Here is a 144,179-nt window from a genome sequence, read left to right on the forward strand (position 1 = left end):
CCATAAATTGTTTATCACATGAAACGTTCCTTTTTTATTTTTAAAGTCTATACTGACTGGAAGGGGAAAATGGGTAAAATGATGGTAATTAAAAAAAACAGCGGAGAATATAAGTAAAACAAAATTTTAAAATCTTTTCAAGATTTATTTTCATAAATAATTATTAATAAAACAAAATATCGGGGTAAAGTAATATATCTAATTACAATTTATTAAATTGATATGTTATTATTACTTGACATAATTATTATTTGCAGAAATTGAAATGCACAACAACAAAATCACAAAAGGATTATTGCAAAGAGTTATTATAAAATTTGTGCCACTTACATTATGTTGGAATGTTTCAATACTTTAGCAGTGAGTATGTCGTTATGAAACATAGAATATGTATCTAATAGTTGAAAGTTTACATGTAGAATTAAGCAAAGTAAGTACGCTAAAATAAATAACAATTTGCTATAATTGAAGCTTATTGGCACATTAAAAAAATATTCAAATATATATGTAAATAAACTTGATTCTTAAAATTATTACGGTAGGTACATACATCTTCGAGCATACAGTTTCAGCGAGTATAAAAACAATACGGAAACTCAATCAAGAATTACGTTCTTTTGGTAACTAGAAAAGTTTTACTTCTATAAATAGACATCACTTGTAAAGCACAGGAGCGCATATTGTTAATACTCTATCTAATGTCAAAGTTATACAGTTTAGAATGCTTTTTCGTTACTCCCTTTTCCTTCATAAGCTCCTTTTTGTGACATCTTAAGTCGTTGAAAATATTTTATTTAGGCGCCTCAATTGACTAGTAAATATAATAATTATATAACACTGATATTACTTTTACAATATTATCTATACATTGTCTTCAATTATTGTGCCTTGTGAAAGAGTTCATATAACAAATGAGTAAAGCATGGATAGGTACACATTGTTTGTATTAACAGACTTTAAAAAATAGACTCACCTCATAATTATTTGCTACTTTGTGTTTTCTTAATAATTAATTATATCATTACGAACAAACGACGTGAATCACTTGAACTTTTTGATTGGTGTATTCGATAAAATCAAATCTGTTAATAAAAACATACATTTCACGATTTAAATATACAAGCTAACCAAATATACACATTTTTCACTGAACAAAATCTCGAACATATACAATTTTTAAATAAAAATAGACGTTATCACCCTGTGTTCTATATACATGAATGTTGATCCCTCTATAGCTAACCAGTCTTCCTAAACTACGTAGGAGCGTATCCTAAATTTTTCCTCTGCAAGAATATGTGAATTTCTCTAAAACTTGGCCTTTCAACATCTTTACGTCTCCAGCACTCTAGCATTAAATCATAAATATCTTTGCTAGCAGAAGGTCGAGGTAGATACATATACTGTCCATCATCACAGTGCATGTGTGCTAAGTTTTCCATGACTTCAGGATCTGGCAAAGAATCATAAGGCGGTCTCCTACACAGCGTCAAAATTTCCCATAGAGTAACAGCAAAAGCCCATACATCACTCTTCGTTGTGTACTTTGCTTGGTACACGGACTCCCAGGCCATCCATCGGATCGGTAGCGGTGTGTTTCCATCTACTTTGTAATAATCATTTATATAAACTTCGTTGTAAGTACCAAAATCGCAAATTTTAATGTGATATCCTTTTCCTATCAAACAATTTCTCGTCGCTAAATCTCGATGTACGAAGTTAAGGGACTCCAAATAACGCATGCCTGAAGCTATTTGAGCACCCATATATAAAAGGCAATTGAAAGAAAGTGACTTTACACCATAGGGTAAACTGCTATTGTTGTCCGCAGCAACATGTGTTTTTAAAAACTGACACAAATCACCGTGATCTAAATACTCCATCACCACACAAATTGGTTCCTCCTGACTACAAATGCCCAAAACACGTGCTATGTTGGGGTCCTCCAGTGCTGCCAAGATTCTAACGTCGCGGTAAAAATCTTTTCTGCAATAATGGGAAAATGCATTAAATTTATATGTATGAAGTTGACTGCAATGAACTCACTTTTCTTTCTCAGATGCATTTTCACCTAAAAATTTAATAGCGACTAATCTTGTTCCTAACGACATGGAGGAGGAATATTCTGATATACCATCCGCCTCAGCAATATACACCTGAAATCGTATTTTTTTTATTATGTTTTTCATACCCAAAGAAATTGTATAGTTACAGTTCCAAATGCTCCCTCTGACAGTTTGGATAACATTCGCAGTCGGTGTCTAGGAAACTCCACTAGTTGAGTGTCTTCCAGTCTCTTCTTTAGCGCAGTGAGGGCCTCCTGTTGAGTTGGAGACTGTAGATCCGTCCGGATATTAATTACGATAAAAAGAAAGTAAATCTTCTTACCCTTTTTCCTTCACTGTGACTGTTTCTTGAGTTCATTTTTTGACTTTTCAGCGATACACTACTGACACGACTTCGAGCAATTGGCAGTGTGTTATCCGAACCAAGAAGCGGAAGAGTACCAGGTTCAGGCACTGCGTAGTCATAAGCGTCTATGAAAGAAGAAAATCCAAATTAAATATTTAGTCTTGATAAATTTATAAGAGAAGTAGTTGCAGCATAACAATAATTATTACTAACATAAACCATAGTTAATAGTTATTATTATACTTTTCGCCTGACACCCTAATTTGCTAAATCGTGTTCCAAGAAATACTTTTTTTTTACGTTAAGGCACTAGCTATTATAAAAAACTTTCGTAAGTACTGTGCGTAAAATATTATAAATAATCAACAGCATAATTATATACTCCTTACAAAATTAAATCAGTCACAATAATTATATTTTGAAGCGTTATCTTCTAAATGGAATAACGAGTTGAAGGGTCGCAGCAGTAATTTAATTTTCGTATCCAACTCAATTTTTTTTGTAAATACAGTGTGAATTTTGCCAATTTCAGCAAAAATGTTAATATTTGTGAGAAAAAGACTTAATTTTCTCTCATACTAAACGAATATACAGCGTGACCTAGTAGATACGTAGTGTTTCAGTTGGTATTGTAATGACAGTAACATTTAATAATTTGCGGCAAAATATGTTAAAAATGCCATAACCATTAACCAAATTTTCTTGAGTACTTCAAAATGATACAGTGCCAAACATTTGAATTACGTTTGGCAATAGCCGTGGAAGAAAATTTTCTCAAAATTGTTTTTGAGAAATCACGCTGTACAACTGTTAAAATAATTAAAAGCTTTTTCTGCTAATTCCTTACAAATTATGTATACAAAATGCTTCTATTTACTTATTTTTACATTAGGGCTTATTTACCTTTTTTTAACATTGTAACAGTTTAATACACCGATGTTTTTCAGATCACGCTCACGTCTTTTCCGTTAGTTATAATAAAAAAAAATATGCAAAATTCTAGATCGTTTTGCATGCAATACAGTTGTAAAAATAAACTCATTTATTTTTTCAACTCCTACCATTTGCTTTTGGTTAGTAGCGTGTGATTTTTTAAATTTCTGCTCTAGTTGACCATGACGCGTACGTCAGCAGTGCAACTGAAACGGCTGACGTAAGCGTCATGGCCAACCCGAGCAGAAATAAAAAAAATGACACGATAGTAGTACTGAGCGGGTTGCACTATATTGCAACTTGTTCTTATTATTAACACTATTAATTCCAACGGAAGTTTATGCCATTCTCATGGCAGTATTATTATAGTAAACATTTTAAGTCGACGTTCGTACTTAAATTTTATTTTCACAATTTGAAAAATGGCAAAGATTTGTGTAGATAAATTTAAGTTTTTTAAATAATTTTAAACACAATTTAATGAACACCTTGAAATTAAGTATTACGTAATACCCAATTTGGTTCGTAATAACGAATCAACGGGCCAACTGTTAGCTCTAATTGCTGCGACGTCTTACAAAACTTTAAATCGAAGAACTATTCATCCATCCCTTTACGTTAAAACGTTCGTATTTATCTGAACGAAGGCAATAACTCTCTGTCCTTTCCGGCGTTCCATATGGTTCTGTTCTGGGGACTATACTTTTTTCGATCTGCATAAATGATTTACCAACATCTTGTAATGAATGAACATTTTTGCTTTTTGCTGACGATATATCATTTCTTTTAAATGTTAATAATCATTTAGATCAATACTTCACGTACATAAAACAAAAATCAAGGCACTGTTTAACGCTAATAAAACAAATGGTAATAAAATTAAGTGAATTACATTTTCACTTCGTTCAGGTGAAGTACATAGCGGGGTTGTATTATTTATTGGTGTTATGTTGGGCTTAAAGTTGACTTGGGAGCCTCATGTTAATTAAAAAGTGTCTAATAAATTGTTTTTTTATAAGTAGACTGTATGAAAATGCTTCTTTAAAAACATTTTTAACGACTTATTACGCAAATGTACACTGTAGTATTTCTTATGGAATTCTTATCTGAGGTCACTTGGCACAGTGTAACAAATTATTCTATTTTCAAAGAAAGTGTGTCAGAATCATAGCCGCTCTTTGCTATCGTGTTAATCCCATGTAATACCTACAGTATCCAGAATCATGTTTATCCCACTAGAAACAAACATTACATACAACGGATTTCCTTAAACTAAGTACATAAGTCAAGTAATGGTATTTTCTATTATTGTATCGGACTTTATAACGCTTTACCACGGTATATAAAATTTAGTAATTTTAACGATTTTGAGGCCTTTTTTTCAATATGTGGTTAATGACCTGATTAATATTATGTTTTACTTAAATAACAGATTGTGATGTAGTATTTAATATACATATACTTAGGTACACATATATTTAGTTATTTCTGTGACGATGGTAAATTTACATTGTAAATCTGAACACAATACTTATTATAGTTATTATTATTTACATACTTATATCATATGTGCCGAAAGCCCACGGTTCAGTTATTATTTCCGGGTTGTGGTCAGTTCATCTTCAAAATATGTAATATTTGAATTCAAAAATCATAATTTAGGTGAAACGAATTTTTCTATAGAAATATTTTCAGTACCTATTAGACATAAAATAAATAGCTTTTTAAGAAAAACTGTGATACTCACCTATTTGTTGTATGGGACACTTCTTAATACTGTTAGGCATGACATCTTGCATTTCCATCACAACGGAACTATAGCTATAATATGGCGCATACTTTAAAGCTTGATATGGTTCCTGATATTCGTTATTTTCAGTCATGTGCCCAGGGTGTGGTAGTGGTAAAGTCGACCTTAAACTCGACTTCAGAGTCCCATGACTCCTGCGATAATCTTCGATCTCTGTAACGCCATACGCTTCAATGGAGCTGCCTTTTTCGCTAATTCCCAGCACAGATTCTGGCTGTAGGTGCGGTAAAGTGTCGCCCGGAAAACCAATATTCGAAGAGTTGGGGCTTCGGAAGAATTTTCTGTTACGGAAGCGGTGAATAATTAGGTAAATGACACCACCTAATAAAAGTATAATAAAAGCTAAACCAATCACGATGATTGTCAAGTATGCCGGTTCATTTATCTTATTAGGAACCGGAATTTCTATTTTGTGTTCATGATGTCTGTCACCACTGTGACCTTTGACCGAAGGTACGGTAGTCGGTTCTGATTCCACCGTAAAGTTTCCATGAGCAACAACAGAATCAAAAGTTATTTCGCTAACGAGCAACCACTTTGCGGCAAAGTGTAGCTGTATCTTGACGAAACGTCCCACCCTGTGGTGAAGTTTAATCGATATATTTCGCGCATTTTCAAATATTTTGTCTTCCATGTACTCATACGTTATCGGTTCACCTCTAAACCGCTTTCCTCCTACACTAAACATAACTTTGGCATGTGAAAATACTTGAACGTCTTTTGTGAACTGGTTATTGCAGTATATATGAACGGCGGAAAATTCGCGAACTTTATCGAATTCAAACTTGATTTCAATAGGTTTTTGTCGAGTATCGTTCTTCCATCCAACCCACGCTTGCTCCTCGTTGTAAAAGTCGGTTTTAAAGTCGTCGTGACCGAATTTCCCATCGATCAGTTGACCTAAACCGTGCTTTAATTCGTCTCCATCCCAATGGCCATCATATCCGAAATCATAGAATTCCCAATGTGATCCCCTCTTGTCACCTTGCGGCATCGAGTAGCTCACTATACCGTCTGTCCACCTGCAGCCATACAGCTCAACTCGCATACAGACTGTCCTTTTGTGATAACTGTATGGATAGAACCGAATCTTGCTTCCCCATATTGGCGGATCCAAGTCTTTTTTAGATTCCAGATACGTATTGATGTTGGCCGTCAGCACCTGAAATCGAAACAAGAGTTTTATTTAATCTGTTTGTAAGACCACGTATTGTAGGATATAGCATAGGAATTAGTGCTGTTATGTCGTTTAAACATTTTAGTCGTAACAAATAGAAAAGACTGTACAGCAGCGTACACGGTAGTTTTCAAAGCATTTACGAGTTAGTGGAGACACGGCTTTTGTTATCAACCCCTCGCCCCCTACGGTTATTATATCTACCTTCAACACGAGAACTCTAATTTTGTTGAGTCACGCAAATGATTGTCGATTTGGCGCCCTTTTCTCTAGCCGGGTTAATTTTTGTAATAAAGAGAACCGCATAATAAAAACATGTTTTGTAAATGTACATGTAGGAACGGCTGTTTTGTACAATTATTTAATTCTTATCACACTCCAAATGTCGCTTTTGTTGATTGTTCTCCGTATGTGGCGGCGGTTTTTATGGAGGTTCTTTAGGTTTCTCGACTTTCCTTGTGTTCTTATTATTATATTAGGTACAGTGGAAACGTGCGAAGACTCGAAAACGAATTCTGTTGATAGGCGGTGAAATTGTGTTTGTAATTATTATGCAAATATGTACTTTTTTCGTTGCGTTTTTTTCGGTTTTGTTGGAGAACTTTTTAATTCCCTTTATACATATATGCGGTGCTTATCGAATAAATAAATCCTTCTGAGTTATTGAATTACAAATTTTACAAAATGCTGATAGACGCGATAAAATACTAAAAGATTTAGTGCTACGTTATGTACGTAAAATATCAAATTTATCAACGAAATAAAAGTGGCTAATTCTAAAAGCGAATTTTAAATCTCTGATGTTAAATTTTAACGTTTCGTTTCAGGTTATTTATTATATGTGAATAATATGAAGTTAATACTCCGCTATGACAAGAAAAACAGTTACAGTTAGTTGATGAATGGAATTTTCAGAATACACACTAATTTATATAAGTAAGTACTTCAAAATGTTTGATGGAAATGCGTCCTTGTAATTTCCGGTTGTGTGTACGCAAAATATAGTTTCTTAAAAAACAAACACAGGTATTTAGAAGTTTTAAGATGTCATAGATACAAAAAAAAAACGACATAGATCTACTCAGTCGAATAATTTTACAGAATTACAAGACAAAGTTCTCCCAAATGTTGAAATTTTGAATTTACTTATACATTGATATATAATAATTCAAAGACTACCCTATGAGGAGATAGTTAAATACAACTTTTGGTTTTCGATGGGTGAATTTAGTTACAGAGCGAGTCTTAATTATTATTTGTTTTGCTGTTCTGTTTTATTGTTTTCTTTTTACTTCCCAGGCGTAAGCTAAGAAAGTATTGTAATCGAGTCCATTCTCCGACTCCCTATTAATTTTATAAAATAAGATACTCTTCCACTTGTGATGTTCGTGTTCACCCTAGGCATCCAGATTTTTGAAAAAAAAAAATGTGTAACAACGTTTTGCAATTTAACTTTGAAACTGCAAAACCAAATGCTCTAAAAATTTTCGTTTTAAGATTATCGTCATGATAGTAAATCGTTAATCAAAATTTATTCCTTTATCCCCTCCCAAAAAATTGATGACGTCATCTCAAAATTTTGTCAAACACATCCTACCTAAACTGTGCAAAATATGATGAGTCTTCGCTTGTGATTTATCATTCTTTTAATATTTTTTAGAATTGCTTATACAGGACGTTTAAAAAAATTAAAGCATGAGTCAATTTATTTTATTGATTAGTTAGATCAGGAATTGTAAAACCGGATGCTTTGAAATCTTGCAGACATTTTAAAGTTATGTATCGTGAACATGGTAAATTTGTAATTAAAATATAGTTGTTTATCCCCCTCAAGAAATTGATGACGTCATTTCAAAATTTTGTCGAATAAATATGTATTCTCAAAAATGTGCAAAATATAGACTACACTTGTGATTTATCATTCTATTCATATATTTTAGAATTGCTTACACAGGGTGATTCAAAAAATAAAAAAAAATTAAATCAATGTGTCAATTTATTTTATTTATTAAATCAGGAACTGCAAAACCGAATGCTTTGAAATCTTGTAGACGTTTTAAAGTTATCGTAAGCATGGTACATTTATAATCAAAATGCATCTATTTATTATACCCTCCAAAAAATTGATCGCGTCATCTCAAAATTAGTCCTAAAATGTGGCAAAATATGATGTCTATATTTGTAATTTATCAGTGAATTTAAATTTTTTAGAATTACTTATCCGGGTGACTCTAAAAAAATAATGAATGAGTCAATTTATTTTATGTCTACTGTTATTATTAATTTTAACTGCACGCATCCAAACTGATACCCATGTCCTTGCAAAAATATTGATGACGTCATTACAAAATTTTGTAAAGAATAAACTCATTTGAAACATACCCGTACCAGACTTCTTTAACGTTACATACATATCTTTATTTTAATTTCCAGGGCTTCTCATAAAAAAAATGAATTTAGCAAAATCGATACCTTTTATTGTACTTCAGAGGCATGGGAAGTTCTATCGAAATAACCTTGGTCCAATTTTTTAAGATCAGTTTCATTTTGATATATTAGTTGATATTTCCTGTGTTTACAGATATTTGTTGCAGTATATTTAAATATTAACGTCTATAATTCAGTTTTTATTTCAAATATGTTCATAGTTTAATTCCTTATAAACCTGGATTATGAGCTGGACTTTTGGCAAGATTAAATAATATTCAAAGCATATTTTCATGGACTAATAAAATAATAAAAATTGTTTTATCAGTGTCTAAAATGCGAATAATATCATCATATTTAAAGAAGGATCCGGTGGAATTAAAATTAGCCCAAAGTTATTTAAATGGATTTTCGTCGTCCTTAAAGCACAGTCAAATACGCTCAATTTCTTCACATTTTATTACTTTATGTAACATAATTATGTACATATATTGTGCCCATATTTCGTATATTACTATAATTTAAAAATATGGGCGCATTACTAAACAAATAAAGAAGCACGTCACATTATAAATTTCGCGTAAAAAAGTTTGAGTTGACGTTATCAAGTTCTTGAATTGTGACTAGAGACTTACCATGTTTACGATAGTTTTAAAACGTTCAGAGCAATCGGTTTACATTTTTTTTTCCAAAATATTACATGGGCAGTTTAATACATCACAGGTTTGAAAAGCAGTGTATTATTTTGTACATTTTTTATAAGAAGCATTTTGTCGTTATTGCGTATCGTAATAAGACTTAATAGCGTGTTTGCCCAAAACATTTTCTTATAATTTTTTTCTTATGCTGACACTTACCCTTATAACTTATGTTTTATAATTATAACACTCATAATTGTTACATCCTATATAGTCAATAATAGAATTTTTTTACAATGTCAGTCAGTGTCATTTAGAACTCTAATTATGTCGCAACTAAAAAAGAAACTCTTTTTGTATTAACTGATGCACTGAGTAGTTCTGAACATCTTCTATATTGTCGACAAAATTTCTAAATAATTCATGTGCAAAATCAATTCATTTACGTGTCAGAAAATCAGTTCTGCTTATAACTATAATTATAAATTATAAGTGTAAGCATAAGGTAAACTGCATAAGAAACTGTTTTGCGCAAACATGCTATTAAGAACACAAAGTACAAAAATACAATTTTATATGGTACAATTTTGGGATGACATTATCAAATTTCTGATGGAGATGCTCAGAGACATTCTGGTTAGCGTTTTGGCATCTACACGACATTTTTAAAATGCATCAAAAATTTCACAACAGTCCAAAATTTCCGAGAATAATTATTATCTGAGAATATTGCCAATAGAGGACAGAGCGATGGAAATGGCAGATCTACTCTGAGAAAGCTGCTATTTCCCATAGGTTCAGTCCAAAAAGTAAAAAATTAACATACATATGAATGTTATACGTTATTAGTTTACTGTCACTCTATATATTTGGTTATTATTACATAATTGCATAATTTTGACATAAAAAATAACAATAGAGTAAAATGGAATATTTTCTTATCGTCAAGATCTATTTGTATATCCGTCTTGACAAACTGTAAGAATATCATGAATATTCGTTTTTTTATATTCTTTTGCAGTAAAGGCAAAAATATTGCTTATAAAAGACAGTATGAAACTAATTTTAAGTCGAGTACGCTCTTCTTAAGTTAAATTTATTTAAAGAAATAGGTTTGGAACAACTTTTATTTGGAGTTAGAGCAAAAACAGCAACTTCAACATATTATAGGACTACTATTGTAGCAACTCTAATTGGACCATCGGAACGTGCTTGGACGATTTCCTTGTTTCAATGTGTGTTTCCACAAGACCATATTACACATAAAAAATAACGATGTTCTCAGTATCACAATAATTATGTTTTAGTGCATTTTCGTGGGGCCACTGAACTTTTACCTCACTATTTGTGAAAAGTTTCACATCTAAGAGCACCTGTTCTTAAAATTTATGGTCCATTCCGACAGTGAGAATTTCTCTTCCACAATCCTAAAATTTAATGGCGAATTCACCGACAATTCATAGGTTGCCAGCAAATTAAGCAACTTAATCTGAGAACTCATCGGTAAACAAACAGTTAGCTAATCTATTTACGACGTTGTTGATGTTTGGCATTAGAAAAATGCGTTTAACTTAATTGGACCTGACAGTGGAAACAAACATAAATTTAATAATGAGTGTCACAGATCGTGAACGATTGCACGAGTGTGCTAGGAACGAACGGGTTCGATCCTGCTGGTAGCTCACAAAGCACATCGTATGTTTGATTAAAGCCGTTTAACGGTTCACCTGTACTACACTTATCGCCTTTATTTCTAGGCGATTAAACTGATGTCCACATCAAAAGCCCCTGGCTATATTAACTCTGCCTTTTGAATACTAGTATGCCTGATATATTGATAGTACATGGATGTTCCATTAGATGGACGTTAGTATATTGCTACGTACAATAATTATTATCGCACCAAGTTTTTTTCATTTTGTATACTAATGTGAACCGACGTTTGATTTCGATACACATAGAAACATGTACGTATTCTAAGGGGAAATTTGTTTACAGTGAGACTTTAAAATATGCATCATATACTTACTGCACAACAGAGTACACAGCATTAATCCAATATAAAAAATCCTAATCTAATTTTGACTTTTTTGCTGCAGGAAATCATCGCTCGCAGTGAATAAAAGTCGACGGTCCGGAAATTACGATACCATTAAGTTTATGTACGAAAATTAAGGGTTTGTTTCTAGGACAATGATAGCTGCTCTCACCTTACCTGACTGATCTTGTAAAATGTCGCCTTACGAAATGTTGAATGAACAAAGAAGGGCAAAGAACAATTTGTTAAAGAAATTCTATGTATTGTTGAAAATTTAGAGAGAAAATTTAGACATTGTTTAATGACATATTACTTGTACAGAACGTCCTTTGCATATATTAGTTGCGACGTACCTACATACGTAGCATACCTACGATATAAAAATTGTTAATTGTAACATGATTTGACATTTTATAATTATTATTACATTTTTTGGCACTGAAAACCCCAATATGAAAAATTCTCTCTATGAATAATCCAGGGACAAAAAATTCTGGGGCCGAAGTGTAGTGTCCGAAAATTCAGAAACAAAGCTTTCCACGTACGAGTGAAACAAAGTACGTTTGCTAACTTCATGCTATATTTATCATACCGTTAACTAAATTCAAACCTGAATTAAATGTAGTAAAAAAATATCATAATAAACATTTATGAATCAGAACCTGACTTAATGAAAAAAAAGCAGACAGATCAACATACGTTTCAACTTTCTAGATTAGCACTCTTCGCAATTTCAAAATTATTACATATTGTATGTAATCTTATGTTAAAACTTCAGTATGAATGAAAAACATTAAAAAAATTTTGTTTTTGTGTAGAGGCGAATAAATTGCTTGTGGACAAAAACTACGAGAATATTTTAGAGTATACAGCCTGTTATTGAAAGGTACGTACAAAATAAAATCGGCAATTGGTCTCGAAGTATGGGTGCTAAAAGTTAAAAAAAGTTCAGGTAAAAGTGTTCTCCTTTTAGAGATAAAAATTATTAAAATTTATGTCCAAATTCGTTGTACGCCTCTGATAAAAAGATCATCTTTCGTTTCTATAGCAACATTTAGTCTTGACAAAAGTTTTATTGTTACAGTTGCTAGGATTTACTAAAATTAATTAATTTTACCTATTTATCCTTCAGTAGCGTCTAAAAAGATTGGATAGGGGTTAATTTTCCCCTTAAAATTTTGATAAGGCAAAATAAGTTTTTCCGACTTCTTAGACTTCGCGAAGAACTGTCCATTTTGTTGTACGTACCTTTCAATAACACCCTGTATAGATTATAAAATCTACAAAAAAAACAAAACTGGGTATTAACAAAATCGATGATATTTAAAAGGAGCCACTGAAAGTACGAAACTACGTATTTAGATTCAAAATCATGTTAAAAAAAATCAGAGAACTATACCTCGATGAACAAAAATCCGAGGCCATATATCCTGAAAAAGGATAGAGATATTGAAGTTCTATACAAGCTGTTGTTTTTGGCTTTAAGGGGGAAATTTAATTTAGTAGAATGCAAATATGACGCACATATGGCATCGGGGTGGTGACACAAACTTGCAGTTTTTAAATTGCAACCAATATATGTATTATATTTATAAATTAAATTTAATAGATCATTAAATTGCGATTACAATTAAGCTTACGTGTTTATTACTTCCCGAGCGTAAGTTAAGGAAGTATAGTAATCGAGCCCATCGGCCGAATTGCCACTTTCATATTTTCTCGACGTGTCATGACCTCTAGAATACGAAAAAAGTGGTCTCCCGTCCGTCCGTCCGCCCGTCTGTCTGTCTGTCCATTTTGTACGTGTATTAGGAATATTATGATTTGTCATAATTTGTATGTGTATTAAGAACATCATGTAGATGGTTAAACGCTAACTAAAATTTAGATAATCATCCTCACCATCAATGGAATGACGTCATCTCCAAAATTTATACCTTTTTAAATAAAAAAATAAGATACTCTTGTACTTGTGGTGTGTGAATCCGTGTCGAATTTTCACCATAGACATCTAGAATTTTTGGAAAATTGTACTACTATTGTTCGGGTGGTAAAATGTTAAGAGTAATTGCGCCATTAATGTTATATATACGAGTTGATTATAAAAGAATTCTTCAAAATTTTGGTAAAGTGTCAAGACTGATTTAGGGCTTTCAGAATATCGATTAAAATTTGTATACCTATTCATCCCCAAAAAATTGACAATTTTATTTCACAAAAGTATTAAATAAACACTTAATGGAGAAAAAATATGTTTTAATTTGGAATACTTACTGATTGTTTTAGAAATAGAATTACATAAATATGATTTCTAAAAAATATTACAGCAATATTTTTTGATTATTTTCCTAATATTTTGGAAACACACTGAAGTTATCAAAAATCAGTATAATTTAAAATATATTTTGAGAAAATACAACTTGATGTTCGAAAATTGAAAAAGTCAAAGTTGGGCTTAATTTTGGTAAACAAGTAGGTATGTTTGCAATAAACCTACCCGTTAAACATTTGATTATAGAGAACAAAATCTGTGCTTACTTATTGTTAAACTGAAATATTTTGACAAATTTAACAATTATTCTAAAAAACGAGATCAAAAAATCACTGAAATGAAAACCAACTGTAATTTTAAATCTAATAAAAATTTACAGGTGAAACATATCAGATATACGTTCATTTTAGATGACATAGGACTCATGTATCTACCTATAGGCAAAGTAAACAGTCTGTTGAGACAGTGTTGAGTTTAAGATATGAATTGTTTTGGTTGACATAAAATACGAAGTCTAAGAAGATTACCAATAAGCGGAAGGAGAAGACAAATTTATCAAGGTGTCGGGCCAAACTACTTACGTAATAACGGAATTATTGTTAAACATGCAGTTTTCAATTCACACAAAAGGAGGTCTGCATTAGAAGTCACACTCATTTTGAAACTTTTTTATGGAACCTCGATCCTTGAGGTAGTTGAGAATCAAAGCTTCCTGATTGTTGTTCTGGGCCATTAAAAATGTACTAGTTGTTTCAAATATCAGTGGTTGTTACTATATTTCCAAGAAAAAACAGTTAAGTGAATAATCTATAATCCCCTTGGCATTGTTACTAGATATTGTATAAAATTTAAACTTTGCAGTATATTATTCCATAAATCAACTTATTCATAATTACCAATTCTTGGTTTATTGTCTCGGTTATTTAATCATAATACGCTTCACCATTAATATCAGTTTAGCTACTGTAATGTAAATTTACAGTCGTCTTATTGCGGTAAATATTTTGCTACATGTTCAACGTTGTTCGGATACTTAATCAAACTAGGCGCCGCACAGGAAGAACACAATTGAAGATAAATGTCTACAATTCAAGGCGCTTTCCTAATTATGCAACAAATCATCTAGATGTGCACTGTCACATCTCATAAGTCACATGAAATTCGTGTACCTTATCTGGATTTTTTTTTAAATTAAATGGACTACTATAAAGTTCATATTAAATATTCTTTCATATTTAACGCGGTTCTGCGGTAATTTCAGTGCTTTCAACAATAGTGGAACACGGCATCAAGGTGTGGTAAGTAAGCTTTTAATGCAATAAAAATCAATATGCAGGTTGGTCGCGTGACAAACCTAATAATAAACGCAACACAAAGCACTGAAAACAGTTCGGGTTTTCCTCAATATTCTTTGTTTAACCGACAGAACCCTAAAATATGAAATTACAAGGAACTGAATTAAAATTCGCTCAATCAATTTGCAACATTAGCATAAATTTATTAAAACTGGCCGAGTAAATAAACAAGTTAAAGAGCAGTATCCGGCCTTTGAAAAAGCTTTCAGTGTTATTTTGGTCTAACTTCTGGCTGCAATTACTAATAATAACATGACGTGTTCTGGACGGGCATGTGGCATACTAAAATAAATACTCACATATGATTGCAGTTTTGATAATTGCTCAAGTTTCGTCATAAATTTCTAAAACGTTTGGCACTTGAAAGCGGTTACTACTTTTGGCACGTGTATTTAAGTCTACTTTTATGAATTAAACTTTAATTAGAAACTTCCGTTCCACATTACTCCCATTCAAATAGGATTCCTTAAATTTCGAGTTTCCTTACCTCTTCGCCTTTGGTGTTATGATACCGTATCCATTTAGATAGTCTAGGTCGCCAATATTCCAGCATGTAAGCTTCCGCATATTCAATTCCCACACCGTTACCGAAACGCCCCTGGGTCCCAGTCGCTGTTATCATATGAACTGTTTTCAAATCTATTTGGATCCATTCTTCGGGTTCTGTTGTTGCCTGCTTCAGTGGACACCAAGCTCCGCCATTTCTGTCAGTTCGCACCCTTGAAAAATAAATCTAAAGTTAGGACAGATCAACTGAAAAACTTTGTGTTCGACTAAAAAGTTTTCAACAGATTTTTTGAAACCTCTCACTACACGCTCGTGGTACACATAATGATATGTCGAGATTCTGCATCTACATTCTGCTGGCTGCTGCAAAAGAACCATTAAAAGATCGTTACGTGCACGTAAATTTAATGTTATTCCGTTTTGTTAAAATGACAATATGCTTTTCAACATTATCTGTTTAATGCCTTTCCTGCGATTATTCTCTTATCGGAACGTAATATAAAAAACCAATTGATCACTTAATACTTGTTCGAACATTCCTACTTTTCAACAAAAAGAGGAAAGTGTGCGCCATAAAAGCTCTGAAGTTTCCTTGCCGTTGTACTTTAAGAACGGTCTCTGGGGCACTTCTATCCATTATTCATTGATTCCTTCTGCACAAGTCCTGAATAGGTGAACGGAAAAGTATTTTAAGCTAAATATTTGCCTATTTAGATTGTCCAGACCTTCGTAATCCTTAAATGGCCAACTCGCCATGAACTTAAAGTGTGGAAGGATTTGAAGAACATGGACCAGTTAGTGAATAGAAAAACACCATTCTTAAAGTACAGACTGAATGATTAAATTACGAACAAAATTTATATTATTGAATGAAATATAAGCACAGGAGGATTTAATACTAAAGTTTCGATGGACGTGGATATCATAGATAATTTTTATACTGGTCACACAGTCAGTACCCATGTTTGCGAATTAAGGTCAAGAAATCATTTCATGATTTCTCTAAACAAATTTCGGACGTTAATTTAGAATCATTTTTGTTGAGAATCGGTTCCCAGCATTGAAATAGTACGCCTGTTTATTGCACATGTCGAACATGTTGACTATATTTGGACATAGAGAGTATTGAATAACAACGCGAACAATGAATAATATAGTGAATAGAGTGAGACTTCAATACCACCTATCAACTCCAAATTACATACAATAAAAGCTAGGAAATTAAAGAATGGCGGAAAACTGTTCGTTCTCTGAGACACAATTGTCCTTAATTAAATCATTACCACGTGAGATTGCTTAATAAAGCTGCTTATTCATCTTATTCAATCTAAGATTTTATAAATCATTTTGATTATTCAGGAGGAACTCTCCGTTCTCACTGGCAGATATTTTATATTCGGCGTCGTTAAACAAAGTTAAACTTCCAAGTAGTTCTATTCGATAAGTGAAAAAGTTTCCAGGGTAACCTACTTGAAAGCTTGCTGGCGGATACTTTAAAAAATGAAATTAAAAAGCTTCTCCAACCTCCAACCTAATCAATACAATGCAACGCAGGATCTAACTCCGAAACTTTGCTTTTCCGTCGCTAAGAACTTACTCGCAGATTACCTGAAGTAGAAATCTGAATAATTTATTAGAACTCTGATGTAAAATGTATAAAAGTAATATATCATTCTTTTTTAAGAAGTTTAACACAAGGGCCAATACCGGAAAATGCGTATCATTTTCCAAAAAAACAAGTTGTTCAGTTGCACCATAGTTACCTTACTCAAGTCAAAAATAATATTACCTAAACCTTTCAGATACGAATATTTTATGATTGAGAAAAAAACCGCCTAGTAACCTGTGAAACTTAATATAAAAAAAAAATGTCATGGCAACACCAACTCGTATCTTGTTCAGTTTGACAATTACGGTCTAATAACTGTCAAATAAAATGTCAAATATCTGCAATGTTAACACCATTATTTTAAAAATAAATTTCATGACGTACTAGATCCTTCTTTTTTTTTTTCTCGATCATATGCTGTATTAATCTAAGATTTGTAATTTTTTCAGTATGTATGTCTGTGCTAATTTTTTTATGTAAATTATGTGAAATTGGGGTGTTAGGTGACAAAAGAGTTTATCGTGCGATTTATAGCTTCATTAATTAATTAACTAATTAGTTAAAATGATGATGGGGTAAAAAATATTTGACAAACAATGAGGTGTACTGTGATCAATATTTTGTTATGTTCATGTCAAAAACCTCTTAATACATATTAAATAATGTTCTTAACAATAAAAACAAATCTTTTATATTAATATTCCCTTCAATCCTTGCTTCTATTAAATATTGTATCTATTCATACATAGTTCATAGAACCTATGAATACTGGAAAACTTATTAGACTAAATTAGCGTTAAAGTTATCAAACAGTTGGATAGGAACTATTCTCTTCTCAGCATAAAGGTATAATGATTGATTATAACATTAATGGATATTGAAATTCTTGGAATAGTCAGAAATGGTGAACAATCCAGGTAACGACTACATTGCTTTATTAAAGTTAGCAGTCAAACCACATAAATTATGTTTTAGAACTTGTTACAAAGGACTAGTTTGACAATTAAAATGCTGAAGCATTATGGCACCTGAGACAAAGAAGTTGTTTCTAAAGGGTAAGACCCACAGAAACGAGTTGACCTCACAAATCTGTGTTTGGTATGTTGCATTCGGTGAGATTAAATGGGGACAATAGGGTGAATAAATTTAATTCTTTGAATACCAACGTTAACTGCTCGATGAGAAATTTTAACTCAATTAGTATTTATCATTGTTTGGGAAGAAGCGAATTTTACAAGAATGGGAGCATATTTCTTAAATTACGAACTTAATGGAATAAATGTAATATTAATGTAGAATATTTCGTCTAATTCTGGACTTGTGTTGGACTGGTCATTTTTGAAGGCAAATACATTGTTTGACTGCAGGCATAATGTAATACATAAAAGAAAAACACATTTTCCATCAGTTGTTTCAAATCTTTGAAGTATACGACAAACGCGATTGGAACAAGAATTTTAAAATTCAGAATAACAAAGCAAATTTGAAGGCGAAAATAATATTTCCTTTTATATTTCACAACGTCAGTCGTATAGACCTTATTTCAATCTGTTTTGGGTAAGATCATCATTTACCGCCGAATCCAATCTTAAAAGGTAACAATATTTTTCAACTGTTTAGACCGTTTTTATGTTCCTAAGAAAAAATGAACACTATATGTTGATGTGTCCATCATTTAATTTTCTATGCTTTTTTACTTCCCGAGTATAAGATAATAAGCTTGTAATAACATTAATCTGGCGAATAGCTACTTCATGTTTTCTCGATGTTTCATGACCCTTAGAGTAACAAAAAATTGGTTTCCTCTTTCCGTATGTAATTTCCGAAATGACCGAAGCGATTGTTAAAAAATTTTACACGTATTTAGGGAACGTCGTGCAGATATTAAAACGCTAACCAAAATTTTTCAGATCATCCCCACTAACAATTTGCTGACGTCACCTCTAAATTTTTGCATCGTAAATACTATTCAAATTTTATAAAATAACATATTCCTTCAATTGTGTGGTTCATGAATTGATTGTTTACCTTAGGCATCTATATGTAGGGTTAGGTATATTAAAAATGCGAAGAGTGCGTGTTGGATCACCACATGGGCCACTTTTTCTCTTACACTGGTATTAATAAACTAAATTAAGCTTTGCATAATCAAATATTATATTTTTTTAAAGAAGCTGGATTTGTTGGACTGTACTTTAGGGTGAGGGAAGTTCTGTCTCAATAATTTTAGACCCATTTTTTGAACAGATATTCCTTTACAGCCATGACCAAATAAACTCGTCCGATAAATTTTAACCTTCTTCCCTTCTCCTGAGAAGTTGTTGAGGGTTAGTTCAAGTATACAATACAACAAAAGCTTACCACGGGCAGACAAAAAAAAAGCAAAGGAAGATAAACCAGATCCTTACGGGAACGCGTTAAAAAACTACGTTGCACAAATACAAATATAAAGATTACTCTTCTTCGGAGAAAGCCCAATGTATACCAATACTGGGGAGTCAGTTGAGTAAAGTGGTGTGGAAATCATTCGGGTTACATTCCGGTTACAATAAAAAAATAAGCGGCTGACGGTCGCAGGAATCCCACGAGTAGGGGATTATATCAAGTCGACGGGTATAGTGGGCTCTGTTAGCGTGTTACCCATTTACGTTAGTACCAACAGAATTCTGTTGGTGACTTTTGCGTATAAGTAAACTTGGAGGACAGACAGAAGCAGATTCGATTGTAAGGTGTAGGGAAAACATTGTCTCCAGTTTCACCAGATGTAAACTCGTTTCGAGAGAAAAGTTGGTGGAGTTTCGTGGTACCGGCTGTAATTTAGAGTCTTTCATTATTTAAAATGCCTCTATGGGCGTTTATCCAGGCGAAAAGGTTTGAGTACATAGCAAAATGTAAGAAGTTTCGAAACTTTAGATTGAATGAAAGTCGCGAAAAAAATGTAGCCACTGCCACGTTTGTAGTTACAGATTTCACCGTAAAAACCGAAACAGGAGACAGATGAAACTTTATATTTATTACATTTGCTTAACAAAAAAAAATTACTTTGTACTCCAGGTTCAGTTCCATGGAAAGATTTGCCTCATTGGTACGAGCAAAAAGGTTATTATAATTGGCAGAACCAAAAACATATGGAGAACACCATCACTGGAAATAGGGTTGTCGCTATACCAATGAAAGTGGACTGAAAGAGATATACCTAGTAAAATGTAGAAACAGGGTACGCAAATTTTGCTTTTGGAACGGAAAAACGTTTAAAAAAAACCATTGTCAACGAGTTTCAAATTTCGCTAATGGTCCATTAGTATAGACTCCGATAGTTATACCATTTCCGAACTAGATGGTTTACTTATTTACTAAGCTTCAAGATCTTCCTTAAACACAAGTATTTTCTTCTTAGAAGTAAAGATATTTCTAATTTTTTTCTACAGCCAATGATTAGTAACGCCATCATTCGAATAATCTGTTTGAACCCTTAAAGGAGAGAGCATGGCAGTTCTAACTGCGACTATAGAAAATGTAATGAAAATGAAGTAAATTGGAAATCTAAACGAAATGGTTAGACTATTTTGCAACCGCTTTAAACATTTATTCCCTTTTTGTATTAAGTATGAATATGGTAACGTATGTTTCCACAGAAGTTTCTGTTTGGGTACACACCTTACTACTTGTATTCACCACTCAAATAAAATAAAATAAAATAAATTAAAAGCAACTCAGTGAAAAATATTTGACGCTGGTGCAAAAGAATCATTATCGCCGACTTGCAAGGCGACGGAGATCAGCTGGATGCAAATTAGGAAACAATGGGCCCAAAAATTGATTTTTGGGGTAGTTCTACTGAAATAAAATGCTCAAACGGTTCCTTAATAAATAGCTATCAATCATCTCTATAAAAAGGCTCACGATGTAAAAAAACGATATTCAACAAGAAATGGATTGAGTAGACAACCAAGTTGAAGGTTCCTTTGGAGCAAATTAATAATATTTTACAAACTATAATGTATATACTCGTATCTGCTTGATTATACTTAATATTATTGGATACGTTTGTAAAAGAACAACAAAAGATGCTATGTGTGTTGAATTTCGTACGGAAATAAATGTCTGAAACCTATATGGTTATTTACGTTCCAAATGTCATAATCATACGTCAGCTCATCTGCAATGAACAACATTTTATCTACGATTTTAGTATTTGTTTAATATATTCATAATAATTTAAATCAGCGAAAAAACTGCGGTAATCTAGTTACGTTCATTCATTTCAGTGGTAAGCTTTTATTAGTTAGACCAAGGCGATTAAATTCGGGGACCCACGCGAATCCATGAGAAATGGGTGTTCCACATGAAATGCTGTAAGTATATACATGGCAAAACAACAGTCGCGAATCCACGAGAAAAACGATTTTCAGGTGGAGGTCCATTAACAGCGCGGAGATATGTTAATAATATTCGCGGATGCAGGTTCTACATTGTTAATTGAGATTGCAGTGGAAAATACTTTATAGGTATCCTACTGTAATGTGTGTTCATTAATTATTTACATTGAATGCTGTGCGATTTTCAAGGTATGTCTTCTCGGTTTCGGATACTTTTCAGATTATGCAATTAAACAAACAGATGTGTAATGTTGGTTGCATACTGACATAAATCAATTTACAAATGAAGGTTAGCTTTTGTTGAAAACTAGAAAAACTAGTGTTTTATGTTCCACAGAGAAAACCATTTTGCACTTTTATTTTCAAAAAATTTAACGTTTCAAACACCAACCCAGCTGAATGTATCAAAGGCAATTAAAATCTGTCAATTTAACGGCCACAGCCTTCACTAATTTAAATAATCACGGTATTATTGGTTTCTGAGTTAACAGTGTAACATAAAAACGTAAAAAAAAATAGATAATTATGCTTTTGCTGTACAATCACTAATTTCTAAATTAATCCGAAAAGTGAAATTTACTTCAGATTACCTGAAATTATCTCATCGGCACTATAGCTACTATGGTATTGCTGAAAAACCAATATTAATGTAGTGTTGTAACTAAAATTAAACCGTAACTTTTACCCAACGGCGATGTCTTGTTTAGCATAATGCGCTATTAATAATAAAATATGCTGCGATATCCTTATTTCTGTGTTTAATATTACTTCGTAATTATGAAACTATTAAATCTCTTTATAAAAAATGTCATCTATAAGGATTTATATTGGCGTTTATGTATCGGGATATTATGATGAAAAAATTTCGATCTCCAGGTCGAAAAAAACGTATGCACTGCATTAAGACCCAGTTGTGTATGCATATACTTTTTTGCGTTGCTTCAGTAGCAGCTTCAGTTACACCAATTAGCAGAGTAGATGAGGCCTACAAACTAGACGGAACACCTAGGCCAGTATAGTTATTGATCCGGGCGCACGGCAAGGGTTTTAAATTCTCATAAACCTGACAGAATTCGCCGAGGAGAAGATTGAGTGGAGCAACAGACCTGGAGGGTGCTTTCAAATTTTCATATTCCGTCTGTTTGCGTCTAACGCCTTCCGCCATCTGTCAATGTCAGAAACGGAGCGTGCTCTTTAGGTCGGTTGGCCAATTCTATGAATTTCTTTCGGGACCATTCAATTTAGAAACATGAAGGATTGCGAGAGTGCATTCACGGTTAGCTTATTCGATTAGCATAAATATCAACTCACCGGCCGTGATGAGGACCCACATTACCGCTATCGAATGAGGAGCTCGCGGTTATGTCGTCGTCTTTGATTGCCCCATTTTCCATTCCCAGTGGAGCGATACATTGTGCTGCAGGAAAAAACGGACACAATCATGAGAACTGTATGTAGCTAAACTCTTGAAAAGGTCAGGTCACGTCAATAAAAAACCTACTTTATGTTTGAACTTTCCGTGCCTTCAGATTTAATTATTCCGGTTTTATCGACTTTTTAGCTTCAAATATATTCGATCACTTTCTTGCAAATGAGACAAACATAAAATAAGTCGCAAAAAATCGAATAAAAGTTCACATGCTAACGAAAGCTCTGGTGCATTAGCCAACATAAAGCCACAGGTGAGCTTAAAGTTAGATTGAGATCGCACCAACTACTGTTCGGGTCGTACAAATAAAGCAAATCAAAGACTTGGCTTTAAAATGTGAGTATATCTTTTGATGCACATACAACGAAAGTATTTATATCAAAAAATATGGTATAACTATATACATTAATTTTAATTAGTCATTACAATTAGTCAGTTAATTATGCTATTAATTAACAATTGCATAAGGTTCCGAACTGTTTCCAACTCTTCGGTGAACTGACATTGATATTTCGCTCTATTCGTGCGAAAGGCACAAAGAATTCCTTTCGCATGAATACAAAAGCGTCAGTGTTGCCATTAAACCTCGTGCGAAAAGGAACGTATATGAAGTATAACCTATATGGTAAGTTCGTAAAAATAGCAATAACAATAATTAACGGAGAACATGAGAAAAAGATATCTTGGAGCATATTAATTCATAGCTCAATTTGTGGAAGACGACGTTTTATTTAAAAGTTTCAGAGGATAACATATTTTTTCCGTACCATGCCAATAACTCTACTTACTCTGAGCAAGACAGATAGATAAGATCATTTTAGAAAAATTTACACTGCATTCCGTGCACACAAATATGCTGACGAACGCTGCGCGGTTAGATGTTTTGTTTCAGCAGCTCACGTAGGGGCCACACATAAAATGGCTTTTATCAAATATTAAAAAAAAAATGTCCTCTACCTCAAAAAGAGAATACGAAATATCCTTTTGGTATATCGGACCTTGATGTAAAAACTGACAATTATTATCGTACTCTCTATGTATGAACATAAATATGAGAAAACGCAATAATAATATTCGTGACAAATATTGTAGGTTATAACCTTGGGAGTAGATGTGATGAACTGGTGCATTTAAAAGTTAATGATATCGAAGATCTCTGACTGCTCTACTGGTGAAAATTGCTAATACAAAAGCAAACAAAGCCAGAGCGTTCACTGTTTTGGGAGAACTTTATTTACGTATTTATAGAAAATACGCAGCTCTTCGTTCAAAAAATTTCAATGAATGTCCTTTTTTCGTAAAATATCAAAGTCAAATGTTACAGAATTATGGTTGGCAATCACCAAATTGGTAGTGCCGCAGAAGAAGTATCAAAATATTTAAAGCTTGCAAATGTTAACCAATACACCGGGCACTGCTTGTGAAGGACTTCCGCATCACTCTTGGTGAGATAACTTCACTCGAGAGACACGGGGGTTGGAAAAGCACCTGTGTGCCTGAGGGGTATACTGAAGAATCAATTTACAACAAAAACGAGACTGCCAAGAAAATATTACGCCTGGATGAACCTATTAGGCCAGTGCCGATAATTTTTGAGAACAAAAAAATTTAGAACATAATGATACCCATTGCAAAAGAAAGAAAATATAACAAAAATAAAAGGAAAAATAATTTACGGACGATCTGAGGTCGGGAAGTGGAAGAGGGTGAGCTTTTAAGGGTAGAAAACGGTTTATCACGATTAACGGCAAAACTACAAGTCCTATCGAAAAAAGTTAAATGGCAAAGTTCTAGGTAATAAAAGGATCTACAACTTTTGTATTTAGACATTTTTGGCTTAACCTCAAAATTTATGCGAAAAATGCAAATAACCGAATTTTTGGTTTTTTCTTTTTATCTCCCACAAAAAATTTTTTTTTTCACGAAATTTGGTGAAAACTTACCTATTTATGTCCCAAACTCACTGTAATTTTTTTGATTAAAAATATTTATTTTCCCCCTTATTGATTTAATATCGAAAAACCACCCTAATTTTCAATCGAAAATTCTCACGTCAAAATGTTTGCCTTTTTTAAAAAATCCGTGTGCTTTTAGTTCGTTGAAATCTCTAGTTTCTGATGGTGTAAAGAAAAGTATACATTACTATGGCAAATTGTCACAGGAAATCGAAAAAAACGAAAAACCTCGAATTCGAATTTTTTTTTAATCATGTAAAATTTTGAGATATTTATTAAAATTTATACTTTAATTACTCGAAAAAAGTAAGATTCCATGTTGCATTGATAAACCAAAAATTGAAAATCCATAAAACAAACGCCTTCTGTTGGTGGGAGATTTGTCAATATGAAAGATGCCAATTAATTTTCGAAATCTTAATTGATTCAGGGTTATATTGTCATTTATACATTTATAAATATATTTGATTAATTGTAGAGATGTACCGACTGTAGGTCTGGCCGACTAACCGACTAGCCGATTGTTCGGCCAGTAAAAATCGACTAGTCGGCCGACTGTTCGGCTTTGCTAAAACCGGTTTATAAATGCGACAGACAGTGTGTTTTTTTCTATTTCTCTGACTACCTTAGAAATTTGTTTTATGATTCTAATAAAAGGGATAACTAAAGTTCCTTTGTTTTCCAAAAATTGTGTTAAATTTGTTTGGATTATTTTAACATTTATTTTTTTTTGTAACTCAGTGCAAAAATAAATAATATAATAATAACACAATTTAGGGCCAGTTTATACAATATTTTAACTGAGATTAAGTTGATTGCGCATTTAACAAGGCCATTAGCGACGTCTGATTGGTGTAGAGTCGGTCACATGGTACTTTAACGCGGGGTTAAAAATTAAATCGCAATTAAATATTTAATTGAGGTTCTATAAACCGGGTTTAATTAATTGTTTTATATACTATTTTAATTTTAATAAAAAAAAGCCGACCGATCGGCTGTTTAGCCGACCAGTCGCCGACTGCCAGCCGAGTAATCCATTTTTTGCGATATCTTCTTTGTTTGCATGTTTTTTATAAAAAATATTGGCCAAATTTGACAAATTTTTATCGTCTAACTAGCAGACCCAGCAAACGTTGTTTTGCCATATAAATTATTTCTAGTGAATATTTTAGTAGTTAAATAAAAAATTAAATTAAAATAAATAAATAAATTATAATTAAATTAAATTATAAATTATACATAAAAATTTATCGTACGACAATGATTATATTCAACAGCCATCTTGCAACCCTATTGCAAGATGGCTGTGGGGTGGCCCACCCAAAAAAAATTGGGTCACCTAGGGGTATAAAAAATAGTTTACGACCTATTGTCAGACCTACCGGACATAGACACAAAATTTCATAAAAATCAGTCAAGCCGTTTCGGGTGAGTTTGGTTACACATACTGTGACACGAGAATTTTATACAGCGTGTTATTGAAAGGTACGTACAAAATGAAATCGGCAATTTGTCTTGAAGTATGGGTGCTAAAAGTAAAAAAAAGTTCAGGTAAAAGTGTTCTCCTTTTAGAGATAAAAATTATTAAAATTTATGTCCAAATTCGTTGTACGCCTCTGATAAAAAAACAACTTTCATTTCTATAGCAACATTTAGTATTGACAAAAGTTTTATTGTTACAGTTGCTAGGATTTACTAAAATAAATTAATTTTACCTATTTGTATGTATCCTTCAGTAGCATCTAAAAAGGTTGGATAAGGGTCAATTTTCCCTTTATAATTTTGATAATACAAAATAAGTTTTTCAGACTTCTTAGACTTCGCGAATAACTGTCAATTTTGTTGTACGTGCCTTTCAATAACACCCTGTATATCAGAAGACTAGGCAAAGATTACGATGTTTTTCTTCAATTGCTTCAAAAGGACCAAAAGATCAATATCTTGACTCACAACTATGACAGTTTTATTTGTATCTTTGGCAGTTTCTATCGAGATCTTAATTATGTCACCACCAGCATCTTCTTCTGCTTGTTTACAGGAAAATCCTTGTGACTGTAGATTCCAAAAGTTTCTTTTAAATAAGTCAATTCGTCACGATTCTCTTCAAGGAACTCAGCCTGCACGTGTATTTTTATAAACGATGTTCATTCTTCTGATTCTTAAAATAGAATTAAATAGGCACCTATGCATATCATTTAAAAATTATCCTACAATTTTAACAAAATATTGTAGATGTCTTATAAAGTATTAAGTTTGTTAACTTATTTGGTTGTTAATTACAGTAGTATATTTCGATTTGTAATTTTTTAATTTATTAATGTAACATGGAATCTTACGTTTTTCGAGTAATTAACGTATAAATTTTAATAAATAGCTCCAAATTTTACATAATAATTAAGAAACAACTTTTTGAATTCGAGTTTCTTCGTTTTTTTTGCATTTCCTGTGAAAATTTGCCATTGTAATGTATAATTTTTTTACACCATCAGAAAGTACAGATTTCAGCGAACAAAAAGCACACCGATCTTTTTAAAAAAGCAAATATTTTGACGTGAGAATTTTCGATTGAAAATTAGGGTGGTTTTTCGATATTAAATCAAAATAAGGCGAAAAAATAAATATTTTGAATCAAAAAATTACAATGAGTTTGGGACATAAATAGGTAAGTTTTCACCAAATTTCACCAAAAAAAAATTTTTTTATGAGAGATAAAAATAAAAAACCAAAAACTCGGTTATTTGCATTTTTCGCATAAATTTTGAGGTTATGTAAAGAAAGTGTAAATACAAGGTGTAGACCTTTTCATTACCTACAACTTTGCCATTTAACTTTTTGCGATAGGACTTGTAGTTTTGCCGGAAATCGTGATAAACCGTTTTCAACCTTTAAAAGCTCACCCTCTTTCACTTCCCGACCTCGGATCGCCCGTAGATTATTTTTCCTTTTATTTTTGTTATATTTTCTTCCTTTTCCAATGGGTATCATTCTGTTCTAATTTTTTTTCACTTTTTACCATTTTCAAAGGTTTCGGCACTGGCCTATATTGCCAGCATCACCACAGTTAACAGCACTACTAAAAAGATGACAGGTATTGCAGAAAAGAAGACGACTCCTCAAAAAGTACTACGTTTTGACAGAGAATGTTCAACCAGTGTATCTGCCACAGAAAACATTACCAATAGCACCAACACCATTGATAATATAAGAATGATTAATTTTCAAAAGTTGTAGTAACTCTACGTTTAATATAAATACCAATAAATAATTCAATGTTGTTGTTTTATTATGAAGTGAAAACTTGAAGAGTCAAAAAGTAGTTTCTTTGCCTAGACAACTGTCGCTTTTTATTATTTACAACAAAATAATCTACTTTATTGTCTAAAAACAATAAAAAATAGTGATTTTTTGACGTTTGGAAAAAAAAAAACATTTTTCCCTTGCATTCCACTTATTCTGGGCAAGACAGATGGAGAATACCGTTTTAGAAAAATCTACAGCGCACTCCATGTACACAAAAAGCTAGCACTGCTACGACAATCAATCAGCTAGCACCTTGTCAAAAACTTAACTTTATTTCTCTAAAATATTGCTTTCTACACTGGTGCCACAATCAATAACTATAAAAAAAATTATTTTGACTCGAAAGATTTTGCGAATGGTGACAACAAAAATATAAATATCCAAATTAAAAGTTTAAACATTAGTGTAACATTCACACGAAATGGATTCCTTTAACGCGCTTCGAGTTCAAGCGCTGAAAATGTTAACTAACGTTTCAGCCTCTCTATTAGAGACGGAAACGCCGAGACAACCATCACATTCGCACTGAAAAACAGTTTTCTCACCAAATTTTAGCAATTCAGCCTGATAGCCCCGATTTCTGATTATTTTGTGTCTCGTAAATACATTCAAGTGTCCCTAGGTCGTTTCGGAATTCAAAAAACAAAGGATCTGGGTTAGTTGGCTTGCTCTAACGCTTCTAGTTTTAGCGTATGCGCGCGGTTACAAAAATATCAGTTCAAGTAGTTTTCATATCGTATTAAAACTTAATTTTTTAAATATCGTGTGCTTTGTCAATATAAAGCAATCGATAGTGTAATTCCACCATCTGACTTTATTTATACGACCCAAATACTTTCTTGCATTCGCAGCTGCAAATACTGTTAAATTGAGAAATTAAAAGTTGAAGTGTTTAACGAATTGATTAATTCGGAGTCAAAGGCAATATCGGGTACCTACATGGATCAACTGCCTCGTTAAGACCAGCATGAAGTAGAAGCAGGATCGTGAAGTGTAGCTTACGAAGTCTCTTCATACTTGTCTACTTGACGAGGACGACCCTCGTAAGTAAAATGTTCTTCAAGGCATGTTACCTGAAATAAAAAGAAAACAACACTTTAAGTCGTTAGAAGGAGAATATTTACATAGAATTAATAATTAAAACAGGAATCAGTGAGACGTGTAAAATTTTCCAGCGATTAGTCTTTTTGGTTTCGAATATCCAATCTTCTTTCGTCTTACGGTTTGGTTACGGTCTGAAGTTTAGATGTCTGCCGCTAATCACCAATAATCCGCCGTCTTATTCTTTGAGAGTTAATACGGCTTCTCCTCCGCCTCATTAATATTAACCAGTACCTCAGAGAACAGAGGGAACATGTCAATGGTGTAAGGCAATACCTCCAATAGGATTAGGGAAATACGAAATAACATTTCTGGTGGTTAAATCAATTGTTCCAGAAAGTCGCTTCGTTTAACAGCGCCTTTTCTATTTGCCTACGAACAAAGTGAATGCAAATTATGACGTTCGTTTTTATTTCTTGCTTCTAAAGGCTCAAATTAAATTATAGAGGACGTGAAACGTCAACACGTCAGCACTTGTGAAACAATTTTAAAATTATTATGTTTCTCGTTTAAAAATAAGCGCTTGAAGAAGATGACGTGTTATAGGGTAAATCAATAAAAAGAGAATTTATAAAATAGGTTTCTATAGACCAGTAGTAGTAATTATTGAATGACGACTTATAAAATATTAATTGATTATACTTATCCGCTTATTGCGAGTGCACCATAATCCTTTACAGGGTGGTTTCATTTTAAAACAGATCAGTGATGTGTACTTATAGCGGCTTAGTTACGTACATGTACACCTGATCGAATAACAGATTAGTCATTCGGGACTCGCTCGTTTTTTTGGCTTTTTTTTGGATAAATGTAAATTAACGTCAGGTTAAAATCCTTTAAATGTATAAACGATAAGCCGAACGAAGTAATAGGTATCACATTCGTATTACAAAAGTATAGGTTTACAACCAGTTGTTTGGCAAAATTATAATTTTGTTTTTTGTTATATCGTCCATATTTTTTCTATTATGTTTGCACGAAAATGCAAATAGATTCCACTTTATTACACATTTAATATTATAATACCTATTTTTAGATAAATTTTAATTAACATTAATTAATAACACACAGCTGCTGGAAAATTAGTTTCTTAGAAATATTTGAAAAGAAATCAACACTGGGTTATTTGGGATCTACACAATAAGGTACACTTTTCGTCCAAAATAGGTACATCAGTTACAATACTATGATTGTAAAGTAATCTATGTACCTAATAAAAAAAACTTTCTTTTGAGGTGAATTAACTGAGCATATGTTGCTAAAATATTTTTCTAATAATATCTAGTTCTTCCGTCCACTTACAATGTGTCCAAGATCTCGAATGATAGAAAAGGTTTTCTGTGCAACATCAGTTCAAACTTTATTTATAGAGGGTAATTAAATTTGAGAGCTTTCGGTATCAGATTTGTTGCGGTTTATCCTAATAATTTTATTTATGGTATTACTGTTAGAAAAACCTCAACAAACTTCGTATCGAAAGAAAACTTGCTTCAAGCCAAGTTTGAAAATATTATGAAATACTAGTGTCTACATAAAAAAAAAACATGAAAAAACGGACAATTTGGAGCTTTAGTCATTTTCATCAAGTTCAAACATCTGTACATTAAAGCAAGCTTTATACAAAATTTTCAACTTCCTTCCATTTTTAAAATAGTGGGGCTGTATTTTTAAATTTGAACATTTTTTACATAAAAATGCAAATATCTTGAAAACTGTTGATTAAAAAACGCTTGTGTCTAATACCATTTTTTTTCTTTTTTAAAGAATCTAAATTTGTAAAAACATACAGACGGGTTACCTAAAACTATCTTGCATTTACCAGATGATTTTTACGTGTTAGATAGACATTGCCTGAAATTGACTACTTGTGTTGCAGCTGGGCGTTTGACACTTGGAGATTCTACAGGTAGCACCGGGGTAAAGAGTAGGCCACTTTTTCCCGGTTGCAATAAAAAGGGGTAGTGATAATCAATTAGATATAAATAATTTGCTGTGAACGTGCCAACGTCAATCTTTTTACTTCAGGATTAGTATAAATAAATGAAAGTGATTGCTGAGTGAAATTACTAAAAAATAAAACAGATTAGATGCTAACAAAAAGGCACCACAAGGTTTCATAATAATCTATTTAAAGATAATCAATTTTACATATTGAATAAATTAGTTGAAATTCCAGGTACGGCCTGAAAAAAATTAAGATTTACTGCACCAGTGGTTTTTCAGTATTTGTGGCAGTAATTTATAATTTAATATGTTATAAATGAAAAAGTCGGTAAGTTTCAAGTTTCCACGGTGCACATTAACATAAAATCCGTAGAGTATTTTTTGTAAAGCATATTATATCACATGGTGACAAGGAATTTTATCTTTTGAAACATTTTCACCACCAGAAAGTAGCGGTTAAGTTAGTTTGTAACTTAACTTTGATGAAACAGATTTGACAATATTCAACGCAGAACTTATCTTGCTCTTGATACATAACTAACATCACATTCATATCAAAACATATCTCAACATATTTGAAAAAATTGTCAGAGAATTGACGAAGATGATTTCAAATTAATTGGGGCAATCACGCCCGTAAATTTGCATATGCTTCAAAGACCTCTAAAAATATATATGTATTTAAAAATAACGATAGTGCTTTTAACAGTCTGATGTTCTTATCTGCCATTTCTCCCCATTTAATAATAGAATAAACAATCTGATAATGCTAACCTTATTCCGAACGGCGTCGACATTTTATATTAAGTTTACTGTTTTTAGAAAGTAATTTCATTATCATTAGGTGTTGTTATATACTATGTAACGTAATAATTATAGTATTACTGTGATCCCAGAATTCCTGACATAATTGTAAATTCATAAGTTAAAGTGGAATAAAACGGTACGCTTTTAAATATGTAGTCCAACGATTATAATCATGCATTCCATGTCATGTTTCATGTTTGCGATGTTAAAGAAGGTGCCCATTATATGAAAATATTTTCCGCCGATTTATTCCAATTTTTGAAGTTTATGCTACATAAACATAGTGCTAGGACTGTTAGACATAACATTATACAGGGTTAGTATAAAGTCCAGGAACGGTTTTTTTTTCTGAAATTTGCTTTGGATATATAGTTAAACATGGTGATTTGATTACAACATTTTTCCTTTTTTATCGCTATCGGTTTGAGTTTTTTTTTTAATGGAACACTCAGATTTTTTTGACATTTTCTGAATCAGAATAAAAAACTATTTTGACAAATTATCAACATGTTTATTTCTGATACAAAAAAAAAAATAGAAAAAAAACCCACAAAAAACACTTAATATTGTAAAATCAGTAATACAAAATTTGTTGACATTTTGTTGATCGATTAGATCACTGTCAAATTGTAAACGGAGAACACTTTGAGCATTTATTGTAGTCCCACTCATAGTTTATTATTGATTAGTATCTATTTTCAAAGATGATGTGATTTTCCAAAATTAGGTGTCTTTTTGTAAATGTTTTTCTATTTTTTGTAACACCAGAAACAAACATGTTGATAATGTCTGAAATTAGTTTTTTATTCTAAATCAGAAAATGTCAAAAATTAAAAAAAAGTAGAGGGCCTTGTGTGTCAAACCGAAAGTTATAAAAAAATATTTTAATCAAGTCGCGATGTTTAATTATATACATATTCACACAAAACTTCCAAAAAAAGCTTTTAAAATAATAAAGTTATTCAATCGTTCCGGGACTTTATAAAGGGTGTTTCAAAATAATTTTCATCTAGATAGCTTTGAAATCGCTTCAACTTCTAGCTTTCCTTGATTAAAATCTGCAGCCATAGGCAACTAGATGAAAATCATTTTGAAACTCTTCGCACTAATCCTGTATATCGGAAAATGTAGCAGACTTTTTGTAAATACAGTGACGCAAAAATACGTACAGTGAAATGCGTATGACCTTTTTAAATAATAGTATACTTTAAATTCGGGTTGGTCCGATTTAAATCAGATTTGAATCGCGATTTAAATCTAGTGATTTTTCAAAAAAAAAAAAAAATTGTTTGGACTTTTTTGTCTTACTTTTTTGTAAAATTACGAAAATATAAATCAAACGAAAGTGAACACTGACTAAAATAAAATAATTCCAACAAAATAAAACGCTAATTTTCTTTTAATTTTTTACTTTCCGATCGTAAGCTAGAGAAATATTGTAATAAGGTCCATTTTTTCTGACTTTTCATGACCCGTACGGTATGAGAAAAGAGGTCCCCCGTTTCCGTCTGTCTGTATATCTGTCTGTCGTCTAGATTTTCTTAGACAAATAAATCCCGAAATTATTGTACTGATTGTTGTCTTATCATCCCCACCAACAAGTTAATAAAGTTACATAAACATTTTGCACACTAGATGTTATTTAAATTTTATATAATAACATACTCCTAACCTTATGGGTTATGAATCTACGGGTTGTCATAAAAAAATAAAATTCGCAAAATCAAAGTCTCTAATTTTATATAAGTATGTAAAAATATAAAAGAAAATATAGACCTCCCGTTTCCGTATGTCCCCATCAACAATTTGAGGATGCCCTCTCAAAATTTTGTTAGGTCAATTGTGTTTGAATTTTATAAAATAATATGCTCCTATATTTATGATTTATTAATCTGCCTCTTTTTTATCTTCGAGATGCAGATAATAAAAAACGAACAAAACTACATATACAAGAAAATTTGTAAATTTATCTTAGAAACTAGTAAACCAATTGCTCTAAAATTTAGAAAATTCACAAATATATTTTTCAATTTCTTACTTTAATAATGCGCATCTAATCTAATTAAAATATCATATCACAAAATAAACAAACATTGATACATTTTACCTCTGGGGTTTGTACATACAAAGAGTTATGACAATTCAGCTGACAACGTTGGTACCAAAATTTACCTCTCGATTTGATATCCATGATATAGCAGTTTTAGGTACAAGATGAAGTTATAGGTCTGATGAAAAAACTTAATCACATTTTAAAAGTAATTGTAGGTATATATGGAAGCGTACATACCTAGAATTTGTTCACCGCTTTATTACACTACATTTTAATTATTTTATTTTTTGAATATTGCGTGTTCTTCGTGTGGAACAAACGGCTGTCTAACTACCACTGCGCAAGAACTATCTTTGAAACCTTTTATATTTTACATTATTTACACTTCCAAATATGGTAGCGCCAGTAATACAGTAGATAATTTTTACTATGGTACCGCAACTAATCGATGAAAATTATATTATCTATTTTGGTAATATATAATTACGAAATTGTTTGTAGATTGCTAAAATGCTTTGAGACATAATAATTTAACAGTTAACTTATTATTTTACTATTTAGAGCGGATCTATAGATCTTCTAATCGATATTGTTGAAAGGTGCGTCTCGTTAAACCGAATAGAATTCGAATTTATTCTTTAATAAAATCTCTTTATTGCTTCCGACGCGTAACTAACATGGTGATGATGATCACAACTAAATTGCCAACGCATACATAATCGATAATCTAGAAATTTCACTGCATAATTAGTAGCGCGGCCAGCGAATTATTTTCTGTAATTGAAATATAAAGCGAAAAATTTTCCATGAAACGTTACACAAAAACAAGAGCTCCAACGAAGCAAATAAATGCATCACCATATTGTCCTGTTAAAAAATGAAACGTATTTTAAAAGGGTAGAGAAGCGATGTGTGAAGCTGTAAACAGTTGCATGCGATAAAATGTCAAGGGGGTGCATGTTTTTTTAACGAACGCCTGTATTTCATAAAATCAATATCTGCATGAAAGTCTGCTTTTTTTGAAAAAAATTAAACACTTGCACTTTATGCATTCTATTCATCTCACCGCCTTTCGTTTGTTTAAATATTATGAGTGCGGTATGTACTGATGTTGGGGTTAACGTCACGAAAGAAAGAATTATCACAAAAAAATTAAACACATACTATAGGAAGTAAACAGACGTTTCCAAACATTGTCAGCCAGAGATATCATTGCGGTGATAAAAATATACACAACCGTGACATCCAGCGTTGCACAAAAAGACCTTTAATGCTATATAAATGAAAATACATATCCACATATGCTCTTTGTACCACGTCTTTTAATCTTTTGGATAACGGTTTTTATAAATATTGCCTTTACGGAAGTTACTATCTACGCATATTGATCATTGTGCGCTTCGTATGCTTCATTCACGCAGTAATTATTGTCTTCTGAGTTTTGATGGTGTTGTTTTACCGTAGTTCTTAAAACTGCGTCTTTCTATAAAAGTGCTTTTAAGTAAATAAAAGAGTAGGCTCACTAGAGAGTTGAGGGCAATCCACTGTCGCTCAGACTAATGAGGGTACCTTTTTGTTTAATCCTGAATATCCAGATAATTGAATGAAAATTGTCGATTCTTGTTCTAAAATGCCAGAGTCGATGGCGGATTAAATGTCGCTTGTCGAAGCTACTGAATATTCAACGACACGTTCATGCTTTGTCTCAACATTTTAATCCTAATAAACATGTCGATCATCGCAGACAACAAAAACTACATGTCGGTTCCTTTGTGACTAACAAAGATTAAACCGCAATCACGTGACCGGAACATCGCAAATAATTCATCGAATAGCAATGAAAAATTCTCAGAAGTTTCTGGATTCGAAGACAGATAAATGAACATCGAGACGACTTCATAATTTTGCCAAAATATTGATTCATCCGCTACATGTTGGTATGTGGCGAGGGATGGGTCGGTAGCAACAGCGATTTGTATTTAAATGGAATTTTTAAAAACATTTAATACAAATATAGGTAGTTCTATCTGATATTATAATATAAAAGAAAACACGTTTAAAAAATTAAATTTATACAGAGCCCGATACTGGAGAGCAATTTATTATTTAGTGCGTACGTCGGTAATTTTATTCCATTATCTTATATTAGCCATTTGAATAATCTTCTTTTCTACAGTTTAAATGTTTAAAAGTTTTGTTTCAGTTTTATCATAATTTTATACAATTACATTATCATACAGTACGTACTAGTAATTTGTAAAAATTGTAACTTCATCCCTTATTTTTAATATCGTGCTTTTCGTATTTATCTCTGTTTTTTTAAAACTAATTGGGCAATTTTTCTATTGTTAAATCAATAACCAATGGTTATTTACTAGAGAAATGTTTATGGAACAATCGGTTTCCTTAGTAACAAACATTTTAATAAACACTGGTAAACAGATGGAACAAATTTTTAAAGTTATACACATTTACGAAAATGTTTTGCAAAAGGAAGTGTTTAAAAGTGCGTTACACATTTATACTGCAAAATTTCATCTACGCACTTTACCTAAAATTATGACTCAGTATGAACAAATACTGAAAAGTTATATTTATTAGCAACAACCGAAGTACGTACAATACTCGACATAAATTATGCACCTTTCCAAAAACATTTTAATTTTAAAACAGAGATTCAACAAGTGATTCAACATATTGTGCATCTAGTCCGGTCAAATTAGACATTCGGTGCTACATAAATTCGCAACAAGCTGAATTTTGGTACAATTGTTCAAAATACAATTATAAACAAAACCTGAAAGTTCCCCATCATTCCCGTGTATGGAAAAATTTTTATTCAAGGTCAAATGTCAAAAAAATGAGTTTTTCGCGATTTTCAGCAAAACGGTAAGTTTTATCATAAAAATACTTCCGACTAAAATTATAGATCATAAAATTATCTATAAAAAATATATTTATACTTTTTTTCCTACGAGCCACCGTCTCCGAGATATAGCGGTGCAAAAAGTTGTAACAGTTGTAATCGTCATAACATGCATCAGTATGCCACGTATATTCATCTCTAGAGTTGTAATATTATATAGTATAGGGTAAAATACTACATACACTACTTCAGCTTGCTTTAGCAATTACAATATTAAAAGACGTTGAAATTGATGACATCTTGAATGCATATCTAATCATAAATATCGAGCGTATATTAGAAAACACTTTTTCATACAATGATATAGAAAATGAAGATGCAGTTTCTGGAGCTTTACTTAACAGATTAAATCAAAAACTAATAGAATATGAGGAACGAGGACCAACTGCAAAACTTTGGATTCAATATTTTTATATGGTTTCCATTGCTAAAGAGTTTCTAAGAGCTGAGCGTATGGGAGATTGGGAAGCTCATTTGAACTGCGTCAAAGAAATGTTTCCTTATTTTCACGCATCTGGACATTTTCCTTATGCTAAGTCTGCACACCTTTACTTGCAGGATATGCAACAATTACAAAATTTGATTGATCCTGAAGTTTACGCAAAACCTCCATCTGTCTTAATAGCTTTCATCATAGACTGTTCGATTACCATATCTGTTGAAGTTCTACAACTTAATTTGTCTGAACGTCTAACTGTGAAAAATCCTTCCGAAAATTTTGCTTAAACTTCAGGATCAATCAAATTTTGTAATTGTTGCATATCCTGCAAGTAAAGGTGTGCAGACTTAGCATAAGGAAAATGTCCAGATGCGTGAAAATAAGGAAACATTTCTTTGACGCAGTTCAAATGAGCTTCCCAATCTCCCATACGCTCAGCTCTTAGAAACTCTTTAGCAATGGAAACCATATAAAAATATTGAATCCAAAGTTTTGCAGTTGGTCCTCGTTCCTCATATTCTCTTAGTTTTTGATTTAATCTGTTAAGTAAAGCTCCAGAAACTTCATCATCATTTTCTATATCATTGTATGAAAAAGTGTTTTCTAATATACGCTCGATATTTATGATTAGATCTGCATTCAAGATGTCATCAATTTCAACGTCTTTTAATATTGTAATTGCTAAAGCAAGCTGAAGTAGTGTATGTAGTATTTTACCCTATACTATATAATATTACACCTCTAGAGATGAAATACGTGGCGTACTCATGCATGTTATGACGATTACAACTGTTATAACTTTTTGGACCGCTATATCTCGGAGACGGTGGCTCGTAGGAAAAAAAGTATAAATACATTTTTTATAGATAATTTAATGATCTATAATTTTAGTCTGAGGTGTTTTTATGATAAAACTTACCGTTTTGCTGAAAATCGCGAAAAACTCATTTTTTTGACATTTGACCTTGAATAAAAATTTTTCCATACACGGGAATGATGGGGAACTTTCAGGTTTTGTTTATAATTGTATTTTGAACAATTGTGCCAAAATTCAGCTTGTTGCGAATTTATGTAATTTCACCCCAATTTTTTGGTCTAATTTGACCGGACTAATCTGTATGGTGTATTTTGGATGAAATCGGGTATTTAAGAGGGTGGTTTGATAAATAACTTGGTTCGCATAGTCTTAACATGCCGACACCAATAACTGCATATGTAGACATCAAATAGGCTTGCTATAGACAATTTAGAAATATATAAGACGGATTCCATAGATTTCTTGCGACCTTTCGTAACAAACTTGGAGTCACCACAACACCCCGGAAACAAAACAGTCAAAGCAGTGAACTCCACAAGATAAACGACTTCCACAAAAGTAAGGAGCTCGCGTCGTTTTTTTTTTATGCAAAAAGAATTATGTAACGTTCTGGAATGACTAAAAAAATTGTTGTTCTGTCACAACAATGCACCGCTGCATTCCAGTCGCTTTGTTTTTCAAAAACAGACAGATTTAATTAAGGTTTGAAACTCTTCCCCATCCACCCTATTCACTCGATCTAGCACCCTCAGATTACTGTCTGTTCCCAAAACTGAAAAAATTTTTCAATGAGTAAGAAGTATTTTGAGGAACTTGAAAAAAACGTTTCCGCGGCGGAATTAAGCTTCAGAACCGTTAGGTACCTACTCGTAAGTGCGTTGAAATGCGAGGGAAATATTTAAAAAAATATTTTTTTATGAAATCCAAAACAGTCTTGAATATTAAACCAAGTTACTCATAGAATTACCCTGGCAGTGGTCTCCTTACCCCTTGATTATCGTCAGAATTCAACAAATTGATTTTTGTTTTGTGGCTAAATAAAGCCTGCAATGTATTTTTGCACGTGTCACTTCACATATTTTGTCGCAAGATCAATGCGAACTTTTCCTATTCTTTTGAAATCAGATTTGGACGTCGTCCTCGTAAACCTTTACTACAGAACTTTGGTTGGATAGTTGTCAACTGTAACTCCTTTTTAATTTAAGGTGTAGTCCTGTTAACTCCTATTATATTTCTAGCACCACAACTGACATGTTTCGGGATTTCTCGAGGCTTAATTCTTTAGTGATTGTTCCGTCTTGTTTATTAAATTCCCTAATAATTGAACTTACGATACATTGGTCTACGTTTAGATGTTTTGCAATCACTTTTTCTCTCAATACTTTTGATACTTTTCTATTTTATATTTGAGACAAATTTCCGTTGTAGCATGCTTACAAATTTCTGAACTACTATTCTTAAAAAACTTCCCTCACCCATGAAGTATAGTCCAACAAATCCCACTTTTTTGAAAAGTTATACCTAAGATTAGATTTTATGATTTTTGTTTTGTGTTCACTTCTATATAGTAAAAACCAGTGGCGTATATAAACCTCCGCAGCCACACAAGTGCGGACAACATATATTTCCAACAGATCAGATAACCAACGGGAAAACATGTTTTCTCAATGTCTCAGTACATGCGTAACTTCGATTGTTTATGTTTATACTGCGAAAGAATTCGACTAAATGCACGTTAAAATAAAACGAAATTTAATTGATTTTGTCTCTTCAAAACAAAGGACATCACTGATCTAATTAATAAGCTGCAGTGGAGCAAACCGGGTCGAATATAATTTTGGGCACATTATTGGATTCTTACATTTTCAAGACAATGAAAAAAAGCTGCCGTCTGCCAGCTTCAAGCCCCAAACCTTCGGTCTGCGAGCCGAATGCGCTACCAATGAGCTACAGAGCTGTTATAGTGCTATTCTGAAATAGGTTAGAACAATAATGACATTGCAAACATTTTGTGTCAAAATGTGTCAAAATAGTGACAAAGCTGACAAATATTTAACAGATTTGTTAAATTGACAAGAGACAGATACACTTTACATTGTACAAAAATTCCATTTCCGTTTTTTTCTGGAGCCAACTGTCCTATGTGTCTAATAAAGAACAAGACGGACTAAGCAATAAACAAATATAATATTAATAAATAATATCAAGATAGATTAGTAAACCACAAGTACAGGTACATATTATTTCATAAAATTTAAATAAATAATGTTACGTAGTTAAGCAATATAATGAGCGGACGTCATCAAATTGTTAGTGGGGCTGATTAACCAAATTTTGGTTATTGTTTTACTAATAAATAAAAAATTTGACAACAATAGGTGCAGCAGTTTGTGAGTTATCTGTCCAAAATAGTCACAGACGCCAGACGAAAATGGGTGACTGTTTTTGTCATAATCTAGGGGTCATGAAACGTCGAAAAACATAAAAGTACCCGTTCATCAATTCCAATGGAATAAAAAGCAACAGAAAAACTTGCTAAACATACAGATGTCACACTGGCTTTTCAAAACTTTAAATATTTTCTTTACCCAAAAAGACATTGGCTATTTATTGTATTATTCGGACTGCAATATTGCAATATTATGTCAAACCACTGTTGCTTTCTTAACTTGGCTCATTTTGTTAAAAATTCTAGTGATTTTCGAAAGTTGCTTAATTATGTCCGGTACTGTATATACACTACTAAATTTAGAAAATGTAGCAACAGTAAATTTCACCCATATACATGACAAAGACTAGGGAGAGAGCAATAACAAAGACATTTGAAAGTTTCAGTTTAAAATGCAATGACAAAAGGTAATCTTTCAAAAATTCGTGGCTGTTTTCGATCGTGTTTTTTATTGCTGTCTCGATATTTGTTTATATTTAGAAATAAGTTAAGAGAGAAATAATAACAGGTAAAAAGCAGTAAAAAGTGATTGGGTTTTACCTCTTTAGATACTGTTTTATGCTCTAAACACATATACATATATAAAATATGGTTAAAAAAGGTTATTATTATTATTATTATTATTATTAAAAACAAAAAAAAACATTAATTTTTACAAAGTACTTATTAAGAATTTTAAAATATTATACAATTATGTATTATATTATAGAGATATTCTGCGGTAGTATTGAGTTGACGACTGTAAAATTTTAGATGTGTTTTGAGATGTATAAACTGACCAAGTAAACCGACTTTAAAATGTGAAAATAATAATAAGCTTCTACTTTACGAGTGTACGACTCCTTAAGCCAGCCCTAAATTTTACAACTTAACCAAGAAACTACAAAACCGATCGTTTTGAAATTTAAGCACGATAAATTACTAATCAAAATTAATCTGATCATCCCTGCCAAAAACTTGATGACGTCCTCTCAAAATTGTGTTAAGTAAATCTTGCTGGAAATTTAAAAATTACATATACCACTTTTAAAAATGCACATAACCATTTCGTAAATAAAATAAATTCGCACAACCAACTTTTGTAATTTATCTAATAAGAAACTAAACTTATTTGTGTCAAAAACGAGAGAAGATATGGTTTTTGAAGTTCATTTTTGGGGAGTTTCATTTTGAAATTTGCAGCAAAGTTTCTTTTATTTGTCAGTTTTACCCGCGAACTGCTGTTATCATGAAAAGTATGAAAAATCACTTTTCTGAGTTTGTTATTTAACTATAAAGTTAAATTGTATCTACTTGAAAATCCTACAAAGTTAAAACGTCATTCAGATCTGATTCTGCAAATGTAATTATTTCTAGCAAATGTATATTTATGCTTACGCCTACCTTTTATACTCTCAAGAAGATTTAACGCATTTTTTTAAAGTCTAATAAGATAATCGATCTTTAATTTAGTGCTATCATGATTGGAAAAGGTTTAAAACTGTTAGGTTTTTACGGTACTTTTATAAACCGGTTTGGCAGTGAAACTAATAATCGCAAAAATAGACTCTTTTGTGTGGTTTGTCGTTGGTAAAACCTCCTTAAGTAAAGCAACCATTTCATTTCAGTATAACCCAGTACAGGTACCGTTATTTACGACTTTGGATTTTGCTGAATAGCTAAGTATTTTAGAATTCACATATAAACATACAGTATCGCAACACTGAAACGAAGGAATTTTTACCTTCGATGTACCGACATGTGAGCATTAAAATTAATTGATGTGGTGAAAGTCTAAATGAAAGGATCAATTTGCAAATACGGGATGAGACGAATGCTAGCATTTTTGCTTTCCAAAATTACCTAAATACGAAATTTGCATATTCAGATTTAGATATAATCTTTTTACTTTAATTTGAAAAGTGGTATGCAATGACACGCATTTTTAATAATTCATGTTCTTAAACTGGACAGAAAACATCAGATAATATCAGTATCAAGTGGATCCTTTCTATTTAAATAGGACCACCTACTGAAAGCGTTGAGTGTGTAGGAGCTGTAAAATTATATGTTCACGTTTATCTAATATAATTAATTAATAACCTACAATTTATAAGGTGTTAGAAACGATACGAGCAGACCATTATATAATTAGTTGTTTATCCCGTCCACCTGTCTAAAAGAATTTTAATTAATCATAGTCAATGAAAAACAAAATTTGAACATGTGATTTGTAGATCAATTTACCTAAAAGATTTTTCCCTCGATTGGTTGGAGCACTGTGACAGCTTTGTGCAAGTGACACATTAATAACACTTTACTATTACATTTGCACAATGGCATAATTGTAATGGACGTGCACACTGCAGACAATCGATCTTTGAAATGTATACGACTCGGATTTCGCATTCAATGAGACTTCATTTGAATTTATGGTTTCTGTAGTTCATCGATTTTAGTTTCTAGATAACGTGCATTAGCATATAAGGGCTCGTGTTCTTGTAAAATATTCAGATGGTGCCACACGCAGTGTGGCAGAACAGTAGTCCAATACACTACGAACAAAAAGTTACGACTATCAAAACGTACAGAATAAGTTACGGAAGAATTATTATTGATCCTTAATTTATTAATAAATATTTATGGGCGTTTTATACGTCAGTGCGGCTGTCCCGACATTCAGACTACAAGCGAGGAAAAGTAAATAGACAAGATTATTTCGTAGTTTTTAAGAACTATATTTCTCTTCCACTTCAATAAGTTTTATACATGCCTAAAACTTGTGGAAACACAAATAACAACCAAATAAATATATGTAATTTTTTTAAGACAGCCAGATGACGAATTTAGTTTGGGAACTTCAACAAGAGATATTTATAGGTTTAAGACAATTCAGTTTTTTTTTTTACTTTTATTACTCTGACCGCTAAATTGCAGTACAAATTAGGTTAATTACAATAATTATTTAAAATATTAATATTAAATACTGGATTTTTTATTACACAGTTACTAAAAGAAACACTTCTTTAGCTAGGCTCGATATTTCAGTTTTTTTTTTTAAGTTTTGCAAGTTTATTAAAACATTTCCATATAAGTTCATTTTCATTCATACTCCTGGATAGTAAAACAAACAAAATTTTCTTGGCTAGGCAGTCAATTTTGCCCTTTGCCAACCCTCTTGCAGCACGAAAATCTTATTTTAACTTGGTGTAGGATAAAAATGAAATTATTTCATCAGATTATTACATCTTGTACAAAGTTCTTATTCTAATCATTGTTTTACAGGGGTTACAAAAATGGTGGAACCTTTAAATATTGGAAAATGTATTATAACAATTTTTATTATTTTATTTTAAATTTAAATCAAAATAGGAAAGCAATAAAATAATAAAAAACAAAGAAAAAAGCAGTTTTTTATAGATGAACCACCTGTTGAATTATGTTCTTATAAGTGGCACAAATGAAAAATCTTTGATTCAAAACACACTCAAGTGCATCATCGTTGCGTAAATTCAATGAAACCACATAAAGAAAAAACACAAAATTTTGTTGAATGTACTTCAGAAGCGAGGGAACTTTTTTCAAAATAAATTTACACCAATTTTTTGGACATATGCTAGTACATCGTTCGGCGCTGAATTTAAAAACATAAATAAGTGATCCGTTCAAGTAATAAATATGAATGGCGAAAATAAATTAATTCATGAACCGATATTTATATTCGTATTTCTGTTCGCGATAAATTACAAGAGGTTTCATGTGCTTTACCTCACATTACAGATAACAATTTTCCTACCGCCTAAAAATAATATTCCGAGGAATTATCGGCTTTTAAAGTCTAAAAAATATACTACACAGGACGTCTTAGCTAAAACTCCGCGGCTTAATATCTTGAGAAAGTATAGAGATAGTGAAATTGTAATGTAAACGCCATTGTTTTTAATTTGAAAAGGGAAGCTTAATTTAGTACATTGCAAAACGACGCAACTTATATTTTTTTAAATTGCAACATATAGGTATTTTTAACTGATTTTGAGAGACCGTTAAATTACGATTGCAGTGATATATAACACTTATATATTTACTTCATTTTCAATTGGTAAAAAAATTAAATTTATAAAAAGTTGAATGAAATAAAATACTATTAAACTAAACTAAGTTTCCTCCTTCAAGCTAAAAACAATTGCGTTGACAGAGTTTCAATGCCTCCATCCGTTCTCAAAATATTAGGTCGCGAACTTTTAGATGAATTAACTAAAGTCATAGAAAAGAAAAAACAATACTTGAACAACTTTGTATCACTTGTAGATTTTATCTATTTTCACATATATGGCTTTACTAAGCCAAAAGGCGAGAACGAACGTTCTTAACTGTAAAGTTTATGACACTTCTTACTCATATCCAATGCGAAAAACAATTTTTTTTTTAGTAAAATGTTTTCCTGTTAATGCCGTCATAAAACTTTTTACAGTGACCGCTTTGTGCTTTAGTATATACTGAAAACAAGGAGTTTTTGTGAACAATAAATGTTTGATTATTCCCATTCACTAAGTAGATCCGAAAACTGTGGTTAATTAAACGTAATAGCCTCTTTCACTTATTTAGGTTGGCGCTGTTTACATTTACATTAGACCTTTCTGTAGTGGACCAGTTTATGGGTACAGTCAGTAAACGCCTTCGATTCAGAATCGTTCAACCTTTTTGTCAATCTGATGTATTGCCGCTAATACATTCATTGTAGAAATAAATAGAAGAAAACGCAGATATAAAAGTCAATTTCAGCCAAGAGTCAATAACGGTCAGTTTACACGTCTCAATATAAGGACCCACTAGAGTCCAAAGAAGTAATGAATAGTATCGATCGTTGGACAGCAAGGGTCAGGCTGGAAAACTCGAGCATCGACTTTGGCTAACGAAACGGAAAAAACCTTCTGGGGAAAATGTAATTTTATTATCAAGATTTATCGTGACTCGAGGAAAATATCCGAATTTTAATATTACGTAAGTTGTGGCGCAGTTTTCCATTTCATGCCCCAGTTTTACATTACAAGTACCTCTGCACAAACAAAATTGATTCATTTTCTGTATTTTTTTCGGCCGTACCATGCGATGCCAACAGGCAGGGTCGTTACACGTCACAAAAACAACCGGGTGATTCTTTTTCAACATGCGATATCTGATATGAAATATATTGTCTGCTTGGAGGAGGAGGCCAAGGAGGTATTCACTTTACCGTGAACGCCGGCAATTCTTTTGATTTACGTTATCGTTTGTTTGTTCGGACGCGAACGTTCGAGTGTCGTTTTGACTTATTGTTTTAGGTAATGAGGCTGGCTTTCAAGAAATCACCGATGAAATTTACTTGAAGAATTTCAAATCTCGAGAAGACAAATGAGATGCCTAATCAATATTGGCGCGTAAATGTCGATTCCCAAGGAAAGAAAGGTCTAAATTTAGGTTATTCCTTCTTCACATCAGTGCTAAAATATGAACATAAAAATGGATGCCTTTTTCCTTCGTCGACAGACATTTAGCATATGTAGATTTCGTATCATTTTGATAAACAATTAATACAATATTATTGTTGTGCAGATTTACGTAATTACTACACTGCTTACATCGTTTTTAAATTTAATCAAACGCACTACATGCAGAAGTGTCTAGTAACACAAATGAACTAAATAGCAGGAGTACATTTAGATGCTTTAGTAAACGGAGGGACGATTTTCATTAAAACGATTCAATGCTAGAGAGAACAAGAATGTAACATCAAGCTACAATCAGGAGGGACAAGTTGGTTGACTGCATCTTTGAAATGCAGACAGCGAGGACTTTCTTCCTGCAATAATTACAGCAGGAATATTTCAGATTCCATGTAAAATTGTTCATGACATGAAAATTAACGCTTCAAAGAGACTGACTTCGAGGTCTCTTTTAAGCAATTAACCGAAACACATTAACGAAAGGAAAACTGATGTAGGTAGCTGCTTATTTGCATACTTTGTATAAATTGAATTATAAACCGAGGGAATAATGCCATAGATGCATTTAAGTGCCTCTGCTGTTTTAATAGCCTGTGTATTAATACCATCACTTGCAATTATAGTTAAAAAAGTGTTTGCATCTAAGCTCTGGATGACGCAGTTCCATCAGTCTTACTTAAATATTTATAAAATTAGATCAAGTGTTATTTAACCACACTGAGTTCGTTTCAAAATTAATATACCCAGTATGTCATTTTATTATACACCGTGTTCATGTTTTATTCCCAATCATGATTAGGTAGCAAGGGAGCATATTTTCAAAGGAGGGAGAGAGAAAGCAAGCTCGTAATCCAGCGAAGTCTTTGTTAGCGGTTTTAAATTGCAAATTTCAATTCGTCCCCAGGGTAACAGAGTTTTAATACTTGGTGTTAATATTTAAGTAATTTCTTTACGACACAAACACGAACCCTTTGAAGAAGTTTGTCGTTTGAATCTGACGAACTCGATCGAGCACTTAACTTGGAAAATGTTTTATTGAAATTACTTAATGGATCAGACCACTCACACTGTTGATTGTGCTTGAATTAAGTAAATTTAATTTTGGAATCGAGACAAAAACTAGAGGGTAATTCTTACACCCGGGCCGGAAGCTTGCTGTTTGATTAATATTTGCTAAGTAGAATTACAAAAAGCATCGTTTCAGAGTAATTTATTTGCCAAATTTACGAACCCAGTTCGTTACTTAAGTTATTAAAATCTATGGCTAAAAACTGACTCCTTTCAATTTGTCTCGACGCTGTCTTTGACAATGGTTCTTTTTAAAAATAGACCACTCACACTTTAAGTTCTTTGAATAAAATATAAGAATATGTGTAATATAACGATGTAGCATTTCAGACAGAACAAAGAACCATACATCAAACAGAAAGCGTTCTTGAGGCTTCTTCCGCTCTTGCTGCGTAATTTTCGCGCAGTCGGACACGCAGCTTGCTGTGCTAATTGAGCGAATCCCTTCACCTTATTATGTTACCCGAGAAGATTTGGTTTCGCTTAAAGACGTTAATTTATAATTTTACCCTAACGAGAAATAAATTTGAAAATGAAGGAAAGCCCATATTTGCTTACTTCATTAACAGCAGATGCTGATGGAAGCGTAATTTGCAAGGTTCTGCCTTAAAATATTATCAAGTGATTTAGCGATCGCATCATCATTATGGATTTACAGTTAGACAATATTACTCGGTCGCTTGACATTTAGTTTGCTTTAAAATTATAAAGTTCAATGAAATCATAATTCACAACAGTACGCGTTTTTCGACACGTTTTCTCTGAAAATTTGACCACAGATGCATGTCACATCAACTAACTATCCGATAATAATAATGAAATCAAAGATTCACCAATAATATGAAAGAAAATAATCTTATTATATTGTTAATATGAAGTAACTGGTGTACGAAAAAGTGGCATTATACCTAATCATTGAAGCTGTAGCTGAAAACCTTCACGCTACTGAACAATTTACTTTGACAGGTATATTCAACCACAGAAATATTGCCTTTCAATACAACACGAGATACGAAAAAATTTAACACATATCGTTTCCTCCAATATCCGGATCAATAACTGAGCAAAAATTTTCTTCTGTATTACTTACTATTTACGACAAAGAAACTTCACTTTGGTGGTATTATGAATCACCAAAATATATTATCAAAATGTGTATTCTATAAATGACGCGATGTTATAATTTTAAATCTGATTCAGTTCTTTTACTTCCCGAGCGTAGGTTAAGGAAGTTCTGTAATGGGATACATCCGCCAAATGGCTACTTTCATGTTTTCTCGACATTTTATGTCTGTGCGTCTGTCGTCTGTCGTTTGTCGTCCTTCTTATGCCATCTGCGTCGATTTTTGGTAGACAGATAATCTGAAATTACTGGACCGATTGTGGTCAAGTTTTGTACGTTTTTTATTTAATTTGTTTAATCATCACCACCAACAATTTGATTCCGTCCGCTTATTAGATTGCGTGGGTAAGGTTATCTAAATTTTATGAAATAATATACTCCTGTACTCATGGTTTATGAATTCTTGGTTTTTATTACAATTGCTGTAAAAAAATTTCACTTTAGTGTCAGGTGCTTGATGGCTTAGTTGTATAGAAGGTTGATTTTGGACTTCTCTGCTGCAATGTTAATCGGAACACTTTCCAAACGGAAAACTATAAAACTACAAACATCAGCATTGCGATTAATCAATGCAATCATATTTTTGGAGCAACTCTTAGTTGAATCTCCATTTCCCATCACCGATGCGGATTGACACTGCGCGCCAGACCAAAACAAACAAGTGTGTTTTCGTACCATAATGTATTCGAATCAAAAACAGTGTCAGGGTATGGGTGATTGTGCTGAATTCAGAAAAACAAGCTCTACGGGTTTTTTCTTACATTGCGATTGGTTTTATCTATATTGTTTTTTCTAAACAAATGGATTTATTTAAATTCTGTCTAACATAATTTTTTGAAAAAAAATCTTTTTAAGACAGAAGTTAATATTAGAACACATTGAACTCAAATTAACAGATTTTTTCATTTTTAAAAATAATTTTACACTTCCAAATACTGAATGCGAAACATTCTTTTAGACAACTGGAGATAGCAGGTATTTTAAGGATTTATCATGGCAGTCACAGAGTTACACAAATATATGGAGTAAACATTTCGAATACCCTTCCAAACATAGTAGAAATTTTAATTTGTTAATTAAACTGTAATCATCAACGAGTGGTGCTCGCTAAGCCACAAATTCCTAACAGTACAGCTCTGCTCTCTAAACTTCCGCTTCAACAGCTCACGTACTATTCCTCAGCTAGCTAGAAACTTATAGTTTTAAACCAAATTCTCAAGATAAATTGCAGTATATTTTCTGCAATAATATACATTTTTTTTTAACCATAACTCCTCTTTTCACGATATATTAAAGTCTACTACTAGTTTGACACTACTGAGCAGTTAAAATAGTTACTATAATAATTTCTTGTCCAAAACGACCATGTTTTAGCGTTAACACAGCATTAAATAATTACCGCAACGTGTACCGCTTAATGTTAATCATCTACAAGTATGCTCGTGTTTCACATACCGCTTTATTTAATAGTGGATTCGTCTCACCACAAATTGTGTTGTTCGTATCCGCAATATTAATCTAAAACGTACATCAGGTTATTTTCTAAATATTCTAATTATTGATCCCAAATCCACTTTATTTCTTTCTCTTCCATTTTCAGAATACCACTCGTTGAGTTGTTATTTTTGTACTTTTACTGCTCAATACATTCTATAAAACTTTATGTCAAAAAAGTAGGCTTAATTAAATGATCATTTTGGACACCAGTGAAACTTACACGAAAAATTTCATCACAATTTAATGACTAATCAATGAAAATAAGTTTGTGACTTATGTGAACGTACAAAGTTTGTACTGAATTATTTTCTTTTTGTAAATGTTAAATATAACTGCAGCTTTAATTTATGGGTGAGAATATTATTTACTGCTGGCTGCTTTTAAAATCGCTGTTAGTTTATAACTTTACGTGAATAACTCAGTTTAGTAGGTAAATCTTTAAGTTCATTTTGTTTTACTACAGAACTACACATGCACGAGACAAGTTTGTGTAACATAATTTCGCACAGTTCTTTGATAAGTTAAGAACTTACTTTTACTCAACGTTAAACAAACAAGAAATATGTCTTGTAAAACAAAGTTGTTCACATGATATAAATAAATACAAACATATTGCAATTTTTACTTCCCGAGCGTAAGCTATAGTAATCGAGTCCTTCGGACGAATGGCTATTTTTATGTTTTCTCGACGTTTCATAACCCCTACCGTCCTATAAGTGTGGTGTACAAATCCGTTTTGAGTGTTCCGCTAACTGTCCAAATTTTTGCACAAATATAATGCACGGTATAATAAAATAAACTTAATACTTTGACATTTTGCAGCCGTTTTAAAGTTATTGTAAACATGGTAAATTGTTAATAAAAATATATGTGTTTATTCCCCCCGAAAAATTGATGACGTCATCTCAAAATTTTGCCAAAGAAATTCTACCCAAAATGTGCAAAATACGATGAGTTTTTACTTGTGACTTATCACTGCATTCATATTTTTTAAATTTACTTATATTGGTGGCTCAAAAAAATTAATGAGTGAGTCAATTTATTTTATTGATTACATCGGGAACGGCTCACTCCATTTTCCCAGAAGATTTTGGGAATATAATACTGTAATTTTTCAATTTCCATTTTACGCGAGTACAGTGAAATGGAGAAAGGAGGTGGGCGGGGCTAGCTTTAGCTTTTTTCTAGTTTTATGAGCAAGCAGCCCAGCCACTCCTTCGTTCCAGTGACTACTCTTAATATTGTTGAGTTTTATCTTAGCAAGTTTTAGTACCGCCCACCCACCCTTTATTTTCTTAGAGGGTATGTCATTTACCAAAATCAATCCTATCTTAGTAGCTACTAGCCCCGCCCACACGGTGTGCTCATTCTAACGATTTTATCTCTCTTCAATTGAGATCCACCGTTCATTCGGACTAGATCAAATGAATCACTGAAATGGATGCGGAGTGGGTGGGCGGGCTGAATTATATGTTCTTTTGTAAAGTGGGAATGGGAACTAATAGAACGTAGGCTGTTAAAAAAAACCGTTAATCGTATTTTTTTTTGGTATACTATTTATTTTCTATAACATTTATTTCTTATTTCTGAAGAAGAAAAATGAGAAGACGGGTGGGTGGGCGGGGCTAAGTTTAACTTTTCTTACTCATGTTCCTTTATCGGTGGTTTAATAATCCTACTCTATTTTTAAATTTTATACATACTTTTTAGTAAAAGAAAAACTTTTGTGTCAAGTTTATGGTCCGTGTTTATTAGACAGTGACTGCAGTAAACTGCGGAAAATTCAAAACAGTTGTGTAAAATATGATATTCAAATATACCTACTTGTTTCACAATTTGTAAAAGATTATGTAATTTTTATTAAAAAGACTTTAGAGACTCATGTTTCTCTCAAAATATCTTTCTTACAATGATTAAAAGAAGTTTAAGATATGTTGATCAACAGTTCACAGTACTTGTTCATAGAACTGCAAAATTTCAATCAGCTTTTTAATTCCTGTGCATAAGCTAAGGAAGTATTGTAATAGGATCTATCCGGCGAATGGCTGTTTTCATGTTTGTTCGACGTTTCATGATCTCTTGAATAGCAAAAATTAGGTCTCCCGTTTCCGCCTGCCTTCTGTCGTGTCAATTTTTATTAAACAGATAATCAATTTCCGAAGATACTTTCAAATTTTATATTTTGAAAATATCGTGATGGTAAAAGGCTACTCAAAATTTGTCCAATCATCCCCACCAATTTGATCAGTTGATCGCGTCAACTTAAAATTTTGGTTAGCAAATGTTATTTAAATTTTATAAAATACCGTACACCCGTATTTGTGGTTTATGAATCCGCCCTGACTTTTACCCTATTGTTTTCGCAAAAAAGACAAAATTGTATAGCAACATTTTATACTAATGTAAGAGAACCGTTCATGAGGCACTGATGGTTCAGATGCTTACTAATAACGCGATGCTTGCGGATTCAATCCTTTCCTTCATGGGTCATCTCTTTTTTCTTACACTGCGACTGGCATTACCTTTATTCTAATATAATCTACCATAACATAAATAAAATTTCGCCAAATCAAATTTTAGAATTCTCAAACACACAGTTTACAATTTTATTTTCACTACTATTTTTCCGTGTAGTATATACATCTTATCAAGATGATCCCAAGACGTTATCAACTTTAACACAAAATTTGTAGCAATAATGGTATCAGTAATGTTCTCAAGGATTCTGGTTCGATAAAGATCGCGGACGGAACTAGGATGTAACCCATATATGCATCATAAATTGCGGCAGCCGAAGTCCAGGCTTATCTCCGCAAACAGTTCCGGAAAGAGCTGCAGGGTTCTGTTTACACTTCCGGTGGCCATCATTGCGATCGGACGGGTCGGTTGGTAATACAACGCTCTATGCATACTAAACACTTGAGCACCCTATAAGCGATAAGAGACCATTCAACGTATGCTGGTCGACGGCCCTAAGCATCATGGCCACTTCCATGTTTTCAATTTATTACATCCATTTTTCAGTGGCTTTTCTGCTTTACACACAACTATTTCGTAGATAAAACCAGTTTCTTACAATAACAAATGTGCCATGTAGCGTCTTACTCCCTGAAAAATTAAATAAGGTTTCTCATCCTGCGAAGTGTGGACTTTTTAAAATCCTCTTTGGGATGGTTTTCTTTAAGATAAACAATAAAAGATAATATCTTCGTAAAATGTTCTGAATTAGCTTATAAAATATCAAAATTAATTAACTTCTTTGTTGGTGTGCTTATAATTCTTAATTGGGCAAATATTACAGTTTAATTTAATTTATGTTGGATGACAGTGAAAATAATAAATTAATTTTAGCTTCCTCATGATGCTATTCTCTGTTGGATCCCACACAGTCTGTTTTTTTTTATTACTTTAATAAACAATTTAAATTTCAATTTCTATGTAAGAAAGTTGTTAAACCGTGCACAGATACGGATCTAGTGTTTTATTTATTAAAGCTTTTTAAGTCACTAGTGCTAAACTTTATCCCATCTCCTGGCAAAGTTCTCGGTAAACCAGTTGATCAGTTGCAGAATCTGCAATTACCGACTGATCTTAATCGTGTGATCCACCTGTTGAAATCTATTAACACCGATTTATTTTAAAATAAAAAATCAAATACGAACATAATTGTGCACTACCGAAAACTTTTCTAATTGGGGTGGGTTTATGACTATTCCGTCAATTCGAACTTCAAAAAACAGTTAGGTTAGGACGCCATTAATGTCAATTACGCTATGCCTACCTAAATTGGAAAACTTTTCTATCACTCGTTATAATCCAAACAGCCTGAATGTTTGTAGGCTACATAATCAAAAGATGCTTGCAATAAACGTCTCTGAGCAAAACTGTCTATGAATTAGTAACATTATAAGCGGTAAAACCTGAAATTTAGTTAGCATATCTTAGTGGAATAAATAAATTACTTAAATAATAATTTGTAATCAGTCTGATAAGTCCTTTCTCATTCAAGAAACGTAACATTTTCATTGTGGAAAACAGAGTCATTTGTTTGTCCTACAACTACAACTTGTTTCCTGCTCAAAGAATATTCCCATAATTTATTTATTTGTTTGTTTGACAGAATTTGCATTGCAGAAATAAAGTTCGCGTACCTAATCTTCTTCAGAGAACAATAAGAACTTTTGTAGTAAAACATTATTGGTTGACTCGAGTGATCCAAGAATTATGCAGAATAAGACATTTTTTAATATTGTTTGACATAAAATGGCAGAAAGTTAGATTGTGAAATTTGTTGCATTAAAGATGATGGCGAAACAAACATAATTACATAATTTTAATATAAGACAGATTTCACTAACTCATAATCATATGGAAACAATATATTTCTGAGCACCCTTCATTATAGAAACACATTCAAATAATAATTATTTTTCATAATTAAATTTTTTCAATGGTATTTGGAAATGACATCGAAAAACATTTTTTTTTTTTACATAAATGCACGTATAGTCACTGGTTCAGGAATATTATTTTGCCCTTTTGTCTGTCGATGAATTCTATTTTCGACCCCACTCACTCTGTTTTGAATTATCGGATTTTATTTAATTCCTTTAATCAATGTAAATCCAATTTGATTTAAGTCGATTTATTTAAAAGCTCTATTGTGTTTTGATGAAGACGTGATGCGTGACATGACAGAAAAAGATAACAAAATTACGGTGGTAGGCTGAAGATATATGTGACTTCTAAAGAATTACTCGTAGTTTCATTATTTATAGGAAAACAAATTACGCCCTTTTTGACTTTTGCTTAATATTGTCGTAATAACAACAATTAGAACATCGTATTGCCTCAAAATTTGTAAAATTAAAAAAATCTCGAAACGATCATATCAATAAAATTTAAAAGTTAACAATATACTTTGAAGATATTTAGAACCGTTGGTGGTTCTCTACACAACTGTTTTTTAATTCTGCACGGAATGTGATTATTTTTCCATTCTTTAGATATTAGCGCCCCAATATTACCGGCACTATAACCAAGTTTAGTTTAAATAAAAATTTCTGTTTACTTGTCTCTATTGTCATACAATATTCACAAATTTCTGTATGGACTGGCATTTTTTATAGCTACACTACTACGAGTACAACACATTTGCCCAAAATTCAAGATCTTCAAAAAATATCGGTATTTTTGTATTTCTGTAGTCAAAAAATTAAAATGACAATAATTGCATGAGTATTTTTTGCACTGAAGCACCATAGGTTATTCTTCTGATTGTATGGCTATCAAGCTTTTCATCCCTCTTTCTCCTCAGGTTTTAATTGTAAACATTTTTTCTTCCCTCCTTTGCTTTTTACGACTCATCTTTCAGCTTAATCTTGACTTGAAATAGCCGTCTTAGTACATGACACACGCTTATCCATTTTACTTGATGTAGTACTCCTCTAGGTAATATGTTACTATATCTATTTTACTGTCACAGTTGTAAGATTTTTTACACAAAAACAGTTTCTACGCTAATGGTTTTCACGTGTTAAATTTGAGTTAAGCAAAGAAAAGAACACTTCAAGCACAAATATGTAGGCGATTGATTAAATTTTACAGGCTTCAGCCCTTATTTGTAACTATTTTCCTTGATAATATCGTCAGCTGAACGCACACTTGAAATATTTGAAGTTGTCTGTAAACTAAAGTAATCGCAGTAAACCTAAATATCAAATCTTGCAGTGAAATAATGACGATGTTGATCTGATCGATTAAGTTAATAGTATTTCGAGTTGACTGTTTGGTACTTAAGTTATTTTGTACTTTTTTCGAGTTCAGTAACAACAATTTTTTTGGTGAAAAGAGTACATCGGTGTAAGCTGAAAATTCGTGTTAGGTGCTTCTATTAAATAAATTCATGGATCATTCATCACAGCAATTCCACTTTCCCGCTGTTCCCATTCCCTTTAAAAATATTTTTAAACAAAACTCTCGTCTAACCTTATTACTTTCAGTGTGTTGTTTTAAAATTACAACGCCACGAAAACATAACAGAACGAAACAAGGAAAAAGTTTTATTACGTTGCAGCGTCACTTTAAATTTATATGACAATAGGGAGTATCAGTGTTTTTATATCTACCATATTCATAAAAGCTGTGTAGCCGTTTTTGTTGAATTAAACGTACAAAATGTAACAAATTATTATAATAGGTGTGGATATGTTACTTGTTCAAGAACGGTACTTGGCTCAAATGAAAAAAAATTAAAATACATAATAAATAATAATTAAAGGATAAATTAATTTCACCATGAGGTACTTTGTCGATATTGATGTAATGAAAATTAATGCTGTGCTCATTTATTAGACATCAAATCTGCATTTCACTTAAGTTTCTGAAACAAAAATAGCAATTTGCGCTGAATGCCTCTAGCACGTGTGGCAGTTCTGAAGAAACCATCGAATAACGACGCGCTAATCATATTTTCCTTTTAATAATCTCAAACCCCTTTGCTTCTGCTTCGTATATTAAGCTATAAAGGGATCATAAAACAAATAAAAGTTCCTGTAGCCAAATGTTGCGAAGTGTCTTTGTTGTCGTTGTTTATTTCACTTCCCAGACAATCTTAATTCTATTGTGTCGGATGTTCCCACACAGTCTTTTATGACACGTATGTTTGATGTAACATTTTAAAATATTTTTTTGACTAAAATTAATTGTTAAAGTATGGGTGTGTGTTGTCATCTGCTCTATTTTTAAATGGATTGGATGGTCCCTTAAGTATAAAATTACGTTATTTAGATTCGTAAATCTGAGCAGCAGGTGCATCCATTGTGGGAGATTGATTTGAGGATGTTTATGCTTTTAAAAATATAAGACGTAGTTACTGTCGGTTTTTTTAAATAGAGCTTAATATTCTCTTAACGTCTCTATTAAGAAACTGACGAATCGGAACTTAATTGCAAAAGTTTTTGATCAATAGCAACAAAATTATAGACATTATTTTAAATATTAGGTATGTATTTTCTATTTTAGACTAAATCATACCTTTGATAAAATATAGTTCTAGTAAGAAAATTTGGTTTGTAAATTTTTAACATCTAGTAATTTATCGTGCTGGTTTCATATTTTATGCACACTATATACAACAACTGAAATCATTGCGCATAAATCTATTCAGATTATTATATGCACCGCCAGGAACGGCAACGACTATGTTCAGTTGGAACTGATAGGTAAACGATAGTAGTCACGTGAGTATTTCTACTTACAATTTATTTGATCCTATACTTCAAAGACAGAAAGTTTGTTTGGTGCTCCGCCATATGGAGTGGCATGTCGCTTCCTGAAAAGAATAATAAAATAAGTTCAACTTATTCTCCATAAAATTTTAATACCGATTTGCCATCAACATTTTACTACCGACAAAATAAAATCCAACAATGTTATCAGTATTAGATATATTTTTTCACGTCATTGTACAAAACCGGTGTAAGTTAGCCAGCTTAAACGATTACAACCAATGTTCGGAAGAACTTTATTGCACAAGCTTCCTTGACAACTGAAAGATAGGAAACATCGGATGCATGCATTCGGACGGGTATTTTTTCGCGATAAAGATTGTACATCAAGTCGGCTTTGAAATTTTATGAATTTTAAATTTTGCCGCCTTATTGTGATAATTATTTATGATTACTCGTCGTCGTCTGCATTGATTAAATGTATATGTCTGTCATAAATGTCACTCATAATCGTGCTTTCGTCGTCATCTATATCTATATTACAAATGTGTATAACCTAATCTTCTTATAGGCTTCCTGATAGGTAGGCAACCAATAATTGGTCGCATGAGAGATTACATCGTACAGATTTTCCAAAGCCAGCGTGATGTACGATATTTTATACTCACCTTGTATTAATTTTGATAGATACAATGTAACACGAAGAACAGTGTAATAATAATTTAAATTAGACCAAATAAATATTTTTAAGACACTCCACAAAACTAAAGGATTCACACATAGTTTTTACGGTGGCCTGTGTAAGAATTTCTAAATATAAAAAAATATATTACTGAAGTATAGAAAATATGGCAAGCCAAAATCGATATTCAAAAATAAATTTTTAATTTCCAAAAAGTATATGGAATTATCGAAGAATTAACCGCGTCATGCAGCAAGTTTATTTATTTAATATGGATGGATTATTCAAACCACAGGTATAACATAAAACCATATCTTATGTTTGTTGCACATTTCAATACGCCTAAATAAACAAATTTTAATTGGTGTTTTATCACCTCCAGGATAACTTTAATGCAGGTTCCGTAGCATCTCCGTATTACATCTTCGACAAACTTCCGACAGACACAAACCGGTAAACAGAAAAAGGAAACTTGCACTTATTTTATAAGCTGTGAAACATAAAGAACGGATTATATATCATAATTTTTTTAAATTGTAATCAAAATAATTAAATATTTTGATACACCACACTATAGCCAACATTTGAAAATAAACATCTGAAATTAGAAGTCTTAAAAGTGTACTTCATTTTTTAAATTGTCTGAAAAACTCCATACAAAGGGAAACAATTTTACATAATACGATCTAACGTCTGGCTGAATATAGCACATACATACAACAATATTACAAAAATAACTGTTGATAATGAACTTTTAGGTTTTTTTTGTTCATAATTATTAGTTATTTATTAAGAGTTGTAAAGTGATCTGTGTGTGTTTTTGGCAAGTGTTTGTAATGTGTATTCACCGTGTTGGTACGAAACGCTGTTGAAAAGTTTTAATTAATAAACACGTTTTTTAGAAATTAAAACATGTTATTTTATAAATTCTTGTTTGCAATTCATATTAAACTCTGAGTGAGATGTGTTATGTCCCAAAAATAAATTTTCGTAAATAATTTCAAACAATCCTTAACTTAAAAGTACCATCTACCTAAAATTGCACTTTACAAAGTAAATATGGGTTGCAAAATTTTCCATCTGGGAGCAATGATCAATGTTTACTGAAACTTTTGCTTTGAAATGTTTGCGTTTGTCACATGTTTTATTTATTTTCGTTTCCCCTTTTTCACTTGAGCCTATTTTGATGTTTTATTCTTCGAGGGCGGAATACATAAGCACTGTTTTCAAATCTCTACACTTTCTGACAAATACAGTCGATGTATTTATTGCTTTTTTTCATAAAATATGCTGTTCGGGGGCATATGAGCGCATACAGTTTGATAAAGCAGCTACTGCAATCTAGGAAATGAAATTCCTTTAATACAATTTTCTTCCACCGCAAATTTTCTCTGCTTGAGAAATTTTCGAAACCACATAAAAGCACCCATATTAACTGAAAGATAAACAGTAATTTGTGCGGCTTATCAGAGGGGTAAATAACCCTCATTTAAAACGAATGGATCTGTTATTTTCATTTGCTTTTCACATTTGACTTTTTATCGGGAGAGTGGAAATGGTTAATATGTTTCCGCAAATTCGATGAGGGAAATCTCTGAACGTCATTAGGAATTTGTATGATAGCATTACAGGAGAGATAAAATTTTGTCCTTACTTTTTCTTGGGGGTATGATATTGATTGTAATTGCAATATGTGAGATGTTATAAGGCGTATTGCTTGGTAGACCCTGACGTTGCTGTCGCCTTGGGGACTATCTTTATTGGCTTTTGGTGTCGGTTTGTTCTGTTCATTTCTTCCGATTCCTCGTCAAATGACATGACGTGAAGCTGCGATTGATTGGCTTCTTTGATAAGGAAGGCGGAAAAGGGCTGGCGCCACATTAAATGGATATCATGTCTTCTGATATATCTTTATGATGCAAGTTTAATGAATGTTTTCTTCATGTCCGGTCCCGTTTTATGGAAAACTATAATAGTTTATTATTGATTAGATACTTTGCAGCACGCCGAATCGCCAAAAAAAGTTTGATGTCACCACAAAATTTCTTAGCGTGAAATAAGGTTATTACTCTGTTTGGCGTCAACAAATGGAGTTTTGTGCTTTATTATAGTGATTTTTGGATAATTTTATTAACACTTTTACTTACAAGGCTAATGCAGACCCGTCGTTGAAATTTTTAAAGTAGAAGCTCTTAAAAGCATTCGCTGTTTTATAGTAACATACTATTAACATATTTTGCAACTTTTAAGAATTTGGTCATTCAGGATATCTAATAAAGATTAGGTGTTCTTTGTGTTAAAACTAAAACTTACACAGTACTCGTAACTTTTCTGACTGACTTAGGAAATTATTGTCGCTTATGTGGAGAAAATTAATTAACAGTGATATATGTTAAACAATTATTCGTTCCCACTATTGTTTGTTGGTCTAGCCCAATTCCGAATGTGAATGACATTGATAATGATAACAGCACAAAGAAAAATAAAGATTTCTTTGTATCTCTTGTTTAAATTCCTCTTTTTTCCAGCATAGGCACAGACAAAAAATATACTTGTTTTAATAATTATCTCGCACTGCCATGAGCCTGAAAACCAGTATATCCGTAAATCATTTCAACTCATCGTGTTGTTTTCTTACTGATTAAACCTTTAGGCGACAATAATATCTCGTAATTTCCTATAAATTTTTATTAAAACTATGTAATTCGTTATTAATGTATTATTTAACTTTTGACCTTTATCACTTAATCCTCAGTTTTAGTCATAATTGCCAATAAAAAATTCTAATTAGATTATCGTGTTTAATTAATGTAATTTATGTACTTATGTAAACTTGAAATATAAATCAAACAGCTGATAATTACTTATTCCTATTTCCTGTTTTCTAGTGGTCAATAATCAACAAATATGTCAAGTTAAATACAAAAACAACAAAGTGAAGAATTAGTGTTTTAACGTATTCTTCACCATACTTCAACCTTTCAGGTGGCCAAAATGTAACTAGAATACTTGTTTTAATGAAATTTAAGTAAAAATGTATGATACCTGTCCTCCTATCTATTACAACTTATTTAGTAGTGACTTATAAACAAAATTTTTATAATGCAGTGTTACAATGATTTTAGAAGACGGCTAAAAGCAATTCGCTATCAAAAGAGTGTATATTCGCAACAAAGCCGCTGAAATACGGACACATGTAAACTGCGGGGCAACTAATCCCTAATTTTTGCTAAACCAAGACGTAAATTTCTGTACCCTGTAAATTGCGACAGATAACAAAATCAGGTACCCTTAGTAGGGTCACTCGTTTACGTGTAATGACTGGGTTCTGCTTCTGCAAAATACCGCCATTTATCAAATCGAAAAGAATAATAATATTTCCATTAAATCTCATTAGATATTATAATATTCAAGAAACAGAATTACGCAATATTAGAATTAAAATAATGAATCCTGTGTAAAGTAGTTTACGTAGATAGACCTTTTTCGGGGAGTGCAAAAGATGCATTGTAGTTTACATGTAAGGATTAAAAAAATTTCTCAGTCTGACGTAATTTACATTATGCCGGATGAAATACATGGGATATTGTCTTCAGTTTGGTGAATGAGGAGAAAAGGAAGTATTAGGAGCCGTAGGAATCTATACACTAATAGCAATTGAAATTCTAGGATCCGTAGTCTGAGCCCATCACATATTTACAGCAGGATTTCACATTACCCATAATAATTGTTATTGCATTTTAAACAGGAAGTAAAATTTTAGATGACTAGCAATCTGGATCATCAATTTTTCAACTTTTTCCTGAACTATAACATTTCACTAAAAAATAACTGGACAACTCACAGCGACAGCAAGACATGTTTCTCACGTTTGACATATACTTCTAAAAAGATGTATACTTTTCTATTGTTCGAAATTTACGTACTATTTTATTGTTTTGTCAGAAATATCTATTCGACACATGTGTTTACTTAAGAAGTTTACCGATACTGACAGGTGCAATATTTATTTAATAAATATTGTTAAAATGTTGTATTTATAATCTCCATTAGACTAGTTATCTGGTTTCAGGTCATTGAATCTAGTTATTTACAAACTGAATGTACTTTATGCCAAACTTTGACAAGAGTGATCGGCCACTGCGTTTGCTCATTTTTAGACAAACTGATAGTGATAAATAAAAAGCAAATTTTTCTCTTAAACTAGAATAATGACAGTGTACAGAAGAAAAAAATATGCTCGATTCTAAAAAGATCTGTCTGACTACCTCTGAAAACGCAGATCATTGTTATCATGAAAAAAGAGTTGGATTAGCACAATGCAAATACTTAAATAGGAAAGCAGTGTAAGTGACAAGTTTGTCATTTAGGTGTAACTAACGAGTGATAAAAATAATTGTGCTTTGTGAAAAATAATTAATGAGAGCAAATAAATCGTTTTATTTTCAAGTTTTTCAATAAATAACATCTGTACTTGAAAATCTCGAATTTTTGCATGCAGATTCGCAACATTCTCTGTATAGTGTACAGTTTTAATAAAGGGTTGACATGGTCATGGTGAGAATGCAAAGACCCATACCCAATTTGCAGCTGGAACTGACAGGAGGAGGTCCAAATCATTCATATGCAGATCTCACACAGTCGCAATTTCATAAAAGGTTCGAACAGACACGTGTTGAAAGTCTGCAGCTGGTGTAAGTGTTGTAAGTAGGTATTCAATTCCCAACAAAGGATAGTGTTACAGTTTATAACGAGAACAACGTGTGGCCATAATTAATCATTGTGCTTCTAGTCGGAATATTAATAGATGGCCATTAACAAATACCTATAAATAGCGTATATAGCTAATTAATTGATGAATGCGGAATAGTTAGCTAAACGCTCTTAAAACGAACAATTATCCGTCTTCAAGCTAAAGGATAATGTATTTGTCTAAGATTTCGTTACGACTGCAGCCAAGCGGTAAGAGCCGTAGCAATAATCGTTCGAGTTTGGCTTAGACCTAAAAGTAAATGAACACTTTTCAGTTGATCTGATAGCGGCGACATCATCATGTTACGTCTTGACGACACCCTACGTCTTGACCCAAATGGTTTGTTAATGGGTGTTAAAATCAAACCTTATCTTTATACGATCAAGTACAATACTAAAAGTTGGTTCGGCAGCGTTAGCAACAACCATATCTATATAACGAGAGAGTTTAGGGTAACGAGCAAGGGAATTGGTTAATATCCGGCTAGGGTGTTAAGGCGACAAGGGTTCAGTGCTAACGACCCGACTGAACCAAGCAGCCACCCTTTTCTTAATTATTACTCTTTCGAGGTTATAAATCATCACTTTAGGTTGTTTTATTACATGATGTGGGTCACTTATTCAAAACTGGCGAACATTTTCCAAGATGCTGCAAGAGTTCTAACATCTTGAGATGCCAAGTTTGTTTTTTATATAATCCACTTTCTGTTACCCCTACTACCAGTAAATACATAATTATAATCTTCAATATCAAATACGATCATTTTTTGTATCGGTTATCTACAAATAAAAAATCATATTTAAAATAAAGATTAGTTGCTACTTGGTTATAATTAAAAATCACGTCATCACAGAAATTAAACTGATATGCAAATTCTACAGATGATCTTTTAAGTTTAAAAGGCAAGTACGTGTACTTGCCTACCACATTTACAGTGAGCATTAATCCAATACCAAATTCCACGCAAATAAGTTTATACTGTAGAGTAGACGCAGAAATAGGTGGTGGACCAATGATACATCAGTCCAGTCTCCAGTCTGAAACATTGACTATATTTTCCCCTCCCCGACACAGGCATTAACATAACCTCAATATAATGTTTGATGATCTTTAATAATGTGCAGTGAGATGGCGCTCTACAAAATTTGGGATGTATATTGGCTGGACTAAATTCTACCCAGCAAAAGTTGGGTGGCTCGCATTATTGCCGGTCTAAACCTACTCTAAAAGAGGACTATAGAGATCATATACGTCAAGTTTAACATCAAAATGGATTAGTAGATCATAAATTAAAGTAGCATATTGTGAAGTTATTAATTTATTTGCAGGAATAAAATGTAAAAAATAGAGTTAACGTTTTATCAAAGTAATTACTTTGCTACAAGTAGTTTCGGGAATTAACTGTGCTATAAATTTCCAACAGATAGACCATAGATGGAAACAGAAAATCACATTCATATTCAACGAGCTATTAAACACTAAGAAAATAAAATTAGAAGTGAAAAACACTTATTTCAGCTATATCGTTCTGTAACTAGAAATAAAGAATCCCAGTCTACTTGTGATTAATGATTAAATCATCATGTAAAAATAGTGAAAGAAAAACGTAAACTTAGATAATAATGTAAGATGTAATATCTGCAAATAACACATCAATAGAACATTGCAGTTCTTTGAACAATGTACAGCTGCAACTTTATCAGAGCACTGAGTGCAGTGAGGACTTAAAATTACGGCGTTAAAAGTTTTTACCATAATACATATGTGAAGTGTAAGTGATAGGATATATTTTAAAATTTGCCTTAAAACGTGTAAAGCATATGCAATGCAAAAAATATTTTGTTATGATAGACTTGTATGACAAGATGTGTATGTGCTATTAAAATTTATTGCTAAGTGAGTATAATTTCTTGATTTCCATCACACAGAAGCAAGCAGGTGTTGTTTTACATGATGGTTGGTGTTAGGGCGTGATTATGCAAATACAGTACGGCGCAACAGATGCTCAAAATAACTCAGGAGCCTTAATCAAGACTGGAGAGCTTCCATATAAGAATCACACGAAATTATATATTTTTTACTTTTCCGTTAACGATATTCTTTTATTTTGTTCTTTTATGATTGAGTTGATAAATAAAAATAATATATTCAGTGGTCAAGTTTCGATCCCATTAAGGACATGATAATGGACAAAGTTAAAAAGATTCGATAATCGATAAATTTACCATTTAATAAATTTTTAAGTAATCGTCAAGAAAATGAGTTATTCATCTGAAGTTGATACTTGACGAGAAAGAACTACTTGTCATTAGCTTCGTTTAAATGTATAACATATTCCGAGCTTTTCAGTACAACTTCACCAAGAAATCAGATTAGACAGTGGAGTGTTTGTTTGGTGGTAGCATGAGTGGTATGTCTACACTCTACTCAGTATTCAGCAACTTGTCTGTTGCCGATTGCCAACCGTCGTTTAGTAAACAAATTGAATGAAGAAACTGAAGAGTGCTTGCAAGTCGTGGGTGTCAACAGCTACGGCCCACCCAAGTCTGTGTGAATAATCACGCCGCCACTCATCAGTTTCTCGTAATTATCCCAGATTATTCTTTCTGTTCTTTTTTAATTGATTTTCATTTTTTATGTTCCTCTTGGCTGTTACAACTAATCAAAAATGCAAATTTATTGAATTTAGAAATTAGTTTACGATACGGGATCGTTAACGGCGAAGAAATGAGTCCATAAAATTCAATAATTCATTTGGTTTTAAAAATGTCAAAATACAATTCCAAGGCTTGATCTCGGGAAACGTTAATGGAAACAACTTAAAAAAATTGTGAAAAACCAATTGGTTGATATCGCCAGGTAACCAGATTTCTGTAATAGGGTATTCTTGAGGAATGACTAATTTAATATTTTTTGACGTTTCATGGCTTGTAAAATAGGAAAAAGTGGATCGCCCGTTTCCGTCTCTCGGTTGATGTCTCTCAAAATTTTAATATATAAGTACTTAAATCTTATACGTCTGAAGCTGTAGTTTATCAATGCACTCATTTTTCATACATTTTTTAAACAAATTATCTTAAAAATTACAAATCAATTAATTGTTCTAAAATATGATACAGGTTATCGTTGGTTTCACAGAAAGTTAACTACAATAATTTTTCAAAAGTCTGCTTAATAGCAACCCGCTACTCGTCAGTCCGCTTTCTACAATAACATTTTTTTGTGGGGTCGACTTTTGTTTTACCGTAAATTTCTCTTAAAACGTCCAACGTGCCCGCATTTTTATCTCCTGATTAACGTTCCAGTTACGTTTTAGTTTTAGGTAGGTACATGAATTTTCATAAAATATTCTGATATCTGTTTGTCTAAAATTTTACGTTCTTAGACTTACAACTTCAGACAAGTGTCACTCACTGAAGGCTATCTGTCGCGGATGTGTGTCAAAATGAAAAAAAAAAGTTGTTTATATTGATCCCCTTCTCTGTTGTGAGATGTAATCCTGTAATGCTTATGCTTTACGCGCATTACGTATATACACATCGAAATAAATACAAGAAAGATGTCACAAAGGGAACTAAAGTACAAAAACGTGTTTGCAAAGTGGTGCTAATTTTTATATCTTAGCCGATTTAGTCGAAAAAATTTGCACCATGTATCCTAACACCTAATCCACTTTTTAAAGTGTCCAAAATTAAAACATCATATAACAGATTTCCCTCGATACCTGCTACCACGTCAGCTACTTACAGCATGTTTATTATTATTATCAGAGTGTTCATCCCTTATTAATATTTATTAATTTGTTGGGTGTGCATTTACTAACTAGGTAGGGTTATTTGTAGCAGAGTCACGTATTTTTGAAGGGTTGGGCCACACGAAACTCATCTGTTACTTAACAGGGAATAGACTTCTAAAGCTGAATATTTATACGCACTTGATAATTAGAAGAGAGGAAGAAATAAAAAGTTTACGAAACCAGTAAATGGATATTACTTATATTAGTTTTTATCTAAAATTCCATGGAATATCCACTCGCATCCACATTACCAACTTGAAAGCTGATGTAATGTTTATAGCATGTTATCTTGACATTCTGACCTACAAGTAATGGAAATTTAGGAACAATAGGGCAAAGCTTTGGGCTGGGATTATGATTACACAATGCCTTTCCGTGCGGATAATCATGAATTATGAGCAGGTCTCTGGACAAAAAGCTTCTCTGCTGTGTGTAGTTACTGCATAGTAATTAAGGACGATGCACTGCTATTGTTACACAATGGAATAAGCATAGATAAGGATATATCAAATTTCAATAAGCTAATGAGAATGTGTAATTACTACACAAACATCCCTAGCAAAATAAAAACGAATTTAGAAGAAAAGGTACGCATATTTCATACACACCAAATTTTATTAGACAATGTGTTTCATCGTTCTCTGGTTGAAAAAGTTTCAATGCATGCAGCCAGGAGTGTGTAATACCTTTATTTTCAAAAGCAGTGAAATAATTAAAGTCATTCAAATACAAAATTTCTGTTATGTTTCGTCCAGAAGCTCTTTATACAGGTACATAAAGAGTCAATTTTTCAAAGTTTAAAAGTTTCACCTGCGACATTTGTCTGAACACCTGCGTAAACGGAATTTCTTAAATATGGTTAATGAGTCAACTTTACAAATTTATAACCATAAGCTGATATTTGTGATTATGTTAATGAAACTTTATTTTTTATTTTGAAATGTTTCTGTAATTTTCTGAATATAAATGGTGTTTTACAACATTCCGGACCGTCATCATTGTTTGATAATTCAATTAAAAACGTTTGCATTAAAATTAGATAAATAAATTTACCAGAAGGTGAATATTGTTGTGTTCTAAAACTTCCATTTGCTTCTGTGACCACAATTTGTAAGTGTGCGGTAACTGCTTTTATTTTGCCGAATGTACCTACATTACATCAAAAACTTAATTACACAACCCTCCGCTAATCTGAAGAATTCCAAACACCCGACTTTCATCAAGAAGAGAAAATGAGATTGATGCAAAGATTTTCCTCAAACAAGTCCTCTGGTATTCAGGACCAGCAGTATCGCTGCAAGCGTTCTATTTCAGTGCACACCAAGTTATCGAAGTAATTTAAAAGCAGTTTTCTATCCGCTGTTGCTTTCCAGTTCTTCATCGAGAGTGTCCGAATGCGACGAACTAAATTTTGGTAAAAGCTGCTTCCCAATTTATTGGTTATTGCAGCTGTGGGTATGGAGGGAAGTTAACAGGAAATGTAACTACATTAAAAACTAATGCTTTATTAAACTTACATGAGACACGGGAAGTGCAGTTACGTCACAAAACTCGTAAAACGTCACTTAGTGCTATTGTGCACCTGTAAATTGTCCAGCAATCATGTAAAATGCAGGATGACTTGAGTCAATATAGATAACGTGAAGTCAGTAAGTATTCGAATCGCAGAGATAAAATGTAAGTAGATTGAATGTGAACTATGACGATTTGACGACAAAAATGTGACTGATATAAAGGAGCAGTGGAAGTTATTGGTGTCATAATTAACAGTAAATCACATCTATCTATTATTGGCAATTATGCAACTTCTATTTTTATCCGCTGTTCCTTATTAAGATTTAAATCTTGTGATTAATGTCCACACATTTCGTATTCTAGCTCTCTGCATTATACATACTCGTACATGTATCGGTCTGTTTGAAATATTTAGTTGTTGTTGTTACATAAAACTGGAGTAAAATTAAAATTTAACTTGTCGTATCTTGTGAACTATATATTGCGTACCTTATTATTATTTAATCATTTTAAAATTAACTTTTTGATACAAATAAATAAAGAACATATATTAATTTTTATACATTATTATTTATATACACAATAGCACCAATATTAAGTTGGATGAACCTTGTCTAAATGCAAGGAAACAAAATAAGTCGTTCGTGTCATACTTAATCGATGAAAGATGTCTGTTTAATATTTTTTAGATGTCCTTTATAAGAAATTCTAAGCACATTTTTCACATTAATGTTGCATCTCAGAATGTATCCTTCGATAATCATTTAATAAGTTTTTTAGGGTATGACACTACCAACTTTATGGAGAGGATGAATCAGTATATGTATTTTATTACACAGTTGATTAGCTAAAAGGGCACACTTTCAATAACTTTTTTATTTATTATCTAAAAGTAATGATATTAAATTTGCAAATAGGGAATAATAACTGCGTGCATACGTAAATTCACTGCTTTAAAAAAAGCAATGGGAAAAAGTATATTGCAGAAATTCCATTTACATATTTAATTAAATTTATTAAATTTCATTAACACAAGTTCATAAACAAAAAAGTTATGCGACGTGTCACGTTTTAGCTAACTCACCCTGTATCTATATATGTAATCTATAATTTTTAGACCAATGTTGGTATCTTATAAAAGTTTTAAAAATTCGTGCACTGTTTTCTAGGAACACTTGTAACAACAGCATGATTGAATAGATTTTATTTTCTTTACGATAACTAGTTGCGGATTATTATTAAAAAAGCAAATAGAGGAATATGCCACATTTCATGGGAAATTTCTAAATAAATTGTGAAATGTAATGAGGTCATGACTATGTCACGGCAAGTATTACATGAACTTAAAACCAATTAGGAGTATTATTTTAGTACGTAATTTTCATAATTATGGGGCGACATGATATACATCATTAAGAACAACAATTTTTGAACACAAAGTGCAAGACGTGTTTGAGACAATGCATATATATTTTTTATAAATGTGTTGAGATGAGATGACGTCATTAAATTTTTGTTGCGTTATTCCTAGAATTTCATTGAAACATTCGCCACATCTCAGCATTTTTCAACCTGGATTTATTTGGTCATTTTTTATGTTGTAATAGGGTCTAATGTCTTTGTTGTTTTCTCAACTTTTCGTGATGCCTGGAGTACGAAAAAGTAGGTTTTATGATTTCATCTGTCTATGTCAATGGTAGACATATAATCTTCAAAACTACTAAACCGATTGTTGCCAAATTTTATATGTACATATATTAGGAATATCTTGTAGATGTTAAAACGCTAACCAAATTTTGTCTGTTTTTAGTTTTTACCCTAGATATCCAGATTTTTATAAAAAAATCTAAATTGTATAACATTTTACAATTTAAAATTTCAAACAGTATAAAACCGAATGCTCTAATATCTTGCAACCGTGTTGAGGTTTTCGGAGGCACGGTAAATCGTTAATCATTTTTTTTTTCGTTTATGCCCCCCTCCCGCAATGACGTCATTTTACAATTTTGTTGCATACATTTTCTTTAAATTGTATAAAATAACATATACTCCTGCATGTGTGATTTATGAATCCGCGTTAAGTTTTTTGCCTCGGTATGCAAATTTTTGAAAAAAGAACCAAAAAATTTTACAATTTAATTTTGAAATTGATGATGATTGATCAATCAAATTTCATTTTCACAAATGCATATTTTGATCGATCGCCGCTGATGCTTGTTATCTGAATGTGCTGATAGTAGAATTCTTTCAAAATATAACCAAAATAGTTCAAGTTATCTACGCATGTACTGAGAATATATTTTTTCCGGCGATTATCTGCTTTAAATATTGTTCATTTATCGCGACCGTGTCCCCTTGAATTTTGCGCCTTCGTGGTGTTTTATTTGTCACCGGTTTTTAATTTATAGCTGTTATCATAAACAAAAATCGTCAAATAAAATTTTATAACTTTTCACAGAAACGGGGATTTGTTGGACTGTACTTCAGGGGCGAGAGAAGTTTGTCGAAATAAACTTCAACCAAGTTTGTTTTAAATAATGTCATCCAATTTATGGATGATGTTCTATATATCTTGAAATAACGTTAGCATCATACTAAAATTTCTATAAATTCTATGAAGAACTGTCTGGAATAAACTGTGAAATTATTAGTTTAAACCGGCCTGTGTTATGGTGGTGGTGAAAGGAAGTATTTTAAAAGTTTAAAATAAGATTAAAATTAAGTACCAAACCATTTCTATAACGTAAGTCTTATTTCTGCGTCTTTAAACAAGAAAGAACTAAGATTTATATCAAAGTCTTAAATGTTATTGAAATTGTTGAATTGTACAATAGTTGAAAACATATATTTTTTTAAACAACAATAAAAATAACTGAAATAGAAATCTGCTTTCGAATAATGATCAAAAAAAAATTCAGGGTATTTAACGAAAATCATGGAACTGTCATTTAATAAAAAAATACTAAATTACGTAAAAAATCTGTCAACATGACCTGAAAGTTTCTAACTTTTATAATTTAAACTAGCAGTATTATGGTATATGGTATAATATGTTATTGTATAGAACATAATGTTAGCTGGCCATAGTAAGATAATGAAAGTAGAGTTTAACTTTAATTAATATGATCACTTGATTACTCTCTCAAAAGTCGGACCTGCTTTGCCATACGACAAATACATGAATAGGATTACGTCCTCTTGTATTAATTCTGACTTGACGAGATGAACAATAATATATAATTAACGCTACCTTTAATAAATTACTGTCTGTTTATCTCAACTAAAAAAATTATGACGTATTCGCAAAACTTTGCTAAGTATTTATAAATAGTTTGAAATTTGTATTGCAACATGCTGTATATGGTTTAACAAGAATCGATCCATATATTGAATATTATGCAATGGGTTACAGAATTGATTCCTTGCACATTTTTGTAAGACACTGTAAATTTGTATATTTTTTCCTTAAAGAAATCTGACATCATTTAAAAAAAATAAGACTGTTCCGTAAAAAAGTGCTTTTAGATCCAACATTGTATCTGTTTTGATAATGCATTTTTAAATTTTTTAGAATTAGTTATAAACTCTTCAGGATGTTCTTAGACAAAATGTGAGCTATGAAATTTTTTCTTCACGTTAAATAAACTAATTCATTGACAGAACGGTTTGTCTGTCAGTTTGTGAGACTAACGTTCATTCATAGCTGATTTGCCACATTTATTGTTATTTAGAAATCACATTATCAGTTGCAAAATTTCAATAAAAAGGTGCTACTTGCAGATGAACAAAAATGGTCGCCAACTCAAGTGTGAAGAGTTAATGATGGGAATAGTGAACATATATTCTGTGACTTTTAAAGTTTTTAAATATTTGTTAATTAAACAATTTTTGTAAGTCAGTCGCGCAACTATAGAGAAAATTATCGTCACTAAAGACGAAAATTTGAAACTTCTCTTCTGGCACTTTTTCAAAAAGACCTGCAACAACTAATTTGGCAATACAACGAATGTGCACAAAAACATGTTAAGATTACATATTTCATTTAGAAAAAAAAAAAAAAAATCCGACATCATATAAGTATGCAGAATTCGTCATTTACATAGTCTTTAATTAGGTATACTTTATTACAATTTATTTTTATATGAGGATGGTTACCTTTTGGATATTATTCAAACAGCTGTAAAAACATACAGGTGGCTTTTGTCTCTTGATCCATCTATTCCATCCAAATTTTGAGTACCATCAACTCGAACTAGGAACTAGCATGAACACTCCTAAAGCGCAAGAAGCGTGCAGAAGCGATAGAGATTATTAAGCTATTTACTCCTTTTCATTATTTTATGTTAACTGCTAATTATTAAATATTGAAATAATAATTGTTTACTTCAGTGCTTTGAATCGTACTTATTGGAATGGAAAATCCAAAATTTGAAATTATTGGCAACAGTGTTACAGTTTTTGTCAGATTTTCTAACCTTACAACTTAACCTAATGTGATAGATTTCATTTTTCATTAGGGATATTTGCATATGCGAAATTGGTTGCCAACCAAATTACTAGATTTACATGCCCTACCTTTGTCTAAAGACATCCTAAACGGTATATACAGAGGATGACAAAAAAATTAATAAAACAATTTCTGTAGTCATCAAATCAAAAATATTCTTCTGAAATTTTAGAAACAGAATGTTGCTTACAGGTGTAATATTCTACGTATCCAAATTTATATATTTGTCCTCATAAAACTGTTTTTTTTACTAAATAAAGTTGTTGGAAGCAACATTTTCAATTTGTATAAGACACTGAATAATGATGAATTTCTTTAAAATTTTCGGTAAAACACTAACAATGCTTTAATATTTAATTATCTTACACAATACTAACAAAATCTTTATTATTTATCTCTTCCAAAAATTGATTGACTAAATCTGGCTTAAAATTTATAGTGTGATATACTCCATTATTTGTGATTTAATAGTGTATCAATATTTTGAGAAACTGATAAGGAGAAATATTGTCACGCTTTAGAAGGAAGGCGAAACGTGTCTAAACTTTTTAGACCAATTTAAATTTAAAGCAAGGATGAATATACATCAATACAAGCGTCTATGTACTTTTGTTTTTGTTTATCGCCAAAAACTAGACGATTTTATGTACCGTTTGGTTCTTTAAGCTACAGTAATAGGAAGAGTTGAGAATGATTTTTGTGTGATAAACTTAATAGCCGCTACAATGCGAACAACACTTGTTGAATTATTTCAAGTCAAATAAATCTTCTATTTACACCAGACTTGTTCAGAACTATGATGGGACATGTTTTTGAAAAGATTTTAGTGTCGTTGTACTTAAACAACAAAGTAATATGTTAACTGTATCATTTTATATGTTACCTATATAGAATATACATATATCTTCAAGATCTCTTAATGCAAACATTGTAAATTTCGCGTGTAGCAAGAGGATATTAGATTTATTGATCGACACCTACTGGTTTTACTACACATATCTGAAAAAAGTTAGAAATCAATATTTGACCTCTTTTCGGGGGGTTTCCTTAGAAAAGTTATCTTCAGGTAAGCACACACTATCCACTAAAATTGTAGAATTCAACTTTTTCTGGATACAACAAATTATAGGTATATTAAAAATGTTTTAAAGATTGTATTAAAATAGATTTTTGAATTAGCGCTCTTCTTTTGACCATGGAAGAAGGTATAAGGTGGGTATACCTTATGCATGTTTGTTTATATATCTTCAAGTGTTGTTTAAATCAGCTTTAGGTAGCGTATTATTTTTTACGTTATGTGAATATATAAAAATTATTAAAGGATGAAATTAACAATTTAATTCATTTTTGGAACATTTTTAAAACAATGTCAAAACTGTACAAAATATCAACATTGTGGTTACCAAGTGTTGTTATAAATTGTCAATTTTAATTTTCATATCCTCTTAAAATACGAGAATATTTACCTCGTGAAACCATTCAGAAATGAAGAAGACATTTTAGTCACAGTACTTGAGTTATAACAAAAAAGCCTCAAACAGAACTGATTTTATATTATTGAAAAATATAATTTAATGCGTCATACCTAAAACTTAAAATTTTTGACATCTATGTACTCCTTTCTTAAGTACCAACAGAAAGATTGGATTAGCAGGTGGAAAAATTACCATTCTTTTTCTAATTGTACCTGCCACATTGGTCAGGTCTTTCGCTTCTTTTCTCTCTCTCTCTCTCTCTCTCTCTTTCTCTCTTTTTGAAATAAAATTTTAAAGTGTCAGACCTTTTAAACTCCAATAATCTTAAACACACTATTAACTAATGACTTTGCCATTTTTTAGTTGCTACATATTTATATTATTATTAATCGTTTCTAAAAAGTTTTTGTAAAAAAAAAAGAACAATTTTAGCCAATCCATAAAATTAATTGTTGCAGGGTATAATTTATGGGTATTTATGCATTGAATTGGTTTTCATAAATTATTGCCTATAATAATTATTATCATTACGTATAAATATTTTTTTTAAAAGTAACATTGTGGGCGATTTCTTATTAAGCTAGTTTTCAATCTTGTTCTTTCGAACGATGGCAAATTACATGCCTTCGCTAAAATATTCAGCCGTTTTAAAAAATTGTGCGAATTTAATCAAATGCCGGTCGGCCGAGAACAAATCAAATTACACATATGCGTTGGACATTGGCGAACGCAAAAAACTCACCCTAATGTAGCAGAATAATCCAACACGCAATAATAATTTACACAACACTGAACTTGCGTATCCACCGAAACCATTTAGGATTTCCACATAATTAAACAATCCATTTTCAGACAACAAATTCGAAATCTCAAACTTGCCCCCACAAATTTGTGTAAAATGTGCCGCCTAATTTTATCTGGTTTAAACACGAATTAGCTTAATGTTTATCTTGGATCACATTACACATTAACGCGTGTCCAACGTCAGAGACATGTTGACACAAACCTCCTCCTCAGACGCACAAGTTCGAACTGTTATTCGCGCTTGCCCACAGGTCCCATCGAGTTTCCCCTTCTTCACTGAAAGACACCCCACTCTATAGTATTATAGATATTTTATATATGGCCAATTCCAAGTTTACACCCTGAATTTTTATCAGGTAAAAGGTACGGTGTGCTATTTGACATTATATCTACCTGTTTTACCGAGAGCTCCACTTTACTACCAACATAAAAATTTCATGTTACAAAATCGTAACTTTCCAAATGATTAAAACTCTATGCCGGTGTCGGTATTTCACCGGGTATTACAAGGATTATTATATAATTAACTTCAAAGACAGATACTTTTTTTCTGAAAATCGTCTTAGCTTTATATTGAAAGAGCTTCTGTACGTAAGGACAGCGCTCCCATTGCAACCGACAATTAAAAGATATTTTCGCAAAAATCATCCCTGTTTAAATTAATCAATGATACTTCTTCTGTTTGTCATATAATAATTAAAATAGTTGTTTTTTTAAAGCTATTCAAAATCTTTATCAAAATGTACATACATAAAAAAGAACACGAACGTTAAAATCTATTTCCTGATAATGAACTTTAATGCCTAAAACATCCTACAGGGTTTTGACTAAGTTTTTCAGTGTAGGTTCATATTCAAAACATTATAAGTTGTATTAAAACAACTTTAACTTGTATAAACAATTAACAGTCTAATAACACATCGCCCCTTTCAACTCTGTTCAACTCATTGTACACGATAGTTTTCTTGCAAGCCCATCAAGCAACCGACTCTTCTTATGTCTTGTGCTCCACTCATGAACTGCATTGTTTACTCTATTGTTAAAATTCTGGTCCACGTCCTGATGCCTTGTCGAAGTTTATTTCCGTAAACAGGGTTTAATGTCTACCACTTTTTTTTCTCATTCCTTTTACATTTGATCATGTTTTTCGTTTCTCGTTCTACATTTATATTCGCCGTCGTTATAGCCAAGTGTTAAAGCTAGAACAACGCGGTTAGACTTACAGGTTCCATTCTTGCAACTAAGTACGTTAAAATTTTTCTCTAGTCTTTTAGAACGCTCAGTTTTAACTTTTTGTGCTCTATAGCAAATCCATTTCCAGTGGAATATACAAAAACCTTTACCAAACTCCTTCTCATGTGTTTCTTTTTGGCGAACTAATTTTCTTTTCAGTTGTAAACCCAGTCTATAAATCGAAATATCTCTTTCCTTATTCTCGTATTTTCTAGACAAACATGTTCTAGAGCTTTTACAAAAGTAATTCTTTTCTTAAATTAGGTTTTATATCGAAACTGAAATATTTCCAAATAATACATATTCTTCAGTTAATGTTAAAGAATACTATACTCGTCTCTCGCTCTTCCGTTTCTCAAATGGATTTTTTTTATAAAGTTTTTCTCGTGTTTGCTGTGGGTATTTTAATGATCGCCAAAACCCCTAACTCTCCACAACCTTTATTAAATTTAATTACTACAATTTTTAACGGATAATAAAATAATAACATATTACTTTTTCTAACAATGGGCTCCCGGCTGTCTTTTTTTTGTCAAAATCCATTACGTGACTGAGTTCATTTTCGGATAATACTCTGCATGTTCATGGCCCATGGGCGTCTCATATTCGTCAGATAGATGGTTTTCACGCAACAATTCAATAGGCTGAGAAAAGAAACTTTAATTAAAAAATTAGAAAATTATTTTTATAAATTTTATTTGAGTTTTACTGTCACTAAGATGTCTGCCCTCCCTATACCACTTTATATAATTTTTGTTTAAATTAACTAGTTAGCTATAGAAAAACCTAACTGTCGTATAACAGATTAAACAGATTTTTAAAATTAAAATTTGCCTGCTGACTCTTGGTTAACCAGTATATTTAACAACATAATTGCATCAATTTAAATTAAATACGTACCAATTTAGACTGATTAACTTCTTTTACATTTTACTTTCCGCGCGTAAGCTTGAGAAGTATTGTACCAGAGACCTTTTGATGGTTAACATTTGCCACATATCTGTCAATTTTATCGCACACATCATCTTGGAAACTGCTGAACACATTTGTGTAAAATTTCAAATACTTCATATTATCGCTTAGAACAGTTTTTTTATTATAACTAACGTACTTAGTCAATTTTACTTATCTAAAATTTATTAAATAAATTATTAGTAGCTCTATAACAATCACTGATTGATGTTTTCCAGACGAGAAGAAACTCCTTTCTAAACAACTTTAGTGCAGTTAATAATAAAACTAGTACATTTTAGGAACATCTCACCAATTGATTAATAATACTTAAAAAATTTCTCAGGGTTCTGTGCTGGTCGGATTTAGCATTTAAATATTTACGAATCATTCCAAAAAAAACGTATCATTACTACCATGTTAAACAGGATTTACCTATTGTTGATTAGTGTGGTATTTGAACCGTCAATATTTTACTGGAAATCGACTCATCAAATCATTTTCTGAATAAACTGATATTGGGATTATATTAAGTGGACCCGAAATGAGAAAACCTGTTCCTTCGGTTACCTAAAGCGCAAATTATAGCATCTTTTTTACCAAAGCCACTGCAGAACCTGTCCGCAACTTGGTAGCTCTATACAGTTTACACTAAACACTTTGCTTTATTCGAATTATCTGTTTTTATTTGGTGTATATATTTTCTAAAAAAATATGCATTTGCTGACAAGTGATAAAGATACAAGCACAAATACGCTAGTTTGAGAAGATCTCACTAGAGTTAGGTAATATTAAACCTTTTTTGCAGTCTTACATACAATTTTTAAAAGAACATCCTGTCATGCGAATGTATTTTAAGAGTAATTAACAATTTTATGTTAACAGTATGTCGACACGTTATCTTCATGACACCGAAGTTTTTAGCAAACTGTTGACGCATTTTTTTTCCGGCTAAATAACTTCGTTCCTAGAAGATGACACCATAGCTGTTGAAACGCGTTGGCTGTTTGTTAACAAGTTTCAGTGTAGTAGGGATAATATCTAACATGTGCACCGAGCGTTTAATGTGAAAATTTCTACACTTATCAAAGATAGATAGATAATGATGAAAACTATATTTTTAAATATTTATTTTACAGGTAGTTGTATGTAGTTGTATGTGACACATTTTATTTTTAATATTTATAAAAGTTGTCATAAAGTATTTTAAAAATGCTAGTTAAGTTCGTTTTTAAAACATACTGTTTCTTAAAAAAATGGACTATTTGCAAACCAATACACATTGTAACTCACTAGAAACACAATAGATTTTAAATGAATAATTTGATTTAAACTAAGTGCATTCATGTTAAATGTAATTAAAATATGTTGTTTAGTTAGTTTATATAATTGTTAATTTTTTTTATTTTCCGATTTGAGTTGACTAACAGGATCATTTTGGCGTCTGTTTAAGTTTCTGGCGTTTTACAAAACAAATAATTTCTGCAACCAGTAAACGCTAACAAAAAATTGATCCAAAGTTATTTCCTCGTTCCTAAAGGTCCTTTGAAAAATGTTAAAATTGCATTTAACTAATTAAATTTTTTTATGATAACCTCTGTGAGTTAAAACAAAGATGTGTGGACTGTTAAAGTATAGATAAAGAAACATGCTATGTGCTGTTTCAAGTGAGTTTTTATGTACCACAATTTTATGATGATGTAATCAACGACACGTATATTAATTTGAATAGGGTACTAACAATAGCAATACTGTCTACTAAAATTTTGAAAAAATGGGACGAGGCGTTCTTGATTTAATTAATAAAATATATTGCGACATTTATTATTTTTTTTGAGTCACCTTGTATGCGTATTTCTAAAAAATGTGAATGCATTAATAAACCATATTTTGCATATTTTAGATAGGATTTATTTGATGACGTCATCAATTTTTTGGGAGGGGATAACGCATAAATTTTGATTAATGATTTACCAAAATTTCAGAGCCCCCGATTTTGCAGTTTCAAAGTTAAATTTCAAAATGTTAATAATTTCATAGGCTTTCACGATCGGAATCAATACATGATCGTTTTCCGGGTTGGAATCGTGTTAATTGAGCCCAAACACTCAATTAACACGGTTCCAACCCGGAAAACTATCATGTATTGCAAAATGTTGATATGCAATTTTGATTTTTTTTCTAAAAATCTTGATGTCTAGGGTAAAAAATCAACACGGAATCATGACTCAGATGTGCAGGAGTATGTTAATTTATAAAATTTAAATAAAAATTTACTATTGTAAATTTTGTATGTCGTCCGATTGTTTTACTATCTGCACGATATTCCCAACATACATATAAAATTTGACAACAGTCGGTCCTGTAGTTTTGGAGGTTACCTGTCTAATAAAAATTGATAAAGACACACGGTATACCTACTTTTTCGTACTTTAGGGGTCATGAAACGTCTAAAAAACATAAAAGTAGCCACTCGTTGGATGGATCCTTAGCTTACGTTTAAGGGGTAATGGATTCATCCCATCCAAAAAAGTGGTGACGTCATTTCAAAATTTTGTAAATTAAATTTCATTTAAAATGTGCAGCTTAATCTTTTTAATATAATACCTTTATTACCTCTGTTTAGTATATCTAATAAATATTTTCGGGCAAATTTTAGAACCTATTGTAGAAAGTCCGCAGCAAACTTTTTGGAAATTTTGGTAAGACGCTACGGGTTTATAGGACATTAATCGAAATTAGTAACTTCTTAACAAATAACATTTTATTTTCAAGGGAAAAATGTTTGTTACAATGTTGTAATGTTACACAATAAATACAATAAATTGTCCTAGATCATGGATTCAAAGTTAAAATATCTTTGTTTAATTTTGAGGACCTTAAAAAATAGGAGAATTTGTGGTTACAACCGGATTATTAATTTTGGACTACTGTCAAATTTTCATTTGGGCATCTTGAAATATTTAAGTATATAGATAATATTGTTACGAAATAAACTCATACGCCATCCCGGTACGACGCCCATGGGTTTTCTACTATGTGCGGCGATAATCGATGACTCATCGTCGGTGACGGCGACCGGACGGCTCGCTAAAGAAGTGCCTGAAAGCAGAAATCGCGATGGGTGTTCCAGAACAAGCCTAGAAGCAGTGACGGAAACCTTTCCAGAAGGACCGCGTGGATGTTTAAGTGGGAACCATCGTCGGTAGGGAGCAGTCAGTGAAGTCCAGACAATGGGAGTCTAGTCAAATTCATTCCAATCGAGTTGAAATTATTCTGTACATAACCGCTGTATAGTTAGTCGGGTAAATTAGTATAACTGAGAAATAAATTGTTGAGTTTTACCCACGCCTATTTTTAAATTACCGAACAACGTAACAATATACAGATGTTGAACTAAACAGCCATCTTAAATAGGAATAACGAAAAATACTTTAAAATCCACCACACTCCATTTCCGTTTAGTAAGTAATAGGTCACTAATTGAAATCATGATAATTAATTTAACACCAGTTTGTAATTTGTACAAATTTAAGAAACCTTCAGCCTCCTAAACCGATGTAAAAAAATTCGGCGAGTTGAAAATTTGAAATTAAACGTTATCACGCACTGAATAAGTTATATATTAAAGTACTAAAAAAGACGTTTCTGTTAGAATTTTCACTTTGTAAAGGATAAAGTAGGTATGCTATTTATACAAATTAGCGTGTACACAACCACTTAACTCTGCCAATGTGTTATAAATAGAACTACGAGTACCTGAATAAGAAACATTTTAATTTTTTCATTTAATTCCATCACTGCTTGGTAACGAACACTTTTTCACTTGTTGGTTAATAATATTACTAGCCTAGAATTAAAGTTACTTATATTTCATATATTCACTTGTCCCAGATAAAATCCCGTATCTTAAGAACTGATAGAAATACTGAAATTCTGTAATCGGCATTGTTTTTAACTTGAGGGAGATGCTTAATTTAGTCGTTAGCGTTGCAACACAAATTAAATTTCAACGTATATTTTTTTAACAGATTCTAATAAATTATTAAATTACTACATATTACAATGAAATAAAACACTTATACCGGGATGTTTGTTGAATATATGTATGAAAAGAAGTATGGGCCTAATACCAATGTTCAATTTTTAATTTAATTTGTAGGATGAATATCTCAGAAAAATGTGGAGCTTTTGCGCTCAATATAACATACATATTTACTTCAGGAACACTGTTCTGTGAAAACATGTTTTCAAAAAATAATAATTAATTAAACGTAAAATGTTTATCTGTGAAAATGGAAACATTACACTGACAAAAGCGATATTTATTTATCGTACCTTCTTGTGTAAAACTGTGACAAACAGTCTTCCGTTTTAATGAATTGCGATATAAAGAGTAAGTAATCTATAATCTCTGTTAAATTTTGGAAGTAATACACAGACGAAAAGTTAAAAAGTATCCTGTCATCGATGGGTAACATTAGATGCACGCGTTTCTCAACCGAGAAATATTTGTTGCCTGCTATCATAATAAATCTTTTGAAGAATTCCTGTTTGGTTAATTGAATGGTAAGAATCTAATACGAAATGTTTAATCTGGGCAGTGTTGAAGTATCACATATACTACACTGACCTAAATTTAATGAAAAAATAATTCTCCTTTGTGGGTTCCACTGTGTTTTTATTTTGATTAAATTGCCAATTAAAAGTTTCATTCAGTTCGATCTCTCTCGATTTATACACACAGAAGCGCTTTAAATGCCTCTCTATGTATTTAATGGTAGAGTTTCACATATTTCAGCGTTAAATCATCAGCCAAGAGACACACTTGACCGGATGCGCGAGCACTTCAAAGATGACGAGTGGAACAACGGCGGGTAAACATACAAGTAATACTCGTGAGTTAATTACTGTTTTAAATATAGAGTTCATTGGGAATGGCAGTTAAATAATTTTATACCTTCATCAAATTAAAATTAATTTACTTTAGGTGAACAGTGCGATTATTTGAATAAACAAACATGTTTTACAAATGCAGGGGTTATTATGCCGTCCCGTAATTTGGTTGGTGTGTAAAAGAGAGAATTAAGCTTATTCTCTGGATGGGAACTAATTTGGCTTTGACCTAAGTCTGCTCACAATAAAATAACAACAAGAAGCACGACAAAGATAATGCGGGCGTTTGTGTAATCCTTTTAAAAATTCACACCGTAGACACTTTAAAAATTTTTATCCAGTGCATGAGTTCACAAAAAAATATAGCACACACCGAAAGATAACACACTTTACAGTGTTCCAGGGAGCAAAAGGAACGTGATAATTTTGTTGTGTGCTGGAACACACAAATTTATATAAACGTCTAAATTACTGCAAAGCCAAATGATACCCACTTACACTGAAAATATTCTATCGTATTGGTAGCAATAGAATTTATACTCAGAAATAAACGTTCTAATTATGTATGTATTAGTAGATTAGAAGGAAAAACTGCAAAGTACTCTCAGTGGGCGTACCTTGATTTAACAAAATTGGTAAACCATATGGGTGTATTTATTCCTATTTATATTCATTTTTTACAAATTCATAGCATGAGTAAAAATTAAAGAAACTCATGCGATTTAAACATTGCCTTTAGCTGGGACTTCTGTTGTGATTGTGTCAAGAATTTTGCCACATCTACAATGGACCTTCGTCGAAAAAATACATTTACCAATATTAAAATATTACCATAGTGGTTATAATTCAAATTATTTATGTACGCAAATGCAGAATGAATCAGTTTAATAAGAAGTACTTAACTGTTTCTTCTAATAAAATGGTGTACCAATTAAGAACAGGTTGTTCGTATCACAGACGGAAGAAGGATTTTCTTTTCAGTAAATCGATCAGTTTTCGTAGAATCATATATCTTCCTTTACACTTTCGAATCATCTTCTCCGGGGTTGCCCCCTTCTTCTTTTACCTATTGGTTGATTCTTCTATTCTACCCACTGATTGTTCCCTCCGTACATAGGCCATAACATTTTCCTCCTTAAGCGTTCTATTCTTTCCTGTTCTCCTTTATTGAGAACCCAGTCTCACTTACGTATATGTATTTCGGTAGCTCGTATTACTATTCTTTAGTTTTTTTAAACAATTTTATGAACGATTTCAGTATTTCGTATTTTCTAGCCACTTTTGATATTTGTGTCTTTATTTTTTGATCTTATTTATCGTTTTTCTTCACGTTGTCAAATTTCTACTCCTGGGCCTCTTATATGTGTTTTACTACTTTCGTGTCATCTGCGGTGTCTCCCATCATCATAATTTACATGATGTTCTTTTGTTGTAAACAAACCAAGGCAATAATAAGAAGAAGTAAAATCAAAAAGAAAGAAAATATTCAAGAGTAAATATCAATGTTTAGTATTTGCTGACAAGTCGAAAAAATCTGGGTTTTTGCCTCCAACACCAGATTAAAGAACACCTCGATAACGAGTCTCCTTGCTTGAGATCTAGTTCTACTTCAAATTCAGCCGATTTTTGTCCTTTTTCATATTACTTCAATGTTGGTTTTCTGTATTATTTTTATGAATTTCATTACTTTTCGAGGTATTGCCAGTTCTCTCATCGCTTGGTACATCAATACTTGCCTAAATTTTCTACCTTCTTGTATTTATAGCAGCTGATTTCTATCTCCTGTAGAGCGAAGGCTTGGTCTATTACAGATCTGTGTATCTAAATCCCCCCTGATACATGCCTAATTTTCTGCGTGTTCGTTTAATCTACTTCTCAAATATTGCTCTAGTACCTTGTAACATGTTTCCAATCGCGCTATTTCTCTGTAGTTTGGGCATTGTCATTTATCGTTTTTTTTATAAACAGGGCATTTAATCCAATCTTCAGAAATATTTTCCGTTTCCTAGATTTTTTGATAAGCTCGTGGTACCGGCCTTGTAAAATTGCTCACCACGTGCTTTCAATATCTACGCTATTATTCCAGTTGCTTCTATTTCTTCTCTTGTCGGTGGTTCCACTTCTTATTAATTTCTTTCTTCCTTCAAATGTAGATCCTGTTCTTCTTCTCCTTCCTTTTTTTCTTTTTCCGTTGTGTATATTTCTTCTTTCCCTATTTTCCCATTAGCATCTCCTATTATCATCTGCATCTCCTTTTGGCAGCCTTGTTCATGTATCGGTGCATGAACGTGTACTATTCATGTTGGTCATGTTTCTTTGTTGTCCTTTTATGTAATCTTATAAAGCATAGTCACTTGCCCTCTATTTTTGTTATACAAAAATGTTATGCAAAAGACCCAAAGAGTTTCTGGTCATATATTAAACAAAAAAAGGGTCGGTCTTCTATTCTTAAAAGTGTGCAGTTTGAAAGTGAGTTGTGCAGTGATCCCAATGAAATTGTCAATATGTTTGCTAGACAGTTCTCCTCCTCATTTAGTTTGTCGATTGATGCTACCATAAAATAGAGTTCAGGCGTTAGCAGTGAATTTACTCATTATCTAAATATCGCCATTACTGAAGATGCAGTTTTCAAGGCGATTAAGCATCTCAAAAAAACTGCGTTTCGGGGACCAGGAAGATCAGGTCCCTAGCTTTTTTATTAAAGATTGTGCGTTACCACTCTTAAAGCCTTTATGCCATATTTTTAAGTTATGTATTTCTAATTCCTGGATGGAAAAGATCAAAGATTATACCGGTTTTCAAGTCGGGTGACGATGATGATGTCAGAAACTATCGCCCTGTTTCAATTTTGTCAAACTTTTCTAAAGTTTTGGAAAGAGTAGTCTTTGGGCAAGTTTATTTCAGCGTAAAAGAACAAATTTTGATGACGCAACATGGTTTCACATTAGGACGGTCTACCTTAACCAACTTGACCAGTATGTCTCAATTTATAGCTGATGCACTTGATGAGAGAGGTCAATTGGACGTTATTTATCTAACGGATCTGCCCAAAGTATTTGATAATATAAATCACCATATTTTGCTTGATAGATTGTCTGCTGTGGGGTGTTCGATGAGCTTGGTAAAGTTCTTCGCCTCATATTTGTCGTCTCGCAATAACGTTGTTGTTCATAATGGGTTTCGGTCTAACTGCTACATCACCAAATCTGGCGTTCCACAGGGATCCATTCTTGGTTCTCTGCTGTTCATTAATATATTAATGATATAGTTAAGGCCATTCCAGATTCTCAGGTATTAATTCTTAAATAAATAAATAAATAATTTTTGCGGATGACATAAAAATCTTTCGTAGAATATACGGTAATGGAGATTGCATAAGTCTTCAACCAGATACAAAGAGGCTGGAAAACTGGTGTGAATTGAACTGCCTGCCTTGGAACAGAAGTAAATGTAAAGTAGTTACTTTTACATGTACCATAATTATGTAGTCGATAATGGTGTAATTGTGAGATCTGCAACAGTTAAAGATCTTGGTGTTATATATGATTGTCAGTTTACCTTTAAGGACCATGTTGAGACCATTGTATCTAAAGGAAGAAACTGTTAGGTTTTGTAATAAGGAACTGCAAAGAGTTTAATATTGCCCGGTTAAAACCTCTATAGTGTGCCTTAATTAGATCTCGATTAAAATATTGTTCTTTGTTCTCTAGCATGGTATCCATATTATCAAAACCAGATTCTTGTTCTTGAAAGCGTTCAGCGTCAATTTCTGAAGTATTTATATATATTATAATATATTATAAAGAGCAGAAAACTTGACTTGAAAGGAACTACCTTACTCTCAAAGTGCACTCTTAATAAAATATAACTAACTTAACTCACTTCTCTGTAGACGTATAAGCTATGCAGTTCAGTTTTGGTATAAATTTCTAAATAATGTTGTAATTTGTGATCTCCTTGAATGGCTAAAGTTTTATGTGCCTAGATTAAATAGCAGATATTCCAAAAGGCGCCAATTTATGTTATGACCAGAGTTGGGCACAGCGGAAGTGATGGGGAATCAATCAGACAAATATTAAAAACGATGGCGCGACGTCAGGCGATAAATTTGGCTGGCCGACTGTGCAGTCTCGACCTCAGTGGCGTTTGATGCAATTCAGGGTTTATCTGATCAAGATCATCACGTAAATTGTGATGTTGACAGTCTTTTTTTAATTTTTAAAGCATTTTAACATCTAGAAGAACTCGTATAACTAAGGAAAACCTAGAAAAAGTAGTAATTTTTATTAAGAATTCCCGAAGTTGTAGGCAAGGATTGGAATAGCGCTGGAGATCGGATGGCAATGAGCATTACTTCCGCGATGCCGAAGTCTGGTTATGACTTATGAGTTTTTATTTAAACAAGTTTGAGAAAAAGCAGAAATGTGACATATTTTGTTGTACATTAAGGGAGCTGAAGAGTGAAATATTAATTCAGTTCTCTTCTAGTATGATTTAGGTGTATTGTTGACATTTTGCTGTTAAGTTTAGTTTTATATTTAGTAGTTTAGTTTAGTTTAGTATTAGTACCTACATTTTTAGATAAAGTACTTGTTTTGTAATTCAATGATTTATTTAATTTTGCCCTGTTAGTGGAATATTCTATTCTGTTGGGCAAATAAAGATACTATTACTATTATTATTATATTATGGTTGAAATTTATAACAGTATAACCCTATTACGTAAATTTCTTCTCCGTGTGAATTATGTCTCCACATGTTTATTATGATCCAAATTATCTTCATTATAACTGAATTCTAAAGTTTTACTTTTTTCTGAAGCGAAACTTCTACCATGTGATTATTTTTTAAATTTCTGCTCTAGTTGGCCATGACGCGCACGTCACTAATGCAATAGAAACGGCTGAGGTACGCGTCAACGCCAACTAGAGCATAAATTTATATAATACCTAAATATTACTCCTATTAAATTAATAAGCTTAATAGGTATGTTATATTCCAAGAATTTCAGGAAAACTAGACTAAAGTCGAATGTGACTTTATCAATGAAGAAATTCCTTTATTCTATAATTTTTCAACCCTATCTCAACATGAGTTTCAAGTGAAAACTCAGAAGTAGTCCTCAAATTTTTGGTGGAGATGAATAAACTATAAGGAATTCACGTTCGGTAGATGTAACTAGATTTGGTAACTTTTTTTTTTAAGCTGTGTAACTGCGGACATAATCGTTCTAGTGTATAATGTATTACTGGAATGTCAGAAAGTAGGTATCAAAAATGTGACATGTAAGTAAGTAAAGGTCAAATATCGAAAATGTGATGGTTTTGTGGTAATCTGGTGAATCTATTTTTGAACCAAGGAGAAAATCGCATCCCTCTAAAAGCCCAAAGAGCAACCCGCATGTAAAGTTTTGAATCTTTTCCCTTCACTAGTTTTTTTAGGAGGACAAGCTTTGATGTCATCATCATGGATCCACAATTTCACCATGGATCCGTTCTGGTATATCCATGTCTCATCCAAGAAAATGAAAAGTAAATCTTCACCACAATCACGCAATTGGAGATAGGTACCGCCTTAGAAATTTTCTTCTGGCAGCTATAACGTGTTTAAAATGTGAAAAACTTCGCCTTCGGAAACCTAAATTTATACGTGTATTACGTACAATTATTTTCAAAGCCGAGTGTTTTACCTCTTACAAAACAATATCGATTATATAAAACTTAAAAACCAATTGTAGAACGGAACCAACAAAGCATGTAGGTATATAAATCTGCGCAGTCGTCTTTCTGATTCTGATTATAATATTAACGGCACAAGAGCCGCTGTATCTGTATTATTTTAAAATTCGAAAAACACTCGACAACACTAGCGAACTTTACGGAGAATATTTCTGCCACCAGTTTAACTGTTTCCGTTTTACCCAATTTTTTGAAAACCATGAAATATTTCTTGTTTCTTTTCCTTTAAAATGAGCTTTCTCGTGATTACTTTTATGGAAATTGTTTCCATGCTGTATTTAAGGATTTTCTTGAAACGAAGCGTGTTGAAATTAGAAAAACTTCGTTTTTTTTCCACACAATTCAGATTTGACATTTGAATTAGAAAATTAGACAGTTGATGCCAATCTTAAATTTCTAGTGATCTTAAGATTGCAACTTAACCACAGAAAAGTTTCTGTCAGTTACTTCTACCGAACGTGAATGCTTATTAATTTTAGTTAAGACTGTTATTATATTTGTAATTTCCGAGCATAAGCTAAGAAAGTATGTATTATAGGGTCCATCCGACGAAAGCTCTCATGTTTTCTTGATGTTTCGTGACCCCTAGAGTAAGCAAAAGTAGATTTCGCGTTTCCACCTGTCTGCTTGTCGTCTGTCTATTGTCTATGCCGATTTTTATTGGACAGGTAATCTCCGAAACTACTGCACCGATTGTTGTCAAAGTTTATAGTAAGGTATGTTAGGAATATCGTGTAAATGGTAAAGCGCTAACGAAAATTTGTCTGTTTATCCTCGTCACTAATGAAATGACGTCATCTTCACAATTTAAAATAGTAAATGTTATTTAAATTTTATAACTAATATGCTCTTACACTTATGGTCCGAGTTGATTGTTTCAACTTTGAAAATATTTACAAAGCCGAACGTTCTGAAATCATGCAAACGTGTTATCCTAAGCATGATAAATCGCTAATCAAAATTTATCCGTTCATTCCCTCCATAAAAAAAATTGATGACATCATCTCAAAATTTTGCTGAATAAAGTCTGTTTAAAATATACAAAATATTATCAGTTTACACTATTTACCAGTGCATTCATATTTTTTACTTATACAAGGTGATTAAAAAAAATTAATGGATGAGGCAGTCTTATTTATTGATTAAATCAAGAACGACTCACCCCATTTTCCCGACAATTTGAGTATTATTATACACTGCATCTAATAAAGTTACTATACGTGTCTTTGGTAAAATGTTGATCACATCATCACAAAATTTTGTTACTGAAAAACTCACTTGAACTATACGCAAAGCCTGCTTCTTTGCCCTCACTTTAACAGTTCACACGTATCTTTTTTTACTTATAGGTTTTATCGTAGACAAAATAAAATTTACAAATATAGATTTTATAATATTTTGATGAATTTGTATTTGTTCACTTGTACTTTTTTGCGTAAACTACTGTTGTCATATGCATTAAAGTAAAATTTTACACATTATTTTGTTTATTCAACCAGCTGCGATGATTGTTATAACTAGAGTGCATTAAGTTTAGTATATATCACAGTTTGGCTGTAGTCAAAGTGATCAGTTTGTATAGATATTGATTAATACTTCATAATAAAATAATTCCCAGAAATTACTCCTAATAGTTTATTGAAAGATTTTAAAGTGAAATTCAATAAAAAGTAAACAAGCTGTCCGTGAGTGTTATATTTTTATGAAATGATAGCAATTTCAGGAAGAAATGGAATGAAATAGTAATAGCAACGTAATGGCCATTCATCATTAACGACAAGCGTTTTAACTGTCCTCGTCACATGTGTGAATTTGTGCTCGCAAAAACCAATTTTGTACGGTCGAATGGAGCTCATATGTCGGTAGTAGAATAATGAGAAAGCAATGGGCGTTGAGCAGTTTCAAATTATTTTGGGACCCCCAATTTACCACAATGGCCAGATTATAGTAATTTTAAACTTCGAATAGCGCTGTAAAAAAACTATTGTTAGTTTTTCTAGTATCGAATTCTCAGAATTGTATTATATTTTATTCATCAAAAGTGGCGTCAGTCGTCACCTGGAACTTTCTTGGAAGTGTAAAAATACACTAGACATCCTCTTTCGTGTCAGCTTTGCAGAAGACATAATTGACATCAAAGCTGGATTATTTTAAGTAATGTAGTTAGATGGGTATTAATTGAATATACTTGAAAGACTGTTAATAAGCAGATATCTTTTGAAGGAACAAGCTGGTGGTGATCCTTTCCATTAGTGGTTACTTTAACCTAGTCTGCATTGACCAAAGGACAGCTAAGTAAAGGACAAAGTAACCGCATGAATGAACGCATTGCTGAATAATTTCATTTGTGGCTTTTATACCACCAAATGTAAATGATGAGGTTTCCTTTGTCGTTGCATTTAAGAGTTTTTGCGATGCTTTTACAGCAGCAGATAATTGAAATACATTTACTTAGAACTAGGTGAACAATGCACTTTTAGTCTCAGTTCATTTTCAATCGATAGAAGATTTATTCACGTTCCCCTTGCGTTAGCTCTTTATAATTCCTTGTCGTGACATGCTTTGATTTTCGGATTATATAGAACGTAACAAAATCCTACGTGTACCTGACAAGTCCATCGAATTGTTAGACCAGCGATCGATTGGTTATATTGGATGTGGTATTGGTTTTCCATTTGGGGGCCATTTAATCATTAAACGTGCACGTGGCACCCCCACTTGACATATTTGCATAGCTCAGCGTGATTAATGGTACAGTTAATACAAAATATTAAAATTGGTAATGATTTCGCCATATTTTAATGTCACCGCGAAAAAATCATTTAATATATTACGAGACCAGGAGGCGATAACAATAATAATTAATTAGCAAACCCGCTCCCTTATGCATGATTTATTTTAGCTACCCTCGTTCATGCTCGAAAGGAAGGAGTGAAAAACTAAAGCGAATTATGTATTAAATTGTAACGATCTCTATTCCTTACTGTCATGATAAATTTTATGATGATTCTGTTTAGCATAAATGTTGATATCTGTTCGTTGCCGTCATAATAAATTTTGTTTTAAAATATGGTTAATTTTTCTAAAATGCTGTAAAAGGTATTCGTCAAGGCTAGTTTTGTATTAGACTTGCTTAAGAACAATTAACCAGACAAAAAATATTTCTCATGACACTTTTTGAGGTCATAATTTATGTACTAACTGCATACATGTTTTAAAGATTTACCAACACCCCAGTTTTGGAGTAAATGTTCAGTCAGACAGTTGTCATGCACCGTTAATTATTATCTGACTATTAAATTGGTTTTGTTTTCGAATTAACAAGTAGCAAATCTTCACGATCTGAAAAAATTTACGTTCTGGTGTTGAGACTCACAAAATAAGTAGTATAAAATATAATAAGTATTAGTGTTAGAAAAAAGTTTATAAACGAAGCAAATCGTATAATGTACATCTTATTAAAACATGCACCTTTTCCTTATTAGCATATTAAATTTTTTGCAGTAAGAAAATTTAAAATTTAATAACTTCTGAAATGATAGTTCCAGTTCTGTCGTATTGTATGTATATTAAAACAAATTAATTCACCGTAGACGTTGTTACAAACTTTTAATAAGGGAGATTTCCCTTCAAGAGAAAAAACTAATTAAATCAGCAAAGATGCAGACAACATGCAGAGCGAAAAATAACTAGTTTTCTTTATGCACTGTCACCGTTCTGGTGGAATAATGAAGAATTCTCGACGGGGCATCGGAAAGGGGGAACTAGAGCCCCCTTAATTAGAAAGGCTCAGATGCAACGAGTATAACATGTATTTGTACTTCATCTTAATTCTTCTAATTTGAGTTTATAATTCCTGTTGCACGAAGAAGATTCAAGATGCATTACGAATGTAAGGAAATTCTCGACCAATTAAGTATTTTTTAGACCATTTAGAGCATAATTTATTATTTGATTTTGTAGTTCTTAAAACTTGAAATAAGAACACTAGTTACGTAATTATACTGGACAAGATACTTGTTCTGATACAATGTCAGCTTTATATTTATATCCAGTGTAGGTGGGTAGGTAGCTTGAAAGTTTCTGCTATCAGCACAATACAATGTGCCTACTATTACTCTTTTGAACGTGCACATGTTGAGATAAAATGCAAGGGGCGGCATACACATGAAACCTGTTAAGAAAATACCAACCCTTATTCATTGCTTTATATGCACGCATTACGTATTGCACGTTTGTACTGTAAATTCCTTTTCTGTAACTCAATCAAAACACCGATTATATCGTACATATTTATGTTTAAGGTTTATAACGACTGCTGAAACTAATTGTTCTTACGCATATTTAAATTAACATTCGTGACGCTTTACCAGTTGACCTGTGCTGAAATGCTGATGATAACCAGACCCTGTTACTTGTTTAAAAAAATTCGATTTCAAAACTTGATTAAACCATTAGAATAACTATTTACTATATCTACATACACAACGTGTAAACAGTATTTATTACCTCCGTCAGCGGAAACGTGTAAAATATTTTTTATAAAACTTGTTTAAATTTTCACTTGGTCTGAAAGATTTATTATTGTGCTGATAAATATTTACACTTTAGAGGTGACTAACCTTACGTCGTAACATGTTGTACCTATTTACCTTATTTAATTTGAATAAGGCAATCAATTTTTTTCGCACACTTTTAATATAAGTAATTTTTAAAATTCATACTTTTTTTTACTTTATTATTATTTATAATGACCAGACCTATAGGAAGTTGGTCACACTATCTCAAAAAATAATTACATTGTACGTACCAAAATCAGTCGCTATTAAATATATCAATATTAAGAATGATGACACTATCAAATCAAATTATGAAATAATTCAAAAATCATCGTGTTATGTTTTCTTTTTCTGGTAACACTCTTTTGTATGTTTTTAAAATTGTTTGCATAATATGATGTCTGAAAAAAATTCGTCAATTTGTCCATGATTTGAGAAAATCATATCAAAATTAATATATGTATATTCATTCCCATTAAAAATTTGTGGCATCAAATTTCGTGTGGGTTTAATTAGTGATTTTATCAAACATAATCTCTGAAACTACCGAATTGAATACTTTGAAGTTTTGGGTCTATGTTAACCAAATCTTTTAGATGGTAAAGCACTAACTAAAATTTACTTGTTCATCCACACTTAAAAATATCTGTAATGACGTTATTGCTAAATGTTGTTAAGTAAATCTCGCTTTAAACTTATATGTTGACATGATCGTTTATCTACGGTTTAATAACATATATTTAACTTTACGCATGCGAGTTATAGTAAAAAATAAACTTTGATGAATTAAATTGTGCAATTTATCATAGAAGTATTTCTTTAAATTTGGTAATACACCTGCATAAGCCTTAATTTAATGAATACAGAACACTGATTAAAAGTTATTTTTTATTATGGTTAATGTGAGCTAGCGTGTAACAATACTGAATGGTTAGATTATTAGATTACCATGTTTTCAAAGAAATGGCGATCAATGATAATTTTTTGATAATTTAGTTGTACTTAGTGATTATATTTTGACATCTTATGACAAGAAGTTCCATTTTAATGCTATATACTGAATGAGAATAATTTCTGGAGAAATATCAAGAAGACAAGTTTTTACTCTGAAAGCACAAAATGAGGACAGTTTTGTACGACGAGTCAACAAAAGTTTGCCGTACTATTGATAATATTGAAGAATACATAATTGGGCAAACAATTATTTGGACTAGAATATACTCCTATAATATTTTTAAGCAAATTTTATTGACATTGGGTTTAGACCTTACAAAATTTTACATTTATTAGTGAATGGTTTGTACGCGTGAAAAATATGGATTTGACTACTGTTTTAAACGACAAGTTTGTGTGCCCAATTTTTGACAGATTTTGTGAAGAAGAGTTTGGTAAGTTTTAAAAGAATTATTGGAATTATTTTTGCAAAAAGAAGAGGTTGTACGTATACAACAATTTAAATGCAACAAGTTAAGTGAATATAACAAATTGCAACGAAAACAGCAGTTTATTTTTAAATGTAATTCGTGTCATAAGATTGCAGGCAAATCCAAAACAAAATATTTTTTTATTAAAGAAGCAAGTTTACAGATACTGCGAATTTTTTCAATTTGAAATCGATTGCAATTAATAGTGTTGACCCCATTATTGTAAATGACCTTAAGTGACATATGGAAGTGGATACTGGTGCTGAAGTTAATGTAATTCCTTTTATTTATGTCAAGAATTTTGCTGATGCTGAGTTAGAAAATTGTGGAACAGTTTTGTTTAGATTCAACGGGGGTAAAGTATATTCAAAAGTATTTTTTAACTAAGATAACTATTGGAGACGTCGGGAAAAATATTGGTAGTCGAGGGTGCATCACTTTTAGGTAGAGATTTGATCCAATTATTTAACTTAATAGTTTCTAACAAAGGGTGGATTTACCATTTCACTCAAAAGGACGAGGGTTGTTATAAACACAAAAAGATTTCATTTAAAATACAAAAAGATGTAAACCTATTTTTTGCAACCAAGGAGCATCTCTTATGCCACTAGAAAAAGGATTAAATAAGCTAGAGTTTATGGAAATTGTTGCAGAGGTTGATAATAATGTACTAAATGACTTTAGAAATGAAACGACGAGAAATAACAGTTTTTATTTAAAGGATGCTGTGTTATCAATTTCCGTCTTCTGCCTTTAACACTTTTAAATGTTTTGCCCTAGCTATCGAGATCACTGATTTTAAATCCCACCGAACACACATGGGATGTGATGGGCAGGAGACTAACGACATCGACATTACGAAGTGCTCTACAGACCTTAACTTCTCTGCAGCAGCAAATTTAAGTGGCCTGATGAACTACCCCAGGAGGAAGTCGATCACCTAATGGAATCGATGTCCAGACGTGTCGATAAATGCATTCAAAATGGAAGTCGCCAAACACACTATTAATTTTTTTATTTCCGGAGCGTAAGCGAAGGAAGTATTGTAATCGAGTCCGACGCTTTACTTTTACGTTTTCTCGACGTTTCATGACCTTTGCGTACGAAGCAAAAGGTCTCCAGTTTCTGTCTGTCTGTCTGTCTGCCGTCTGTGCAGATTTTTGTTAGGCAGATAGTCTCCGAAATTATTGGACCGATTGCTGTCAAATTTTATATGTGTATTATGAATATCATGTAGGTGGTAAAACATTATCCACACTTTGTCTAATTGTACATAGTAAATGGGTTCTAAATTATATAAAATGGCATAGTCCTACATATGTAGTTTATGACTCCGTGTTAAGTTTTTACCTGAAACCTCCAAATTTTCTTATATAAGTGGCTCAAAAAAAATACTGAATGAGTCAATTTATTTTATTGATTAACTCAGGGACGGCTCACTCTATTTTCCCAGAAAATTCTGGGAATACAATACTGTTATTTTTAGTATTACACTGCACCAATTCAAGTCGATACATATACATGTCCTTGCAAAAATGTTGATGACGTCATCACAAAGTTGTGTAAAGTAAAATCTCATTTCAAACATATGCGTAATACGCTTCTTTACATTTACTTTAAGGTTATATAAATATCTTTATTTTAAGTTATAAGAGTTCTCATACAAAAATAAAATTCGCAATATCAAAAAAAATCTTTTTTTCACTAGTAGCGTAGAATTGCAACATTATCATTCTTGTCACTGAGTTGTGAATTCCTTTTTCTCTACTAAAGTCAATAAGGATAATTAAATTTCACCAAGATTAATAGTGGAAAAGAAATTATTATTAACCAAGGTCAATAATAAAGTTTTAGGTTATGTAATACTTGACAAACGAAAATTGGTCACTATTATCAGATTTTTGAAATTATTTTCACCAATATAAAAGTGTTAACTGCCATAACAGCATCTCGGAAGGGGTACGTAGTTCACTGTCTGACATATTTCCTAAAAAAATTAACATAAAATTAATTGACAATTTGAAATTATGTATAAACCTCATTTCAAACTAACTTCTCAAACGTCGAAAAATTATGACGGAAAAGACCAAAACCTAGTTAAGTGATGTAAGTGATGTTATATTACTTTTAATAAGTTGAAATTTTTTTAAATCTGTTTTCTAGTGCGCTACTCGTGAAAAAAATAGTATATACGCCATGGTAGTGAAGACCATTATAGACCGAACGCAGATTAGATTAGTGGAAGGCTCTAATCTGCGCTCGGTCTATAATGATTGTCTTCACTACCTTGGCGTATAATATATATAAACCAGTCAGTGCAATTTTTCAAAAGATTATTGAAAAAACTCTTCAGGGAGCTAAAGGTGCAATTTCTTTCTTAAATCATAGTAACTGGTAAAGATTTTGAAGAACATTTGTGTAATTTGAGTTTTTTTCTTTTACGCAATAAGATGTGAATTTTTTGAAGAAGAAATTAATTATTTGGGAATTGTAGTTGAATTAGAGCTGACGGAATTAAAAAAGATACTTGCAAAGTAGAAGCAATCCTTGCACCAATACCGAAAAATATTTCAAAAGCTAAATCTTTTGAAGGAATGCTAAATTATTATGGTAATCATTAAATAATAAGCTATTAAAAAATTGGTCGAAAGTTGTTTCGACAGAACAAAAAATATTAATGGAATGATAAATCACAAGTTCAGACTCATCATATTTTGTACATTTTAGATAGGATTTATTCAGAAATATTTTGGAGTGACGTCATCAATTTTTTAGGGGGGACGAGCAAATACATTTTGATTAAAAATTTACCATGCTTATGATAACTTTAAAACGTCTCCAAGATCTCAAAGCTTTTGGTTTTGTAGTTTCTGATTTAATCAATAAAATAAATTCACGCATTCATTAATTTTTTTTTCTCACCCTGTATATGCAAATTCAAAAAATATGAATGGAAAGATAAATCATAAGTACAGACTCATCAAGTTTTGTACATTTTAGATAGGATTTCTTTGGCAAACTTTTGAGCTGACGTCATCAATTTTTTGGAGGGGATAAGTAAATATATTTTGAGTATAAATTTATCATGCCTATCATAACTGTAAATCATCTGCAAGATTTCAAAGCATTCGGTTTTGCAGATTCCAAAATAAATTGCAAAGACTTCAAATTATATCGATATTAAAATGTAAATTTGGCTTTAGGAATAATTAATCTTACTTCTTATTCAAGACTTGTTTTTACAGCTCAGTATATAGTATCCTTTGAAATTTGCCGATATTTGTCCATAGAACATGCCACTTTCGCGAAGAGTTTCAATTTTGGCTTTATAAAAATGCTGGCTTTTGTCCAGTATAGTAGGTTTTTTTTTATAAACGTCCACCACCTGTTGCTTTATGTTGGTAACGTAAAATTTCCCTTGTACATCTAGTAGTTGTCGTACAATGGCAGTGGCAGAACTACAGACTGTTGATGAGTGGTTACTGACCCCTGTCAAAGTAGAATTTTACGCAAACGCCAAGAAAATCCATAATTTAGACATAATTTAGGCATGCATATACTGCGACGATGACTCATTGTCCGTGACGGCGGCCGGCGAAGAGCTTGCGCGTGCTGTTTAATTGGAAAACATCGTCGGAAGCAGTCAGTAGTCCAGACAACGACAGCTGAATTCAGTTGACAAGTCGAGTCTAACGACTGTCGAGAAAACCCAGTGAAGTTGCGCCGGAATTATTTTGTACATAATCGCTCCGTAATTAGTCGTGTAAATTCGAGTTAAAATTGTTGAGTTTTACCCACGACGATTTTATTCACCGATCAACGTAACGATACCATATTTACAGATGTCACTAAACAAGAAACTTAACCTAAGTTGGTTTTCGTTTTCCACTAAAATTTCATATTATATGATATATTATTGGAAGAATTTGAGACGTTGGTGGACGTTCCTTTGTCGCTAAATTTTGTCTGCGAGTTGACATTTATGTAGTATTAAATATTTTTTTTTTTTTCAAAATTAAACGTGTGACGGACGTGAACCAGGTTTTCAACTAGACAAATTTTACTCTGTCGTGTGTTAGTCGAGTATCTATATCGTAATTTTAACGAAAAGATAATTATTCTGTTTAAATGATCGTTTAATAATCTCTGTGGAGAGGTTCTTAATCTGCCTCAGAAGTTTGTATAATAAGAAATACAAAACACTATTCTTCTGTCGTCTATACCAGAAACTGAAATGTAGTTGCAACTTGTACATACGAAAACACGCGGTTGAGAGGTATTTATTGTTGCAACACATTTAAAGGAACCAAAGGAATTTACATTTTACATGTAAATTTTATTTACTGTCTATTCTTAAACAGCAGGTAATGCTGCGTTCCATTAATTTTATTATGCATTTTGTAACGCTATACCTGTCGGAAGTTAAAAAATACACATGTTTTTCTTGTCCTGAAGTTTAGGTTGTTACAGTATGTACGTTGACAGTTGACACATGTAGGAAAGTTTTTTATTATACCAACTATGGAATCTGTAACTTAATATCGTATTTTTAAAGCAAACACATATGCAAACACGTTGTCATCTTATTAACAAATGCAGCTTATGTAAATTTCGTAGAATGAAAAAAACCTTGTCAAATAAGGTAACTTGTAAATTAAACCGAAATAATGATAAAGTAGGTGTCTCAGCAGATGAATGTACATGAGATGAGCAGTTAAATAAACATGAGGTATTTTAATTGTAATTTATAAATCTTTCCGTCTAATTTCAATCAGTGTTTGACAAATTGATTTTAATTACTTTTTATAAACTAATCAGTGGTGTCATAACAGGTAGTGATAGTTTATTAATTAGGTTCGAATTAATTATTTTATCACAGTTTTTTTCGACAAGTTGAACTAGAATCTTAATTTTGCTGTTAAAACTGCTTTAATTGGATAATTTGTTACGTCTAAAAATATTCGGTGCATCTGTTTGGGGGTTGATTGATGAATTTTGCGAAGATGACTAATCTGTGTGCATGCTAATATTAATATCTGAGTATTTTGGCTTCTGCAGTCATTTAGGGAGCAAGACAGAGCAAACAGACTGCACGTCGGTGATATCTGGCTTTAGGGCGTGTACTAAAAGCCAAATTACCACCCCTGCAAATATTTGCTTTTTGAACTGAGAATTGCCCAACTCGCCACAATATGTGAGCCTAAATATAAAAACTGATGCTGCATTATTTTTAATTGCTTTTAAACGTGCTTTTTCGCACCAGTAGCCAACAAAAATTAATTCAGCCTTGACAAAAGTGTTAATCTGGAGTAAGATCGCAAAATTTGCGTTGATCAGATATCTTAGCTAATGTAACAATGGCCGTAGCAGGTATCTTCAATCATCTATTGAGGTAGTTGACAGAATGATAACCCTGAAAGTTTGAACTGAAACAATTATACACCGTTTCCAGCTCTTTTGTAATATTGGCGCGTAGATATGTCGTTCAATTAATGAGAACAAAAGAGAGACCCTGTAAATGGCGGGCGCAGACAACATGATCATATGACTGAAGTGAATAGGTACAATGGTCGTTTAACGCTTCGTTTATATTATAGTACTTTTCTCCATTCACATTTTCATTGACTTAATGAAACCATTCCTATTTATTTGTGCAGCATAAAACACTTCAATCTGTATTAAACGCAAAATGTTTTGTTATTTAAATAAGACATAAAATAATTGCCGAAGGGCGAGAATTTGGGAAGGTACTAGACATTAGTTTTTACTGCAGATTGTTTTACTAACAGCTGCTTGCAGCTAAACGAAATTTCACTAGTAATTATTTTCTATTTAGTTTGCAAAAATTTAAGTATTATAATTAATTATTTCAGTCATCATTCGCCTGTGAGTACATCTGTGCTACAAAATAAAACTGAAATTATAAAAATGCTAACTATGTCACACTGGTCTCCGTTGGCATGTTTATGTCATGTTAAAGTATTTTAATAAATGCGATACCGTTTTACACAAACCAGAAAAGCTCTGTTTTAATATGAAATAGGAGTAAATGAAATTCCATAACGACACCACGCTATTTTGCTTGTTAGCTCTACGCAAATTTAATTGGAGAAACTTATTTCAATGAAAATAATAGTTCCGTATTTTTTTCTTTTATACGTTCCTAAATGGGAGATGCACAATGTTTTGTGTTTAATATATTTAATTACTAAAATAACTTTCATTAAGTTTAACATTGGAAACGTCAGACAATAACTTTTATTATGTACAAAAATTCAAAAGTCATTTTTTCTATTTTAGTCTACGTTTTTAATGTGAAATTTTTGTAAAAGTAGATATTTTGATACATTTACGTAGTAGCTTTATAAATAATGAACAGTTTTTGATTGCAACACTGGACCTATTTAAGTTGCCGGAATGTAGAAAAACATACGATTTGCCATATATGCGTCAAAAGTATTTGCAATGTAGTACATTCAAAATAAAAATAAGGTCAAGATATATGTCTGTATATGCTAAAATAAAAGTGTAGGTGCATTATTAAAGTACAGAGTCTATAAATATAATTATACTACAAAGTAGGAGTATATACCTACGTTTCAAATGATACTTTCTTTTTACAGGATATTCCAGCATCCTCCACTTTTTGGTAGGGATAAATATATCAGTTTTAATACTTACATACAATATCACAAACACTAACAGCATTTCTATTTTTGTTCTCAAAATTTCGGGAAAATTAAACGTTGTTTTTACTTATCGATCGTAAGCTAAAGAAGTATTGTAATCGAGTCTCCCGTTTCCATTTGTCTGTCTGTCTGTCGGTCGTCTGAATCGATTTTTATTAGACAGATATTATCTGAAACTGTATGTTGAAATATCGTGTAGTGTGTTAATCAAAATTTATCTGTTTATCCCCTTTCAAAAAGTTGATAACGTCATCTCAAAATTTTGCCGAATAAATGCTATTTCATATTTGTTAGAATTGTTTATACAGGGTGACTCAAAAAAATGATTGAATTAGGAACTTCAGTTTATTGGTCAAAACAAAGACGCCTCATTCCATTTTCTCTAATATTTGAGTATAGAGTAATGTTATTATTAGTACTGCACTGCATTTATTAAAACTGATAAAGTGTCCTTGCTAAAATGTTGATGTCGTCATAACAAAATTTTGTTACCGGAAAATTCACTTGAAACAAACGTACAGCATGCTTCTTTACTATACTTTAATAGTTCACACGTATCTTTATTTTAACTTACAGGGATTATCACAAAAACATTGCAAAATTTAATTTTATGCTTTTTTAAAGAGTCTGTATTTCTTCTCCCGCATTTTAGGGGAGAGGGAAGTTCCGTCTAAATAACTCTAGACTATTTTTTTAATCGATAAAATAAATTGCTTTATTCAATAATTTTTTCAGACATCCTTTATAAACAGATAATAAAGATTGGATAGGAAATCCTATTAATAGAAATCTGCTATTCTGCAGGTGGAAGTAGGAATTTTTGCAAAATTTGTAGACCACTTTCTTGGAAGAGATGAATAGGTCAACTTTATGAGGTATCTACCACGAAAACCTAAAAATGTGTGCATTTTTCAGGGCAATCGATTTTATATTGTTTCTAAGATTCCGGGTAAAATTTTATGATAACATTTTGAATTTTTCAGGGAGGAGGAAACAGATAAATTCTGAGTCTGCAAAATTTATGTGGAATCTGTTTTTTTCAAAAATGAGTCGTAAAAACGTATCTAAAATTTGATTTTTTATTTATGCGCATAAATGAAAAACTAGAAGTGGAATAACAAATTGTGGTTAGAAAAGCATAACTATTAGTTTACACATTTTAAATAAAATTGGCTGCAAAAACGTTTGAAATGGTGTTACGTATACAGTTTTTGTTAGAAGCGAATGGACAAGTTTTGCCTGGCGTTTTTAATCCACGCAATGTTCTTAACACATATCTAAATTTTTCGAATAATCAGATCAGTAGTTTTGGAGATCATCTGTTCAATAAAATTGTCGATACACTTAGAGATAGGCGTCGGGCAATGATAGACTTACTTTTTTGTATTCTAGAAACATAGGAAAAACGTGTTCGTAGTTGTTTAATAAACCTTTGGATATATATATTTTTTTGATAAACATGTGATATGCAGTATTTTATACACTTCAACGAGAAGAAAAGTTAATTAGATAATTTTTACTGACTTTATTTTTATCTAAATTCTTTGATAACTTTTAAAAATTTCCAAAAATAAACCTGCAGGTATTCTTTTAAGGAGAAAGAAATATATGAGAACTTATTTTTGCCTGCTAGAAATATCCAAATAATCTGAAAATATCGTCTTTGAATTAGACGAGCGTCAGCGATTTTTCGACCCTTCATGGCCCTAGAGGACGAAGAAATAGGTTTCCCGTTTTCGTCTGTCTGTCTGTCAGTCTGTCCGTCTGTACATAGTAAAGGGGCTTTAAATTGTATAAAATAACATACTCCTACACATGTAGTTTATGACTCCGTGTTGAGTTTTTACCCGAAACGTAAAGATTTTTGAAAAAAAAAATCAAAATTATGAAACAACATTTTGCAATTTAATTTTGAATCTTCAAAACCGAATGCTCTGAAATCTTGCAAGTGTTTTAAAGTTATGATAAGTATGACAAATTTTTAAACAAAATGTATTTGCTGATCCCCTCAAAAAATCGATGACGTCAGCTCAAAAGTTTGCCGAATAAATCCTATCCAAAATGTCCAAAATATGATAAGCTTTTACTTGTGATTTATCACCGCATTCACCGCATTCATATTTTTAGATTTACTTATAGATTTGGCTCAATAAAATTAATGAATGAGTCAATTTATGTTATTAATTAAATGAGGAACTCCTTTTCTCAGAAAATTTTGGGAATATAATCCTGTTATTTTTAGTATTACACTGCACCAATCCAAATTGATATACGTGTCCTTGCAAAATATTGATGGCGTCATTACAAAATTGTGTAAAGTAAGAACTCAGCTTAAAAATGCTGGATATGTTTCATTGTCAGCGATTTTTCGACCTTTCATGGCCCTAGAGGACGAAGAAATAGGTTTCCCGTTTTCGTCTGTCTGTCTGTCAGTCTGTCCGTCTGTACATAGTAAAGGGGCTTTAAATTGTATAAAATAACATACTCCTACACATGTAGTTTATGACTCCGTGTTGAGTTTTTACCCGAAACGTAAAGATTTTTGAAAAAAAAAATCAAAATTATAAAACAACATTTTGCAATTTAATTTTGAATCTTCAAAACCGAATGCTCTGAAATCTTGCAAGTGTTTTAAAGTTATGATAAGTATGACAAATTTTTAAACAAAATGTATTTGCTGATCCCCTCAAAAAATCGATGACGTCAGCTCAAAAGTTTGCCGAATAAATCCTATCCAAAATGTCCAAAATATGATAAGCTTTTACTTGTGATTTATCACCGCATTCACCGCATTCATATTTTTAGATTTACTTATAGATTTGGCTCAATAAAATTAATGAATGAGTCAATTTATGTTATTAATTAAATGAGGAACTCCTTTTCTCAGAAAATTTTGGGAATATAATCCTGTTATTTTTAGTATTACACTGCACCAATCCAAATTGATATACGTGTCCTTGCAAAATATTGATGGCGTCATTACAAAATTGTGTAAAGTAAGAACTCAGCTTAAAAATGCTGGATATGTTTCATTGTACTTTATGTGCGAGGGAAAGTCTAATAAAACAATTTTCGACCAATTTTTTAAATCTTGTCTACTTATTAAACCCGTGTAATGTTGAATTGCACTGTTATTAGTTATTATTAAAAATGAGTATATAAGTAAGTATAATGTTGTATGTTACAGTAACATATGCTGTTAATTTCTATTGTATTTTGTTTGTAAATATATAAAAATTTCATGTATTTTTGTTGCAGTGGGTTTATAAATGAAGATGAGGGGATTCGCTAAATTGTAGCAGAAGAAGAAGCCTAGACGTTAGAATTTTGCTTTAATTTTAAGTTGGATGTTATTTTTATAGCATTTTTTTATTCTTTTATTAAGGCTATTTTAATCGGTAATTTTGCCTTGTTTTGTTTGTTTTGTAAGTATTTTATTTTATTTTTTATGCACTCATGTGTGCGTAGGTTCAGATAATTGTTCCTTTCGATTTTTCGTGCAGGAGAAAAAAAATACGTTTTTTTCAATTTTTTTCCCAAAAATAATTAAATTATAGATTATTAATTGTTTATAAACCCTTTTATTATTATTTTATTTAGTGTTTGATTCTGTTCACAATCTATTTTAAACATTTCCTTAAATTATTTTTAACAATTTAATTTAACAAAATAACAGAAACAGACCAAGTACGATATTTTCTTAAAAAAAAAACTATAAAGGAGGCTGTTGTTGTAAACAGTGTTTTTCATCATTTGACTATAAGTTTGGCAATTAATAAACGTTTTCACGAGAAAACAATTCCATTAACTCTTACAGACGTCTCTCAAATTGACGCTCTGTTTCTGTTATTTTGTTAAATTAAATTAAATTTTGCGTTTATTTGTCTTCTTTTTTTTGCTAATTTATACATCATGTGACAATAGTGAATGGTTCTTTAATAAAATAACGATCACTAGTTAAATTGATAATTTTTAAAGTTTGGTTTTACGAATTTTTTCAGGGTGGCCGGTTTCTTTTTGCCGGTCGGTGTATTATCGAATTCTGTTTATTTTGCTTCATCTACTGCTTCTTTAACAGACGTTTTTCTTTTTTTTGTAAACGCCAATTTGTTATACTTTGTCAAGATGAACTTGTTTTTGAATTAAATTTTCCAGAATTTTTCATTTCTTTATTTATTCGATTTTTGTTTTCACATTAATGCCTACCCTGGTCGTTCAAATTTTAACACATTTTTCTAGCTTTATGTCATCAACGTTTTTACAAAGACACATATCAATTTGGATAGATGCAGTGCAGTATTAATCATAACAGTTCTGTATTCTCAAAATTTCGAGAAAATGGAATGGAGCCGTTATTGATTTAATCAATAAAATAAATTACCTCATTTAGTGAAGAATGTCGTGCTAACCACAATTTATCTAATCACCTCCTCCAACAATTAAATAACGTAAATTCTTTTTTTGTCATAGAAACTCATATTTTCACTTAACATACTCCTATACTTGTGATCTATGAGTCTGCTTTTATTTTTATCACAATTTGCATACGTGTGTATAACGACTATCGGTGGACGTGTGGATTGTTGGAGAAGTTGAGATCTGCTCGCGTTAATTCGATCCCATCCTTGTCGACATTTTGTTTTCTAGCACATTAAATTTGTTTGAATATTTGTCTTCAGGTGCGAGGGAAGTCTTGTCGAAATGACTTTAGACCATTTTTTTTTTATAATAGGATCCATCCGGCGATGTTTTCTCGACGTGTAGGTTTTTATTAAAAAAATTATCTGAGGAATTACCGGATCCATATAGGTGGTAAAACGATAATCAAAATTTGTCTGAGTATCTCCACCAACAATGTGATGACGTCACCTCAGAATCGTGCAAAGTAAATGTTATGTAAATTTGATAAAACAACCTGCTTCTATACTTGTAGTTTACGAATCCTTTTGATCTGGACATCCAGATTATTGGAAAAAGATTCAAAATTTTACAACGTTTTACTATTTAACTTGCAAAATGCAAAAATATAAATTACAAAACAATAAATAAGTTATCTTACTTGTTAAAAGTTGTACTTTACGTCGAATTCCAACAGTTGAAATAGTGAAATTTTCAGTAATTTTGTATTGCTGACTTTTTATATTAAAATAACTTACCAATATCACAATGCCCTGTAACTAATCCAGATATGAAGTACGAAAAGTTAACAGCGATTTATGCAAAAAAAAAGGGAATTAGAATTGGTTGTGGGGCTCTTACATTTTTATTTGATATTCCTGTTCCGTGAACCGTTTTATGTACTATGTTTCCAATGTGTTCAAAGGAAACAATTAACAAATAAAAGACTATTGCACCAACAAGAAGTTTAAGATTGCAACCCTCTTTTATATCGATTCGCGTTTTCCAAGAGAATTATTTTTACACCTAGTTTTAAGTCTTAAGGTATTGTTTACTCAGCTTATCCCATGCACGTGTGTAACTTACGGCGGCTTGACTTGCCTCTGTTCCTGAACACAACTATGCTAAGAAGTTAATTATATAGGGCAGAGCAGTGCCACTTCTAGGACTCCACCGAGGAAAAAACGCATTATGTTTTGTTTTTTGTAGTTGATAGCATATGTATATAGAAATATGAATTCGTTGTTTTAGTTTCAAAATTTTGATATAATTAATTAGTTTAGACTAGAATGTGCTTTTTGACATTTCTTATTTTTATCGATTTTCAAACACACATGTTCATAATGTGTGTTAAATCTCGTAACAAAGTAAATTTAACAATTGCACAATTATTTGCTTTAAAACTTAAAAATTACAGCTCAATTTACAAAAAGTGAATTTCTGAAATGGTCTCGTTTAGTAGTAATATCAGATGCAAAACGTTTAGCTGAGTTAATAACACTGCGCACCACTCGGAAACTTGGCGGCAACGACTTTCTAGATATTATGATAAACTGATTTAATATCTTGCATTTAATAAATAAGGGCAAGGGGCTTTTTTTACCTCAAGTCTCTTATATTCTCCTTTTGCTAAAGACATAAACGTCAAAAAAATGAAAATATATGGCGTCCGCTAATTGTTTGATGCAATAAATTTCCCTGTTTTTAATACACGCCTGGAAAACCCTCTAAACACAAATGAGTATTCGCCAAACGTTTGCAATATTTTCGAGAAAGTGAAAGTAGTAACTACATTTGACAGAGCGATTAGAGTTGATCGTTGATCCCATTATTTGAAAAAACGACGAACAGTATTCATTCTGTAACAAATTGACGAAAGGCAATGTAATAAATGAGAATGGTAGCAGGCTTTATTAGACGTACGAGTAATGACTGTAATGAGCGGGAAACCAAAGCCGCTCGTTTCCACCTTCTGATATCAGCTCTGATATTAAAGTCGATCCATCAGGTCTTAATCGCCAAAGTATTCGGCAAGTTAGCTGCAGGGTGACGTGCACCCATTGTCAAGGAAGGGTAAACATATTTAGAGTTGAACTAAAGATAACGTGAACTTCCAAGTTCTGGGCCATGACTGTGACAGATCAGTGCCATGATCCCGCATTTCCAGCTGGTGTTAAATGGTTAACGGAAATGCGGCGAACAAAGCCTCATGCCGTCCGATCTGGATAAACATGTAATCTATCAGACTTTAAGTGTCTATTTTTTCGACCGGCAATAGGTTTAGGAGGAAAACAGTGGGGTCGTTTTTTGGTTTTACTGTTCTCACTGTTGCCTTCATCCCACGATTTTCATATTTATATAGTTTCGTTGAATGCGTTTATCTACTTACACTGCGTCCGCTACACGTAAAACCGGTTCGATAAAAAATTTAGGTCGAACTTTTATACAGGGTACAATTATTTCATCTGTGTAATAATATCTAATAAATACTCCTATATTTTTATCATTAAACAAATTCACACATTTTGACGAAAGTGTCGTTTCGATTTCACTTTTATGTTATTAAAGATGTAGATCATTGTTGTCAAGAGACGCAAAGTTCTATAAAAATTTACCAGTTACTTTTTTTTTGTAAATACCTGATTTTGTTGAATATGTAGCATCATTTCATCTTATATCACTTGTTCAATGGCGAATTTTCAGTTTTTATTTACAGTCAAATAGGATAAATGTAACTAAGACTAAGTGTTGAACTTTTGCGAAAATTTAATATTAACATTAAATTAGTTATTAAAAAATTAACTACTATACATTAAAATTTTTTTGGTCCCCCAGAGTGTATTATATGTTGACTTTTTTAAAGACGCTTCATCTGATTTTCTTATAACCTTGACACGGCAATAAAGTTATGATTATTGGTTAGTGTTATTTTATACATGTTAAATTAAAAATTAGTGATATAACGTTGTATTGGTTGTGCTTCAGAGGCGCGGAAGTTAGTAATGGTCTATAACTGTACATATTTTATTTCCCGGGCCACAGCTGTCGTTTGTTGTAAGCATTTCTCTAAAAATGATTCCTGGTTGAAAATTCCGTGTTTTGAAAAAAATCGTATCTGTGTTTTCGCGCTTATTTGAATTATGTTCAATGATGCTGATCAGGTATTTTAGAATCAAAGTAGATCAGGATTACCCGGAAATTGAAAATCGGATTAGATTTATATTATATCTATACTTTGCTGAAAAATCTATTTGAGAATCGACTATTTTAAGAAACACCTGCTACAATATTATTGCTCAGACTGATTCGTTTTTCAAAAGTAAGTAAAAAATGGTCAAGAATTATTTAAACGGAACTTCCCAAATCCCCTCGCAGTATGATCAAGCAAATCCATTTTCTTAAATGAATTATAAAAATTGATTTTGCAAAATTTATTTTTTTTATGACAAGCCAAAACAAAGACATCCATGAATCGTTAAACTACAAACAAAGAAATATGCTATTCCTATGTTGCAAGTGCTAACGTCATCAACTTTTTAGCAAGGATACAAATATCAATTTGGAAGACCGCAATGTAGGACTAATAACTAAAATATTGTATTCCCCAAAATTTAGAGAAAGGTTACCTTGTCTCCAAATTTTTTATTTAATCAAAAAAATAAACATCTTCATTCATTTTTTTTAGTATAGGCAATTCTAATAAGCATGAACGTATCAATAAACAAGAAGTGTAGGGTCATAATATTTTGCAAATTATACCCATAAAAATTTTGAAATGACGTTAGCAACTTTCTGGAGGGGATAATCATATAAATTTTGATTAGCGATTTACTATGCTTAACCTCAAAATATTAAAAAAATTTCAAAGGATTGTTATATTTACATACTAAAATGTTGTGCTATATAAATTAAGTGGGATTTACTATGCAAAAGTTTGAGATGACGACATTAAATTGTGGATGGGGATGACGAGATAAATTTTGGTTAGCATTTTACCACTTGCACGATATTCCTAAAATACAAAAATTTCAAAACAAACAATCTACTAGTTTCGGAAATTACTCCAAACGACAGACGGCAGACAGTTGTAAAACAGAAGGACTACTTTTTCATACTGTAGGAATTATGAAACGTCTAGAAACATTACAATACTTCCCTAACGTATGCTCGGAAAGTGAAAATCATAAAGATGGATTATTTAGATTCATACTCAATTGTGCTTTAAAAATTTGGCTTTAATTCGTATCCAGATGGTGCGTGCATCTTAAAAATTGACAATCCAGATTGCATTTAGTTTGATCTGCATTTGAAAATTGTTGGGACTGAGTGGAGACCACAGTTAACGAGATGATATTTGAAATTATGCTTTATGCTGCCGCACTGCTTTTATTTTAGTAATGTGTTGCTATTTTATGAAATTCTGAAATAGGAATTGGAGGATATTGCAAAAAGTAACTGCATAGCTGATTTGTTTTATTCATTACATCTAATTTTTTTGAAGTTCAGCGAAACGGAATGCTGTAGATTTCTCTACAGTCTAGAGCTTGGCGAGAATCTTTGATGGAGGGAAGAATTTGTGCAACTGTAGTTACAGGTTTGAAGACTGTTTTAACTTTTTGGAGTATTTCGGACAGACGGTCGGTGACCCGAGGAATGAATACGATATGATACGAAATCAGTTGGGCGATCTGAAGTTTTGTCAGAGTTGGGACTAAGCCGACGTTGAATGGCAGATTTCAAAGTGTGGTGGTCGTATCCATTTTGTTGAAGACATGTTTGGACATGTTCTAATTCTTTTTGGAGTTTGTGGGGTGGACATAATGGTAGGGGCTCGATGAATTATGGAGTCCATTACAGACCGTTTATGGGCGGGGTGGTGATGAAATGTAGGATGAAGATATCGATCGATATGGGTAGGTTTTCGACAGAGCGAATGACCAAGTCGACCTTTGGGTAATCTGGTTACTAAAACATCAAGAAAAGGAAGACAATTGTTAGTTTCCACTTCCATGGTAAACTGAATGTCGGCATGTTGACTGTTGAGATGGTCGTGAAAGACTGAAGGGGCATTTTGACCATTGAGTTTGAGTTGGGCGGACTCTATAGCTGTGTCTTCAAAAACTTCAATAAAAATAGTGGCGACGATTGGTGAGAAAGGGGAGTGCCAGAGATTTGTTTTTTAGAATTGGCCTTGGAAGGTAAAATATGTGTAGGTCGGACATTTTTCCGGGAGATCGCCAAGAAGTGGAGGGTGTCCATCACTGGAAAGCAGTTCACGGATTAGTGTTAAGGACTCGGCTACAGCGACTTTTGTGAATAAAGATGTTACGTCGAAGCTGACAATTCTAATTTCGGGGTTAAGACAAATTTCGGAGATTAGTTGGACAAAATGTGAGGAGTTAAGAATATGTGAGGAGGTTTTCCCGGTATATTCTTTCAGAACACGGGCTAGATATTGGGCTCTTTTGAAAGTGGGATATTCTAAAGTACTGACGATGGGTCTAAGAGGACAATTGTTTTTGTGAATGTTAAATAGACCGTATATACGAGGTGGTTTGCAATTTCTGGGTATTAGACGTTTGACGACATCGGCCGGGAAATCACCTGATCTCAAAAGAGTTGTGATCTCACGTTCAATGCGGGGAGTTGGGTCGCGGGGAAGAACAGAATAGGAACCGTCTTGTAACAAGGAGTGCATTGTGTATTGTCCAGAATGAGTGTGGCACCGCCTTTGTCAGCGGGCAGGATGACTAGGTCGGTACTGGTTTTAAGAGAAGTGAGAGCGGCTCTTTCTTCTTTGGATAGATTGGTTTTGGGGAGCGTGCTGAGTGCAGGATTTTGGCTGTCTGTAAGCGAATGGAGTCTGCGTCTTCTCTTGGCAGATTCCTGATGGAAGTTTCGACAGCACTAATAATTTCCTCAGTTTCTTAGGAGCGGTCGCACTTTTGACAAAAGTCTGTTTTCTGATTCGGAAAGGGCATAAGATGACAAACTGACGACCGTTTTAGTAGCAGGTTGTGGACGATTTTTCGGTTTTGGAGCAAGGGACTGAAATTGTCGAATATGAACTTGTGTTTTTACTTCCCGAGCGTAAACAAAGGAAGTATTGTAATCGAGTCCGTCGGCCGACTCTCTACTTTTACGTTTTCTCGATCTTTCATGACCCCTAGAAGACGAAGAAATAGGTCTCCCATTTCCGTCTGTTTGTCCGTCTGTCCGTCTGTCCGTCTGTCCGTCTGTCCGTCCGTCTGTCCGTCTGTCTGCCGTCCCGGATTTTTATTAGACAGACAATCTCCGAAAGTACTGGACCGATTATTGTGAAATTTTGTAGTTATATTAGGAATATCATGTAGATGGTAATACGCTAACCAAAATTTGTCTAATCATCCCCACCACAAATATGATGACGTCACTTCAAAATTGTACGTAGTAAATGGGTTTTAAATTGTATAAAATAATATAGTCCTAAACATGTAGTTTACGACTCCGAATTGAGTTTTTACCCGAAACGTCCAGATTTTTGGAAAAAAAAATCAAAATTATAAAACAACATTTTGCAATTTAATTTTGAATCTGCTAATCCGAATGTTTTGAAATGTTGCAGATGTTTTAAGGCTATAAAAAGCATCATATGGTGAGTCTCTTCTTGTGATTTATAATTCCATTCAAATTTTTTCGATTTCCACATACAGGGTGACTAAAAAAAATTAATAAATGCGTGAATTTATTTTATTGAGTTAATCAGGAACTACAAAACCGAATGCTTTGAAATCTTGCAGATGTTTTAAGGTTATAAAGAGCATAATAAATGTTTAGTCAAAATATGTTTGCTTATCCCCTCCAAAAAATTGATGACGTCAGCTCGAAAGTTTGCCGAATAAATCCTATCTAAACTGTACAAAATATGATGTGTCTGTAGTTGTAATTTATCACTCCATTCATATTTTTTGGATTTGCATATACAGGCTAACTCAAAAAAATTAATGAATGCGTAAATTTATTTTATTGATTTACTCAGGAACTACAAAACCGAATACTTTGAAATCTTGAAGGTGTTTTAAAGTTATCATAAGCATGGTAAATTTTTGATCAAAATGTATTTGCTCATCCCCCCTAAAAAAATTATGACGTCACCACAACATTTTGCTAAATAAATCCTATCTAAAATGTACAAAATGTGATGAGTATTTTCTTGTGATTTATCATTCCATTCATAGTTTTTGGATTTGCATATACAGGGTGACCCAAAAAAATTAATGAATGGGTAAATGTATTTTATTGATTTAATCAGGAACTCCAGAACCGAATGTTTTGAAATATTGCAAATGTTTTAAGGTTATAAAGAGCATAATACATTTTTAGTTAAAATATATTTGGTTATCTTCTACAAAAAACTGATGACGTCAGCTCAAAAGTTTGCCGAATAAATCCTATCTAGAATATACAAAATATGATGAGTCTGTACTTGTAATTTATCATTTCATTCATATTTTTTGAATTTGCATATACCGGGTGACTCAAAAAAGTAATGAAATCTACTGCGAAAAAAAAACCATAATAGACATGCAGTCGTCACGTTTCCGACAGCGAGGGAAGTACTGTCTAAACTCTTTAGACCAATTTTTTGGTCTAGGATAGGGCATTAAGAATTGCAAAGTTCTAAAAGAAGTTTTAAGAGGTCTCTATAGACAAGATCAAGATCCCGTCTAGTGGCACGGATGCGTTCGCGCAGGAGGTCATGCTGGCTTTGGTCAGAATTTTTCTTGATGAGAAAGTGGAAAATTGGTTTTTGAGTTTCAGAAATTTGGGGATTATGTTGTGGTCACGATAGCGAGAAAGAAAGGTGAGTGAAGATAGGAGTTTTGCCATTTTCTGGCGGAGTTTAGTGAAAAGAACAGTTTGATTGGACGTATCCTCCCCGTAGAGGCTTTGGAAATGATTTCTGAGCACGGCCAGAATCAATATACGATCGTTTTCCGGGTTGGGATCGTGTCAGTTGAGATTTTGGGCTCGGCGTTTCGCACACTTTCGAAAGTGGCATCTTCAGAAGCAGGGTTGGGAAGATTAGGAAAAAGGCAAAAGAGTACGGTAACTCAGTATGTCAACCATACCAGAGGCGAAACTCTTCTGGCAGCAAAGAATGTATATGTGTTCTTAACAAAAAATTGTTATTTCGTTTTAAGAAGTTGTGTAGTAGATGTTTGATTAATTTTCAAAACAAAATAAAACTGTTTTATGAAATCAAGAACAAAAATTACATCTGTTCTTAAGTAAGTATATATGGCGTCATCAGAAATGAGTCTATTGGCAATCCTGGATTTTTAGTTGAAATTGGTGTCATGATGTTTTCTATAATTTTCGGATATCAGCTGTTAAGACTGACAGATTGTTGACATTTTTTATTTGTAAAATGTTTCCAAAACATAACCTAGTGTAAGAAAAAAAGAGTGTCTGATGCGTTGTTAGGATGACGCTCTAATCAACTGGACTATAATGGTCGACAATTTGCGTTATTTCTATATTACTATAAAAAGTAGATATAAAATTTGGATTTTTTTGCGGACATTTGATGCCTAGAGTAAAAAGTGGAGGCGGTTTCACAAACGACAAGTGCAGAAGTATGTCATTTTATACAGTTAAATAGCATTTGCTATGCAAAATTATGTGGTGCTGTCATCAAATTGTTGATAGTGATGGTCAGTCAAATTTTAGTTAGCATTTTACTGTCTACACGATATTCTTAAAATACCTATAAAATTTGGCAACAATCAGTCCAGTAGTTTTGAAGTCTAATAAATATCGACACAAACGACAGACGTTCGTTCAAACGGAAACGGAAGACCCATTTTTTGCCATTCTAGGGGTATGAAACTTCGAGAAAACATGGAAGCAGCCGTTTACTGGATGGACCTATTACAATGCATTCTTAGCTTAGGATAGCGTAGTAAAAAGTAAAATACATACATATATATGATGATCAGCATTTTGTTTACCTCGCAGTATACTGACGTTACCTTCGTCATTTTAAAAAAGATCCTTACTGCTCTAAACATGCTCTTGTATTTATTAATAGATCAGTCTAATCGTATCAAATTATTTACATTATTATCAAACAACGTTTTAGAACAAACAGATTGTTCTCTAACATTCTATCTGTCTGATTGGATTCTTCTTAACGTGGCCAGTAAGGATTTTGCAAAAGTCAAGACTTGGATGGAAATCATTTTCACTTAGTTCATATTGAAGTTGAATCTTGTGCTAATGAAATTGCTGTCTCTGAAGAATTCTAAACACCCCTTTGCACGAAATACCACCGATACTTGTGATAACTTGGTAACAAACTCAGTGTTCTCCATGAGAAAGCGCAACGTGACACAAAACAAGAACAGCAAGAGTTTGATTGTTGACGACCCTTGTGGGACTGTGTTTTCTGTTCTTTAAAGAACCAGTTTGCATAAATTTGTTTCTTAAATTCAACAAGTATTTGAGCCTTACATTTTTTTGCTGGTTATAGTTAAAGACGAGCAGTGGCTGCAGCACAGATCTTATGTTTCTAGATAAAGATACTACATATTTCAGTTCGTTTTTGGAAAGTACAGATTCCTTCTGACCCGGAACGTAAACATAAAACTAAATACTCAGCTGTAGACCACAAAAAAATGAATAATTAAGCAATGAACTTGATATTAGTCGGCAGCAGTGATCACTGTAAATTTAAGTGGTAACTTGATATTTTTGACATTGAAGATAGATATAATTATAATAATTATTTTTTAGATCCAGAATTATTTAGTAACTTGGCACATTGTGTTCTTATTTGTTGAGAAATGACAACACTAGAAGAATATACGAAGTAAATTCTCACCTCAAAAAGTTCTGCTTACGTAATAAAGAAAGTAATAAATAATAACTTAGCAATATTATTTTGCGGTTTTCAATGCCTAACAATATTGCCACAGTGCAGATTCTTGCAGGTAAAGCGGCAAACCGTCAGTCCAGTGATGCACCTGAACCTCGCGTCGGATCGCTTAACTTCAAATGGCTAATTGGACGGTACAAGAAAGGGTTAGTTTACCTTCAAATTCACGCATACACACTTTATTTTATAATCAACAAAATCTGGTTCAAAAGCATTTATTTTAGCATATGTTGGAACTGTCGTAAAATGTTGATATTCCTTATAAGATAAGATATAACGCCACAGAATTTTAAATGGCACACCTGTATACATAAGTGAGAAAAAAATAATTAAAAAAAGATAAAAAAAATCGTGTATACTTTATATTTAAGAAACTACTTCTGAAAAGAATCAACTTTCTTTGAAACAAATATTAAAGTTAGATAAGGATATCTAAAATAATACCGCTGAAGTGCTGAGTGTGTGAAATATGTAACTGGCTGAAAAAAGTCAGGATCTTTCACAATTAAAATTTTTAATTTTTGTCATAAACTCTAAATTATTACAACTCTGGAAATGGGAACCCAACGGAGTTTCGTGAGTTATTAAAGTCTGAAATTCCGCCCCGGCCATCAGCCTTGTCGTTTATTGTTTTTAAATTAGCTATAACTGATATACGTTAACAGTAACCGCTATTTTGATTGAAAGATGATACATTGGGTTCACATTATCTCGTAAGCAGATTAATTATTGATGCAAACTGGGCAGAGAATCTGCTTCCCATGCTGCATCATTAGCACATGCGAGATAATCTCTTAATAACCGACGCGTCTAATTACTAAATTCTATTTAATTGAAATGTTATCGAATAGTTTATAGATTTTACGAGCCTGTTAAAATGTAAATTAACCTCACCATTGAGGTAACAATAATTTCGCGTGTCGACCGTAGGAAAGTTATTAATTATTATTGTTACTGTATGATGTACACATAGCTAGTGTGACGTGATCGATTGTATTAATGTGGTACGTTTGTAAATAGGAACCCAGTTGCGATGAATGACTGAATTTATTGAGATTATTCCGATCTAGTAGAGATGTTTGGGAAAATGCACCTGAGTCCAGGATTTATGTAAGTGCACTCGCGTTATTGATTGTAGAGGTCGTTAGCGTACTCTTATTTGTGGCCAAGGGTAGGAAGGAACAGACGTGGGGGAGCCTTGATGTGTTTTATTATGGCACGAGGGGAACTTATAAAAAGATATATCAAAAGTTTCCCAATAAACGATTTTTCTGGTTCTCATTATGAATAAAAATACATGTCGCTTTTAAAATAATAACGACCATGAGAAGATCAAATGGTCATCGTAAATCATGACCATGTTTTTGTTATAGTCAAGTTAAAGTTACAAACTATTTGTTGACAACGGAATCACAAACATTTAATTTAGAATATACTATTATTATTTAAATTTCTGGATTATGATTTTAATGCTGTTACGATGTTTATAATTAAAATCGGCGTGGCTAAAACTCGACAATTTATTTCTCAATAACTTAAATTTACAGGACCGATTACACAACGATTATGTACAGACAGAATAATTCCGACTGGAATGGATTTGACTTGACTCTAATTCTTCCATTGCTTGGACTTTACTTCTTGGTTGAAACTGACTCGTTCCCGAAGGGCCTCGATTTAAACAGCCACGCGGTCCTTCTCGAAACGCCTCCGTCACTGCTTCTAGACTTGTCTGGAGCACCCATTCCCGACTTCCGCTTCCAGGCTTTTCTTTACCGAACGCCATCCGGCTGCCGTCATCATCGCCGCATATACTAGAAAAACCATAGGCGTCGTACCAGCGCGGCGTATGGGTTTATTTCGTAACGATACTATTGTATTGGCCAATCTATAGAGGGTGTTTTTTTTATTTGATACAACCCCTGTAACTTTTTTCTAAAAAAATCAAAAGCAACCAATATTCCAAAATCAATACTTAAAAAGGTATTCAATAAAATAGACAAAAAATTCATATTTATTGATGACAATAATCTAGTAGCTTGAAAAATTGAGATTCATGTAATTTATTGACATAAGTGATCTTTCAAAATGATACAAATTTGCTCCAAAAACTATATGTTTATCTTTAAAAATAAAAAATATACTGCAAGTTGTTAGACTCTTTTCCGCAATGGTTGCCGTATATTCATAACGAGTTGCTGTTTCCGACTAAAATCACAAGGGATCACGAATTGGACGAGTGCGATTTTCAAAAACAAACGGCAACAAGCAGATATGATCACAGCTAATATTGCAGAAAAAGACAATGCAACAAAAATACCTAATGTCAAAATGACTCTATGTACTGACATTTGCAGACAGTTTGTTGCAAGAGAAATGAGTCATCTTGAAAATTTTGAAATTAAAAAGTAATGGTGGTAATAGTTCGTAATTTACTTTTGCCCTAAAATGTTGTAAGAAACAAAACTGAATTTAGCAAGACCACAGTTTGCGATATTTTTATCGAATAACATTTATTTGAAATAACGTATGTCACAAAACTTTTGGGACACATTTTAAATTTGGACGATGTTTATGGGTCTTTCGAATCTTTCGGATCTTCCAAGGAGACCTGCTTCATTTTGGCCTTCTTACCCATTCATTGTCACAAACTTTTCTACACAGTAAACCCCAAAAATCTATTACGTTACTACACATGTGTGATGTAATAGAAATAAATTTCTCCAAATACCAATTTATAGAGTTGGTGGTGGGATAATTAGAAAAATTTTGGTTAGTGCTTTACCATATACATGACATTTCTAATATACGTACAAAATTTGATAACAATGGATCCAGTAGTTTTGGAGATTACGTGTGTAATGAAAATCGACGCAGACGACAGACAAACAGACAGACAGACGGAAACGGAAGACTACTTCTTTCGTCTAGGGGTCATGAGACGTCGAGAAAACACAAAAGTGGCCGATGGACTCGATTAATATAAATTAGCTAATGTTCAGGAAGTAAAAATAGGGTAAATACTTTTAAATCTGTTATGAAATGTATGTTGGATAGTCTTATTATTAATTATTATTCCTTGGATAAATTTTTATCCTATCCTAACAGCGGGGGTTAAGAAATGCCGTTGTTTATCCCAAACTCTATCCTATGATTGTAAAATCGCTATTGAAAATTTATCCAAGGAATAGAGTTATCCGTGGTTTATTTATCCTTGGTTGGTAAAATCGTCCCACCAACAATGTGATGACGTCAACTCAAAATTTTTGCATAGTAAATGTCATTTTAATTTTATAAAATAATATACTTCTGTACTCTACGAATCTGTCTTGATATTTTACCCGGGGCATCCAGATTTTTGGAAAAAGTCAAAATTTATAACATATTAAAATTTGGCTTTGAAACTGCAAAATCGAATGCTGGGAAATCTTGCAAACACTTTAAGATTATCGTGAACATGGTAAATCGTTAATAAAAATTTATTAAAATTTCGTAATTTATTAGAAGTTGTAAACAATAGAATTAGGTATTTGCCCGTCTCATTAACACGTGATACTATATTAACGGCGATAAGTCGTCACCTAAGAAACAATTTTGAAACATTGTTTGTAAAATAAAGTGATAATACTGATAATACTTATTTTTTTGTCGACTAAAAACGAAATAACAAAGTGTTTTATATAATTGTAATCTTAATGTAATTATCTATCAAAAGCAGTCAAAAATAAACTTACCACCAAGCTTCTGTGATTATTTACAAATAATTTTTGTTTGTTCCTGAGTTTTACCATTATTGTTTAAAGTTTAATTTCCGTTTATATTTTTAAATAAACTGATTAAAACGCACACACTGTTGTAATCATTATCTTTAATCGCCTTGTCTCCAAGAATTGCTGTTGAATTCTAATTACAATATTTTCGGTTATCCACGGATTTTGGTAGTGTGGTAGTAGTAGCTTCCTCCTTCGAGCTAAAAACAATGCCGTTTACAAAATTTCAACATTTTTTCGTTTTCAAGATATAAGGCCGCGGAATTTTATTTGTTGCACCTTGTATGTCATTCTTACTGATTGTTAGTGCTTCTGGCGGGAACCTGTTTCACTCCTCACCCCACCTTGAAACACAGGGTAGCATTCATTCATTATTCGTTACTCATTCAATCGTCATAACTCATTCAGTCTATATTCATTCACTCTTCAAGCGGTCAACATTCACTCTATATTCATTCGTGGACCTAACGGTCATAATCTATTCTTATTCTAGAATCTAGAACACACTTGTTATTTGTTAATAAAATTCATAAAACGACTGTCCGCTGTTCTAATTCATAATTCGCAACACTTAACACTGATAATTCCATTGTAGGATTGGCAGATATTGTGAATTAGAGTTTTCAACCCTAAATTTGTTCTGCATACCGTTTTTACTTCCCGATCGTAGCGCTTAGTAATAGTGTCAATCGGGTGACTAGCTACTTTCATGTTTTCTCCACGGTTCATGGCCTCCAGAGTACGACAAAATGGGTCACAATGCGTAGCCACGCAGGTAAAAGATCTGAGCTTTGATCCCCAGTGTTTCGATTTTTTTTAATCAAATCAAGAATCTTTCACCCCATTTTCTCGAAAATGTGAGAATACAGTATAGACGCGCCCCTCTATATTTAATAATAATTATAATAACAGCTCCTCACGCAAACTAATATTCGCACCATTGTAACTTCATTAATTTATCAATCCTCTTCTCTGTTTTTAATGGGAGAGAATCAGTCAAATTTCATTTTATTTCAACACAAATGCATGCCGCCGCTGATGTTTATTATCTGAACGCTGGTAATAGTTTAATTCTTTCGAACAATAAACATAAACATTCGAAGTTAAGCATGGTACTGAGAGCACATTTTTTATCTGCCTAAAATATTTTTTATATCATCGGCACTTGTGTGCACTTCCTTATAATTTGCGATCCCCGTTGCAGAAGTTGCGGAGGTGTTATTTACGCCACGCAAAATCGTATTTTATAAAATGTCAAAAAAGCAGAATTTGTCGGAGTGTACTTCAAGGGCGACGGAAGTTCTGTCTAAGTAAACTTCACTTAAATCTCAGTAACGTTAGGGACGTTAGGAGCATCAAAATTATTAGACAATTAGCGAAATTACGTTCCGTACAACGTATACATATTATCCGTTAACGTGCACAATCGCTAATAGGGACACTGCATTTTCTGTGTTCTGTGTTTCGTTCTACGGAACATGGTTTCGCTAATTGTCTATTATCATTCAGGGGTCAAGCAAAAAAATTATTAAATAAGTATGTACAATAGAACATTTTTAGATTCAAAATTCGAACGAAAAACGACTCAGGTATCTAGAATGTCATTATATATACAACGTACATCTGAGGACAAATTTTAGAACGATTTTTTTTAATGTACTGAAAAGTTTCGTATAAATAACTGAACAGTGGGCATGCTTTACTATGGTTTTTAATATTAAGTAATTTTTTAAATAATTTATTTAATGGTAAAAATTTGTGTTTTAATTTGATAATGTCGCAACGAAAAGTACTTAGTACTGTAACAATGTATGTAGTAAATGATATCGGTTTAAAAGACAAAAGCTTTTAGTTATGTTTTAAAAAATAACACAATATCTAAATTAATTGACATGCACGTTGGACGAGAACAATATATCATTGAATCGACTTTCAATGCAGTTTATTTTTTAAAGAACAATCGCCTGATAACAATAAATATTTATAGCGATTTGTTGCATTAGAAAACGAATGGAGCATACTAACTTATCAATGCATTTATCTGAATTCTATGGAGCTAATGCATGTGGTAACAGTCGTGTGTGGTATCCATTCATTCATTCATTTACAGCTTACACTTTTATTTTTATTTTAAAACTAAGCCGTAATTTATTCTACTTTGTTCCGCCACCACTGTTGAAGTCTTAGAAAAGTTAAAAGTCACCATTAATTAAATAAACACCGGGAACAAAAACTGCTATTTTAATCTTCATACAAAAACACTCTTGCTAATGTGCGTACATTTTAGAAATTAGTTCTCTGTTAATCAGGCTCGATGATAATAATAGAGACTCTCTTGTTATCTTATTTTTAAATTAGTTCTCTATTAATCTGGTATGACCATAATGAAATCTTTTTTATTATTAAATTTTTGTAGGGACATAAATACGGTCATCGTCTTAATGAAAAGCTTCCTGAAAACTATTACGTAATACTTCAAAGAACGCTGTAGCTTTGTTGTCAAAGAACGAAAGTCTACCAAGACCACATTAAAAATTGATCATAAAAGTATTTTTAGAGATAAAGACGTGGACGAGGAAATAAGCCATAATAAGCTGGTAATTTCGAAGAAAATAAAGCCGGAGTTGTTAAAAAGCATTAACAATTTCCTACGACTTGTTCATTGCTTTGAAAAAAATCTTTTATATTGGTGTCTGAATAATTAACGGTCTTTACTGTCTCGTTTAGGATGTCTGAGTGATGTGATTTAATAAATTATGTAGCAAATGAAGCAAAAGCAACAAAGTTGTGTGTACACTATAATCCATCAACACAAGCAAGCACATGTTATTTCAAGTACGGCAGAGTTAAAAGGAGACTGAAAGACGTGTGTAATATGTCGTGGTCCTTATTAACCTGTAAATGTCATTACAACTGCAAGTTCTTTGACATCACGACTTTATTTTAAATCTGCTTTTCGGGATTTAAAAAAGCGACAAGGGAGAATAAGTAGATTAACAACAATTATAGAGAAAAAAGAGTCAGAAACTGATAGACATAGATAAATATACTCAATTTATCATTAATTTGGAACTATTTCTTGGTCTTTTTTCAAGAGTTCTGTCAACACTAATTAACTTTTTGTTAAGTCCCAGAAGATAAAAATTGAAATATTAAGAGTTATGAAGCGAGGGGTTCGTTAAAGCTCGAAATTCATATAATTATGAAAGAAACAAAAGTTTGAGAACAAATTGAGAATTTATTGATTTGCACGATAAACATTTCAGGGCCTTGGAGTGTTGTAAAGTTTCTTTAATTACTTTTCTTGTCATTTTTGGTCCGGGTTGAGAGCTTACTTTCATTTTGAAAGCCCTATTCAGAGTTCCCAGCAAATTTCAGTTTTCATTTAAAATTTTATGCCATTATGCATGTATTATTCAATATTAAAACAGTCAATCAGGCCTGTATAGAAATGCGTGCGACGAATAATAAAACTTAAAAAGCTTTCCGTGTTTTGTCACGACGTGCGCTTGATGGGTGCGTGACTGCCACTGCCTGATCAGCAAACATAATATAAAAAAAATATTTTCAGATCAAACAAAAAATATTGACATAATTATTTACGTTCCGCGAACATGCACCCCGTTTCCAGTTTTAACAGATATTCCCGAAAGTGGGATGTTGTTCAGTTATAATAGGATTTACGATAGGTACTTCAATTCTCTGTGTACACACACTCACCGCACGCGTGCTGTATTTTTCTTTTATATGATCAAAAACTTTTTAAATTAAACTTGTGTTCGAAGAACTACTTTGCACGCAATAATTCCTTTAATGCAGACTGACAATAATGTGGGTTAATTGTGCTACCACAAAATTAAAATACCAACTAAGTATGTATTTATTAAAACTTTAAATCACAAGTTTCATTTTTTGAAATTTATAGACTAATTAATTATTATTATTATTATTATTAGTTCTCAATTAAATGCTCTAAAACTATTTATTATGTAGACATTTACAGTTACCTGCCTTTAGTCTTTTTATTTCTCTAGAGCAAGGAAGTATTGTAATAGGGTCCATCCGTCGAACGGCTATTTTTAGGTTTTGCCAATGTTTCATGACCCCTAGAGTATGAAAAAATAGGTCTCCCATTTCCGTCTATCAGTCGTCTGTTGTCGGTGCCGATTTTTTTTTTTTTTGACAAATTTCCAAAACTACCTGACTAATTGTTGAATTATTGTGGCGTTTTAAGAACATATTATACATAGTAAAACGTCCACTCAAATTTGTTTGATCATCAATTATGCATAGTAAATGTTATTTAACTTTTATAAAATAACATACTCCTAGACCTATGACTTATAAATCCTCCTTGTTTCTCAAAAAAAATCACTGCTGTATATCAACATTTTGTAAGAAGAGGAACACCGAACAATCACGCATTGGCTGAGTTGTTTTCAGCGTCGCACTAAAGGTTTGAAGGTTCTATCCCCCAATGGGCTCCTAGTTTTTTCTTACGCTGTGACTGGTACTATCTATTACTTCCTATAAAACTGCATTTGTTTAATTGTACTTCACGGACGAGGGAAGTTCTTTTAAATAACAAACGTAAAATCGTCTCGTATTTCGAACTGTCAGTTTCAGAATAGGGAGATATTTGACTTTGGGGGTAATAAATTTTAGATTGGGGGTGATAAATTAAAATAAAATTTAAGGAATTATGGGCCGGTTTATAGAAAGTGAATTAAATATTTAATCCTCGATCAATTTAACAGAGGATTTAAATGTAGAATATGAACCCGTGATTGCTTAAAACATGCATGTTGCCTAGCAACGAACCTCGATTAAAAGTTAATCACGAATTAACTATAATTCACTTTCTATAAACCGGATCTTAAATCTATTAATTTGATAAATTCATTTATCTGAGGGAGGCGCTGTGTACCGAAACATGTGTAGCATTGCCTTTTACAAATAAATTATATTGGAATCAAAATTATATTACAAAATGTATTTAAAAATTCGTGATGTAGTTCCACCTAGTGTTTGTGCCATCTGTTCAAATCTTGTATACTTATTATATAAAATAGCATCTTCTTAATCTCGCTTCATTTACCCTCAATTTACCCATTTTACTTCCCGAGCGTAATCTAAGAAAGTATTGTAATCGAGTCCATCGGGCGACTGACTACTTTCATGTCATTAAAGAGGTCTCTCATTTCCGTCTTATTGTCTGCCGTCTAGCATCTGTTCGCGTCTGTGTCAATTTTTACTAAACTGATAATCTCCTAAAATAGTGGGTTTATTATTATAAAATTTTGTATGTATATTACGAATATCGTGTAGATGGTAAAACGTTAACCACAATTTGTCTGATCATCCTCACCAAAAATGATATAATATGAGTTCCAACTTTTACAATAATAAATGTTTTTTTTAATTATAACATATACCCTTCCATTTGTAGTTTATCAATCCGTCTTGAGTTTTAATTGATAAAATTCATAACAGGTGCGATAGACAGTGCGTGAGTTAGCCGAAGTTGGAGGTATTGCAACGCAATGGTGGAGAAATCAGCTCTCTTAACCAATTTTAGTCTTTTTAAAGGTATTGTTTTACGAGGATTTTTAAATACATATATATTACACTTTAATTTTATTCTTTGAAAAATATATTTATACATAATATGTTTATGGAATATTTTGTCTTTGTTATGACATACAAAATTGGTTGATCATCAATATCATTAACTAGAAGTACACTATTACGAAAGAAACCTATACGCCACCCCGGTACGACGCCTATGGGCCGTGGAAACCATAGAAATAATATTATATGGAAGTAACTTAGAGAGAGACGCGCGTTGTCAACACAGTGGGACAGAGATAGGGCTCTCTGGGTGGCAAAACATTGACGCGAAACTGCAGAGCACTGTGTTGCTGGAGGTTTCTTTCGTGCTGTCGCATGGTGTTTGGAGGTGTTTTTTTGCAAATTTACGTTTATTAGGCTCAAGTTACCTTATTTAAATGACTACATTCTTCTTAAGTTGTATTTTATTGGACTTTTTGTTAAACATTGTGAAATCGTGTTGTGCGTATAATTGCATAGAACGTGCAAAGAAAGCAATCCTGTTTCATTTCATAGGTAATAATCAGATACACAGACGAAGGATTTCGTAAATAATTTAAAAAATTTGTTAGATTCCCTAAACATTCCGAGTTACGAAAAAAACGGATTATTGCTACAAAAAGAGGGAATTTTATATCTATTGATCATGGTTTTAGTTATTTGTACGTGGATTTAGAAAATAGATTTTAGTAGAAAATTCCACACAATTTAATATGTTTAATTTACTTAGACACCCTGTCACTTTTATCGAAAGTTTAATTACTTTTATCCCAAAAATTTCAGAATTACCAATGAACATACACTACAAGATTAGTTAACTTGTAGAAGATTATTGTACTAACTGAATTCGTAATATATTGTAGATCCTGTATACATTTTATTTTATTAAAAGACTATCTCCACCACTTAACATGATTTTTGTTGTTTCACATTACACATAATTTTAATGTAAACTGTAAAAATATAGTTTTCATTAACAGACGTTTGTTATAATTGATTGTTTGAACAAATTCCTAAGAAAACGTATTAATTACCGTTCAAACGAAGCGTTTCTTGCCACCCAGCACGTGATACGTGGTCAGCCGTCCTTTTCATACTGATGCATAACCGCTCTAGCTATTTCTTTCTTATGTTGATTACACTAGCTCGCGTATGGAAACGTATACAAGGCTCCATCCACTCCTTTATTAGATCAATGGTGGAAACCTTTCTCATATGTACGGCAATGACGGGTGACTTATCCTCGGTATTCTAGAAAGACCTCGATTGCAGACGTATAGGTTTAAATAGAGGCCACCTGCGGAAACGATTATTGTTATTCAGTCGAGTCGAGTACAACGAGTGTCGAGAAAACCCAGTGAAGTTGCGCCGGATTTATTTCGTACATAATCGGTCTGTAATCAGTAGTGTAAATTTGAGTTATTGAGTAATAAAATTGTTGAGTTTTATCCACGCCGATTTTAATCACCCGCTCAACGTAACAACACCAAAATAAAGTTTTCCCTGATGCATTTTCCTTTATTATTTTATTATTAATTTTGTTTAAGATTTACCAAATCAAATATTCAGATGACGTCATCAATTTTTCAGAGGCAATTAACACAAAAATTTAGGTTACTATCTCGGAAATTAATTTTAGTCACGAAACGACAAGAAAATAAACTCAGATATTTACCAAAACGATCCAACTGCAATACAATTTTTATATCAAAAAAATTGCTTATTTTGTAGCAACACTTAAAAAGCAGATATATGTTCAAAATTCATTCGTCCATTAAAAATTACGTTCTAAAGGTGTTATATCAGAATTGAATCCAGTACCTGGAAATAAAATTTGCTAAAAATCACCGAAAGCTCTTGATGCTTTCTAAAACATAAAAAATTGGCAGGTCTTAAAATAATATATATCCCGTGTACAACAGAGTGACATTTTAGATGGGAGTTCTCTGTAAACGCATTTCACTGACTACGCGAAGGTTCCAAAGGTCACTAATGTTGATATAACTTTATTTTAAGGTCTTTCAGGTGAGGAGTGGTATGACGGATTTGAACATAGAACGTGCCCCTGCCATGATTGAGACAAAACTAGAAGCCAGCGGGTATTTGTGCAGCTACGTTCTGCTCCAGGGCGTTATGTGTGGAAAGTGTAGTGTATCTTACCATGAGAATCCACCTTTAATATTTGTTTAAGCATGATAATCAGTGGAAAGTGATTCTAACAATAAGTGTGTTATTGCCGTGAAAAAAACTGTTAAAATGTCCGTTGTTTGCGTTTTACGGTTGACTTAAAACGACAATGATAATAATTTGTGTAAATATTACCCTGTGTTAATTGAAAATTAAGATGCAGTTAAATTCTCAATATGCAAAATGACATAATTGCACACAGGTTACTTAGTTTTGGTTAGATGGCTATCAACGTGTGAAGTTCGTCCTTTGCCATGTATTGTGGAGAAAGGTAGTATATATTGTGGCAATACACAATTACTAGGGTTGTCTTTGGGCATCTTGATGAATTGACAGGTGAGAATTAGCTCTTTTTAGGGGTAAATTAGGTAACTCATAACATGGAAGCATCTAATTGGCACCAAACTTTAAACCTCGTTTGCAAATACCCAGACAGCAATAAAAAATTGTTCAAAGTTTATTTCGAGAGAACTTCGTCTGAACCACAAGTCCGACAAATCCTGCGTCTTTAAAAAATTATAAAATTATAATTTGCGTTGTTTGTTTTGTGATGATAAACCTGTAAAGTAAGAACCAGCGGCATAAATAATATCCTCACAGCCCCTGCGCCGCACAAGTACAGACAATGTAAAATATATTGAAAGCAGTAACCGACGGGAAAAAATGGCCTCACAGCAATAATAACATCAGAAGAATATCACGTAGAAATTTGTTTGATTTGAATGAGTTTCAGGCCTCAAAATAGAGGACCAAAATTATTTATTAAGCCACAATCGAATAAAATGTGCAGAATATTATTAGAATAATTTTTATTTTATCATTATTAAATAAAGACGAATTCTCACATTTTTGAGAAAATGAGATGACTCGTTCTTAATTTGGCCAATAAAAAATTAGTGAGTGATTAATTTTATTAAATTTATTTGTCAAATGAAAAAAACCTTCGGTCGTAAGGCGGAAACATTACCACTGTGCTACGCCAGCTCTAACTCGGCTGCGTGCTATATCCGTAATGAAAATGGCGGGTTAAACAATAAACGAAATAATAATAATAAATAAAGATAGATTCGTAAACCACAAGTACAAGGGTGTATTACTTCGTACAATTTTTGTAATGCCAATTATGTTAATGAGCGATGTTACTAGCTAGATAATATCATTATTAGTAGTAGTCTGGAATACCAATAATTGAAAGACAGTACCTTTAAAAACAAGAAAATAATATATACAGAGAAAAGATGCAAACATTATGACGCAAAATGTGCTGTAATGTTTCATAATATATGTACGTATATACAAAATTTGACAACAATCGGTCCAGTAGTTTTGGTGAATATTATCTGTGTAATAAAAATCGACACAGGCAGACGGTGGATGGACGGACGGACGGCCAAGCAGACGGAAACGGGAGACCACGTTTTTCGGACTCTATGGATCATGAAACGTCGAGAAAACATCAAACTGACAGTCGCCGATGGACTTGATTACTATACTTTCTTGGCTTCCGCTCGAGAAGTAAAAATAACATTATTGTATGGATTGCTTACGTATCGAATGCAAGTTGTTAGCCAACCCTATGTATTCACTTACTACTCTAGACGAGCTGCACAATTTGGTGCTAGTTAGATGCTTCCATGATTGCCTTGAGGTAAGTAGATATATCGAATTTGCTGCGAAAGAGAACCCTCTCCCTGCCGTCTCATCAAGATATCCAGATATACAGGTTGTCCCAGATAAAACTCCGCATGCCTAATATTTTTGAGAGCGGATGGAAATACTGAGATTCTGTACACACCATTATTTTTAGCTTTAAGGCGACGTTTAATTTCGTACATTGCAAATATAACGCCAACCCATGTTTTTTTTTTAATTGAAACGTATACATTTTTAACGAATTTTGGTAGATCATTAAATTACAATTACAATGATAAACTTATTAGGAAAGGAAAAAATAAAAGTTATAAATATAAAAAAATAATTTGAGTGAAATTTAGTACTACCAGTTTATTTTAAAAAATATTACTAAAATCTGTTTCAAGCATATGTTCGACTGGTCAATCTTCGCAGTGAATATAAATTGTCTTATTGTTTCGCCATTAATAACATAATACCGTATCAATCTTTTAAATCAGGCAAGGGTTGGAGATAGCCAAATCTGTTGTGTATCGTCACCGTTGGCCACCGAGTAGGACCTCTATTATCCAGTATCCATATATGCGTCATATTTACAATATATTAATTAAGCTTCCCCTTTCAATATAAAAACAATGGCGTTTACAGAATTTAAATATCTCTATCCGTTCTGAAGATATAAGATCGGGGAGTTTTATTTGGAACTCTGTATATTACCTTTTTTAAAAGTCTCACCCCCTCAAAATGAGCAGTGATTTTACGCTCGCCGCTTTGACTATTATAGGAAAAAAGCTATAACTTGAATTCATAGTTTCCTACTAATTAGAAAATTGCCTTTTACAAAAATACTACCATTCAGCAACTGGGATCAGTTGATGGCCCCTCCGTTACTCTTAAATGATCTATATTTATGAAGAAAACTAATTGTTGTGGTAAATAACCATCAGTTGACAATAAGTAAGTAGTAACCAAAGACTGAAAAATTTAATTTTCGTCATAAAAAAAGTTATCCAAAAGTTGAAGCTTTTCTTAAACCTCCAAACGTCTTAATATGGACGACTCCTGTGTTGATCTGTTAAATTTGATTAACAATGTTAGTTTCTAGGCTGTGTCTAATTTTAAGTCACAAAATCTCATACAAGTGCTAAAATGGTGGTAATTTTTAAGTTAAATTCGTTGACGACTTACTATAAAGTAAGGTTAACGTTGAGTTCACAAGCTCTCAAATTAAGAAAACAGTAAAGTGAGTGCCGAAAAAAGTTGTTGAGGACATTTAATAATAGTAATATTCGAAAGTTACAATATATATTAAAAGTAATAAATATCGGGACTTTTAATCATGCTTGGCGGTCTGTTCTCAGGTCACCATTGTAGGTTTTTATTTAAAAACATTCCAAGTTGTAGTTTTTCACACTTCACTAACATTTTACACTTAGGCATATTGTTGAAAGTTAGGTTTTGTAGTCATCGCAGATTTTCAGCACGCTTCACACATTTTTTGGTGTTAATAAAGTCTAGTATTTTCGGCACAACTTTGTTATGATTCACAGTTAATATTAACCTAAAAATATCATTCTTTTTTGGTCAATCACCCCTACTTATAATTTAGCGTTTATGTAACTTGTAACAATTCGGATTGCTGAAACCACAAACAGGAGGGGTGCTGTACTTAATTTGTGTTTTAAACTTATTTTGTGATTTTAACCAACCAAGTAGAAGGACTATAAAAATGCTCCAACAAAAAACTCAAACAGAATACTAACGAAGTTGGAAAGTTTCTTTCCGAGTATAAACAACTCTTGTTCTGACATTCTCTCGATTGGATAATTTTGGATAATGAACATGTGGGTGGTAGGCGTACAAATTAAGCAAAAATGCAAATATGGCAATGTTAGGTTTTTGTTGCCACTTTTTATCGTTCTTCTCTCATTAAGCGACAGTTAATACAAGCAGAAAAAAGAGAGAGAGGCACGTATACACTTACATTAATATCTGTCGCAGCCGTTAAGTCGGATGACTCCAGTCACAATTTATGATGATAGCTAACAAGCGCATGTTCCTTGTTTCTTTAGAGGTTTGTAATTCTTTCGTATTTGTATGATGAACGATTTCCTGCCTACACTCTACGCGATTGCAATTTTCTCCAGAATCTTTGATTTCTAAATCAGAATTGCAAATTTATTATTTAAACGCGACCTCATCCTTCATCACCTACCTGTTTTATGTGTTGGTGTTACCTTCTTTCTTGGGAGAGATAATTAAAGAGAAAATTGTTTTCCACTGTCGTCGTGTACGTTAGAACTAAAGTTGGAAAGCAGTCACACCTATAAATACTTAAATAATAAAGTTACTTCTGAACCGTTAACAAGTTTTATTCTAAGCTTAGAAACATGTGACCACGACGGAAAATAAGCAGCTTTTACACTTAATGTATAAAGTATAATTTTATACTGTACGAGTACATATTTAATTTTAATATTTGAAGATAATTGTAATAAAACCCACTGATTTATCGCTAGTTACAAGAAACAATAAGGCGACGTGTATTAAATAAATAAATGAAATTAAATCTAGTGTAGCTGCCTTCTTACTAAATAGAATACACCTAACTTGTTGAGTACTTTGAACAGCTCTGGGTCACACGAATTACAATTATAGTGAAGCAAGATTTTTATTGGCATGGACTATTTAAATATAGCGCTTACCTTTGGCGGTTGAGAATTTTCATGTGTACGGGCAAGTCCTTGTTTTGCAGTATCACCAATATAAACCCCAAAAACCCCAAATAACAAAATCTCTGTCGTCCCTGGCCTGGCTGTCATTGACGTTTTTTTGGGTTAGGATTTAATACCGGTAATTTCAGATACCTGAATCATCAGAACTCAATAATAGGACGCCAATCGAGTAAAGACAGCAAGTGTTCAAAGTTTTTGCCTGTTCTGTGGTTTTTGCTTGTTTTTTGTAGCGTTTTTTTCTAGTAGTATTCTTAAAGTTTCAACAGTTGTGTCCAAGTGTGTGTCCTTGTTGTGTTGAAATTCTCATTTTGTACCTATATATAAAAAAAAAACAAAAAGCAAAAATGAGAATCACCGTAAATTTGAGCTTATTTTTTCACGATCATCGGTGTTTGGCTAAAATTTTCGTTAATAAAAAGATGAAATGCATCAGAAACGTTGAAGAACGCATTAGTGCCGTTTTTAATATAGAAAATTTCTATTTAAAATGTGAAAATGTGTATCTTCCGCCAACAGAGGATGTTCAGATACTTAATTATGATGATGTTGTATGGTACCTACATGTGTTTTATGGTATCTTATGTTTAGAATCTATGGCTGTTATTTTAGGGTAATACCATCAGTACATGGTTCATCGAATGTGGATGTCATACCTCAAAATCACGAAATTCTGGAGGAATTCAACATCGTCATCCCAAAGAAGAAAAAAAAGAAAAATAGGCTTTGTGTTGATACAAAAGAAGAAAATGAAAATATACCCAAAAAGAAGAAAAGACAGGAAAGTTCTGATAATGTAATGGAAGTAGATGTTTCTGTAACTGAGGAGAAAAACAATAAAAAGAACAAGAAGAAAAAGAAGAAACACGGAGTATATAAAAATGTAGAAGTTTCTAACGATTCAGTTCAAGAAAACGAAGACTTACATGAAATTGATGGTAATTCAGGTAAAAATAAAAGGCAAAAGTTTGATGGAGCCCTGTAAAATTTTGTCCTTATAGGTCTAATGCAGAAAAGTTCAGGTCGTGATTCTTTAGATAGTTCAAAAAGTGCTAAATCCCCTAAAAGTGTGAATAATAGTGTAAACCGTTTGGTGAATCAATTCGAAAAAAGTAAAAATAGTTTGACTGAAACTCCAACTGAACTAGAAAGGAAAATCAATATTGCTAAAACAATTATAATTTCAAATAAACCAACTCTATGTTCATTTCCTGATGTTAAACAAACCGAAGCTTGTGAAGAAGAAAAAAACGACACATGTAATAATGTGTCGCTACACGTAGAAAATTTAAATAAAAATGATGAGCTTCAGGCAGATGAAAGTTCAAGTAGTGCAGAAACGTCAAGTGTCTGTATTAATAATGTGACTGATTTTGATGCAAATGTTAATAAGAGAAAACGAAGAAGGACTCGAAAAAGGAAATCACGGGTCGAAAATACAAGTGAATTTTCCACAACAGATGAGCAACCTGTTCATAATTTCATTCATAAGCCCGTGATTGTACAAACTCGCATTTCTACACATCTAAGATTTACTGATGTACAACCATCTACGAAAAAAGATGTACTTTTCCCAGCTGAATCAAGGGTTGATAAAGTTATTACAAAGGAAGCATTAGGTAAAGTTATTGTCTTAAGTGAACCACTAGCAAAGCAGTCAGTGCCGGCCAGTGATGCAATTGGTGAGAATACTAAAGAAAAAGTCACCATAAAGGATTTGTTATATGAAGCTGTGGTTTTAAATGAATCATCAGAGAAAAAAGACAAAACAAAAACCATATATAGTGACAAAGAATTAGAAGAATGTATTTTAAAACAACCAATTACTCAACATTTAGAACCAAGAGTGGGAGATGTCCTAGCTTTTAAAGTAAACTAAATTACATTATTTTAAACTTTGTGTAATTTTTTCATAGATTCTCAGAATGTCCGAAAACTATACTCCTGAAGTTTCTAAGCCTATAGTACCTAGGGAAGGTGATTAGCTATAATGAAAATAAGGAAATTACCTTCAACATTGTGTGTAAGTGTTTTAAGCACTTTAACTTAGTTGATTGGGACTAAAGTAAACATTCACTTTCATTACTTAAATGTTGATTTTTAGATGGTCATGAACAATGTTTGCCACCTAAAGGAAAATTTTCTCTAGATGAGGAAGAACATGAATTAAATGAAAATTCCCACTTCCAGTGTTTGTGGCCCACTTTATTGGAACCCAGGTTGGTTTATCCATGAAATTGTTATTGTTTATTTGTCAATTTTTCATTAATTTATAATTTTGTAATTAATAATATTCTTTAATAAAGTTAATTGTTCCTACATTATAAACTACTTAATATTTTTATACTCACAGAAGAGAAACGGTATATACTCAGGATCACGAAGCAATGCGTACACGTCATGGATGACGTAGATCCGTTACCAACACTAAATCAAAAATACGCGCCGCAATACATGGCAATACGGATCAAAATCGATCAATTTGGGGTAAATTATATTGGTACGACTGATAGCGAAACATATGCTAAAGTTTTATCGATTTCACAAGTGTCATTGGTGTCAACTTTGGTTATGTTGTGTTATTGTTTGATTTTTCGCGTTTTTCTACTTTTCTGCTCATGTAATCGTATCAGTTCTTTTCAGAACTATAACAGTTCTTTTTAGAACTCCAAGTTAACTGTCCTGTACCGTGGTACGTGTCGCTTGCTTGAACGTAAACATTCCACCATGCCGAAGCCCTTGCACAAAGATGTAAAGCAAATGGACGATAATTTAGTGGACTATTTTGCTAAAGAACGCGATAGCGGGGGACCTCTTTTACCACTAACAGCTGTTCAAGACGTAAGTCGGTGTATTTTATTACAATTAGTAATGCAGTCACATTGTACAGAGGGTTGCTGCTGCTCTGGGTGTATGTGTGCGAACAGTGAACTCCGTGGTACAACAAATAAAAACCGGGGAAGGTGTACATTCTCCCAAGAAATAGAGACCCCCGAACACAGCAAGTTTGTGATATTAGAACTTTGGAGCAGTGTGCTATTCGAGAATGCTTATATGGAATGGTCGAAAAAAGTATGAATTTGACGCGCACGCCTTATACATAGATACTAACGATTATTTTACAGAAATACATGTTACACGATCGCCATTAATTGATTGCTTGAAGTAGAAACATATATTTGAGGGTTCTGTAAACTCGTTAGGAAAAATTTTACCTTCTCTATTGGGTTTCGTTATTCGCCAACCAGTGTACGGAAGCGTCTTATGGAATTACAAAATGTTGTTCATGCAAGAACCAAATTCTTACGTGAATACATGCACAATCAGCAGAACCCAAATCCTTTGCCATGTGTATATCTTGATGAAACATGGATATTTGAAAATGGTTCGGTAGTTAGGTCATTGCAAGTCGATGGTGTCAAAAGTATCAGGATGTTCAAAATAGAAGGGAAAATTTAGTAATGTGTCAGTTTCACGTTAGTTATTTATTCTTCTCACTATATTTTAGGTATATTGTATTACATGCAGGTACAAGCAATGGATTTATTGATGAAGCAGCGCTAGTATTTTCTTCTAATACCAAAAATCCAGACTATCATGGTCGAAATGAATCAACAGAATTTTCTCAAGTGGTTTCAATTGCTCATGAATCTTGAAGAACCATCACTGATTATTATAGACAATGCAAGCTACCACAGTACCCTTGCAATCAAATGTCCCAGTGGTTCATGGAAAAAAGCAGAAATTCGTGAATGCCTTTAACAACATGACATAAGTTCAGATTCACAGCTGTTAAAAACGGAACTTCTTCATTTGGTTGCACAGTAATGCATATACCATTCTCTATCGTTTCATTTAAAATATCATATTTTTCAGAAATAAACCTCCAAAAACGTATGTTGCCATGAATTGGGCCAACAGAATGGCCATAGAGTATTGCGATTGCCGCCATATCATTGTGTGTTTAACCCTATAGAAAATATTTGGGGAATTACTACAAATTTTTATTCCAAACACATTGGGCGTGATGGTTATGGTCAAAAAATTCCGTGGAAATGTGGAAAAAAGCGTTAGCACATGTCACGCCCACAATGTGGAAAAATACTGTTGACCATATGAATAAAATAATACGGGAGTGGTGGGAACGGGAATTAGTATTTGACCGTGAAGAGATTGCGCCGTTTATAATCGACATTAATGAAGATTCAGATTATAGTTTTAGTGATTATGACAGTGAAGATTCTAATACTGCAGATGGCATTCAGCCACTGTAACATGTAGGTTATTTTCCATTACCATCCTAATTGATTGTACTGGCGGCATGTTCTGCTGATGTCTTTTATAATCACACTATCACTTCACTGGCCAAATATACAAATCACTGGTCAGACGACGACGTTGTGCAACATGCATACTTATTATTGTTTATACTTTACTTTTGTATCTATTCCATGTCAATAAAGTAACTTATTCTGTAGATGTGACGTGCCTATTGTGGCATTGAAGACGGTAAGCATATTTCTCTAACTTGAAGCCTGTCACAACTGTTCAATGCTGTCTGTTTGAGACGTATTTTAACATTCTCGTTGGTAGCTTTAAGTACAGTATGAAGCCTTGTACCACCCTCCAAGTATGTGTTTAACACCCAATTGTCAACAGTTTTTACCAGCAGTCAATGCAAAAATGAACGTTTTTAAAGCCAGTCATTCACGTTCCAACGCCGGGGTACGATTGTATTGGATAAAACTGCTGTATAATTCTGCTGACAAGCAGCAGTACACACACGTTACGACCTTGCAGTTAAAAATTTGCAATCGTGGTGGCAACATGTCCGAAGAAAATGGACTTTTATACCTGCTTTCACGGTTTGTATAACGTACACTGTCCACACGATCAAATTTACATCGAATACAACACGATTGTACTGCTGCAAACAGACTTGTTCACCAACCGTCCACATCCAACCGATTTGCTTGTCGCATACACATACGTTCAAAAACACTTCAATTTCGTCATACCCTACACAATTGTACCGCGGCGTTGGAACGTGAGTGGCAGGCTTCAGTGACTAGGAATACGTGAAAGAGGTTACAGTCATGATCTTTCCTGTGCCTGAGTTTGTAATTCATAGCGTCTATGCAGCCTGCAGCATGCCCTTGTGTGCTGAAACACTGCAAGTGTAGCTTATTTCTTAACTGTTGCTTCACACTAACGGTCTTCTCATGCTATAATCATAAATAGAACAAACCAAAACAATAACAAGCCGACATGTTTGTTGACAGTTTTCAAACCGATTCATTTGTATGATAAACGTGGTAGACGCATGACGTCATACAGAGTCCGTGACGTGTACGCATTGCTTCGTGATCCTGACTATACTTCTATTTGCTTCATATACTAGTGGCAGTTAGAATATAATTTTGATTAATTTTCAGAAGTTTTGATACGCTATTATCTATTTTATTAATTCTTTCAATACAAAAAACAAAAATCAAAGCTTGTTTAACATATGTACTAGTGTTTTAACACCCCCTACAATTGCAGGTACGTATTTTTGACAGGTTTGTTTACAGGCTTTTGAAATGACGTCATCAGCTCCTTAGCAGTGATGAATACGTACATTCATTTTTTAATAAGTAAAAACTCAAAACCAATTTTAATATTATCTGTCGTTTTGCCAAAATTTTGATATTTTGACTGAACTATTTATGATATAATATTACATACATATATGATATAAATTTAATTTTCAGACATTATAAGCAAATAAAAAAAGTAAAAACATACGAAATACTGCGTCTGAGATGTTTTAATAAATAATAAACTTGTGTTTAAGAGATGTCGGGTGTTTAATTGAAAAAGTCATCAAGTTGGCCTTCATTTTAGTAAACATTGTGAAGTATGTCCACAAATAACCTAAAATTTAATCGATGACAGCCGACAACGTGGAAATGTTAGTTACATACAATAGTATGGGTTAATAAAATATATGGGTTTTTCGCTATTTTTTCTTGTGATTCAATTTATCTTTAAATTGTCCAATTACTTTCATATTGTTATCAGAACATAATGGATGAGGACTGTGTCCGTCAAAAAAGCAACGCCAACTTAGTGACTTTTTCAACTGACTATCTTGTCGTGGACTGTGAAGAAACTTTGACGAAAATTACAAATCATAATGACAAAGACACCCGTCTAATTTAAGTAATTTAGGACAGTAAGTAACTTAGGTCAAAGTTCTACCTACGATAACATTAATTTGTCAATTCTCTTTATACAACCTGTTTATTAAACATGCGCCGAAAATTTATAATTTTTTTGGGTTATTTTAAAAAATGTTTATTCCTTGGACAACTAATACAACTAATAGTGTTCTGGAACAAAAAATGAAGATCATCATAGTTAGTTTAATATAAGTTCGACCTAAAAGATTCAATGTTATGACTAGATAATATTGAAACATACTGTTAATTCATCCATTCTATGTGATTGCTATGAAATTCAGAATTAAATACATATTGATAATCCCATCATTGTCATTGGAGAGAAAGACGAAGATACGAAGAAATAATGAAAAGGTTAAGTAGGAGGAAATCTAAAAATCTTAGAAGTAGAAAAAAGGAACAAAAACCCTAGGTTTATAAGATGTCTGTATTTAACTTGCAGATTATGTAATTAGTTCAAAATAAACGTTTCATAACAAAATGTTGATATTTAAATTCACTTGTTGACAATATTATTGCACGAGTGTTTTTGTAACTTATTCCAATATAAAAATGTTTCAAAGATTAACATGTTCTATCACTTTTGCATAATACAAACACTATTGATTTAAATGGTGGAACCCAAAAAATACCTACTTCCTAATCATAAAGTCAAATACTTTAAAACATCAAATTACGATCATTACAAACACGACCTTATTATCCCCTCAACAAGCTGCAGACCTGTTTCAACAGTTACGGTGTTATCTGCTTGAACTAGACTAATCTACTTACTAATTATTCCTTATTCTTTACTCTTCTTTCGGTTCCTCTTATCTGAATTCTCTCTCCCAACAAGGGCGAAGAGAGCTTAATGCGAATGCTTTCCATTTATTCTTAAACATCTCTAAATTATAAAAATATTAAAAAAATAATAATTTGGCAAAAAAAATTGCCTTTTCGAATATATTGAAAACTCGGAAGTATGTTGATTTATTCTTACTGTGGATAGAGAGTGTTTCAGTCAAACATATTCTGGACTTACAGTAAGAGTCTGTTTAAACTTGGGTAAAATTGTGACTAAGTAGTTTGTTTTCGATGTAATATGATAAGTACCCTGGAAAGGAGGAGTTTTACTTTGATTAAAAGTCCTAATGAATCGGTATAATTGAATATTGTAGTAACCAAATCATTTACTTATTAATCGCAGAAACTTTTCGTTCCGAGTGGATTTCTTCGGAAGTTTAATTTAGTTAATCGCTTAAGAAAACTCAGACGAAGCCAAAAACAGCAGTAATAATAATGATATTAAGTGGAGATTTACGCCTTTGCCAAATTGAAATTTCAGACCGGCCTCGTTCGTTTTCAATTATGCCGTAGTTTGTTTCGGGACTTAAATAGTTAGAACTGCGGCTGAAGGTTTAGAAACTGTAATTAATTCCCGACATAGCCTCCCGTTTTTAGCAAAAATCCAATTTGTTCCCTACATTTTTTCAGATTACTCCCGCGCGGGGAGAATATTAATTCAACACGGTGACAATTTCATTACAAAAAATACTCCTTAACACACTTACATTTTTTATCGTTAGCGTCAAGGTCCAAATTTATTGATGCATGAGCTAAAAATAAACACGCTATATTCAAGTGAAAAATACGGGAGAAACGGGAATTTAGGAAGATGAGTATACCAGCATTAATGTTATAAACCAACCGTGCCCATTATGACATTAATATTTAGCGAGTGATGACACGCCAAAGTAGCTTAGAGAAGAATTATGCGAGGTATTATTGGAAAACGCGGCGATACTTAAAACCGCGAAATTTGAGACACCCCGCTAATGGTTGGAAGCCCACAAGGGGGACTTCTGCCTTGTAACTGTACTCATGTTATTTGCTCGCGAAAGATCTTGCAAATTATCACGAAGAGGGTACAACGGGGGAAGCTACAGTGCACGAAATAAGCAACCTGTCGCACAATTATTGCCTGTAACGTGTATGTCGAATTCGCATGTGTCGAGATCGAAAATTATTACTTGCGGTTGTCTCATTTTTAAATTAGTTGACGTGAAAGGAAGGATTAAATTTTATTCATCACCATCATCATTCATCACCGTTCTGTGAGCTGGTATGCATGTTCACTTCAAATAGGTGCAGCTTTTTTATTACAATTTGTATTTTATTCTTTCTAGAATTTATAACATCTATATATTAAAATATATAGATAATACCAGTCACACACAATTTTTTTTATACAATCTTTACTATATTCGTAACATACAGGGTATCTACGCATCACCTCATTAACATGAAAGTCAGAAAAATTATTAATTTTTTGAAGAAAAAATCCAACAAATATTAAATACTGAAGCCAATAAAGTAAATTTTTCATATTTTTTGAAATGAAGAAAAATTGCAATATCTGAAAAATTAAAAAGAAAGTTAAATGGTTTTTCTGCTATATAAATTTTTCCGTTGCTTTTTTTAAAGCAATTGTTATTCTCTATTAGCATATTTAATATTATTACTTTTGGTTAATAAATAAAAAAGTTATTTGAGGTGTTCGCCCCTAGCTGACACACTCGATATACATATATAAGATTTAACAACAATCTGTTCGGTAATTTTTGAGAATATTTGTATAATCAAAATCAACATGACAAACAACCGACAGACGACAAAGAAATAAACAGGCAGATAAACAGAGAAACAAACAGACGGACAAACGAAAAAAATAGCGTATGTAGTGTGATACTGGTGCAAAATTTTTTTTAAGTATTTGAATCTTGTTGAATATAATAATGAAAGCATTGTTTAAAAGGCATTATTCACATATTTTTGATGTTTTATACTCATAAGCATTCAGAGTTCTTTTTACGATATTGCGTGTATATAAATATATTGTGTGATATATGTCCAAAATTGTTTCTACAACTGTCAAGAATGTTGACATTTTTTGACTGATTTCGAACCGCAAAATACTGTGGTATTTTTCCATGGTTAAAGATTTGTTGATGTTACCCCTAGTAGGGTGCGCGAAATGTATCAAAACTGGGAGTTTAAATTATGTACTGTAGTTGTAGAAAAAATGTTGTTTGTATTTTGTGCACCAATTCTAGTTTATTTAACTGCATTAGAATATCTATCCTTTGTCCCTCAGTCTTCAGTCTCGGGCAAAAAATACCATATTCTCCTGCAATTAATAAAAAATAACTCTTGTGTAATGTACAGAATTTCAGATTTATTTAATTTTTAGTCAGCATGCTGTTCTTATGGGTTACTATTATATGTACTACAAGAATATCTAGAATAAACTTTTAAACTTTCTGAGAAATGTTGCTATCTATTTTAAACGATACCCAGTCATATTTATTTTAGTAAAATCACAGGGCTTTGCCAAGCACTAATGGAGTTTTTCGCCGACAGAACTTTTATTTTTATTAGCACAATATTTTTTAACTAATTTATTTGTCTCATTTCCTAGTCAGTTAAAAATAGATACAAATTTTGTTTTTTGAATGTGAAACGGAATATACGCAGAGTTTGTTTTAAGTTTTTTGTTTTTATGGAAATGACAATGTTTTGTGTTTTTTTAGTTGTATTTCTTTTTTGATTTTTAGTTGAAATATCTCGAGATGAGATGTTACCTAATTTAAAGCTTTAATAAATATGCATTGAAAGCTTTCTTCTTTAATGTAGTTATTACAGTTTTTTAAAGTCAAAATAAGAATATAAAATCTCATCAGCCCCAAATTTAAGAAATTACGAGTAGTTACATAGTTATTAACATTTTGTAAACAAATTTAAAATTATAACTAAGAGCTGATTTTGTCCTGGTTAATTTTTTGTTATGACTGAAGTCTACAAAACTCATAAACAACGTTTTATACGAGAGAAGGCGACAATCAGTTCAAAATTTGGAAAGCTACTTACTCTACTAGGAATATAGTTTAATATATATTATATAGTCATAATATAATGTTTGTTTCTTGAACATTCTGGTCAAATTCATGACAAATTAGTTGCAAAATCACCAGATAAATGGTTTAGGTTTATTTAGACAGAATTTCCCTCATCCCTAAATTACACAACAACAAATCCGGCTTATTCGAAAAATTTAAAATTTAATTTTGCGATTTTTTTTTTAGATACCTAACTCCCATAAGCTAAAATAAAAATATAATATGCATGTGGTGTTAATGTAATGGTAAGAAAGCATGCTATGGTACATATGTTGTAGGTGAGAGTTTCCATTGTAAAATTTTGTAATCAATTTTGTCATCAACATTTTAGTAAAAACACGTTCATATATCAATTTGGATAGGCACAGTGTAATAATAACAAGACTGTTCTCTCACAATTTCGGGAAAATAAGATGAGTGGATTGTCAACGGCTGGTATTATAAAAAAAATAAATAAGCATATGTTGAATGTAAGTGTCCTTGTTAAAACATTTTAGCGAGGGCACGTGTATCAATTTGAGTATGTGTATAATAGTACTGTATTCTGAAATTTTTGGGAAAATACGATGAACCGTTCTGGATTTAATCAATAAAAAAAGAATTCGAAATGTCGGGGATCGAATCCGAAACCGGGCATTTTATTTGCGAAGCTGACGTTCTTTCAGCAACTCTACGGAATCAGCTTGTACGAGTTCGTAGTATGAACTTAAATGAGACTAAAAATCATAGTAATAATAAATAAAATCAAAGTGGATTCATAAATCGCAATTACAGGAGTAGGTACATTACTGCGTAAAATTTAAATAACCTTTATTACACAATTCGACAAAGTTTGGTTAGTTCATAGATTTTTTGTAATTTTTAATCATTATGACGACATTTTGTCATCCTTTTGAGTGTCAAAACGATGCTCATTTTAGCACTAGCGCTAAAATGGATTTTCATTTTACAGCCAATGTGAATACGAAAAATAATATTAAGATAAGACTGATTATGGCAAATGACCTACTCTCTTAGAAAACAGGAAAACAGAGGGTGGGTGGGCGGAGCTAACATTTGCTAAGATATGATAAATTTTGGCAAATGACATACCCTCTAAGAAAAGAACGGATGCGCGGTGCTAGAATTTGCTAAGACAAACTGAACGCTGTTAAGAATATTCAGTGGAATGAAGAAGGGGTGGGTGGGGGGGGGGGGAGCTACTACTTTTTCATAACTAGAAAAAGGCTAAACTTAGCCCCGTCCAACTCCCTTCTTCATTTCACTGATTTATTTTATTTAGTGTAAAATGGGAATTGAATTCTATTTTGACAAGCGGAAGAATCTAAGGTTTAAAACGTAGTCCTTAGTGACGTAGAAAAAACTAGGGCACAGTATTTAATAAGAAAAAATGGGATTAAATCCGGCCCAGCTATTGACATTTGTCGAAATTTAACTAAACACATTTTCTTGTAGGTTTCGGATCGCAGACGTCACTACCGGCCTCATCACGTATTCTTCAGCAACGTTTGATGATGTCCAGGGACCATGTCTTTTTATAACCCACATATCGGCCGCCGCGTCTGCCAATAAAGAGGCTGAAGTTCGTCGGAAGCAGTGACCACTATATGTATTGTTCTGCATTTGGTAGTTCGAGAAAATTTGCAATTTTACTTGGAAGGTATTCATGCCCACTGGTTCAACAGTACATTTTCGTTTTTTATAATTTAAAAAATCTCTGATGAGAAGTATGAGATGGATGCAGTGCTGCATATTTGCGAACAATATTCACCAAATTTAAGTTTTTTGCATTAAGCGGTCCTCGTCTTTAGAAACTTTTCAATATCTTGCTTGGTGAAGCTTTTAGATTTTTTGGCGCGATACTTTTCACTTTGTCGTTTTGAAAATGAAATTAAGTTTGTATATTTACTTAACTGAAGGATTTTGTTGATTGAAATCATTATTCTTAATATGGGACTCCACAACGTTGAAGGTTTCACAATCTTGGACTTTTCATTAGTTTCTCATCAATCCATTCTACTTTTTGTTTATGGGCCCAGTCATCGAAACGGTGGTATGTTGTCTCATATGCTGATCGAGATTTTTGGGGAATTAAATGCGGTACGGCCTCTTGTGCAGCAGCTTCAATATTAAGGAGAATGTCGTCTTCATTAGAATCACACATTTTTGTTCACCGCAGAGTGAAATAGGGACCAACTTTAGTAATCATAACTAAATTGCATGATGGTTTTTGTTGTTTATTATACAGGGTCATTATAAAATACTGTAGTCAACTCACCTATGAAAAACAATTGAAATTTTTCTCGTGCCGCTAATCACCAAAATGATTTCAACTCTTTTGAAATGTCACGAACGTCGAAACAAATCTATCAAATGTGTCAAAAATTGACATGCCACGAAAAGACGCCAGGCCAGAGCATTAAGGGTTGCAGTGTTATCGAGCATTTGTGAACGCCACTGCAATACATTTCAGTTTCAAAAATTGTAAATTGTCAGAAAAACGTTTAAGGGCTTTGTCATGAATTACACCTTGGAAAGTCGATTGGAGTTGAACAGAATAAATCATCTGGTCTGTTTTGCAAAGAAGCAATAATTTTTCAAATAATGAAATCCAAAAAGTGAGGTTAAGTTTGTCGAAACCAATGAACACGGCAATTATTTAAAAAATTACATTTTTATAGGTACCCTGAAGGTAAAAATTGTGAAAAATCTTCTCACAGTTAACGAACACTATGAGTACCTAATGAGTTTTTGCAGTAAATAATTTTGCCAAAGTTGTGATCCCGCGAAAGTTCTGTTTGTAAATTGTAAGGAATCGTCAAAATATTGGTGCAGACATGGTTTGTGACCGGTGCTTTTCTCTTGAAAAAACACAACTGAAAGCCTTGATCTTCATCCCTACAATAGGTGAAAACTGCTATGTCCAAACATTACCTTCAGCTTTGCAGTTTCTAGATATCTGAAACATGCCAGATCTGCAAAACAGGAATGTCAAAGAGGTTCTACCCAAAACACGCCCACATGGCCATCCTAATATCAAGATTTTTCAAAATTTCTATAACAAAAAAGATGAAAAAACCAATAAAATTTCAGGAGCATAGTGTTAAGAGTTCTGTAGATGATTATGAGATCTCTTGAAACAACAGAATGTTTAATAAAGATTTTTAACTTTCCTAATACATAGTAAAATTACAATTATTACTAAACAGTAAGTTGAAGTAAGTTTTAAATTAAGAGAATGCAACTAACACCGAAAGAAAAATGAAAGTTACTGAAAATAAAAAACTTTATTGCAGTACCTACATACACTTTCTACATCTAATTTTGTTTATTGATCACATTCATTTACTTGAAAAAGTATCAGGCCTATGAATCGTCGTCTGGAAACAGCTAACCACACACCAACGTTCATTGCGTGTGATGGTGTTTCTTCAAAAGTGTGAGTATTTTCTATACACCAAATTCTGAAGTTCTGTCAGTTGACATAATAGCCTAACAGATGAAACCAGGCTTCATCAGAAAAGAACGACAAATCGAGAATCCCGTTATCGTCCATATCAGCTTGAAACCAACTACAATACCCAACGCGCC

General features: G+C 32.3%; 1 protein-coding gene and 2 long non-coding RNA genes across 3 annotated transcripts; 2 read left to right on the forward strand and 1 right to left on the reverse strand.

The window, feature by feature from the left end:
* Nucleotides 1-490: 490 nt before the first annotated feature.
* On the reverse strand, nucleotides 491-74,904 carry LOC135128154 (discoidin domain-containing receptor 2-like). The gene is made up of 10 exons (XM_064055052.1): nucleotides 74,627-74,904; nucleotides 57,187-57,260; nucleotides 29,181-29,314; nucleotides 22,869-22,974; nucleotides 15,550-15,781; nucleotides 5,093-6,317; nucleotides 2,389-2,537; nucleotides 2,213-2,335; nucleotides 2,047-2,156; nucleotides 491-1,986 (listed from the first exon to the last, which is right to left on the reverse strand). The coding sequence occupies exons 3-10, from the start codon at nucleotides 29,254-29,256 to the stop codon at nucleotides 1,257-1,259; spliced, it is 2,751 nt and encodes a 916-aa protein (XP_063911122.1). The 5' UTR covers nucleotides 29,257-29,314; nucleotides 57,187-57,260; nucleotides 74,627-74,904; the 3' UTR covers nucleotides 491-1,256.
* A 57,307-nt stretch (nucleotides 74,905-132,211) lies between these two features.
* On the forward strand, nucleotides 132,212-132,618 carry LOC135128157 (uncharacterized). Its single transcript, XR_010280352.1, has 3 exons — nucleotides 132,212-132,296; nucleotides 132,343-132,449; nucleotides 132,531-132,618. It is a non-coding gene; the product is annotated as an uncharacterized LOC135128157 (long non-coding RNA).
* Nucleotides 132,619-132,923: 305 nt separating this feature from the next.
* On the forward strand, nucleotides 132,924-134,903 carry LOC135128155 (uncharacterized). Its single transcript, XR_010280350.1, has 4 exons — nucleotides 132,924-133,267; nucleotides 133,317-133,498; nucleotides 133,552-134,250; nucleotides 134,303-134,903. It is a non-coding gene; the product is annotated as an uncharacterized LOC135128155 (long non-coding RNA).
* Nucleotides 134,904-144,179: the final 9,276 nt, after the last annotated feature.

This window comes from Zophobas morio, unplaced genomic scaffold, assembly GCF_036711695.1.
Source record: "Zophobas morio isolate AGI-343-1 ecotype UQ-CSIRO unplaced genomic scaffold, CSIRO_AGI_Zmor_V1 ptg000012l, whole genome shotgun sequence".
Classification (NCBI taxonomy): domain Eukaryota; kingdom Metazoa; phylum Arthropoda; class Insecta; order Coleoptera; family Tenebrionidae; genus Zophobas; species Zophobas morio.

Coding starts and splice junctions, on each gene's coding strand:
- LOC135128154 (XM_064055052.1), bottom strand. CDS start 29,256: ATGAAGAGACTTCGTAAGCTACACTTCACGATCCTGCTTCTACTTCAT. Junction 15,782..22,868: donor GTGGGTCCTCATCACGGCCG/GTGAGTTGATAT, acceptor TTATTTTTCAAG/GGTGCGAACTGACAGAAATG. Junction 6,318..15,549: donor ATAACACCAAAGGCGAAGAG/GTAAGGAAACTC, acceptor TTTCGATTTCAG/GTGCTGACGGCCAACATCAA.